Source organism: Staurois parvus, unplaced genomic scaffold, assembly GCF_062004578.1.
Source record: "Staurois parvus isolate SC_StPar_1 unplaced genomic scaffold, SC_StPar_1.0 ptg000298l, whole genome shotgun sequence".
NCBI classification, from domain to species: Eukaryota; Metazoa; Chordata; class Amphibia; order Anura; family Ranidae; genus Staurois; species Staurois parvus.
In genome coordinates, this window is record NW_028318094.1 from 5,013,948 (window position 1) to 5,158,126 (window position 144,179).

At 42.3% G+C, this 144,179-nt stretch overlaps 1 long non-coding RNA gene across 1 annotated transcript; it reads right to left on the reverse strand.

Moving 5' to 3' along the window:
- Positions 1-23,379: 23,379 nt before the first annotated feature.
- On the reverse strand, positions 23,380-81,422 carry LOC149458013 (uncharacterized). Its single transcript, XR_016313530.1, has 4 exons — positions 81,313-81,422; positions 42,431-42,527; positions 32,641-32,780; positions 23,380-27,105 (listed from the first exon to the last, which is right to left on the reverse strand). It is a non-coding gene; the product is annotated as an uncharacterized LOC149458013 (long non-coding RNA).
- Positions 81,423-144,179: the final 62,757 nt, after the last annotated feature.

The window sequence follows — 144,179 nt, forward strand, 5'->3', positions numbered from 1 at the left end:
GGGACTGGTGTCTCACAGGAACATAGTCATTCAGACGCGCAGAGACATTTTCCGCAAACATGCAAAGGATCGGTCCAGGCAGCAGGCACAAATGTGGTCAATAAACATGCCAGGGTCAGTAGAGGCAGAGGCAACACTGCACGGATGTGGAGATTATCAGGAACACTGTTGCTGGCTGCACTGTTCTGGTGGCACTAGGACTGGTGTGGTGGCGATAAGAAACACTTTCCACTTTTATTTATTCCGCTGTTGCTGACAAACACTGGGCTGATGACACCAGGCTGAGGTGGTGGTGACCAGGTAAACTGTTGCTGGTTGCACTGGTCTGGTGTGGTGGCAATAAGAAATACTTTCCACTTTTATTTTTTGGTAACTTGGATAGGGATAGGGAACTGTATGGGATACTCCAAAACTATGTACAAACAGGAGGGCACTCTTTCTTCTTTAGAACTATAAGCCAAGTCCTTGCACAAGTAAATGCCTTGTAGTGGTAATTTGATAAATCTGAGTCCTTTCACTAGGAATTAAATAGACTAAGCTCTTCAGGACCCCAGACACAATGTCCGCTTTGAACACAGCTGACTCTATAACACCAGAGGGGTGGCAACAGCACACAGTCTCTAGCATCTCTCACACCAGTCTGTACTCATTAATGTCCTTAGATGATTGGTTGCCTCCCTCCAATATCTTCCAGACCCGTTCTTCCAGTGATACCAGACTAGATACTCAGACCCCTCAATCAGTTTCAGCAACTTTCAGCAAAGTATACCCAGTAGCCCAGGTGGGACCTCAACAAACAGCAGACACATAGCAGGCTTGCCCAGGGGGCAAACAGCCCCCCTAGATTGTGATCTCCTCCTCAAGACACTTCTATGTCTCATACTATTTATATACCTTCCCAGCAACCATGATTACAGTGAACCCATAACTAAATGTACCTAACCTAGCACCTATCTAGTTTGTATATATATATATATATATATATATATATATATATATATATATATACAAATGCTCCCTATCACACCAGAACCCCATTTCATATCAGAGCCCCTCCTCCCTGCACATCATAGGCCTCCCTTCACATCAAAGCCCCCCTTTCACATCAGAGACCTCCTTTCCCATCATTCCCATCAGAGCTCCTCCTTTCACATCAGAGATCCCATTTTCATATCAGAGTTCTCAGTCCCCTTATCCTGCCTTACAATCTTCACCACACCAACAGCATGGCACAGGATGGGAGGCAGAGCATGTCTGGATAGATGGCAGGAGGAAGAAGAGGTCCTCTTCTGAATGCTGCGATGGCCCTAGATCAGTGTTATGTGTTTCTGTGGTGTGGTTAGGCTGGATGCCAACACCATCGCAATTAATGGTACAGCGTGCCCTGGCTACTAAGCATCATTGGTTGTTATGGTGCTGGTGCCCAGCTCTCCTGCACCATAGAAACACATAGCACAAATACCAGGCCAGGTTGCTGCTACCTGGGTAAAATCTTGTAGCGGGACAGATGTGGTCCTCGGGTTGACATTTGAAGACCCCTGATGTAAATTATGGATTATTAGGCCTTTTTCTTACAGTTTTAGAGCCTGTGCCTTTGAGCTTGTGTCAATGGCATCCTTTTTACATTAATTTGAGACATGTCTTAAATCATTCAGGATTCATTGGGCGATGCATATGACCTGAAGTTGATATAATCTAACTTGCTTCAAGCAGGTTTTGTATTTCTATAGACTTACATGGGAATGCAAAACCAACATGAAGTGAACAAAGCCTATCATACCAGGCCCTTATGGCTTTATCATGGCCTTGATGCCAAACCACACTTCCTTAGGCTACCAATGATCTAATTTGTTAAACAGTGTAGTATGAGATGCTATAATAAAGAGCACAACCAGATCTAAATCCAGATGGCTGAAGCCTAAAAACTTTATATTCTCCCAGTGACCATGTATTGTTTGTGGAAATGGCAGGTGTTGATCTAATACCTGTGCTGCAGACACTTACCAATAAAGCGCTCAATATGTCTCGATGTCCTCAGCCAGCAGGCTTGGCAGAAATCCCCATCTGATCTCCAGACAGAACATTAGATGATCAATTAATCTTGATTGTTTTGGGACAGTGACAGAGATTGTGACAATGATGGATAACTAAGTGCTCCATGTTCTGCCGCTCTGCATTCAGCATTTGCTATAAAATCAATGAAGGAAAGCAGGTTCTAGGAAGAGACAGGATCACTGGTTCCAGACAGTATGAAGTTACCGTGTGTTTGTTGACTTCATTTGGGTTTGTTTACAAGGATGGCACAAGAATTGTCAGCTTGGTAATGGACGCTACATCACTCTTTTTCGAATATGAAGTATGCTGCGAACTCTGGCTACATGCTGATTTTAAAAATAGGAACACCTTTGTCAGGGCTCACAGACCGGCATCTTAGCACTGTTTTAGGATTTTTCTGACAATACTTAAAGCCCAGTTAGATATTGATAAGATACAACGTGTCCAGAGACAGGCAACAAAAATGGTGAAAGGTCTGAGGGATAAAACATATCAGGAGAGACATTAGGAATGTAATATGTACAGCCTGGAGAAAAAAGGAAAGGGAGAGACATCACTGAAACCTTTAAATACATCAAAGGGGTAAATATGGTTCAGGAGTATTTTCAATATAAAGTTAAGATCAAGCACATGGGGACATGACCTAAAACTTGCAGAAGGAAAGTTCAAATCTAATCTTAGAAAGTATTACTTTACCAAAACAGTAGGTGATGCTTGGAATAGACTTCCAGCAGAGGCAGTGAGTCAGTCAAGATTAACTGGATTCAGACATGCTTGGAACAACATAGATATATATGTAGACAAAAAAAGTCAAATAAATATATACACAGTGAAGGAAATAAGTATTTGATCCCCTGCTGATTTTGAATGTTTGCCCACTCACAAAGAAATGATCAGTCTAAAAATCGAATGGTAGGAGTATTGTCACACTGAGAGACAGAATAGCAACAAAAAATTCAAAAGAAATGCATGTCTAACAAATTATGCACTGATTTGCATGTTCATGAGGGAAATAAGTATTTGATCCCCTATCATTCAGCAGGATTTCTGGCTACCAGGTGTCTTTTATACAGTTAACAAGCTGAGATTAGAAGCAATCTCTTAAAGGGAGTACTGCTAATCTCATTTTGTTACCTGTATAAAAGACATCTGTCCACAGGAGCAATCAAACAATCAGATATCAAACTCTCCACCATGGCAAAGATTAAAGAGCTGTCCAAGGATGTCAGGGACAAGATTGTAGACCTACACAAGGCTGTGTCATTTAGTAAGCAGCCCAATCAGAGTAGAAAAGCCTGTCTCCTCCCAGCATGCTGTAGAGAAGTACCTTTGCTCACTGTGTGGAAGCAGTGGTCTCTCTGCAGTGGTCCGACACACCCCCTACTGAATCAGACCCATAAGCTTGCAATCTGCAAAGGTCATGCTTCTTGCTGATTGGACAGTTTTAACTCACTCACTTGCAGTAGATGTGTTTGACCTCTGCAAAGTGACCACTGTTTCCGCACAAAGGACATGCGGACAAAAAGACAAACTTTTCTACTCTGACTATAGCTGCTCTCTAAGGGAAACAGAGTGGGAGGCTATTTAACACCTTTTTTTTAATGTTCTGTGAATGTATTTAGCAGTTTTGGCCTTTAGAGTGTAAGAACAGACAAACTTTAAAGTTTGGATCCAAAAGAGTAAGTATTCATCCTGGACCAGTTGATGAGATATGTAGAAAGAATTTACATTGAGAGCTTTATCCACCCCTCTCCTCATCTTCATAACAAAAGTCTGTAATCCAACAGGGTAAAACTGAGGCAGGGCTGACAGCACTGTTTGATATTCAGGAGTTGTCATCTGACAAATGGTCGTAAGGCGCTCAATGGATTTTTGACAAATCAACTTTTCTGAACACACAGCATTTATTAATAGACAAATCATGGGGAGATTATTATTATTATTATAATACAGGATTTATATAGCGCCAACAGTTTGCTCAGCGCTTTACAATATAACAGGAGACAATACAGCAACAATACAGTTCAATACAAGAGGGTTAGGAGGGCCCTGCTCCTTGGAGCTTACAATCTAAGAGGGAGGAAATTGTGCACAAATTGCAGAGAAGCACTTAAAACAGTATTAAACCCCAAACCACAAATGTATTATGCTGAAGCTTACCAATCATTAGATGTGGTGGTTGCATTAGTTTTCTTTTCTTTGGATGTTTTCCCTCTGTTTTCACCTGGTGATCTTGCCAGTAACGCACTTCCAGTATTAGTGAGACACCACTCTGGAGGAATGAGCCAGAACACAGCAGAGAGCATTGTCAGGCTGGGGGGGTGGGGTGGGAGTGTTAAACGTATCAGCAGATTTGAATACAAATAACAAATTGAATCTTAACTCCAGATAACACTTTATAATCAGTTTTGCATGAATAATTAAAATTGATTATTTTAATCACCCCTGCCAATGTTATATGGGTGGTCTCATCCATGTAAGCTGATACATTCTTCTGGAGATCTTGAGATTATGAAAAACAGCAGAGTTGCTGGTTGAATCACCAAATGAAAATCGAAAAAAAAAAAAAAAAAAGAAAACTAATACACCCATCACATCTAAGAATTGGTAAACTGCAATATAATAAATTATTGCATTTGGGATTAATACTGTATTAAATCTCTTTATGACAGCTATATGCATATATGCGGTGGCAGTGCATGTGTCCTTAATGCGCAGCCACCGCATGCATGCATTGCTCTCCTGTTCACCGGCATGGTGAACTAATACCGATAGAGAGCCAGTAGGATGGGCTCCGAATGACATCAGCACTGTGCAGCCAATTACAGATGGGGAGCAATTCCTACTGGCCATGACCCTTTTAAAGCAGTGGCTCACTCCAGTATAAAGGGGATAAGGATACCTTCCTGCTAAACTAACATTTTCCAGCTGAACAGACTCATGGGGCAAAATCATTTTTATTTTGGTCTTAAGAAAATGCTCCAGGTTGGTCCACCCTTGCCCACATTACTACAAGGGTCACATCCAGCTTGTCACTGGTGTAGATGAGTTAAATTAGGTGATGACCACATTTCCAGTGAACTTTAAAAGTATTCCTTTATCACTACAAAACCAAAAAAAGTAGGACTGAGATCTTTGATGAGTTTCATGCTAAAAATGCTTAAAGTGCTACTAAACCCAGGACCCTGCATTCACTATATCTGGACTCCCATAGTACACACAACATGGAAATGCAATTATTTAATAAATATAAGCTGCTAATTACCTTTTCTCATCAGCAGTCAGAGCAGTCTTGTGACTTCTATCAGTGTCCAGCAGAGCACTGGTTAAAGCTTGTAGGAGGATTTTTCTCTAGGAGGATGCAGAACCCCTGACCTCTGTCTGGACAGTACTGATTGACCCTGTGCTGATCACATGCACTCTCCAAAGAAAAAATAAACAACAAACTGAGCATGTGCAGAGTGACTCCACTTGATATGTCTTATCAGGAGACAAGAGGGGGACACTGGAAGAAGGGGAGGAGCAGAGACGTTAGGATCAAACAGCGTTTTTACAGAATGCAGGGCCCTGCATTCACTATACCTGGTCTCCCACAGTACACAGAACATGGAAATGCAATTATTTTAGTAAATTTAAACTGCTAAATACCTTTTCTCATCAGGAGTCAGAGCAGTCTTGTGACTTCAGCAGAGCACTGGTTAAAGCTTGTAGGAGGAGTTTTATTTCTGCTCTAGGAGGAAGCAAAACTGACCCTCTGTCTGGACAGTGCTGATTGGCCCTGTGCTAATCACATGCACTCTCCCAAAAAGAAAAAAAACCTGTCTAGCAATACACACTAAACTGAGCATGTGCAGAATGGCTACGGGGTCAGTCTGTCTCATTAGGAGATAAGATATGCGCATTTGAACAAGACGAGGGGCAGAGAGAAAACGATCAAACAGCCTTTTTACAAAATCCAGAGGATTAACCTCTTAGGTTCCACAGTGAGTATAACAAGCATGCTTTACTGCATATACAGACTGATTTTACTGTTGTGGGTTTAGTAACACTTTAATCATACAGTATTTGTGTTAAAAAAGGAGTTTTTTTCTGGAATTGCAGGCATCCCTTAATGTAAAGTGTTACTAAACCCACAACAGTAAAATCAGTCTGTATATGCAGTAAAGCATGCTTGTTATACTCACTGTGAAACCTAAGGGTTTAATGCTCTGCATTGTGTAAAAAGGCTGTTTGATCATGTCTTCTCTGATCTTCCCCTTCTTCTACTATCCCCAATCTACCTGCTGATAGTACAGAGCTCTAGGAGTCACTCTGCACATGCTCGGTGTGGTGTGTATTGCTAGTGAGTTTTTTTTTCTTGGGAGAGTGCATGTGATCAGCACAGGGCCAATAAACACTGTCCAGAGAGAGGGTTAGGGGTTATGCAGCCTAATAGGACAGTCAGAGCAAAATGAAAACTCCTCCTACAAGCTCTACCTAGTGCACAGCAGTACACTGATTGAAGTCACAAGCCTGCTATATAGTTCTGATGAGAAAAGGTATTTAGCAGTTTATATTTACTAAAATAATTGCATTTCCATGTTGTATGTACTATGGGAGACCAGATATAGTGAATGCAGGGTCCGGGGTTTAGTAACACTTTAACCCTATTTTTTATTTTGGTCATTTTTGCCAAAATATCCTGCTATCTAAATCCTGGCAGTACCATCACTTTCAGAAAGCCCCTTAGACTGTTGATAAGCTGGTGCGTTCGTTAGTTCGGGCATCTCAGTGCATCTTGGTAAGTGCCAGCCTGATGAGCAGATGAATGCTCTAAAACAAACAGGGTCGTTTATGCAGCTCATGTTGATGATCAAGCCAAGTTTTCTGTTGCCTGTGTAGCAATTTCGCTACAGGCTAGATACAACTGTGTTACCTGGGAGCAGCTGTCATGTAAAAAAAGAGATAAATGAGATGAAGACTCCAGAGACCAAGTCTAAACTGATGCATGATGACAGCCCAAATAATGGAACAGCGTTTGTAAGAGGGCTTTCTGGTTAGTCACTTGCAATCGATGTCTTGTTAACCAGATGCTGTACATAAATACTTTAGCTTCAGTGAGGAACAGGAAAATTACAGTACATCTAAAAGACCGATTCTGTGTACTCTACAATAAAAACACATTAAAGAAATGCCAGGCCGAACAGTTTACAGAAAAATATGGGCTACGCTGACCTAATATATCTTTCTTCTTTGTTACATGTACTTATATAGCACTGTCAATTACACAGCACTTTATATATATTTCATATTTACGTCAGTCCCTGCCCCCAAGGAGCTTACAATCTAAATTTCCTAACTCACATTCATGCATACACCTACAAGGGCCAATTTAGACTGAAGCCGGTTAATATAGGCTTTTTATCATAGAAAAACGATTAATTTGTTTTAAATAGACAAATTATTTTTTATCAGAAAAAAACAAAACGAAGAAAAAAAAAAGGGCGCACTCTCCTCGTGCATTAACGCAGAAACCAAAAATGTATTAAAAAGATGCAAGGACATACTCACAAGCCATAAAGATCATAAAAACAGCGACAAGAAGTCAAAGGTGCCAATCGTGGACAGCATGGGGTTTATTTACTAAAGCTGGAGAGTCCAAAATCAGACTCCCTTCTGCATAGAAACCAATCAGCTTCTAACCTCAGCTTGTTCAATGAAGCTTTGGCAATGAAACCTGGAAGCTGATTGGTTTCTATGCAGAAGTGAGTCTGATTTTGCACTCTCCAGCTTTAGTAAATAAACCCCCATGCGTCCTCGGATAATGTGCTAACGTGTTTCAGGAGTTGGACTCTCTTCCTCAGAGCAATAGATGAATTGCACTGAGGAAGGAAGTTCGACTCCCGAAACGCGCTGTCCACGATTGGCACCTTTGACTTTGTCTCTGTTTTTATGACCTTTATGGCTTGTGAGTATGTTTTTGCATCTTTTTAACAAATGTTTGTTTTTTGAGTTAATGCACGAGGAGAGTGTGCCCTGTTTTGTTTTTTTCTGCTAGTATCAAGATTCCCCAATCTATCAAGGGCAACACCTCAGACAGTGGACTTTTGCATTTTGCGTGCAGCAAGAGAGATTTAAGCGCCGGTTTCTGGTTACTGTTGACATTATTTTTTATATTTTAACTTCTTTTAGTAAACATATCATTAAAGGAAACCTGTGCTAAGATAAATACAGAGGCTGCCATTGCACTGCTCAACCACTTGAGCACCGTATGGTTTTCATAACCATTTTTTGCTATTCAGCACTGTGCTACATTAACTGACAATTGCAGGGTCATGCAACACTGTGCACAAATTAACCACTTGCCCTCCAGAGGATTTACCCCCCCCCCCTTCCTGACCAGGCCATGTTTGCAATATGGCACTGCGCTACTTTAACTGACAATTCCGCGGTCATGCTATGCTGTACATAAACTTATGTGCTTTTTTTCCCCACAAATGGAGCTTTCTTCCAGTGGTATTTGATCACCTCTGCATTTTTTATTTTTTGCGCTATAAACAAAAAAAAATTACGATTTTGAAAAAAATAAAATATTTTTGACTTTTTGCTATAAAACAAATCCAATAAAAAAATGTAAACTTTCCTCATAGATTGAAGCCAAAATGTATTCTGCTACATGTATTTGCTAAAAAAAAATCCCAATATGTGTAAATTAATTGGTTTACGTAAAAGTTATACCGTATACTAATGGCGGTATATATATACTGGAATTTTTTTTTTTTTATACTAGTAATGGCGGCGATCAGCGACTTATAGCGGGACTGCGGCGGGCATTCTGACACTGGGTGGGAACTGACTAGCTGTCACTGACACTGACCTCCTAGATTGTAAGCTCAAAAGAGCAGGGCCCTTGACCCCCTCGTGTTTTGTTTTGTTACTGTATTGTCTCATGTACTGTCCCCCACTATAATGTACAGCGCTGAGCAAACCTTTTAGCACTATATAAATACTGTATAATAATAATAGTGACACTAATATAGTGATTAGTGGTAATAAAAAGCACTGACACTGTACTAATGACACTGGGCAGGAAGGGGTTAACTTTTGGGCACTCAAAGGGTTAACTGTGTGTGTTTTACTATGTGTGCTGTGTGCTCTTTTACTATGCAGGCATGCTGTTTTGTAGCAGAGAGATACAAAACAGCATGATCATGCTGACAGGGGAGAGACCTGAGTTCCGCCCCCTACCCAGAAATGCAATTCAAGTATATATATAGGTGATTTTGTGCAGCCCTGCCATCCTGTAGCAGTATTTCTACTGTAGGGCGGTGGGCGATTAAATTTATATCAGTTTTTTTTCAGACAATTAAAGTTTTCTTTTGGTGGTATGGTTTTTTTATTGTTTGCTATATATGGAAAAAGACTAACATTTTGAAACAAATAACAATATTTTCTACTTACTGTTATAAAACATATCCAATATAAAAACAAAACATCTAATTTCTTCATAAACATAGGCCAAAAATGTATTCTGTTACATGTCTTTGGTAAAAAAAAAATCCCAGTAAGTGTATATTAATTGGTTTGTGCAAAAGTTATAGCGTCTACAAACTATGGTATATATACTGGAATTTATGCAGCTTTGACACTATACTGGTAATGGCAGTGATCAGTGAATTATAGTGGGACTGTGATAGTGTGGCGGGCAATCTGGTGCTAGCTGACCCTGGCTAGGAGGTACACTAACTGACTGACACTGACTTCAATAGTGACACTAATACAGTGATCAGTGCTAATACTGTACAATTTCACTGTACTAATGACACTGACTGGGAAGGGGTTAACATCTAGGTGCAATCAAGGGGTAAACTTTGTGCTTAACAAGTGTAATGTGTATAATATGTACTTTTACTTCACTGTGTGGCTGTTTATTCTCCCTTCTTTACAGGGAGAATAAAAAGCCAGATTGCTGTTCTCTATACACAGAGTTCTGTGTTTTGTAAATACAGAACTCTGTGTGTGATTGGACACAGCCAGTCAGCTAACTTCAGCCAAAATCATTGTCCGAAATCAGCTGCCAAACTCATGCTGTGTCCAAACCCAGATGAAAGGTTGCAACACACCAGTATATTGGCAGGCCTGGAGCTGCAGCCTGATCGCAGTGCAACTACTGTGGGCTGGCAGCAAGTGGTTAAAAATGCTAGCTGCCTGGTGGTCTTTGCCACTGCCTTCTGCTTTTCTATCCTGGATCAAGCAAGTGGAGACAAAACACCCGATTTCATACTTGTTCTAGATAATAAAGCCTTTGAATCAGCATTGCAGTCAGACAACTAGCATTTTTAAATGGAAGACAACAACATCAGCCTGTATATTTCATTCACTGTAAGCTTCCCTGAATATTTAAAGCCCAAATGAAGCTTTTAGAAATAGATTGACTCCTGACTTTAAAATCTTTGCTATGAAGTTTGAGGATGAATTACTCCACAATGCTTGTCACTAGTAAGGTCAATGAGGTCTTCCTTTACAGCTCATTTACTGAAATATGCAAAATCTTTATTGCCCATACATTTCAGGTACACTCTTAATGTAAATGTATTGTTTTACTTATAGTTGAACTGCTCCCCAGCGCCAGTCTAAAATCCAAAGTGCAGGCAGCATGCTGCATAAAAGGTCCTCTCTGCAGCTGTCCAACATGAGCTGCAGTAAGGCAGTCATTCCTGTGAACATTTAGCGCATGGAACTCCTGAGCCTGGATAACTGGCACATAACCTGTCCTGCAATTGCACAAGAGACAAATCTTTTTATGGGAACGGTGAACACATTCATTGACGAAGTGAAGCAGGCTGTCCTAGGATGGTTTAGGCGTACTGACAAATCATTCTATGCCTAAGCTTTCCAGGCATTAGTTAAACATTGGGATAAGTGTATAAATGTAGCAGGGGAGTATATAGAAGAATAAATGCAGTTTCCACTCCTTGAAATTTGTTCTTTTATTATATAAACTCAAAAGCCCCGGTTTGACTTGAACTCCCCTCCTATTTAAAAGTTAATTTCTTCAAAATGAATTTAATCTCTTCCAGAAAAGACTCCACCCACTTTATAAAGTGTATATTTTTAATTTTCACATATATGTTTGTGGACAGTAATTTTGTTAATTTATATGTTTAATATTAATACTATTAGTTCCATTTATAATACAACTGGCATCCTATTATAGTTTACTATGCTTAAAGTGGACATTTGAGTATTTTTACAAGCTCACATGAATGAATTCCTAATATGTACACTGAGTACATAGCAAGAGTATAATAAAAAAAAGCCCTGTCTTTAACCTCCTCGGCGGTATAATTCTTTCCAATTTTTTGTGCTGAAAGCGGTACCATTATTTTGCATGGAAATATGTAGTTTTTTTATTGTAGGCTGTAATTTTTAGGAATAACTCACTGAAATCTGTACGAACAACAGTCTAGTAAACATCCCGGGTATGATAAAACTTGAAACACGAAATCATAAATTATAATTTAATAAATAATCATAAAAAATAATAATATAATAATAATAAATTTAATTCATAAATATAATCAAACCAAAAACACAGAAATTTGAAATACAGAGGCAAATTCGCACATCGCTGAGCAAGTCGCAAAATCGTTTTCAGTGTCTGATGACGAATTTCCCCATGAATCATTATCACTCAATTCTGCAAGTGGTTCTGATTTATTATCGCTGTTCTAAAACCGCTTTTGACGTAAAGGGACGCTTTTTGGACGCCATGGACTTTTCTAAGTTTAACACAGAAAGAACAGTCAAAATGCAGGCAGGGCACAGGACAATGCAGTAGGGACAAAATATATGTGAAATGCATTGAAACAGCAATGACAGCAAAAATGCCATTTTTTTAAAATTTAAGCAAAGTCGCAAAATCGTTTTCAGTGTTTGATGATGAATTTCCCCACGAATCATTATCACTCAATTCTGCAAGTGGTTCTGATTTACTATCGCTGTTCTCTAGCTGATCTAAACCCGCTTTTGACCTAAAGGGACACTTTTTGGTCGCCATGGACGTTTCTCAGTTTCCAGGCAGAAAGAACAGACAAAATGCAGGCAGGGCACAGGACAAAGCACTAGGGACAATATATATGTGAAATGGGCTGAAACAGCAATGGTTTACTATGAAAAATTTGTTTTGAAAAAAATGAAATTTTTTTAAATTTTCAAATTTCCCACCGCCGGCGGTGCCCGTATGTCCCGACGTCACAGGGACCGGAACACGGAAGCTGGATGCCGGCATCGGCCGGAGGAGATGGCCGGGGATGCTGCAGGGGACACATCGCGGGAGCGAAGGACAAGGTAAGTGCTGCAGGGACACCCAGAGCAACGCCGCATGGTAAGCCCGAGTGTAGCTCGGGGTTACCGCTCTTGGTACTCACATTTTACCCCGAGCTACACTCGGGGAAACCGCTAAGGAGGTTAATCAACAAAAATCCATCCTGAAAAGTGACCCTGCCTAAATTAGCTGGGCAGACAACCAACATAACTTGGTGTCTGTGCCCAGTTTGCATTAAAATGACTAGTTCTCAGGGAAAAAGGGAAATATTCTGGCCCAACCCTACCACTAAACAAACAATAAAGAATCATCTCACCTCCTCTATATCAGCAATGCAGCTGTAGATGGTGGTACATAGCTACACCTCTCTTCAGGTAAGTAGCAGTATCAAACGAAATAGCTTGCATATTCTGGAGTGCCAGTGCACACCCGATTGCCTTCTGGAGCTAGGATCCCATCCCTAGCTGCCACCTTGCTTGTCTCAGCATCACTGCACAGCTCTGGGTTTGCCAACTCAGTTTCATGTGGAACCAGATGTGTACAGTTGTTGTGGGATCGGGTGTTGCTGGGTTTGTGAAAGACCTGGAACACGGAGCTTTGAAGGGGATGCTAAGTTTGCTGCTTTATTCTCCATCATCTTCCTCATACTTACCTTTACCAAGCACCTCAGCAGCTAGTATCTCATGCAGCCATGTCATTGAGTGGCCAAGTGTCTTCATGAGTGCGCTGAGACTGAATAGTTCCCTCCCAATGCTGGAATCACCATTAAGATATTTGTATATCACTATCATATCCCCTCTTAGCAGTCTCTTCTCCAGGGAGAATACGTTGAATGCTTGTAGTTGTTCCTCATAACTGAGGTCCTCCAGCCCTCTTATTTACTTTCTTGCCCTTTGGACTCTCCAGTTCCAGTGATCCTTCCTGAGGACCGGTGACCAGAACTGGATGGCATACTTGAGATGTGACCAAACAAGAGTTTTTTAAAGTGGTAGAACTATAGTTTTATCTCTTGAGTAAATATCTTTTTTAATGCAAGCTAATATTCTGCTGGCCTTGCTTGCTGCAGCTTGCATTGCATGCTATTGCTGAGTCTGCCTACAACCAGGACTCCCAGATCCTTTTTCAATCTTGATCCACCCAGAGGTTCTTCCCTATCGTGTAACTTGCATTAAAATGTTTAGCCCCCAATGCATTACTTTACATTTCCCTACATTGAACCTCATTTGCCATGTGTTTGTCCACCCCTCCATTTTATTGAGGTCTTCCTGTAGAGTTTCTATATTGTGTTGAGAAGTTATTACTCTGCCTAGCACTGCATCATTAGCAAACACTGAAATGGAACAATTTATACCAACCTCTATATCGTTTATGAACAAGTTAAACAGAATTGGTTCCAGGACAGAGCCCGGAATACCCCATTTATAACTGCAGACCATTCAGAAAATACAGTATGTTATTTATCACCACCCTTTGGGTGCGCCCCTGTAACCAGTTCAGGCACGTATAATATCGTCTATGCCAAAAAACCTAAATTTGTGGATTAAACGTTTATGGGGTATCATGTCAAATGCTTTGGCAAAGTCTAGATACATTACATCCACAGGCCTTCTCTTATCCAGATTACAGCTCTCTTTCTCATAGAATGTTAAAGTGGAGTTCCAGCTGTTTTTGTGTTTATTAAAAGTCAGCAGCTACAAAAACTGTAGCTGCTAACTTTTAATAAACACACTTACCTGTCCCAAGGTCCAGTGATGTGCTCGTCCATGCTCTCTCCTTCTCTGCTCCACGGTGTTGGCATCTCAACTGTGGGCACCAGGCTGTGACACACTTCACAGCCTGGTGCCCACTGCGCATGCGCGAGTCGCGCTGCTCCTCCTGAATGGTCCGGCAGTCTTCTGGGACCTATGAAAGTTTCCAGGAGACTTCGGGTGGAAAGAGGGGCCTAACTTCCAGTTCACTTCGCAGCGGAGAACTGAGCCAGAAGTGGGAGCTGGTACCTGTCAAAACCAGGTACCCACTTCCCCCCAAAAGGTGACAATTATGGCAGTGGAGGGGAGGAGGAGCCAAACAAGCGGAGCTTCCACTTTTGGGTGGAACCCCGCTTTAATAGGTTGGTCTGGCAATAACAATCTTTCATAAATCCATGCCAGTTTCTACTAATGATACTATTTTTATCTGCAAGTTCCTGGATATGGTCCTTTATCATCCCCTCCAACATTTTACAAACTATCGATGTTAAGCTGGCTGGCCTATAGTTTCCTGGTATGTATCTCGGCCCTTTCATGAATATTGGTAGCACGTTTGCTTCACGCCAATGTGCTGTTACCATTCCAGTCAAAATGCTTTCCTTAAAGATTAGGAATAATGATCTAGCAATGACCTGGCTAAGTTCTTTGAGGACTCTTGGGTGCAAGTCATCTGGTCCTGGTGATTTGTTCACATTAAGTTTTTCTAGTCTTTTTAGAACACTTGCTTCTGCTAGCCACAATTTCACATTCCTTGCTGTGTTGCTAATACTATCATCTTGTCTATCATACTCCTCCTTTTCCATAGTAAAGATCAAGGAGGAGTATGTATTAATACAGTTGCCATCTCCTTGACACTTCTTGACACTTACAGTTGTGCTCAAAAGTCTGCATACCCCTGGGTAATTGATAATAAACAGTATGTACCATTTTTAAAATGAGTGAGCAGGCAAAACACATTTTGTTTATTTTTTATGGGATTCATAGTCATCTGTAGGTGATGAGAGCATGGTACAATCATAAATCAAAACATGGCAACAAGTAAAATTATGACGTGACCCTATTCAAAAGTCTGCATACCCTTAGTTCTTATTACTGTATATTCCACCCTTTAGCAATGACAGCATGCACTCTTGTGTAAAAGTTGTCTATGATTCTGCAGGTGGTATAGCTGTCCAAGTCTTTGGTCATCTTGCATGAACCACATGTTTGAGATCTACCAAGGTGGCTTGATGATATTGAGGTCAGGAGACTGTGATGGCCACTCCAGAACCTCCACCTTTTTCTGCTGTAACCACTGGAGGGTCAACTTGGCCTTGTGCTTAGGGTCATTGCTGTGCTGGAAAGTCCAAGAGCGTCCCATGTGCAGAAGAATCCAAATTGTCTGCCAGTATTTTCTGATGCCAAGGTGCATTCATCTAGCCATCAATGTTCAAAAGATTCCCTATATCTTTAGAGCTCACACACCCCCAAAACATCGGTGAGCCACCATCATGTTTCACAGTGGGGTAGGCATTCTTGTCACTACAAACCTTTGTTGACCCCTCTACAAGCATAGCGTTTATGGTTGTGACTATAAAGCTCTATTTTGGTCTCCTCACGTGAGGTTACAGTGTGCCAGCAGCTGTGAGGCATGTCAAGGAATTGTTGGGCATATTGTAACTGAGCCTTTTTGTGGCATTTGTGCAGTGAAGGCTTCTTTCTGGCAACTTGACCATGCAGATCATTTTTGTTCATGTATCCTTGTATTGTGCTCCTTGAAACAACCACACCCTCTTTTTCCAGAGTAACCTGTATTTCTCCTGAGGTTACCTGTGGGTTTTTCTTTGTATCCCAAACAGCTCTTCTGGCACAGTTCTTCTGGCAGTTGTGGCTGCAATCTTTCTTGGTCTACCTGATCTTGGCTTAGTATCAGGAGATCCCCGATTTTTCCACTTCTAAATAAGTGATTGAACAGTACTGACTGGCATATTCAAGGGTTTGGATATCTTTTTATATCATTTTCCATCTTTATGAAGTTCCATTATCTTGTTCTTTTGACAGTTCTTTTCTGTTCCTCATGGCTCAGTATCTTACCTGCTCAGTGCATCCAGGTGATAGCTTACAAACGCATTGATTATTTATACACTGACACTAATTGCAATTTAAAAAGTCACATATGTGGGAAATTAATCTTTAATTTCCATTTTAACCCGTGTGTGTCACCTTGTGTGTCTGTACCAAGGCCAAACAATCCAGGGTATGTAAACGTTTGATCAGGGTCATTTGTGTGATTTTTGTTATTCTAAAAAGGAGCCAAACAATAATTTGATAATAAATGACTTCATATGATCACTATCCTTAAATAAAAGACAGTTTATTGGCATGATCAGTCATATTTTCAATATCAATGCCAAAATTACAGGAATACAGGATTTCTTCTGGGGTATGCAAACATTTGAGCACAACATTACACTTGTCACATACAGACATGTATTTTTCAAAATGCATTGCACAACAGCTCTGACATGGAAACATACACTATCTTCATTATACAGAACCATAGCACATGCATTTTTGTTAAGATGCAACACTGTAAATGGATCCTTAGGGTTTTGTGATCAGTTTAGCTTTATCACTTACTCTAAATATAATATCTAACCTGCAGCGCAAGCCAAGTTTTTTCTCTTTAGCAGTTTGATATTAAAAATATATGTATTATTTAGTAACACATACTTTACAAGTGATGTGATTTGTGTTTGGCTTCCCTCTGAACCATATATTTGCTGCAACAAATTTGTGCTATACCTAAGCAGGGCAGCAGGCGGCGATCTTCACCACATTGTATTTAAACTGGAAACACTATGTAATAGTTTATTGAATATAAATGATTATTTTTATTCTTCTTACCTGAGGTTAAATATCATTTCTTTTAGTACAGTAAATGTAGTATAATACACAGTTCACTATGAGAACAGAGGGTATGTGAAAAGTATTTATAATGTTTATAAATGTATACACAAATGGTTTGCCTTTCATTTTTATTTTAATCTGAATGGTTTGTTGGTGAGGGTTTACATACTGTATACTTTAAGCAGGCTTACCCAGTTAGATTTTCACTTTTATGTTCATTGAAAAATCATTTGTTGCAACATCCTTTCATGCAATCCATGAGTCAACTAAGGCTTCACGTACACAAGGCTTCATGTAAACTTTAGGAGCTTTTGGTATTTTTTTGCCAAAGCTCCTAAACTCAACTCCATAAAAGCCTAGGCGTCCATGTACCCATATGCTTTTAGCAGAGTTTAAGAGCTGCCAAGTTTAGGTGAGGTTAAACCTCCCCAGGGGCGGACTTACAACTCATGGGGCCCCCGGGCAATAGGGGATCATGGGGCCCCTGTGTCCTTGCCCAAACTCAAAAAAGCCTATGAAAAAGGTACCAGGGGCATCTCATGGGGCCCCCTACTGACCCCGGGCCCTCGTGCAGTGCCCAAGTTTCCAAATGGTCAGTCCGCCCCTGAACCTCCCTCTCCTGAATGCAGAAAAATCATGTTCAGGATAGGAACGTTTTGACTGTCGACTGTGGGAAAACTCAAAACCGCAGTAATGCGGTTGCCGCGATTTGCGTTTTCTCACAGCCGGCGGTCAGGGTAGGCCCGTGTACATGGAGCATAATTTTGTTCGAAAGTCCCTAAAATTGTATCCAGGCCTGCTATCTGAATAGAATCACTGAAGTATTAAACAGGTTTGAGAAAAATTTTCCATCCTGCTCCTTCCAATTTTGTTGTCACTATAGTCGAACACAAACGTCGATTTGATCCCACAAACCATAGAAACTAGAACAAATGTTCCAAAAATGAAAATTTTTAACAAAATTCTATAGGTGTATGGCCAGCATTAGTTTTGTCTTTTTTTCAGTCTATGATTTCACATATCTTCTTTGATGAATTGTTAAATTGATGTAGGCTAACTCATGATAGGTGTATATTTTTCACCTAAAGTGATTAAAAAAGATACTTTTTATTATAATATATTTTTGTCTTTATTATATTTCTAATAAAACAGATGTTATACTTGCCTGCTGGGTGGTATTGCACAGAGCGTTTCCTTACCGCTTTTTCCGGAATATCCTGCTCACTCTGTACACTCCTTCTTCTTATGGGCGTCCCATCAGCAAGCAGGCTGAACCAATGGCTCTCAGATTCTCCCTCGAGGCCAAGAAGGGAGAGCAGTGGGACAGTGCTGGATCGAGAAAGGAGCTAGATCATTTTTTATGGATGGAGGGGAGGGGGAATTGATAGTGGGCTGCTTTTTACCTTAATGCATAGAATGCATTAGGGTAAAAAGCAAATAGAGCCACTTTGATTATCTTTACTTACTTGGTCAGATTTTGACAGCTTACAGTTTTTTCTCTATGAGAATGTGAGTGATTTTAACCATTTTTAAATAACCATTTTTTAACCAATTAACCATTTTTAAATAAACTTTATATATAGATTCACACTATGTGAGCTTTCTTGCTCCCTTCCTTTATCTTTTTGAGCATTTATTGGGTACTTGTGAAGTCGCCTGAGGAGCGCTGAGTGTCCATCCAAGTGAGGCTTTGGAACATAGGATCTTCATATAAAGCGTGTTTTGACTTCTCTAATGCTGAGAGTCACACTTACTTTGGTATGCACATACATACACCATGATGGAAGGAGCACTTGGATGTTTTTATGTTTGAAGAGCAACATCGTTTGAAAATTATTGCACAGTGGTGGATATATTGCTTTGTGTGGACTTTGATTACATGTTGAACTGTTTCTTATTTATTTCAATATATTGTTTAATCACTATGTTCGCGCAGCATATGCTTTAGATTGTTTCATATATATTTGCTATCAAATGCAGTGCTTCCACTAGGCAAACTAGACAGCCGCCTAGGGTACACTGCCATCTTGGGGTGCCTGGGTGCAGCACAGGCCAGCACTCTCTCTGTGTGGGATGCCGCCATGTCATTAATGATCCTTCAGCTGAGGGGAGGGGCTGCAGAGGAGATGAAGAAAGGACAGAGGAAGATGTTGAGTGTCTGGGACTAGTGTAGCAGCTGAGCCGCCTTCCAGTGTTCCTCTCAGACTCAGTCCCTTACTGCAAGCCAGCTGGCGGCTGCTGATCACTGTGGAGTTCCAGCCCTTCTCTCCCCAGTCATCAGCCAAGGCAGAGCCACGTCTATGGAGGAAGATAATGTATGACTCTGATGTCTCGTGTCTGTGTGAGTGTGACCCAGCTGGCCCTCTATCACATGTGCAATGTGCCAGTGAGTGATGACATCATCAGGATCCCACAGCCTGCTTATCTAGTGCCTGCTGGGCCTGCTGATCTGTGTCAGTGTTGGTGGTGGTATGTTGTGTCGGATCTGTCCTGTGTGGGATCGCTCAGTTCAGGTGTTCTCTGTATGTGTGTGGGCTGGGCTGCCTGTCACAGCGTTTTATCTCCCTCTATTGCCTGGGGATTTCCAGTCTGGGATCTGTCAGTGCAGGTCCATCATCCTCCACTCACTGCAACTGTCACCCTGCCACTGCCAGCCACAGATACAGCACATCTGTGACACTGATCTTGTCATTATTGGTGCTGGTGGCATTTTATGGCACTTATTTTTGCAAAATAACAGAAATTGAGCAGTTTCATGTTTTGTTGAGTTAATATTTTCTACTGTTCTTTTTTTTTTCTTTTTGGGGGGGGCGCAAATAGCTGCTCTTGCCTAGGGGGCAAAATAGTCTAGCACCAGCCCTGTTTGGTATACCGTGTACTTTTTATGTGCTGCTGCTTTTTCATTTTCACAAGTTTCTGTTTTTTGTTTCCTTTTGCACTGTGATTTTTGGTTTATTGGTCAAACATAACTATGTAAAAATGACCTCACCTGGAATTCAGCTTATACCGCGGTAACCACAATGGATATAAAGTATTATCTGGTAAAAGTAGTAGTGACATCATCAATGGGCTGTACATGGCCTGTGCAGAGAGCAGAGCTGTGGGAAGGGCCCATCTCCACCCACTACAGGCTGCCTGCAGAAAACTACAGGGGCAGAAGCGGGAACGACACAAGACCAGCCAACTTGCACGAGAAGAGAGAGCAGCAGTCTTTATTACAGGAAGCTGCCTGCACACAGGCAAAGTTACACACTGGATTGTTGCACAGATCTGGAATAAATACACAAAACACACCAAGAATACTCATGACTTGTATTTAGGCAATATTTGCTTATCTCTGAGTTCGGCTTAAATTGGCTGTAAACCTCTGAAATGAAAAATGAATAAAGCTTATATTTCAATACTGTGTACTTGCCTCTATTCTAGGCACCAAGTGTGATTTCTTCCCTCTCATTCCTTTGCTTTCTGCATGATTCCCTGCTGACAGTCTACAGCAGCCTTTCTCAACCAGGGTGCCCAGGCATCCTGGGGTGCCTTGAGGTTTCTTCAGGGGTGCCTTGGAAAAATGTCTAGAAATTGCATAAAATCATGTATACAAGCCATTGGGTGGGACAAGCCTGCCTTTTAGTTACACAAAGCCACCGGGTTTTATTGTGCCCCATTACAACCCTCTAGCCGCCAGCATCCTGACAACCAATTACATCGTCAGTTGATAAGGAAGATGTCAGCTGCCTGCATAGGATTCTAGTTTGACCCTCCCCTGCCTCTCTCCATCAGTGTTGGGGTCACATTAGCTCAGTGATAGAGAAAAACTGAGGGAGAGGAAAAACACTGGAATACTAGTCTGTACCAGTGTGCAAAAGTGTATTGCTTTGGAAGAATAAATCACCTCTAATGCTGGGTGTTAGAATAGTTTTTCACATTTTAGAATGGGGTGCCTTAGGACAGTCCGTAATTTTAAAGAGTGCCTTGACTGAAAAAAAGGTTGAGAAACACTGGTCTATAGAATATGTGTGCTGGTGTGGGACAGCAGTAGTCTTTAGCAATCGTCAAAAGCATGTTCTCAGCCAATCCTGTATAATGTCTGCAGTAGTGATGAGCTCAAAATCTGGACTGAACACAAGTAGTTAATGACATCTCTTGGGAGACCCTGCCCTTCATTTGGTGCAATCAGTTGCCAGAATTAACCCTGTCTGCAGGTCAGCTAGATATTTTACTTTCGGTAGGTGTCAGTCATTGTAATTGGTGTGGATCTATGTCACTGAATGACATGATTGACAATGGATGCAAATTATGGGACTATTTTTTTTTTATATTAACCACTCCCCATCTAGCCACTGTAGATATATGGCCAGGTGGGACAAGTACTGATCTGAGAGGGCATAGCCATACGTCCTCCCTTTCATGAGCTGGGCAGCAGTGCAAACCTGTGATGGTTGTACTCTGCGGAAGGTTTGCTCTTTCATTGCCCCATCTGATCATGTGATGGTAAACAGAAACACGTGTCTCTATATCAGCTCTCCTTCTCCTTACACAGAGGGCGCTAGTGAGGAGAGGTGATCTGTACAGTCTGTCAGGGATCTGTGTGTAACTGCTGATTTTACTGTGCAGTTATGCACAGATCCCACACAGTGCAGCCAACTGTCACCAGTCAGGGACCACTCAGTGTCCCTATTGGACCATCAACATCTGTCAGTGTCCCTAGTGGATTGTCAACATCTGCTGGTGTCCCAGTGGACCATCAACATACACTCTATTGCCAAAAGTATTGGGATACTTGCCTTTGCACACACATGAACTTTAATGGCATCCCAGTCTTAGTCCATAGGGTTCAGTACTGAGTTGGCCCACCCTTTGCAGCTATAACAGCTTCAACTCTTCTGGGAAAGCTGTCCACAAAGTTTAGGAGTATGTCTAGCAGAATGTTTGACCATTCTTCCAGAAGCACATTTGTGAGGTCAGGCACCGATGTCGGACGAGAAGGCCTGGCTCGCAGTCTCCGGTCTAATTTATCCCAAACATGTTCTATTGGGTTAAGGTCAGGCCAGTCAAGTTCCTCCACCCCAAACTTCCTCAGTCATGTCTTTATGGACCTTGCTTTGTGCACTGGTGTGCAGTCATGTTGGAACAAGAAGAGGCCATCCTCAAACTGTTTCCATAAAGCTGGGAGCATGAAATTGTCCAAAATGTCTTGGTATGCTGACGCCTTAAGAGTTCCCTTCAATAGTACTAAGGGGCCAAGCCTAACCCTTACAAAACAACCTCACACCATAATCCCCCCTCCACCAAACTTTACACTTGGCACAATGCAGTCAGGCAAGTACCGTTCTACTGGCAAACTCCAAACTCAGACGTGTCCATTGGATTGCCAAACAGAGAAGCATGATTTGTCACTCCAGAGAACACTCTCCACTGCTCTAGTCCAGTGGTGGCATGCTTTACACCACTGCATCTGACACTTTGCATTGCACTTGGTGATGTAAGACTTGGATGCAGCTGCTCAGCCATGGAAACCCATTCCATGAAGCTCTCTATGCACTGTTTTTGTGCTAATCTGAAGGCCACATGAAGTTTGGAGGTCTTTAGCTATTGACTCTGCAGACAGTTGGCGACCACTGCGTGCTGTGCACCTCAGCATGTGCTGACCCTGCTCTCATTTTACATGGCCTACCACTTCGTGGTTGAGTTGCTGTTGTTCCCAGTTGCTTCCACTTTGTTATAATACCACTAACAGTTGACTGTGGAATATTTAGTAGCAAGGAAATTAAACAAATGGACTGAATCCAATGATTTGGAGTGGTGCTCCAAAAACTTTGGCCATAGTGTATGTCCGTGTCCTAGTGAACCATCAACAGCTGTTGGTGTCCTAAGTGGACCATCAAAATCTATTGGTGTTCCCAATGGACCATCAACATCTGTCACAGTGTCCTTGTGCACATCAACATCTGTTACAGTGTCCCAGTGCACAACAACATCTGCAAGAGTATCCCAGTGGACCATCAACATCTGTTGATGCCCCAGTGGACCATCAACATCTGCCAGTGTCCCAGGGCAGAACATCTGCAATAGCGTCCCAGTGCACATCAACATCTGTCACAGTGTTACAGTGCACACCAACATCTGTAGTAGTGTCCCACTGCTCATCAACATCTGTCAGTGTCCCAATAGACCATCAACATCTGTCAGTGTCCCAGTCTTCCTGCTTGCAGATAAGTTCACATTAGGAGGCTTCTGGCCAAACTTGGAGTGAAAAGTATAACCATGTGATGTGGGACTGTGGTAGAGATGTTGCCAATACACTCTATTGGTATGGCAATTAAATGGTTCACCTACTCTGTGCACTATGCCAATATTATGTAAGTAGGGACATAAAAAAAACCATAAAGATAAAAAATTTATTGTTTCAGTACTAATAAAAGTGTTCTATATACATAAAATATAAACATGACATGTTAACATAGGAAAACATTTTGACGATTGTAATAAATGCTTTTAATTTTGTGATTTTATCGATACATTAATCACTCTCCACCCTTAACTAAGGAGTGAAAAAAGGAAACCACATAGCTCATGTGTATATATATATATATATATATATATATATATATATATATATATAAAACACAAGATATGAGGCAAGCGCAGATAATATGGTAGCCACTAGCAGAAAAGGCAAGGTAACAAACCCACAGTAATCAATTCAAATCTAAGTGCAGAGCTAAAGCATCACTGACAAATGCAATCATAAAGTGCTTATGTGAATAAAAGTGATCATACAATATACTAGTAGTGAATATAGTAAGTGTGCCCCTGAAGACATGCATGCACACGAAACGTGTTGGGTGAAGCCTTACGTGCTGACGTCATGCCGCCGTGGCCGGAGCTTGGAGCGGCAGCCATTTTGGTATGCTTTTACTGCATTTAACTCTTTGCTGTATCCACGTGGATTGCTTTTAACAATTTACAATAAATACTACACTATATTGCCATACCTTTGGCTCCTGTGGTGAGCTTTCCCCCTATGAGGATCCTTTGTTGATTTTGCATAGCCATGACCCTGGAGAAGTCCGGTCCCTATTTATGGCTTTCTGTGACCCCCAATAAGGATCAGCATTAACGCTGTTATATAAGTAACGTTCTGGTGAGTGCACATCCATATAAGGTGGTAGATTCCTATGTTGGATCATGAGCATTCTCGAGCATCCCAGCTGGTATTGCTGCACCTTGTAGTTCCACAAACACTGGGCACTGCTGTGACCTGTAGTGCCACGGACTATGTATAATCACCATTATTGCTAAATAAGCACACATATATCACTTGGCACTTCTGTGACCTGCAGTGCCACAGACTATCCACTATTTACATTCAGAGTTTTTTAATGATTTTATGATTCTATGTGATCTGAGACGTTTTATTTGATTTATTTCACTGGAATATTGTATGAACATTTCTATTCACATAAGCACTTTATGATTGCATTTGTCACTTATGCTTTAGCACTGCACTTACTTTTGAATATATATATATAACACATGCCAAAAGCTTCACCAACAATGCGTTCCTTCATATTTCTAAGATAAAAAAAAGCATGCATTAAAGAATAAGCTCACTTTCAGACAAGCAGATGCACGCAGCTTATGGGAGTGTTTACGTCACAAAGCCAGAAGTCCTCTATCTACTGGTCATGTCTGCACAAGCATTTTAGATTACTTACTTATGACAGTGCTGAAAATTTATGCATTTTAAAAATATTGTGCATTGTCATTAGATGCTGCCCTCAAGGAGCATACAATCTACAGTCCTTACCTCACATGCATACATACACATACAAGTGTCAATTAGCCTGCCAGAATGTGTTTGGAGTAGGGGAGAAAAGCAGAGAACCCAAAGAAAATCCAGGCAAACACAGGGAGAACATGCAAACTCCAAGCAGGCAGTGTCCTGGTTAGGATACCATAGTACTGCAAGCATTGGCCACTAAGCCAAAACCATGCTTGAAGCATAATGTAGGTTGGGAGCATTAGAAGTCCCTGGACTAGTGATTCTTCTGCACTGACTCTCCATCAGGGATGTACGTTTTCTGAGCCTCATCTTGGATTTTACTGGTCTGAATCATGCATTTCCATTTTAGCGAGTAAATTTATTCCCTCCAAATGACAAACATTTATTTTCCTGCAAAATTAACCTTTATGGTATGGGTTCTTATTTAGGAATATCCATTTCCCTTGGGGCTCCAGCCTAGAAGTCATTTCTGACGAAACACGTAGGGGGCAATTTGAACGTGCCGCTATCACGCACCAGTGCCGGTAGGAGCCAGCATTTTTTCATTAACCATCAGCCTGCCATAGCCTCGGTGTGTGGCGACGATTTCACACTGGTAAGAGCCCACTTTTTAAAGGTGTTACACAGTGCTAGAACCTTTTTTAAGTTTGGGTGTATACACCATTTGCCTATGGATGGATGTGGTTCTTTAAGTGTCATCATAACTAAACAGGTGATTGAATCTGCACGTTTATGTTTGACTAAATTCACAGGAAAGCACATTTGTTCTCAAGTGGATTGTCATGGACTTTCACATTTAATTTAATATTATATGATGTTTTTAACATTATTTATGCGCTGCTGTTTGTTTTAATTTACCGTAATATCCTACAATTTGTATCACAATTGCACAGTAGCTGCTTTGCATATATTTATTATTTTCTTTTGACCTAGCATGATTATACTTTGATTTTTATTGGACAGCTTGATAGCTGCTTCTGATTCCAAGCATCTCTTTCAGCTATCTAGCTGTCTCTGTCTCCTGCAAGAGGAGGAGGAGGACATTTCCAACTACCTGATGTATTCATTGTGAATAGGGTGGATTCTTCTCCTTTATACAGACAATGATTCTGAGACTAGCATTTAAAATGCACCTGAACTCAAAAGTGAAGATTTGCCTTGCTATAGGAACAATTAGAAATTGTTCCTAAGAAGTACCCTGAAAAATGTAGTTTTTTTTTCCTTGAGTTCCTCCTGAAAAATAGCAGCACACTTTCTGGTATGTGAGGGTGTCTAAGTCCTCCGAAGCCTGCAGATTCATGGCTGCCTATCTGCAGAGTGAGATCTAAGGCACTGCTGTCTCTGACTGCTAGTATCATGTGATTTGGAGGGAGATCTGGTAATGTCACTACTGTCCTGCTCAATGTTCTCCTTGCTGGAGGCTCTGACATAGGGAAGCAAAGCTCTGCCTCCACCAAGATGAGCACTTCCACACAGAGACACAGCGCAGAATGAGGCATGAAAAGTCAGTAATGGGAAAAGATGAGTTGCAGGGAGACCACAGGAAAAAACAAGCGAATACTCATCTGCTTACCCTTTTAGCACAGCTTCCAGAGATCGGGTCCTTTTTAACATTAAAAGAAGTTCTAACCAAAATGACCTCATATCTCATTGAATCGCTTGCCAACCATGTAATGTATATATGGTGTGAAGAGAAAAGTTGTTTTTAATGCCCAGTCATCACATATATGCATCTAAGGCTGCCCGAGGTTGTGTTCAGAGATAATGCACATTGCCCAACCTGTCACCAACAGCTTTCAGACATGTCTTTTTATTGGGCCAAAAGGGACGTATTCCCTATCATATGACCATTGTGAGAGATGATCACAGAAGTCATATGGTACAGAAGCTGTGCCGCCTAAAAAAATTGGAGAAGATGTCAGCAAATAACGATGGAAAATGCACTTTATAAATACATTTTTCAAGGAATATATGATAAATCCTCATGAAATCTAACATTAATAGACATGAGAGCATTGTGTGTCTTTAGGTTCCAGTGATGTAAATCCTTCATCATGGTGTTAATGCAAATTTTTGTGTTCCAACAGTAGTTGACCAGTGAGTAGTAGACAACATAATCTAAATTCTATACAATAAAGCTCTAAATGATATACGTGTGTGTAATTTACAACAATGAAGTTATATAGTAATTAGAGATTGAATATAGAATTTGAATTGTTACATTGGTTCGGAATGTTTTCTCGATCTGGAAAAAGGAAAACTTATAATGTAAGATGTGCCATAATATATTCGGTGTCAAATCTGCAGCATCGTTTGGTCATTTCCTAAGATGAAAGATACAACAATTAGTCTAGATCCTTGATAAGAGAGCATAAAGTGATAGCATTCCAAAAAAAAAATATTCTCTGGTCCATAGAGAGGATATAGGTGTAAGTGGTAAAGCGGTTAAACTGTAATGCAAAACATTTTGTTTCATTTTGGACAGAGTTGGGAAGGGTTACATCTTCTGACAAATTTTTACTACTGCCTGTGTCCCTATTGGGAAGATTCACCCTTTTATTCATCTTGGTGGCCACTGTCACGGAGCTATGAAGTGATGGGAAATACTATAGCTTAGAGTTGTCACCAGAACAGGAATTGTGGGGAGATGTTCCAATAGGTGACAACTGTCTAAGATGGTTTTCCCCTTACTTTGGGGTGATTTCTTCACACTTCCAGTTATATCTCCAAGAGAAGAAGTGAAGGGAAATCTCCCCAGCAGGATACAGATTGCAAAATAATAGCCTATTAGGTGTTTAACCCTTCCATACTCTATGAAAAACTAAACAAAAACTGGCTATACAGTTAATTTAAAGGGAATATGCAGTTATTTTTTTTTTCTTAGAAAACCATATAAAAGAGATCAGCTTGGTGCAAACACATTTATCAATAATGTTCATGTTGGTAATATTTTAAAACCTTGTTTATTTGAATGCATTGAAATTATTTATGCATACAATGGCAACATGATTTATTCAGTACATACACAGGCTCTGTTTCTTGCATTGAAGTGGTACACAGTTGTGTTTTATTGCTCCTTCTCACTGGGCAAGTCTATAAGTCATCCAACTCACTGAAAACAATGCACAACCTATGTAGCTGAAATCTCATGCCAACAACTGTCTAAAGCAAGACAGTTACACTGAACAAAATATGGAAAAGCTAAATAAAAATTTTGAAAGTAAAACAAAAAAAATGGATTTGGATAAGCGCCTCAATAATAACTTACAATATATGCCTACTAATAATTCACTTAATGTTTCACTTTATAAAACGTCATTACCTAATCTTACCGTTGGTCAACTTTATAATCTTCAAGTACAGTTGATGAGATAAGCATCAAGTAATATACTCCCCATACCCTGGAAGATGTGAATGGCAGGGGCGCAAAGGGCAGGTGAGTATGGGCAATTGGCACTAAATTTCCAATTCCAAAAAAGTTGGGACGCTGTGTAAAAACCTATATAAAAACAGAATGCAATGATCTGCAAATATCATAAAAACATATTTTATTCCCAATAGAAAATATATGAAATGTGTAACCCCTTTGCTGCCAGAGATGTTTTTGAGTGTTTTTGTATACATGTTGGCCTGAAGATTAAACAAAAAAAAACATATTTTATCTGAAAGTAGACAGCATAAGGAATAAAATTGTGATAACTCCAGTTTTTTATGTTACGCCATGTCGCCGCAAAGGCGTAGGAAATGCAAAATTTCAGTAAAATGCACTAAAGTTTAATTTTAGGGCACAAAAAAAATAAATGAAGCCTTGTACACATGATCAGAAAATCATACAAAAAAAGCGATCATATGATAATCTGATCGTTAGTACATATCTTTCATCCAAAATTAGTTGAAGTTACAAGCACGAAAATTTTTCTCGTACAATACCAGATCATACGATTTTCCTTTAGTCAATACAGTTTTTGTCTGAAAATACAATACAAATGCATTTTCTTTCTGTTGTACAAGAATTTTCCTAATTTCAGTAACCTTTTCACTTTTGATATGAAACTAGCATGCAAAAAAAAAAAAGGATGATCATTTTTTAAATATTCTCATCGTGTGTATGGGGCTTTACTAACTGTTTTAGTAAGGTATGAAAGATGAGGTTGCTCTGAGCAAAAAGATACTTAACATGTCAAACTTAAAATTGCCTGCGCCCATGAAATGGTGACAAACTTAAGTACCATATATTTTCCACAGGCAATGCTTTAAAAGCCCTCTTTAGGTCAACAGTTTACCATTATGCAGGAGCTCTGCCACTATGATTGTTGCTTTCACTCTGGTATGTGCGGTGATATGTAACGTGTATCACAATTGACATTTTCATGTATCGTCACCCTGACACTTGCATTTATGTTCGAACATGTGTGCATATGATGGTGGTGGTGGGGGCTTCAAATTTTTGGGGGAAATTTTATGTGCTTATGTGTAACTAACATTTTTTTACAAGTTTTAAACATTTTTTTTTACTTGGAATCTTTTGATGATAATATCTACTGTAGATGATATTTTTAAAGTCTGCAATTTTATGTTAAGGAATATTATTCTGAAATTGTTCGACAATTTTTATATGCAGCGTTTCACAGATGGTGAACCTCTGACCATCTTTACTTCTGAGTCACTCCTAACTCTCAAAAATGCCCTTTGTATACCCAATCATGTCACTGATCTATTGCAAATGACCTAATTAGGTAATGCAAATTGTTCTTCCAGCTCTTCCTAGTTAGTACCACTTACTTTGCCAGCTTTTTGTTGCCTTGCTCCAACTTTTTTGAAACATTTTGCTTGCATCAATTTCAAAATGATCTTATTTTTTTTATTTAAACAGTATATTTTCTCAGTTTAAACATTTGATATGTTTTATAATTTCTGTTGTAAATAAAATATGGGTTTATGAGATTTACAAGTCATTGCATTCTGTTTTCATGTACATGCTCCAGCATCTCAACTTTATTCAGAATTGAAGTTGAACTCAGGCCAAGCACAGAATCACTTTGATAAATGTTCAGTCAGAGGGAGGGTTTAAAGGCCTTTTGTTTCTAAAATCCACCTCCCCTATGTACCACTATACCATTATGGGGCAGCACAGTGGCTAAATGGTTAGCACTTCCGCCTGGCAGTACTAGGGTCATCGGTTTGAATCCCAGCCATGGCACCACCTGCCTGGAGTTTGCCTCTTTGCCCTGTGCCTGTGTGGGTTTCCTCCGGGTACTCTGGTTTCCTCCCACGCTCCAAAGACATGCTGGTAAGTTAATTGGCTCCTGTCTAAATTGGCCCTAGTATGTGTATGTATGGATGTAAGTTAGGGACCTTAGATTGTACACCCCTTGAGGGTTAGGGACTGATGTGAATGTACAATATATATATATATATATATATATATATATATATATATAAAGTGCTACATAAATTGACAGTGCTATATAAGTACCTGAAATAAATAAATAAAAATTAATGTTGTAAAAAAAAATAAAAGCTTTCTTTGACTTTGAGAACAAGGCCTTACCTTAGCCCTTGCTGTATTTCTTAGAAAGCTTCATAACTTGCTGGCATGTAGATTTAGGACAGAAAAGCCAGTAAGACACTGGAAAGAGATTACTAGCTGACCACATTAGCACACACATCCTGCACTGACCTCATTAACCTCCCTAGCGGTATTCCCGAGTGTTGCTCGGGGTAAAATGTCAGTGCCAAAAGCGGTAACCCTGAGCTACACTCGGACTTACCATGCGGCGCTGCATAGGGAGTCCCTGCAGAGCTTACCTTGTCCTTCGCTCCCGCGATGTGTCCCGTGCAGCGTCCCCGGCCATCTCCTCCGGCCGATGCCGTCATCCGGCTTCTGTGTTCCGGTCCCTGTGACGTTGGGACGTATGGGCGCCGCCGCCGGCGGCGGGAAATTTTAAAATTTTTAAAAATGTCATTTTTAAAAAAAAAATTTTACATAGCAAAACATTGCTGTTTCAACCCATTTCACATACATTTTGTCCCTAGTTCTTTGTCCTGTGCCCTGCCTGCATTTTGTCTGTGCTTTCTGCCTGGAAACTGAGAAAAGTCCATGGCGTCCAAAAAGTGTCCCTTTAGGTCAAAAGTGGTTTTAGACCGGCTAGAGAACAGCGATAGTAAATCAGAACCACTTGCAGAATTGAGTGATAATGATTCGTGGGGAAATTCATCATCAGACACTGAAAACTATTTTGCGACTTTGCTCAGCGATGTGAGAACTTGGAGCTCTATTTCAAATTTCAGTGTTTTTGGTTTGATTATATTATTGAATTAAATGTATTATTATTATATTATTAATTTTTATGATTATTTATTAAATTATAATTTATGATTTCATGTTTCAAATTTTATCATACCCGGAATGTTCACTAGACTCTTGTTCGGACAGATTTCAGTGAGTTATTCCTAAAAACTACAGCCTACAATAAAAAAACTACATATTTCCATGCAAAATAATGGTACCGCTTTCAGCACCAAAAATCTGAAATAATCAGACCGCTAGGGAGGTTAAAACACACATCCTTCACCCAACAACTATTTGTTCATGGCATCCTCTGCATCTCTCCCACATTTACCTGGTTACCCCAGCTTCCCTTCAGATGGGTTCAGGCTGCATGCTAAACTGCCTGAGGCTGCATGCAGTGCACAGGACACCCCTATGTAGTGCAAGGGCCTGCTTGATTGGATACAGGGATACAGAGTGATTGGATAGATGGTGTGTTCTCCTATTATATAGTTTTGCTAAATCTAAAGGAGATTGTACAGAGATTGTACAATCAGATTGTATAGTGTATGGCCACATTTATACACCTAAAATTACCTAGTTGCTCTTTCAGTGTCATTAATTGTTAACGGCACATCAAAAAAAATGAGTGGAAAATACAGCAAAACGCACAGTAAAAACGTGCAACTCACACCACGCCAAAATGTCCCATTAGCTACTTTTTCACGTGTAGTGCAGCCTATTGGAATAACTGGACTGCCCTTTGTGTGTCACTGGAAAAATTAGCCAAAAAACATGCTACTCCCGTGTGTGAATGGGGCCTGAAAGTGAAATTGGTTTGTTTACACTAGAACAGTGAGGCTCCATTCACATCTGTGTGTTTCCGAATGCATGGCAAGCTGAACAGAAAATGCATAGTGTTTGTGTCAAGTGAAAAAGCTCCAAAACACCCAAAACAAATGCATAAAGATGACCATACACTATGAAACATGATTATACAATCTCTGTACAAGTTCTTTCAGATTTACCAGAACTGTGGAATACGAGGACACACCTGAACAATCTATTCAATTTGTATCAAATCAGAAAGGCACTTGTACTACATAGCTGATGGGAAATCTAAAGGAGATTGTACAATCAGATCCTTTAGAAAATGGATGAAAGGTACTATTGTAATGAGGGAGGTGTGGGCCAGAGTGATGAACACATGCTATCACACCCTCTTCTGTGATGCAGCAAGGAAGTGAAGGCATCTGGGAGATGGCCTACAGCAAGTGAATGCTGAGAAATGATCTACAGGAAGTGATGGAATCTGAAAATGATTTCAAAAATTCAATGAATCTGACAAGAAAATAAACCTACTGTGGATAAGGTGAGAGGGAAGCACAATGGGATGGCTGAGCCAGAAATGGCATTGGAAAATGCTTCTAGTTATAATGAAAAGTGAAATTCTGCCAGAAAAAGGTGAATTTATCCTTTAAGGGGTAGTTTTTGTGTTCGTGACATTATGCATTATAGGAGCACTAAGGAGAGCTGCTGATTTTAAGCCTGTTAATGCAAGAGTTGCCAGTGCTAAGTACTAACGTACCGGTTCTGAAGCCCACTCAACTGGTTTTTAACTTCTTCATCAGGCCTTGGGTTTATCTGGTTTGTCTCTGTTTTTGTAATCTCCCTCTTTGTTTTTGTTTTTTCTGTTCAACTCAGCTCTTCCTACATATGCTGTAAAAACTTCAAAAAGAAAAAGATAGTAAAAATAACAGGCGATTTGTACCTTTTTTTTTTTTCGAGGGACACAGGAAACCTTTAACAGTGCCTAATCTTTCCTGCAGCTTACAGGAAGATTGGACACTGGCAAACAAACAAATGTAGGCCAGGCCAAGATAACCCCTCCTACTACCAGCATACCTGAGTTTTGTAGCAAAGCAGTACTGAGAGCATGATCATAAACACAGAGGACTGGGGTCTGTGTCCCTCAATGGACTTTGAGGGACACAGAAGGAATGTGTAAATTTAAAATTAAAGCACCATACCATAATATCTGAGTCTGAATACAAGTTTAATCCAATGATAGATTGTTCCAACACATTTCAGGACTGTATTTCTGCCCCCTACATCAGGGATAACATATAACATATAAGATAATAAAATGTTCTTATATATACAGTTAGGTCCATATATATTTGGACACAGGCACAATTTCTTTTCATGCATTTAACAAAACGTATTCAAGCTATAGAAATATAATGGATATGGGCTGAAATTGCACACTCTCAGGTTTAATTTGAGGGTACGTACATCCAAATTGGAGGAAGGGTTTAGGAATTACAGCTCTTAAGAGTAGAAATCCCCCCTTTTTCAAGGGACCAAAAGTAATTGGACAATTGAATCAAAAGCTGTTTCATGGCCAGTTGAGGGTTACTCCTTCATTATATCTTCACCAATTAAGCAGGTAAATGGTCTGGAGTTAATTCTAAGTGTGGTATTTGCATTTGGAATCTATTGCTGTGAGCCTACATCATGTGTTCAAAGGAGCTGTCCATGAAAGTGAAACAAGCCATTGTAAGGCTTCATGGAAATGGAACGAAACAAATCCATCAGAGAGATAGCAGCAACATTAGGAGTGGCCAAATCAACAGTTTGGTACATTCTGAGGAAAGAAGAACGCACTGGTGAGCTCAGCAACATAAAAAGCTATGGATGTCCACAGAAGACAACAGTGATAGATGATCACAGGATCCTCTCTATGGCAAAGACAAAACCCATTCACAACATCCAGACAAGTGAAGGACACTCTCCAGGAGGTGGGTGTATCATTGTCAATGTCTACAATAAAGAGAAGACTTCAAGAGAGCAAATACAGAGGGTTCACCACACGGTGCAAACCATTCATAAGCCTGAAGAATAGAAAAAGTCAGATTAGACTTTGCCAAGAAACAGCTTAAAAAGCCAGACCATTTCTGGAAAAGCATTCTTTGTACGGATGAAGCTAAGATTACAAGATGTACAGGAATGATGGGAAGAAAAAAGTGTGGCGAAAGCTTGGAACAGCTCATGATCTAAAGCACACAACGTCATCTGTAAAACATGGTGGAGGCAGTGTGATGGCACAGGCATGCATGGGTTCCAGTGGCACTGGGCCATTGGTGTTTATTGATGATATGACAGAAGACAGAAACATCCGGATGAATTCTGCAGTGTTTAGAGATATACTGTCAGCCCAGATTCAGCCAAATGCAGCAAACTTGATTGGATAGTGCCTCACAGTACAGATGGACAATGATCCAAAACACATTGCAAAAGCAACCCAGGAGCTTTTTAAAGATTCTGCAATGGCCAAGTCATTCACCTGATCTCAACCCAATTGAGCATGCATTTCACTTGCTGAAAGCAAAACCAAAGGCAGAAAGACCCACAAACAAGGAACAACTGAAGACAGCTGCAGTTATAGCCTGGCAAAGCATCAGAAAGGAGGAAACCCAGTCTTTGGTAACGTCCATGGGTTCCAGACTTCAGGCAGTCATTGCCAGTAAAGGATTCTCAATAAAATATTAAAAATTAACATTTTATTTATGATTATATGCATTGTCCAATTACATTTGAGCCCCTGAAAATGGAGGGAATGTGTATAAAAATGGTTGCAGTTCCTAAAATTTGTACTTGATATTCATGTTCAACCCCTTGAATTAAAGCTGAAAGTCTGCACTTCAAATTCATTTGGATTGTTTCATTATAATTTATTTTGGTGGCATACAGAGCCAAAAGCCAAAATTGTGCCTGTGTCCAAATATATATGGACCTAACTGTAAATCCTTGTAACATATGATTCCAATAATTCAAGAACAAAATCAAATCCAAATACAAGTCAATGCATAATAAAATACAATTTTAAAGACACTAAATTGATACAAGTATTGGTGATCAGAATGATGGTAATAAAAGTGAGGATATGGTAGGTTGATAATAATTGTATTCTTAATAGTGTTAATAATAGCAAAAAAAACAAACACATTTTTACTAGCAATATTCATAATAATAATGTAAAGTTGCCAATAGCAAAAATAATAAAATATATAATATAATGTATAATAGTAAAAAGAAGATAAAAAAAATGTTTTTCATATATTCACTTATATATTTGTTATTTTAAGAACATTTTTGGAAACAAGTTCAAGGCAAGTTCGAGGCAAGTTCAAGGTAACTTGAACAGAATATACAAAAAAGAAATAATGGCTGCACAAAATTGAAAACGAACGACAGATTGCAAATGATAGCAGGACAAACCCCCAAAAATTCTCCAAATATATTAATAGTAAAAAGGTCAGGTCTGAGCATGTAGGCCCTTTACAAAATTATCTAGAGTGGGTGACTGGGGACAAAGAGAAGACAAATTTATTACATACCTTCTTCAGCTCTGTGTATACAAAGGAGCATGGGGGAGCTCTTGTCCATAATGGGCATGGTATTGACACAGCTCCAGATGATCTACAATGGCTCACAATTGATATGATCCAGAAATATTTAGACAGAATAAAGGTGAATAAAGCACCTGGACCGGATGGCATACACCCACGGGTCCTTAAAGAATTGAGCTCTATCATTTCAAAGCCATTGTTTCTAATTTTTAGAGACTCTTTAATGACTGGCATAGCACCACTGGATTGGCGTAAGGCCAATGTGGTACCTATATTTAAAAAGGGGTCAAAATCTTTACCAAGTAATTATAGACCTGTATATTTAGTTTTATCTATAGTTGGGAAAATACTGGAGAGTTTAATAAAAGACCACATAGATGAGTTCTTGCTGGAAATAAATATTTTAAGCAACAGACAGCATGGATTCATGAAAGACAGAATTTGTCAAACTAATCGGATTTCTTTTTATGAAGAGGTGAGCAAAACCTTGGACAGAGGGGTGGCGGTGGATGTGGTATACTTGAACAGAGGGGTGGCGGTGGACGTGGTATACTTGGATTTTGCAAAAGCGTTTGACACAGTTCCCCACACACGGCTAATGTGTAAGGTAAAGTCTACAGGCTTGGAAAAATTCATATGTAAATGGATAGAAAACTGGCTAAAAGATCGTATTCAGAAAGTAGTGGTTAATGATTCATACTCTGCATGGTCTAGAGTTGTCAGTGGTGTACCCCAGGGTTCAGTGTTGGGACCCTTACTTTTTAATATATTTATAAACGATATAGGGTCTGGGATTATAAATCCCATTTCAGTCTTTGCAGATGACACCAAGCTGTGCAGTGAAATAACTTCCTTACAGGATGTCTTCAACTTACAAGCCGACCTCAATGCACTGTATAATTGGGTAACTATGTGGCAAATGAGGTTTAATGTTGATAAATGTAAGGTTCTGCACTTGGGGGCTAAAAATATGCATGCATCATACATACTAGGGGAGTACAACTGGGGGAATCGAGTACAACTGGGGGAATCAATGGTGGAGAAGGATCTGGGAGTTCTGGTAGATCACAAGCTTAATAATGGCATGCAATGCCAAGCTCTGGTTTCTAAAGCGAGCAAAATCCTCTCTTGTATTAAAAGAGGTATAGACTCCAGAGAAAGAGATATCATATTACCCCGGTACAAATCATTAATAATACTTCATCTGGAATATGCAGTTCAGTTTTGGGCACCAATTCACAAAAAGAACATTGGGGAACTTGAGAAAGTACAGAGAAGTGCAACCAAACTGATAAGAGGCATGGAGGAGCTCAGCTATGAGGAACGAGTAGAGGAATTGAATTTATTCTCACTTGAGAAGAGGAGACTAAGGGGGATTTGATCAACATGTATAAATACATCAGTGGTTCATATAGTGAACTTGGGGTCGAGTTATTCACATTGAGGTCAACATAGAGGACAAGGGGGCACTCTTTATGTCTGGAGGAAAAGAGATTTAATCTCCAAATACGGAAAGGTTTCTTCACAGTAAGAGCTGTGAAAAAGTGTAATAGACTCCCTCAGGAGTTTGTTCTGATCAGCTCAGTGCATTGCTTTAAAAAAGGCCTGGATTCTTTCTTGGATACACAGAATATAACTGGTTACTAACATTTATAGGTAAAGTTGATCCAGGGACAATCCAATTGCCTCCTGGGGGATCAGGAAGGAATTTTTTCCGCTGCAGGAGCAAATTCGATCATGCTTTGCTGGATTTTTTGCCTTCCACTGGATCAACTGTGGATGTAGGATTATAACTTTTTTTTTTATGGTTGAACTGGATGGACTTTTGTCTTTTTTCAGCCAGACTAACTATGTAAGTATGTAAGAGGCAAGGCTTCGAGCACATAATCCAGTCACTTTGGAAGACAATAGAAATAAATCAAAGAATGACATTCCACATGGGTTTTTGTAGACAGGAGCAGCAGCAGGAGATGCCTTCTCTTCGCTGTTTGGGGGAAAAGATCCCTGTAGCACTAGATTCTTAAATTTGAATGCCAACCAAGACTCTACCTGCATGCAGTTTGCATGCCCTCCCTTGGTGTTTTCCCACACTCCAAAGACATGTGTCCTGTTCAAACTAAGCCTAGTATGTGTATGTATGCATGTTATGTAGGAACCTTGAACTGTAAGCTCCTTGACACCAGGAACTGATGTGAAAGAACAATATGTAAAGCACTCCAAAAATTGTGTGTGCTATACAAAAGTGCCCTGCGACCTATGTAAATCAATCCTGCTACTCAAATTGACCAGCCCACTCATTAACTAGTCTTCAAATACAGGGCAAGTGCTGTGGCAATGCTAGCAGTTCTGGAACTGGAAAGCGATCCGTGGCTAACTTTGACCAGAATGGAGTCCTGAAAGTGCCCCATGTGGAACCCAATGCCTGAAGGTAACTTCCAAGCTATTACAATAACAACCAGCTAAGTAGGGTTCGGACACAGTATTACAAAAGACAGGCTGAGGACAAACACACTGGACAGCTGCAATTGAACAAACAAAGCCCTAGCAGCGAATTAGACAAGAGTCTTGATTGAAGAAAAAGGTTGAAGCAAAAAGTTTCTGGCAAAATATATAAAACACAAGCAAGTTACTATTGCACTGATCTTCTGGGAAAAACCCTCTGGCTGGTATTTATAGAAATGGAAGGGAGGATATTGCAGCTCTCCAAAGACTCCACAGGGTAGCGGAGATAAATCTGGACAACAAGACAGAAAGAACAGAGAGTGCACAACCGCCCTAGTGTAACTCTATTTCATTGTAATTAAAAGACATAAAAATGGTTGCACTCACATAGTAGAAAGGTAATAAAGTACTCTCAATGTGGTGATAGTCCTCATTTTCCTCCTAATATCATTGGCATCACTGTAGTAATCAGCTTATGGCTGAGCGGTTCCGCCACTACTGTGCATGCGCATGAGCCAGCTGGCGCACGCTCTATGGATACCTCTCACAGCTACGGAAGGGGAAAGGGGAGGACGTGGTTGCTATGATGACGTGTTTTGGAGGCGTGGCCTACTTTGTCAAGTCATGCTCACCCGTGGCCCCCAATGCCTTATATATGGTCCTTTTCGACCTCCTCAAGATCTTCAAAGGGGCACTTCTAAAGGCAGCAATGGCAAGACTACAACAACCTAATACTATTGGGAAATGTTTAGATATATACACACACATGTACATGCATGCATACATATAAACACACACATGTACACATCCCATACACAAACATATATAAATATTTTTCTCCTAATTGCTGCTACGATCATTCATTTATATATAAAAAGATCACTATAGAATAATTGTTTAACAGTGCAGTGCACTAAAAATGCACCTATATTATATACAACACTTCTCCAAGGGTAATTATTTCACTAAGTGGTGTATAGTATGACGTTAAATCCTGGATTCCAATCCCATCATTTGCAACTTAAGGTCATGGCTGATAGATCCAGTTGCAATAACACCCTAACTGTAGAATTTAGATTAGTTTTAGATCAAAGTAATAATTTCAAGCTCCTCATTAAACCCTTGGGGGACATAGTATTGAGTGTAAAAATCCGGAATGTCTCACGATGACACAATCTGGAAAAATTCTCACCTTCAGGTATTGACATTAAACCCTGGGTACTCCCACCGTATAAGGTACAGAAATGGCGAGGAACACTATGCTTTTCAACCTTCTGTTCTTTAAGGCGTCGATGTTCACTAAATCTTGTTCGCATAGTGCACACTGTCCTGCCAACATAATATAGCCCACAACGGCACCTCAGACCATATATAACAAATTGTGTCCCACAACAAATAAATTCTTTGATGTGAAATACCTTACCATCCATCCTGATAAAGATTTTTTTTGTCTAGGATTGATAAACGAACAGGCCTTACACTTTAGACTTACATTTGTAGGATTCTGTTATATGAAAAATATATACTAGTCTTTAACAAAACAGAGATGATGAAAAGACAACCATTATCCTAGGACACTTGCAAAAAAACCCCAAAAAACAATGCATGCTGGTAGTAGGATGGATTATCTTGGGTTTGCCTACAATTTTTTTTGTTTGTGTTTAATCCTCCTGTAAGTGGCAGTATAAACCAATGGTTAAATACTTCCTGTGCCCCTTAATGCATGAGAAATAAATATCACTAGTAATAATACTGTAAGTTGACTAAATTAAAGCCTACTTCCAGTTTAAACTGTATCTCTAGACAAAAACTTTTCTTACTGTTGGATGGCATAGGGAAGGATTAGACCATTGTCAAGTTTTTATTCCAGTCTCCCCCCTCCCCCAACTCCCCCTTCCCCCAGAGATCCACTTCTCTATTTGTAGGGGTGACCATTAAAAGGAAAAAGAAAGTGAGGGGAAATCCAAAACTTTGGAGTTGTGTCCGAAACAAGAGGAAAGGGGAATCTTCTAATGGGGACATCTGTTCTGGGGACAACTGTTTAAAGCTTAATCCCCATTAATCTGGGTCACTCGTTCTAACTTTCTGCTGTGTCTCTGGGAAAGAAAGTAAAGGTAAATTTCCCCAATGTTTCACTGATAGCAACATACCCTACTTTATCCAAAACTACAAAAAAGGTTTTGTCTATTCATACACTTTAATTACAGTTTGAACATGAATTACAGTTTGAATTATTTTAATCTGGTTACTTTCAATTTTATTTAAAAGCTCCAGTAAATTAGTGGACATTACACAGTGGTACTGTTTTGTATGTATGATGAGTTTGTTGTTTGGTGTATTTGTTTTGAAAGTATTTAGTACATTTGTCTTTTTTATTTACCAGTGGCTATGGATGTGGAAGGATTCCATTTTATTTGAAAGATGCTTTTCCCTTATTAGTGTCCTTTTTGTTTTTTAATATTGTTGCTGGTCCATCAAAATTCCTATGAGAATGTCCTTCCTACGGAATGTTATGGGGGAGCGTTATCAGAGAACATATTTTGTAGGCTACTCCCTTGAAATGATTAACTCATTATGTCCTGGAAAAGGCATGCTTTCATTTGGAGAAAAATAATTGTAAAGTTGACATACCTACTTTTCTGTCCAGGGTCATACTTGCTTTAATATAAAATATAAATGCCCTTATTTTCCTTGCCTATTCTTAGTATACCCTGTGATGTGATTTAAACTAAATCTTACTTTTAACTTGACTAACTCATAATGTTGACTCCCCCTTCCAGCCCAAAGCTAATTTTCGCACCTGGGTGGGAGTTTATGCTGACATAGAACTGGTCAGGAAAGGACTATTGTGGTAAGTATTTGATATTCAATTTTCAGTTTTTCTGACAGCTCCATATCAGCCTACCACAGGGAATTAGCTAGCTAACCAGGGTGGGATAATGCAGAAACAAGATAAGGTTATTAATGGCCTCTGGCTTGAGAGAACCATTTTGCCAAAGTTAGCAGTTGTCAACAATGACGGATCTACTGTATGTGATAATGAGAAATAAAGGTGTAAAAACAAATAAAAGATGATCACGTTGCCCCCTTGCAAATTGGCGAGACCCTACAGGCTGCCACCGAAAAGGCTGAGACACTTCATTTGGATTCCTCCCGGACACTTCATGTGGATTCCCCTATCCATATATGCCAGGGAGATCACTTTTGCAAGCCAGGAAGCAATCACTGTACCCAAGGATCTGGTCTCAAAAATCACAAATCGGCAATCCAAAGACCTGAAGCTTAAGGTAAGGAAGCTTAAGGAAGCTTAACGTAGCATTGATATAAGTCTTCAGCGTCCCCCCTACATGCAAAGCACTAACTTATTGTCCATCTTCCAGACAAAAATTAGGCAACGCATTTTCTTGACATAAATGGAATCTTGAGGCAATTTTTGGAATAGAGTCCAACATCAGGAGCAGAAAGACTCTGTCCGCCAAGAAGGACATATAGGGTTCTGTACATCCTAGAGCCACCAACGTAGTCTCCTAGTTGAGATTACCGCTACCAGGAAAGTTATCCTTAACGACATTTCCCATAGCAACACCCCTATGAGGTGAGGAGGAAAAGAAAGGAACACTGGCCTGGGAGAGTGAGTCAAATTCACGAGTGAGGTCTTGCATGTGGGAGTATGGGTGGGGCATACCCAGTGGTGGGCTGACATGGAGCTGTCAAGAAATAATTTTTTGTGGGCACCTCAAGCTTTGCTTTAAAATTCTTGCTCCATGCACCTTTAAGGCATTTATAAAGACAGTGTTTTTGTTTTGTTTGTTTTGCACTATTTCACTACAAGTTTACACTCAGCCTTACCTGAGCTTATAAAAGATGGTAATGGCAAGCACTGATGTCAAAGTAAAGAGGTGTAATGAAAAAAATAGGTCTCTTTTTATTTTAGGGGACCCCCAACCTTAGACATCCCCTCTTGCTCTTGAAAAAAAAAAATATATACCATATATATATATATATATATATATATATATATACACGTTTTTTTTCTTTAGATGATGCAAGTCGTTGAAAGAGACTGTTGGTGCTAGATGGAAAGGGAAGCGGGGGCACCACTGGAGTGTGAAGAGTAAATAGTGCTTGGCCACATTTTTTATCTAGGAAATATGGTGGGGGGGCTATTCTAGAAAAAAGAAAAAATCACAAGATTTTGGCTTTAAAGACTAGTTCTGCCAGCCCATTTTAATAGGCAGAATAGAGAAAAATAACATTTCTGTAAGGTTTGTATTTCTTTCCTGAGATTTTCTCTTTCGTTCTGCCCCTATAACAGACGTACAAGAATTGGAGAAGTGGGATAGGAAGCCATAGATATCAATAAATGCATTGTCAGGAAATCTAAAAACTGAAATAATTTTTGTAAGACTTTTCTAGGCATTCCATCGCACAACACTGTATAATTCATTTTAGATTCATAGTCTGTACTGTGGCGTCCTGGCATGTATTATGGAGTGATTCTTGAAAAATAAATTTTTTACTTACGTTTTAAAACTCCAGTTTTTTGCTTGTCTTTGTCTTTGTCTTTATCCTCAACAGGCATGTTGGGGCTGTTTTATGTTTGAGGAACACCTGAAAAAAACTAAGATAAAGAATCTAATTTCCAAAGTGTGAAATGTTTAAGTACTAAGATATACATTCACTGGGCACTTTATTAGGTACATCTGTTCAACTGCTTGGTAACACAACTTGCTAATCAGCCAATCACATGACAGCAACTCAGTGCATTTAGGCATTTAGACATGGTGAAGACAGCTTGCTAAAGTTCAAACTCAACATCAGAATGGGGAAGAAAGGGGATTTAAGTTACTTTGAATGTGGAATGGTTGTTTGTCCCAGACAGGCTAGTCTGAGAAGCTCATAAACTGCTGATCTACTAGGATTTCACGCACAGCCATCTCTAGGGTTTACAGAGAATGGCCTGAAAAAGTGAAAATATGCAGTGAATGGCAGCTATGTGGACGAAAACGTCTTGCTGATGTCAGAGAAGAATGGGTAGACTGGTTGCTGCGACATTCATATGGTAGGGTCAGCATTTGGCGTAAACAGCATGAAAGCTTGTATTCATCCTGCCTTGTATCAACAGTTCAGGCTGCTGGTGGTGGTGTAATGGTGTGGGGGGATATTTTCTTGGCACTCGCAAGGTGTACCTAATAAAATGGCTGGTAAGTGTACATTCATAGTCAGATAGTTGAAGTGACCCTTTCATCTGTGTCTTCAAATTCTGCCACCTTGTTGCTCCCCAGAAGCTACAGGTATTCTGCATTTCCAGGGTGTGTGAATGCTTGCTCCCCCGCTGCACCCTGTAGTTCCTCTCGCGGACTCATATAGGATGTACAAGTCCATGGAAGGAACCACAGCATGCAGTGGGAACAAGTTACTCAACATTCCTGGAAGTATTGAATAATGTAAGGCATCAAAGCAGTTTGAAGACAGGGGCCACCGGAAAAGGTACATTTTTTAGGGTAGACTTTAAACCAGGCAAACAGCTAAATAAAGATTCAAAGAACCCATTTAGGATGTATGCCAGAAGATTTCTATTTCTGTAATTCGGTCCTGAGATTCACACGATCCTGTAAGACAATGCAGACAGATTGGTGACCTGTACTTTCTCTACTGCAGTTTGGCAATTTAGCCTGGTCACATCCCAACCCCCCGCCTGTGACTTATCTCTCCACTAATTATGCATTCTGTTCCTGACAGCATTTTCCTTGTTAGCACATGTACACTGCTGCACAGCTGATTGGCTACTAGTGCTGCTCCTCCCTCTCCCAGCCTGAGTGCTTCTGTATAAGCAGTTCCAATTCCGGTACTTACACTAGTTGCAGTTAATATATTTGTTTTTAAGGAATACATAACATAATCAATAGTGTTGTTTTTTTTAATATCTGCCTGGTGCTCAGAATAAAATTAGGGTTTTTATTACTTAGTCAAGTAAGTAAGAAATATTACATATAACATCTTGGAATTTCATATTTAAACCATGAATGGAGTTTTATGCTTCTTATTGCATGCTTGCCAGATGTCTTTTCCACTTTGCTGAAAAAAGAAACCTGTCCTTTAGCCTGGGTTCACTGATGTGGTGCATAATTCGCAGCGTTTTCTGTGCGAATTCCACACTGCATCAGAATCGCACCCAGTTCATGCGAACCACTGCGGGTGTGTATGTTAAGTTAACAACACCCCGAAATTGATCCGCAAAACGCGGTGCGATGTGCAGAATCGGATTCCATAGGTGTGAATACACATGCGATCCGATCCTAGTGCTACCAAAAAAAGGGTCCTGTACCTTTTTGGTGCGGATGCGGTGCAATTTGAGCCATATATAATGTATGGCTCAAATCGCACTGCACACAATTCGCATCTGATTTGCACAGGAATGTGGTGTGGTTCCTGTGCAAATCACATGCGATGTACCGAACCGCATATATGTGAACCCAGGCTTACAGAGTTCTATAGCTCAAGCTCTAATTTAAACTGCTGCATGACTCTAATAATGAATCTAGAGGAAACAAACAAACCAATCCAGTGCACCCCAAGTTTCCGACTCTCCAATTAAATCTTTTTGATGAGTAGATCAGGATACGTGGTCATGCAATGAAAAATCTTGCAGCTGTCAGCATAGTTACATAGTTAGTCTGGCTGAAAAAAAGACAAAAGTCCATCCAGTTCAACTATAAAAGAAAAAAAGTTATAATCCTATACCCACATAAATCCGGAAAGATTGAGGGAAATTCAAAGACAAAAGTGGCAACAGCATAAAACCTCCATCAGCATTTATACACGTTTATTGGAAATACAAACAGCACACTTACATGTTAAAATATAGGTGTTCAGCACAGGAAAAGCACAGAGACACCATCAGCTTATGACAAGGGTGGCTTTTCCTTTGAAACGCGTTAATGCCCCGTACACCGCCCACCTCTCCCAGGCACACACGGGAATCGGCACACACGGGAATCACCACCAGGCTGACTACAGCATTCCAGGACGCTGAGCTCTGGCCAGTCCTTGACAGTTGTCAGATCAAACACATCCTGCTGGCATGAGAGGAACTTTGCCTGCGGCTTCACTTCACCTGCTCATGATGTCTCTGTGCTTCTGCTGTGCTGGACACCTGTGTTTTAACATGTAAGTGTGCTAAGTTTTTATTTCCAATAAATGTGTATAAATGCAGGATTACCCTGTTGCCACTTTTGCACATAAAGAATCTCTTGCTTCACCAATCAAAATCTTGGGACAGGCTTAATCTTTACCTGAAAATTTCCTGTCTTCTGCCATCTGCCACGACTTTGTAGGAGATTAACCGCTTGCCCTCCAGAGGATTTACTCCCCTACCTGACCAGGCCATTTTTTGCGTTACGGCGCTGCATTGCTTTAACTGACAATTGCACGGTCATGCAACGCTGCACCCAAATGAAGTTTATGTCCTTTTTTTCCCATGACTAGAGCTTTCTTTCGGTGGTATTTGATCATCTGTGCATATTTTATTTTTTGCTCTATAAAAAAAAAAGTCTGACAATTTTAAGAAACAAAACAATATTTTTGACTTTTTGCTATTAAACATGTCCAGTAAAAAAATGTAAAAAGTCAAATTTCATCATAAATTTAGGCCAAAATGTATTCTGCTACTTGTCTTTGCTAAAAAAATCCCAATACGTGTAAATGAATTGGTTTACGATGAAAGTTATAGCGTTTTCAAATGGCGGTATATATAGTGGGCTTTTTTTTTTAATTTTTACTAGTAATGGTAGCGATCAACGACTTATAGCGGGACTGTGGGACTACCATCATGATTGGCTGTCACGGCAGTCACAAGGAGAGATCGGGACATTTCTGTGGGACGCCGACACATGTGCTGGAAGCAAGAACTTGTTATCAGTATAAAAGACACCTGTCCACAACCTCAAACAGTCACACTCCAAACTCCACTATGGTGAAGACCAAAGAGCTGTCGAAGAACACCAGAAACAAAATTGTAGACCTGCACCAGGCTGGGAAGACTGAATCTGGAATAGGCAAGCAGCTCGGTGTGAACAAATCAACTGTGGGAGCAATAATTAGAAAATGGAAGACATACAAGACCACTGATAATCTCCCTCGATCTGGGGCTCCACGCAAGATCTCACCCCGTGGGGTCAAAATGATCACAAGAACGGTGAGCAAAAATCCCAGGACCACACGGGGGGACCTAGTGAATGACCTACAGAGAGCTGGGGCCAACATAACAAAGGCTACCATCAGTAACACACTACGCCGCCAGGGACTCAGATCCTGCAGTGCCAGACGTGTCCCCCTGCTTAAGCCAGTACATGTCCGGGCCCGTCTGAAGTTTGCTAGAGAGCATTTGGATGATCCAGAAGAGGATTGGGAGAATGTCATATGGTCAGATGAAACCAAAATAGAACTGTTTGGTAGAAACACAACTCGTCGTATTTGGAGGAGAGAGAATGCTGAGTTGCATCCAAAGAACACCATACCTACTGTGAAGCATGGGGGTGGCAACATCATGCTTTGGGGCTGTTTCTCCGCAAAGGGACAGGGACAACTGATCCATGTACAGGACAGAATGAATGGGGCCATGTATCGTGATATTTTGAGTGCAAACCTCCTTCCATCAGCAAGGGCATTAAAGATGAAACATGGCTGGGTCTTCCAACATGACAATGATCCGAAACATACCACCCGGGCAACGAAGGAGTGGCTTCGTAAAAAGCATTTCAAGGTCCTGGAGTGGCCTAGCCAGTCTCCAGATCTCAACCCCATAGAAAACCTTTGGAGGGAGTTGAAAGTCCGTGTTGCCCAGCGACAGCCCCAAAACATCACTGCTCTAGAGGAGATCTGCATGGAGGAATGGGCCAACATACCAGCAACAGTGTGTGCCAACCTTGTGAAGACTTACAGGAAACGTTTGACCTCTGTCATTGCCAACAAAGGATATATAACAAAGTATTAAGATGAACTTTTGATATTGACCAAATACTTATTTTCCACCATAATTTGCAAATAAATTCTTTCCAAATCAGCCAATGTGATTGTCTGGATTTTTTTTCTCATTTTGTCTCTCATAGTTGAGATCTACCTATGATGCCAATTACAGGCCTCTCTCATCTTTTTAAGTGGGAGAACTTGCACAATTGGTGGCTGACTAAATACTTTTTTGCCCCACTGTATATCGCCATTTGTAAACGCTATAACTTCCACGTAAAGCAATTAATTTACACGTATTGGGATTTTTTTTTTAGCAAAGACATGTAGCAGAATACATTTTGGCTTAAATTTATGATGAAATTTGATTTTTTTTAAATTTCTTTACTGGACATGTTTAATATCAAAAAGTCAAAAATATTGTTTTTTTCTCAAAATTGTCGATCTTTTTTTTTATAGCACAAAAAGTAAAAAAGGACAGGAGATCAAATACCAGCAAAAGAAAGCTCAATTTGCGCAAAAAAAAGGATGTAAATTTAATTTGGGTGCAGCGTTGCATGACCGTGCAATTGTCAGTTAAAGTAACGCAGCGCCGTAATGCCTGGTCCGGAAGGGGGATAAATCCTCTGGAGGGCAAGTGGTTAAGCACTTTACTTGTGTGGTTAATATGCTAACCATCACAGTATACATCTGTTTTTTTTTCTTCTTAGTGCAGCAAATATTTCTCTTGTTCTTGCATTGTTTTCCAATGCAGCACAATGTGAATGAGCCCTAAGAATTTTTTTTATGTCTTTGTCCCTATTGCAGATTTTTGCTCACTTCCTCTCTGGTGAAACCATTGTTAGCAGCACAGAGTACTTGGGGTAAATCTTTCTAAATGAGCCCTGGATAGCAGTGAAAATCTAACAGGGCTTTGAATCCGTCCCCATTCTATCCAAAACTAGAACAATAACATTTTTTTGCTTGACAAATATTTTCACTATTGTTTGTGGGTGCCCCTTGTCCTTGTGCTCATGTGACACAGATGTTCCCATCTATTTTTTATCATTGGAACCCATATTTATATATAACTTCCATAGCAAGGGTAACACAAAAATATGCCTTTGTATTGTTAGTGATATATGCTTGACACATACAGTACCCACCTGCTTAAGCCGGCCATAGACTGTTCAATTCTTGACCGGTTCAGCAGGAACTGGGTTGTGGGTTGAGTTACACTTTAAGTCAACTTAGTCCCATACTTTCACTGGCCAAACATAGAATTTCGCTCATTTTCAAGACAAGAAAATTCAAAGTTAAGGAAGCAGGATGGATAGTTTTTATTGAACAAATGAATTTCTAATATTGAGAGTGAAACTCCTTTCACTCCAAAATTGGCTATTAAAAATATTTTTTGGGTTTTTTAAGTACTTTGGAATGACAATCAACAAATCATTGAATATTAGTACAAATGGTTGTTCAAAAATGTAATAGTGTTTGTCCAGGCTTGAGCCTTAAAGAATATTCCTGATATGTGCCTGCTTTACCATGTACTTGTATGAAAAAGTGTCCTGTTCTCTTTGTATTGCATCCGATGTGTGAAATCCCTGGCGTTCCTGCCATTCCCTCTGGTTTCCTATGAAAAACTGACCACATGAGGCATGAGAGCACAGTTTGGTCAGTGTTCTGGCTGTGCTAGGGGTTAATTCAATGATAAGGCTTGTGCTGACATGCCCCCCCCACACACACTTGCACTGCCAATCACTGAGACCAGTGTACTGTAGTTTCTCCTCCCCTAGCTCTTATGCAGCTGAGAATAGAGGGTATGTAATCACTTATAGAAATGGTTATTTATGTTATTATGTTATACCTGTACATACACTATATTGCCAAAAGTATTGGGACACCCCTCCAAATCATTGGATTCAGGTGTTCCAATCACCTCCATGACCACAGGTGTATAAAATCAAGCACCTAGACATGCAGACTGCTTCTACAAACATTTGTGAAAGAATGGGTCACTCTCAGGGCTCAGTGAATTCTAGCGTAGTACCGTGATAGGTTGCCACCTGTGCAATAAGTCCATCCATTAAATTTCCTTGCTACTAAATATTCCACGGCCAACTGTTAGTGATATTATAACAAAGTGAAAGCAACTGGGAACAACAGCAAGGCAGCCATGAAGTGGTAGGCCATGTAAAATGACAGAGCGGGGTCAGCTCACAGTGTGCAGAAGTCGCCAACTGTCTGTAGAGTCAATAGATAAACACCTCCAAATTTCATGTGGCCTTCAGATTAGCACAACAACAGTGTGTAGAGAGCTTCATGGAATGGGTTTCCATGGCCGAGCAGCTGCATCCAAGCCTTACATCATTAAGTGCAATGCAAAGCGGCAGATGCAGTGGTGTAAAGCATGCCACCACTGGACTCGAGAGTAGTGGAGACGTGTTCTCTGGAGTGACGAATCACGCTTCTCTGTCTGGCAATCCAATGTCTGAGTTTGGTGGTTGCCAGGAGAACAGTACTTGCTTGACTGCATTGTGCCAAGGGTAAAGTTTGATGGAGGAGGGATTATGGTGTGGGGTGGTTTTTCAGGGGTTGGGCTTGGCCCCTTAGTTCCAGTGAAGGAAACTCTTAAGATGTCAGCATACAAAGACATTTTGGACAATATCATGCTCCGAAATCTATGGGAACAGGTTGGGGATGGCCCCTTCCTGTTCCAACATGACTGCACACCAGTGCACAAAGCACATCAACAAAGACATGGATGGGCCAGTTTGGGGTGGAGGAATTTGACTGGCCTGCACAGAGTCCTGACCTCAACCCAATAGAACACCTTTGGGATTAATTAGAGCGGAGACTGCAAGCCAGGCCTTTTCCTCTGACATCAGTTCCTGACCTCACAAATGTGCTTCTGGAAGAATGGTCAAACATTCCCATAGACACACTCCTAAACCTTGTGGACAGCCTTTCCAGAAGAGTTGAAGCTGTTATAGCTGCAAAGGGTGGGCCAACTCAATATTAAAACCTATGGACTAAGACTGGGATGCCATTAAAGTTGTGCGTGTAAAGGCAGGCCGACCAATACTTTTGGCAATATAGTGTATGTTGTTGCAGGTTTGCCTAAGGAGCCTCAGAACCTGGGATACCCACAGCAAGCAAACTTTGACTTTCAGCAAATATATATGTAGCACACTTTAAATTTAGCTCGATAAGATTTTTTTTTTAGTCACAGGCTTACTAGATGCCTGGAAGTGAAGCAGAGAGGTTAACTCAGGCTGAGAGGTTTTACAGGTCAGTGATTCTGGAGCACTCCCACACTTCTAGAAACTGTATCAACTTTCTAGAAGAGGGGCGAAGAAAGGGTAGGAAGCCTGGAATTGCATGTTTAGGGGAATTTGGCCAATCCGCAAGCAAGAGGCTGGGAATGGTGATTAAGAGCAACCCTTAAATGTGGGAGCGGTAGTTGTGTTCTGGTGGAAGATGGACCAAGGATGGTGCTGGAGTGCGGAGCCTGGGAGGGGGCCCCATGGAGGGGGCCTACCTATAGGAAAGGATCTCCACTGTACCACCATCTCCTAGGGAGGACATCATGTCAGCAGGGAAGAAGCAAGCCAGCGTAAGGCCTGTAAGCAGCTACTACTTCTACATCCCCTGGGCCAGAGAAGGGAGAGGGCGGTCAGCTGCAATACCCAACTAGTTCTCATCCGGGACTATTGAACTGCAGATCTTGGAATCCCTTGCCCAGGGATACCCTCAGGACAGCTGAGTGAAAGAGGAAGGATTCATCTGGGGACTGAGGAGGTACACCAAAGGGGACATCAGTGCTCCTTAAAGAAACAATTGCTAGTTTTTGGAGAAGTTGTCCTCAAGTTTTACAGTTCCTTTGGGCATTTCATATACCGCTAGACTACATCCAAGTTATTAACCCCTAATAAAACAAAACCAAGCTCAAGGACTATTTTAATGAGTCTGAGAAAAATTGTGGAAAATGCGTGTTGACTGGCTGTGCAGAACTTAGGGGGACCCATCAAAATCCAGCAGCCCTCAAGAGAGCACTGCTACATATATACTGTATGTTTTGCCTTTCATTTCTGATTTAAACTGAATGGGTTCTTTTACAAGGTGAAGGTTTACATATACTTTAAGTGACACTCTGCTCAGGTGTAAATGGGTACCCTTGAACGTGGTGTCAAGTGTTGAAATGCACACTCAGGTGTGACGGGGGCCTAATGCTGAATTCCAGGCCACCAGCGAAATACACAGTTGAAATACATATATAGGAGTGGTTTTACCTGCTGGAAGATTTGTATTCCTATCCATACAGTCCTATGATTTACTTAAACTCTATCACACAACACAGCCAGGTTGGTGACCTAACTATTCTTTACTGTATTTTAGCCATTCAATTAGGTCATCTGCCTGCCCCCTATCTGTTAGTGGACATACGCTCCTATGAGCTCTTCTCTCTCTACCTTTACAGCTGATTTTAGGAGGCTGATAACTTGGCAAATTCAGATATTTACACAAACTAGTTGCATTTCAAAAACATTAATGGCCAGTTCACACTACATGCGTTTCAGTTGCTTTTTTTCTGCATCCAAAACGCACAGAAAGTTGGCTATAAGGTTGTCAATGTCATTAGTGCTTGCAGTTTCAGGAAAAAAAAGTAGAACATGCTGCATTTTTTCTGCACATAACTGTACTGGAATGTGGTAAAATGCATCAAAATACATCAAAATGCACATGTCTGTATTTAGGGCCGGTACACACCATAGCAGGGGCGGACTGACAACTCATGGGGCCCCCAGGCAATAGGGGATCATGGGGCCCCTGTGTCCTCGCCCAAACTCAAAAAAGCCTATTAAAAAGGTACCAGGGGCATCTCATGGGGCCCCCTACTGACCCCGGGCCCTCAGGCATTGCCCAAGTTTCCAAATGGTCGGTCAGCCCCTGCACCATAGAAATGCAGTCCAGATGCTTTCCGGATGCGTTTTTGCATGCGCGTTTTTGGAGCGTTCCAGTGACTTTTTTACGCATTCCATTTCATTTTTCCCCTCAATTTAAATAGGGACATCTGTGTTCCAGTGCATTTTTGGTGCATTCCAGTTTGTTCTGGTGCGGTTTTGGTGTGTTTTACCAAGTTCCAGTGCAGTTCTGTACAGAAAAAATGCAGCATGTTCTACTTTTTTCTCTGCAACTGGAACGCGCTGGAACTGCAAGCACTGATGTGAACTATGACATTGACAACCATATAACCTACTTTCTGTACATTTTGGATGCAGAAAAAAAAGCAACTGAAACAGTGTGAACTGGCTCTTAAATTGAAGGAAAAGAGAGGGAAAAAAATTAACTGGAATGCATAAAAAAACGCACTGGAATGTGTCAAAAACGCAAAAAATGCACCAAAAACACCCATGCAAAAATGCATCCGGAACGCATCTGGACTGCATTTCTGTAGTGTGAACCAGCTCTCAGGGGCTGTTGACACCTGATGTGGTGGGGCTGTGCTGGCAGCTATTTCCAGCACAACCCCAACACATAGGCAAGGTACAATGCGTTGCTTTGAATGGTGTCATTGGGGTGAGCTGAGTTTTTTCAGTGCATTGGGTTGCAACGTGAATCATATGTGGAAATGTGGTCACATGCAGTGGTGTAGTTAGGTTTCGTGCTAGGCAACACAAAAATTGGCTTCCCCCATTGACCAACAACACCCCAGCCCCCCCACCCGAGAGAGCCTTCCATTACCATCGCCCCCCATACACTGGCAACCCCCACCCCGAAAAGAGATAAGACACTCACCTTCACAGCTTCGGACAACCCCGGGAACAAGAGTCAGACTCTGCATACACCTTCAAGCAGCCTCTCTCAGATCCTACCTGGTCCCTGTGCTTCGTGTTTCCCTTCTTCCTTTCCTTCTTTCGCGGGACAGAGCAGCCCCATGAAAAATGCTGCTGCCCCCCTGAAAAATGTCGCCCTAGGCAAATGCCTTGTTTACCATGTGGTAAATACACCCCTGGACACATGTATATTTTGTAAATGCATATGTACATGGACAGCATGCTGTCATACTGATTCATTACATATGCAACCAACACGTCGCAGTTAGTGGTGTTGCACTCTGGCTGTTGTGAGTCTTGTGTCTGAGAAACAATGCACTTTGTGTGGCTTATCCTGCAATGTTAGTATCTCTTCTGCAGGGTTCTGTATAGTGACATATAGGTTTGCACTTTAGCCTTGCAGCACTGGGATCTCTAATTTGAATCCTGTTCAGGACACTATCTGCATGGAGTTTGCTTTGTTTGTGATTGTATGGATTGCCTCCTATGCTCCGAAGACATACTTGTAGGTAAATAGTTTTATCATTTCAAGATTAAAGCAAACTTTTTTTGCATGAATCACCAAGGTTTTGATAACTTCTCTTATCTGTCTGCTTTATTGCAGACATAAATTCTTGTACTTTTCTCCAGTCTGTTCCAGTAAATTTTAATAAAACTGAATTCCAGGTATGATCTTTATTTTTTACAGGTACTTATATAGTGCAGTCAATTTAAGCAGCGCTTTACAGATATACATAAAGTGCTAAGGTCCCTAACTCACATTCTTACAGGAGCCAATTAACCTACCAGCATGTCTTTGGAGTGTGGGAGGAAACTGGAGTACCCGGAGGAAACCCACACAGGCACAGGGAGAACATGCAAACTCTAGGCAGGTTGCCATGGTTGGGATTCAAACCAGCAACCCTAGTATTGCCAGGTGGAAGTGCTAACCATTTAGCCACCATGCTGCCCATAAAGGTTGTAAAGGTACATTGGTAATGATGTAAGTATACATATCTCATTCCTAAGGGACCTTAGTGGAAGGTGACATTCACTGTAGTAGTCACCGCTACCACTGTGATCACCAGGTCCTGTGCCGAGCAGCTTCTCTTCTGCATAGCGTGCACAAGGAGTTGCTCATTTGGCTCTGCCACTGTTCACAGAGCACCTTGTATTCTTTTTAAAGAGTACAAAGCTTTCTCTGATTGGACAAGGTAGAAATCCTGACGTCACAGCCCCGCCTCTCGAAATAGAGAATGCCTTATAGTCACTAAAAAAATACAAGGCATTTTGTGAATGGTGACTACTACAAAGATTCTCCACTTCCACAGGGAATGCTGAAGTATGAGACCTCCATACTTATATTGGTACAAGCTGGACCAATGTATCTACAGTATGCAATACAATTCTTAACTTCAGCTTTAAAGTGAACCCGAGTTTTGTGCATGCAAATCAGTTACATTGGGCCCCTACACACTGATCTATTTCTCCAGTGATTTGTCCTGCTTAAAAGCGCAATAAAAACACAATAAAAATATTTTCCTTTAAATCTTAAAGCGGCTCTCCACCCAAAATGGGAAGTTCCAATTTAAGCCTTTGTCCCCCGCTCCCCATTAAGGATTGGCACCTTTGGGGGGCGGGGGGGAGTGGGTACCCGAATTTGACAGGTACCCACTCCCATTGTGATCGCCTAGGCGTTCGGAAGTGGAAGTTGTCCTCCTCCCTCCCCATAGTCTTCTGTGACACGATTTAGGTCCCAGAAGACTACGGGCCATTCACAAAGCGCAGCACTTCTCGCACATGTGCAATGGGCACCTGGCTGTGAAATTGCAAGCTGTCACAGCCGAGTGCCCACACTGAAGATGATGGGGAGAGAACACAGCCGGTGAAACCAGCCGTGGAGAAGACACTGCTGGACAGATAATCATCTGTACTTGAAAAGTTCTGCAGCTACAGTGTTTTTTTTTTCAGCTGGAATTCCGCTTTAAGAAGCTCTTCACACCAGTGCACTACATTTTTTAAAATCCAACATGCTGCATCTTTGGTGCCCTGTTTGCAAATCACATCAAAAATGCATTGAAAACGCAATATGCATTGCACTAAATTTAGTGCAACGCATCAATAATGAATGTGCATTTTACTGCTTTTCCCAAAGGAGCAGTGTAATAGGGCCCTTATGGAAGAAAGACCTCGGGTCAGGTGACCTGCCTAGACTGTACTAGACATGTGCAAAAGGAAAAAATCGTTTTGTTTCAATTTATTATTTAAATAATTTTGTTTCAATTTATTATTTAAATCATTTCTTTAGTTAAATTATTTTAATTCATTTTCAGAATATGTTTAATCTCGTTGCGTTTATTCGTTTTCTAATTCAAATTCAATTTCAACGGAGTGGAACAGTATAGAATCAGCATTCCAATTCTAATTTATTCTATTCAAAATTTGAATTTCAGAAGTCGGTTATAGTCTTTCTATTCTATAGTCTTTTCTATGCTATTCCTTTCTTTTCTACTCTATACTTTTCTATTCTAATCAAAATCAAATTTAATCTATTCAAAATTCAAATTTCGGAAGACGGTTATATTCCTTTCTGTTTTAATCTATTCTATGCTATTTCTTTCTATTCTATTATTTTATTTTGTGTTCTTTTCTATTCTAACCTATTCTATTTAACTTCCAATATATTCTATTCGACCTGACTGTCTATTGTAGTTAACAAGCTCCGGTCAAGTGTACTGCATCTATGAGTCTCCATTTGTAAATACCCCTATCTCACAATGCCTTTGATCCCACCATCTGTTGTAAGAGGGAAGGATTGCTATTCAAGGAAGAGGGGGTTAAAGTGCCACTGAACACCAATGTTGTGGGATTGTTTTGGAAGGGGAGGCTTAACATGCTAATGGCCACCAATGAGGATGGTGGTGTGTTTTAAAATGCTACTGACCACCAAAGATAGAGTAATTGTCAGTCAAGCTATCACATCACTAAAAAAATGATTGCCTGTTTTAATGGCAATTTTAAGCAACAGATGTATTGGCTTTTTAGCAGGTCTTACTGTAAATCAGATTGGCCTTAGTCACAGCATTAACATAGAAGTGTTTTCCTCTTATTTTCTTTTGTTTTGGAAAGTGAGGGAAATGATTACATCCAATGCCAGTTATTATTGCTGTGTCTCTAGATCACATATGTCAAACAAAAAAGCCCATGATAGAGTCTGGCCCACCTGCCCATTTCATGTGCCCTCTCGACTCTCCTTCAGCTATGGCACCCACCTCGTCTCCACCCCCACTTTGTCTCAGCAGTCTGCAGCAGAGAGGAGGACAGAACTCTGCTAGATCCTGTGCTTCTCCCTGAAGCCATGGAGAGGCTCATTTCTGCCCTCCCCACCTCTCAGAAGTCAGCAGCAAAGACTCCCCCTAAAGATCCTGTGCCTCTCTGTGCAGCCACAGCACCCCCTCTCCTCCGCTTCCCTTGGTCTCAGCATTCAGCAGACTCCAGCCCTCCTCTGGTTCTCCTCCAGACTCTGCACTTTCTGCTTCCCAGCGCCACCTCCAGCTTCTTCCAGGCAGCAGCACAAAGTGAGGAGTGGTACACTGTGATGTAATGGTGGGTGGATGAATCTTGCCTTCTGATAGTGCTCTAGACATCTAGTCTTACAGACAGGGGCGGACTGACCATTTGGAAACTCGGGCACTGCCTGAGGGCCCGGGGTCAGTAGGGGGCCCCATGAAATGCCCTTGGTACCTTTTTCATAGCCTTTTTTGAGTTTGGGCAAGGACACAGGGGCCCCATGATCCCCTATTGCCCGGGGGCCCCATGAATTGTCAGTCCGCCCCTGCTTACAGATACAACCAGCCCTTTGAGGGCAACCATAATGCTGATGCAGCCTGCAATGAAATTGAGTTTGACACTCTTGCTCTAGAGGGAGCTGAGGAGCCTAGGAGATACATAAGTCTGTAACAACAGATACAATGTACCAATTTTAGAGAATTAGCAAATAAATGTAATTGATGCCTGTAATAAAAGAACATTTGCTCAGAAGTGAAAATAGACTAAAAACATTAGTTTGGCCAATTCACGCAGGGCTAATTAGACTCCACAAAATAAAGATGAATAATTCCATAGTCCCAAGATAAGTACTGGGATGGTACATTTTAGTCCACAACAAAAAGACTAATAATTCTGTAGTTCCAAGGTAAGTATTGTGAGGGCTAATTAGACTCCACAGCAGAAAGAATAATTGTTCTGTAGTCCCAAGATAAGTACTGGGAGGGCAAGTTAGACTCCACAACATAAAGACGAATCATTCCGTAGTCCCAAGGTAAGTACTGTGAGGGCTAATTAGACTCCACAGCAGAAAGAATAATCATTCCGTAGTCCCGAGGTAAGTACTGGGAGGGCTAATTAGACTCCTTGAGATAACACATGAAGTATGCACAGGAAATAGGACAGCTCTGAGTTTCTGGCAGAATTAACAGGTTTTATTCTTGTATTTGTTATACAGATATAACAAAACACTTTCAGTAGTATGTTTTATAGACCAATAAGGAACAAATAAGCATTTACATACACATTACAATCTCTCAAAACCAGCTGATGACAATGTATCCCCAAAAAGGAATAATACACTCCAAAAAAAAGATTTTGATAGACTAGCCATTCATGAAATGGATGGGTAGGGAAAAAGTCGCTTGTCGCATGTTCCATATACTGTATATATATTATTATTATTATACAGTATTTATATAGCGCTAAAAGGTTTGCTCAGTGCTGTACATTATAGCGGGGGACAGTACATGAGACAATACAGTAACAATACAAAACACGAGGGGGTCAAGGACCCTGCTCTTTCGAGCTTACAATCTAGGAGGGAGGGAATAGTGGTACAGGAGGAAGTGGCTGTGGGGGATGAAGTGGTAGGAGGAGATCGGCTGTTAGGTGAGGGCGGAGTAGGCTTCCCTGAAGAGATGGGTTTTCAGGGTGCACCTAAAGGTGAGGAGGGTAGGTGACAGTCTGAAGGATTGGGGTAGTGAGTCCCAGAGGATGGGCAAAGTCCTGGAGAAGTCCTGCAGTCGGGCGTGGGAGGTGGAGACCAGGGAGCTAGAAAGTAGGAGGTCTTGTGAGGAGAGAAGATTACGGGTTGGGTGGTATTTGGGTATCAGGTCGGTAAGGTAGTTTGGGGCAGCGTTATAAATGGCTTTGTATGTCTGTGTTAGTAGTTTGACTTTAATGCGTTGGGCAATCGGGAGCCAGTGGAGGGAATGACAGAGGGGGGTGGCAGATGCGGAGCGGTTGGTAAGGTGGATGAGTCTGGCCGCTGAGTTCAGGATAGACTGAAGCGGGGATAGTCTGCGACGAGGTAGGCCGGTGAGAAGGGAGTTGCAGTAGTCCAGACGTGAGATAATAACGGAGTGAACGAGTAGTTTAGTAGAATCTGGGGTTAGGACATGATTGGACATGGGGTTGGAAGGACAGGTTTGAGTCTAGAGTGACACCTAGGGCTTTGGCTTGCGGGGTGGGACTGATGGTGACGTTGTTGGTCATGATGGAGAGGGTGGGGGGGAAGGGGGCACGGGCTGGGGGGAAAATCAGGAGCTCGGTTTTGGAATGGTTCAATTTGAGGAAATGGAGTGATATCCAGTCTGATATGTCGTTCAATAGGTGGGTGATACGGGTGGAGACGGAAGGGGTGAGGCGAGGAGGGGAGAGGTAAATTTGCATGTCATCGGCGTAGAAGTGATTGAAGCCATGGGAATGTATCAGTTTGCCGAGGGAGGAGGTGTAGATGGAGAAGAGAAGGGGCCCGAGGACCAAGCCTTGGGGGACCCCAACAGAGAGGGGGAGAGAGGGGGAGGTGGTAGCGTTATAGGTAACGCTGAAGGAGTGTTGGGATAGATAGGAGGAGAGCCAGGAGAGAGCAGAGTCTCTGATGCCGAGGGAGTGTAGCTTGTTGAGGAGGAGGGGGTGGTTGACTGTGTCGAAGGCCGCGGAAAGGTCGAGGAGTAAGAGGACTGAGTAGTGGCCATTAGCTTTGGCGGTTAGCAGGTCATTAGTGATTTTGAGTAGGGCGGTTTCGGTGGAGTGTAGGGGACGGAAGCCAGACTGTAGTGGATCAAGGAGGTTGTTGTCAGTGAGGTTGGCGCATAGGCGATTGTAGACTAAGGGCTCAAGGAGCTTGGAAGTGAATGGCAGCAGGGAGAGGTGCTTTAGGGGGGGAGGGGAATGCGCCAGTAGAGAGAGAGAGATTGAAGATGTGGATGAGGGAGCGTAGGATGGAGGAGGAGGGTGACCGGAGGAGTTGTGTGGGAACAGGGTCAAGGGGGCAAGTGGTGAGGCGGGCTTCTGAGAAGACCTTGGTGACCTCTTCAGTGGTAGCAAGGCTGAAGGAGCGAAGTGTTGGGGAGGTTATAGTGTGCGGGTTGTTAGGTGTGGTGGGAGATAGGGCGGTTGTGAGGTCAGAGGAGGGGAGAGTTGGTGGGGTTATGGTGGGAGGGAGGCTAGGTGGGAAGGTAGGTTGAGCATTGGTGATGTCCTTACGGATTGCGTCGATCTTATTTTGGAAGTGATTGGCAATCTCGTGGGCAGTGAGTGAGGTACTGGGTGGGGGTGGGGGGGAGAGAGTAGGGCGTTGAAAGTGGAGAAGAGCCGGCGAGGACAGGTGGAGAGGGTGTTGATGAGGGTTACGAAGTAGGCTTGTTTGGCGGCATGGAGGGAGGAGGTGTAGGTGAGGAAGGCAGATTTGTAGAGGGAGAACACTCGAGGCGATCTAGTTTTGCGCCATAATCGCTCCAGCGCACGACTGCGTCGTTTAAGATTTTTAGTGTGGTCGTTCTGCCAGGGTGGAAGCGGTCGGGGTCTAATGCTACGTGTGGTTAGGGGTGCTAAGGAGTCTAAGGCAGCTGACAGCAAGTCGTTGTATGCAGTAGTGGCCAGGTCAGGGCATGACAGTGGAAGGATACTGTCGTATAGACGGTCAGCTGCAGAATGGAGAGGGACCAGGGTTCAGGTTGCGGAGGTTACGGCTGGTGATGGTTTGACATTTGGGGGAGGAGGCGTTATAGGACTGGGAGACGGAGAACGTAATGAGGTTGTGGTCAGAGAGAGGGAAAACGGTGTTTGTGAAGTTGTGGAGGGTGCAGAGATGGGAGAAAACGAGGTCCAGGGTGTTTCCATTGGTGTGGCTGGAGGACTGTGAGCACTGTGTGAGTGCAAAAGAAGAGGTTAAATTGAGGAGTATATTCGTTATAGCAGAAGAGAGACTTCTCGCAGACAGTGGAGCTAAGGGCGAATTTAGGTGATAGAGGTCATCTAGTATACAGTGGCAGATGAATTTGGGCGTTGTGGGATGAGCTTTATTTAATGACACGTTAACAAATCAAGATAATCAAGATGGAACATGGAGGATATTGGACTGAGGAGTGCCATCAAAGTTTCAGATATATAGTTTTCATCTTTACATTTTTAGTGGTATGTACCAGCCTTTTTCAACCAGGATGCCCAGACACCTTGGGGTGTCTTGAGGTTTCTTCAGGGGTGCCTTGGCAAAATGTCTAAAAATTGCCCAAAATTTGTATACAAGCCAGCGGGTGAAACAAGCTGTCTTTTAGTAACACAAAGCCAGAGGTTTTCATTGTACACCCTTACAACCTTCTAGATGCTGGTATCTTAATAACTAGAGATGAGCGAAGAAATGAAAAATTCGATTCGACTGATTCGGCGAATTCGTGGACAATATTCGATTCGAGTCGAATAAATTCGCTGTGAATTTAACTTAAAAAAGGGTGTTTCTAGGCTTCAGAGAGACTTAATATTAGTGCAGAACACTGTACCTTTAATTTAAATGCCCTTGGAGTCTGCTGGGGAAGAGAAATAATACTGTCAGTCAGTATGACATGCAGATGAGTGCCGTCGATCTTAGAATCACCGCACACTTCACTCATTTGGGCAGTCACGGGGCCAAAACCAGAGTGTGGAGCCACAGTGTGGCGGTGGAGGCAGCAGCAATGGGAGGCCATACAGCACCCTATGACAAAAATGGAAACCACCAGCAGTGTGAGGAGACCTGAAAGTGGCACATGGCAGAGTGTGGCGATAGAGACAGCAGCAATGGGAGGCCGTACAGGGACCCATGACACACTCTGGACCTGGCAGCAGCATGAGGAGGCGGTACAGGGGCCCATGACAGATTACGGGCCTGGCAGCAGCATGAGGAGTCGGTACAGGGGCCCATGGCAGATTACGGGCCTGGCAGCAGCAATGGGAGGCCGTACAGGGACCCATGACACACTCTGGACCTGGCAGCAGCATGGGGAGGCGGTACAGGGGCCCATGACAGATTACGGGCCTGGCAGCAGCATGAGGAGTCGGTACGGGGGCCCATGACACACTCTGGACCTGGCAGCAGCATGAGGAGGCGGTACAGGGGCGCATGACAGATTACGAGCCTGGCAGCAGCAACTTGGACAGGAGGACGTTCAGCTTCTGCACCGTCGGGTGCGTGCTCGCAAACTGTTGTCTCTTGGAAACGGATTCCAAGAAAGACTGCTGACGGAATCCGTGAAGAGGAGTAGCAGGAGAAGGAGCATCTGAACGAGCGGAATATGCCAACAAGCGACAACAGTGGCCCATGACAGATTACGGGCCTGGCAGCAGCATGAGGAGTCGGTACGGGGGCCCATGGCAGATTACGGGCCTGGCAGCAGCTATGGGAGGCCCGTAATCTGCCAGCACCCTATGACAAAAAATGGAACCCACCAGCAGTGTGAGGAGACCTGAAAGTGGCACATGGCAGAGTGTGGCGATGGAGACAGCAGCAATGGGAGGCCGTACAGGGACCCATGAGAGACTCTGGACCTGGCAGCAGCATGAGGAGGCGGTATAGGGGCCCATGGCAGATTAGGGGCCTGGCAGCAGCTATGGGAGGCCCGTAATCTGCCAGCACCCTATGACAAAAAATGGAACACACCAGCAGTGTGAGGAGACCTGAAAGTGGCACATGGCAGAGTGTGGCGATGGAGGCAGCAGCAATGGGAGGCCGTACAGGGACCCATGAGAGACTCTGGACTTGGCAGCAGCATGAGGAGGCGGTATAGGGGCCCATGGCAGATTAGGGGCCTGGCAGCAGCTATGGGAGGCCCGTAATCTGCCAGCACCCTATGACAAAAAATGGAACACACCAGCAGTGTGAGGAGACCTGAAAGTGGCACATGTTTGGGGCATGATTCATGGCGGATTTAGTCAGTTGTGTCAGGAACTGGTGGTTTGAAATCCAGACTAATCCACGCCTGATTCATTTTCACAAACGTGAGTCTCTCCACACTTTGGGTGGACAGTCGTGTCCTCCGCGGAGTTGCAATACCTCCTGCCGCACTAAACACGCGCTCCGATGCCACGCTACTGGCCGGGCATGACAGCCTTTCAAGGGCAAATTCAGCTAGTTGGGGCCAAAGGTCAAGTTTCGTTGCCCAGTAGTCAAGGGGATTGTCTACCTCGGTTGGCAGGGTGCTGTCCAAGTAGGCCTAAGCCTGTTGTTTGAGGTCCTGCTCCAGGTCCACCTGATGCTGCTGCTGCTGCTGCGGCTGGTTAGTAGTTTCCTCACTGCGCTGGTGAAGAAAGCTACTCATCATCGACTGCAGACTGAGGCAGCCGCTGCTGGTGGAGCTGCCACTGCTCCTACCACCCCACCCCTCCCCTGCTGCCATGGCAGCGGAACACGAGCGCACAGGGCCCACAGTGTCTGAGGATGGACGTTGGCGCAGACAGGCAGAGACCAGCTGACTACATAGGTGTTTTTTATAGTACGTTATTTTGGCCTCCCTCTCAGCAGGTGTGAAAAAGGCCACCATTTTTGAACGGTAGCGAGGGTCCAACAAGGTGGACAGCCAAAAGTCATCCCTCTGTCTGATGGTTATTATTCGGCTGTCGCTACGCAAGCAACCGAGCATGCTATGGGCCATTTGTGCCAAGGAATGCGAGGGACTCCCTGCCTCCATCTCCACAGCATACTGCCACGGTGCGTCTAGGTCCTCTGTCTCCTCTTCCTCCTCCTCTACCAGATGCTCCTGCTCCTCCACTCCTGTCCGCTGAGTGGAAAAACCACCCATTTCACTCAATAATTCCTGAGCACCAATGTCCTCCTCTACCTCCTCCTCTTCTTCCAGTCCTGCCCCCACAGGGGCCATGTGGCGTTGAGATCTGTGCGCCACGTCTACCGCACCCTGACCAGCCATTGTTAACAGCATTTGTTCCAGGACGTGCAACAGAGGAATGACGTCGTTCATCCCATAGTCCTGCCGACTCACGAATAGCGTGGCCTCCTCAAAGGGCCTGAGCAAGCGCAGGTGTCACGCATGAGCTGCCAATGGCTGACATCTAAGTTACACAGGGAGTACCTTTATCTGCTTTTAACATCAGGAAATCTGTGATGGCCTTTTGCTGTTCGTAAAGGCGGTCTAACATATGTAGGGTTGAATTCCACCTTGTTGCAACGTCACAGCATGAGGAGTCGGTATAGGGGCCCATGGCAGATTAGGGGCCTGGCAGCAGTTATGGGAGGCCCATAATCTGCCAGCACCCTATGACAAAAAATGGAACACACCAGCAGTGTGAGGAGACCTGAAAGTGGCACATGGCAGAGTGTGGCGATGGAGACAGCAGCAATGGGAGGCCGTACAGGGACCCATGAGAGACTCTGGACCTGGCAGCAGCATGAGGAGGCGGTATATAGGGGCCTACGGCAGATTAGGGGCCTGGCAGCAGCTATAGGAGGCCCGTAATCTGCCAGCACCCTATGTCAAAAAATTCAACACACCAGCAGTGTGTGAGGAGACCTGAAAGTGGCACATGGCAGAGTGTGGCGATGGAGACAGCAGCAATGGGAGGCCGTACAGGGACCCATGACAGACTCTGGACTTGGCAGCAGCATGAGGAGGCGGTATATAGGGGCTTATGGCAGATTAGGGGCCTGGCAGCAGCTATAGGAGGCCCGTAATCTGCCAGCACCCTATGTCAAAAAATTCAACACACCAGCAGTGTGAGGAGACCTGAAAGTGGCACATGGCAGAGTGTGGCGATGGAGACAGCAGCAATGGGAGGCCGTACAGGGACCCATGACAGACTCTGAACTTGGCAGCAGCATGAGGAGGCGGTATATAGGGGCCCATGGCAGATTAGGGGCCTGGCAGCAGCTATAGGAGGCCCGTAATCTGCCAGCACCCTATGTCAAAAAATTCAACACACCAGCAGTGTGAGGAGACCTGAAAGTGGCACATGGCAGAGTGTGGCGATGGAGACAGCAGCAATGGGAGGCCGTACAGGGACCCATGACAGACTCTGGACTTGGCAGCAGCATGAGGAGGCGGTATATAGGGGCCCATGGCAGATTAGGGGCCTGGCAGCAGCTATGGGAGGCCCGTAATCTGCCAGCACCCTATGTCAAAAAATTCTACACACCAGCAGTGTGTGAGGAGACCTGAAAGTGGCACATGGCAGAGTGTGGCGATGGAGACAGCAGCAATGGGAGGCCGTACAGGGACCCATGACAGACTCTGGACTTGGCAGCAGCATGAGGAGGCGGTATATAGGGGCCCATGGCAGATTAGGGGCCTGGCAGCAGCTATGGGAGGCCCGTAATCTGCCAGCACCCTATGTCAAAAAATTCAACACACCAGCAGTGTGTGAGGAGACCTGAAAGTGGCACATGGCAGAGTGTGGCGATGGAGAAAGCAGCAATGGGAGGCCGTACAGGGACCCATGAGAGACTCTGGACCTGGCAGCAGCATGAGGAGGCGGTATATAGGGGCCCATGGCAGATTAGGGGCCTGGCAGCAGCTATGTGAGGCCCGTAATCTGCCTGCACCCTATGTCAAAAAATTAAACACACCAGCAGTGTGAAGAGACCTGAAAGTGGCACATGGCATGAGAGACTCTGGACCTGGCAGCAGCAGGAGGAGGCGGTATAGGGGCCCATGGCTGATTAGGGGCCTGGCAGCAGCTATGTGAGGCCCGTTATCTTGCAGCACCCTATGTCAAAAAATTTAACACACCAGCAGTGTGAAGATACCTGAAAGTGGCACATGGCAGCAGAGTGTGGCGATGGAGACAGCAGCAATGGGAGGCCGTACAGGGACCCATGAGAGACTCTGGACCTGGCAGCAGCAGGAGGAGGTGGTATATAGGGGCCCATGGCAGATTAGGGGCCTGGCAGCAGCTATGTGAGGCCCGTAATCTGCCTGCACCCTATGTCAAAAAATTTAACACACCAGCAGTGTGAAGAGACCTGAAAGTGGCACATGGCAGCAGAGTGTGGCGATGGAGACAGCAGCAATGGGAGGCCGTACAGGGACCATGACAGACTCTGGACTTGGCAGCAGCATGAGGAGGCGGTATATAGGGGCCCATGGCAGATTAGGGGCCTGGCAGCAGCTATGTGAGGCCCGTAATCTGCCTGCACCCTATGTCAAAAAATTTAACACACCAGCAGTGTGAAGAGACCTGAAAGTGGCACATGGCAGCAGAGTGTGGCGATGGAGACAGCAGCAATGGGAGGCCGTACAGGGACCATGACAGACTATGGACTTGGCAGCAGCATGAGGAGGCGGTATATAGGGGCCCATGGCAGATTAGGGGCCTGGCAGCAGCTATGTGAGGCCCGTAATCTGCCTGCACCCTATGTCAAAAAATTTAACACACCAGCAGTGTGAAGAGACCTGAAAGTGGCACATGGCAGCAGAGTGTGGCGATGGAGACAGCAGCAATGGGAGGCCGTACAGGGACCATGACAGACTCTGGACTTGGCAGCAGCATGAGGAGGCGGTATATAGGGGCCCATGGCAGATTAGGGGCCTGGCAGCAGCTATGTGAGGCCCGTAATCTGCCTGCACCCTATGTCAAAAAATTTAACACACCAGCAGTGTGAAGAGACCTGAAAGTGGCACATGGCATGAGAGACTCTGGACCTGGCAGCAGCAGGAGGAGGCGGTATAGGGGCCCATGGCTGATTAGGGGCCTGGCAGCAGCTATGTGAGGCCCGTTATCTTGCAGCACCCTATGTCAAAAAATTTAACACACCAGCAGTGTGAAGAGACCTGAAAGTGGCACATGGCAGCAGAGTGTGGCGATGGAGACAGCAGCAATGGGAGGCCGTACAGGGACCCATGAGAGACTCTGGACCTGGCAGCAGCAGGAGGAGGTGGTATATAGGGGCCCATGGCAGATTAGGGGCCTGGCAGCAGCTATGTGAGGCCCGTAATCTGCCTGCACCCTATGTCAAAAAATTTAACACACCAGCAGTGTGAAGAGACCTGAAAGTGGCACATGGCAGCAGAGTGTGGCGATGGAGACAGCAGCAATGGGAGGCCGTACAGGGACCATGACAGACTCTGGACTTGGCAGCAGCATGAGGAGGCGGTATATAGGGGCCCATGGCAGATTAGGGGCCTGGCAGCAGCTATGTGAGGCCCGTAATCTGCCTGCACCCTATGTCAAAAAATTTAACACACCAGCAGTGTGAAGAGACCTGAAAGTGGCACATGGCAGCAGAGTGTGGCGATGGAGACAGCAGCAATGGGAGGCCGTACAGGGACCATGACAGACTATGGACTTGGCAGCAGCATGAGGAGGCGGTATATAGGGGCCCATGGCAGATTAGGGGCCTGGCAGCAGCTATGTGAGGCCCGTTATCTTGCAGCACCCTATGTCAAAAAATTAAACACACCAGCAGTGTGAAGAGACCTGAAAGTGGCACATGGCAGCAGAGTGTGGCGATGGAGACAGCAGCAATGGGAGGCCGTACAGGGACCCATGAGAGACTCTGGACTTGGCAGCAGCATGAGGAGGCGGTATATAGGGGCCCATGGCAGATTAGGGGCCTGGCAGCAGCTATGTGAGGCCCGTTATCTTGCAGCACCCTATGTCAAAAAATTAAACACACCAGCAGTGTGAAGAGACCTGAAAGTGGCACATGGCAGCAGAGTGTGGCGATGGAGACAGCAGCAATGGGAGGCCGTACAGGGACCCATGAGAGACTCTAGACTTGGCAGCAGCATGAGGAGGCGGTTTATAGGGGCCCATGGCAGATTAGGGGCCTGGCAGCAGCTATGTGAGGCCCGTAATCTGCCTGCACCCTATGTCAAAAAATTTAACACACCAGCAGTGTGAAGAGACCTGAAAGTGGCACATGGCAGCAGAGTGTGGCGATGGAGACAGCAGCAATGGGAGGCCGTACAGGGACCCATGAGAGACTCTGGACTTGGCAGCAGCATGAGGAGGCGGTATATAGGGGCCCATGGCAGATTAGGGGCCTGGCAGCAGCTATGTGAGGCCCGTTATCTTGCAGCACCCTATGTCAAAAAATTAAACACACCAGCAGTGTGAAGAGACCTGAAAGTGGCACATGGCAGCAGAGTGTGGCGATGGAGACAGCAGCAATGGGAGGCCGTACAGGGACCCATGAGAGACTCTAGACTTGGCAGCAGCATGAGGAGGCGGTTTATAGGGGCCCATGGCAGATTAGGGGCCTGGCAGCAGCTATGTGAGGCCCGTAATCTGCCTGCACCCTATGTCAAAAAATTTAACACACCAGCAGTGTGAAGAGACCTGAAAGTGGCACATGGCAGCAGAGTGTGGCGATGGAGACAGCAGCAATGGGAGGCCGTACAGGGACCCATGAGAGACTCTAGACTTGGCAGCAGCATGAGGAGGCGGTATATAGGGGCCCATGGCAGATTAGGGGCCTGGCAGCAGCTATGTGAGGCCCGTAATCTGCCTGCACCCTATGTCAAAAAATTTAACACACCAGCAGTGTGAAGAGACCTGAAAGTGGCACATGGCAGCAGAGTGTGGCGATGGAGACAGCAGCAATGGGAGGCCGTACAGGGACCCATGAGAGACTCTGGACTTGGCAGCAGCATGAGGAGGCGGTATATAGGGGCCTATGGCAGATTAGGGGCCTGGCAGCAGCTATAGGAGGCCCGTAATCTGCCAGCACCCTATGTCAAAAAATTAAACACACCAGCAGTGTGAGGAGACCTGAAAGTGGCACATGTTTGAGGCATGATTCATGGCGGATTTAGTCAGTTGTGTCAGGAACTGGTGGTTTGAAATCCAGACTAATCCACGCCTGATTCATTTTCACAAACGTGAGTCTCTCCACACTTTGGGTGGACAGTCGTGTCCTCCGCGGAGTTACAATACCTCCTGCCGCACTAAACACGCGCTCCGATGCCACGCTACTGGCCGGGCATGACAGCCTTTCAAGGGCAAATTCAGCTAGTTGGGGCCAAAGGTCAAGTTTCGTTGCCCAGTAGTCAAGGGGATTGTCTACCTCGGTTGGCAGGGTGCTGTCCAAGTAGGCCCAAGCCTGTTGTTTGAGCTCCTGCTCCAGGTCCACCTGATGCTGCTGCTGCTGCTGCGGCTGGTTAGTAGTTTCCTCACTGCGCTGGTGAAGAAAGCTACTCATCATCGACTGCAGACTGAGGCAGCCACTGCTGGTGGAGCTGCCACTGCTCCTACCACCCCACCCCTCCCCTGCTGCCATGCCAGCGGAACGCGAGCGCACAGGGCCCACAGTGTCTGAGGATGGACGTTGGCGCACAAAGGCAGAGACCAACTGACTACATAGGTGGTTTTTATAGTACGTAATTTTGGCCTCCCTCTCAGCAGGTGTGAAAAAGGCCACCATTTTGGACCGGTAGCGAGGGTCCAACAAGGTGGACAGCCAAAAGTCATCCCTCTGTCTGATGGTTATTATTCGGCTGTCGCTACGCAAGCAACCGAGCATGCTATGGGCCATTTGTGCCAAGGAATGCGAGGGACTCCCTGCCTCCATCTCCACAGCATACTGCCACGGTGCGTCTGGGTCCTCTGTCTCCTCCTCCTCCTCCTCTACCAGATGCTCCTGCTCCTCCACTCCTGTCCGCTGAGTGGAAAAACCACCCATTTCACTCAATAATTCCTGAGCACAAATGTCCTCCTCTACCTCCTCCTCTTCTTCCTGTCCTGCCCCCACAGGGGTCATGTGGCGTTGAGATCTGTGCGCCACGTCTACCGCACCCTGACCAGCCATTGTTAACAGCATTTGTTCCAGGACGTGCAACAGAGGAATGACGTCGTTCATCCCATAGTCCTGCCGACTCACGAATAGCGTGGCCTCCTCAAAGGGCCTGAGCAAGCGGCAGGTGTCACGCATGAGCTGCCAATGGCTGACATCTAAGTTACACAGGGGAGTACCTTTATCCGCTTGTAACATCAGGAAATCGGTGATGGCCTTTCGCTGCTCGTAAAGGCGGTCTAACATGTGTAGGGTTGAATTCCACCTTGTTGCAACGTCGCAGATCAGGCGATGCTGTGGAATTCCGTTCTGCCGCTGCAGCTCAATGAGGGTGTTCTTTGCGGTGTAGGAATGGCTGAAATGCATGCACAGTTTACGTGACATTTTAAGGATGTCTTGCAGTGGGATGGTGGATTTTAGGAACCGCTTGACAACCAGATTGAACACGTGAGCCATGCATGGCGCATGGCACAACCTTCCTTGACGCAGAGCAGACACCATGTTCTTTCCGTTGTCAGTCAACATGGTTCCGATTTTTAGTTTGCGCGGAGACAGCCATCTGTCGATTTCTCTGTTCATTACACTCAGCAGTTCCTCCCCTGTGTGACTACGTTCGCCAAGGCATACCAGGTGCAGCACAGCGTGACACCGTTGCGCCCTGCACATGTGATATGCCGGTCGGGTAATGGGACTTGGCACGGGGGTGGCGGCTGAGGACACGGCGGAAAAAGAGGTGGTAGAGGCGGACATGCTTGCTGGACCAAGGACGTGCAAACGTGGAGGCAAAAGCGTCGTGACCTGTCCAAGTTGCTGGTGCGGCTGTGCCGGCACCACGTTCACCCAGTGGGCCGTAAATGACATGTACTGTCCCTGACCGTAGTTACAGCTCCACACGTCGGCGCTGCCGTGCACTTTGGCAGAGACCGACATGCTCAAAGACTGGCCCACCATCTCTTCTACATGTGAATGCAGGGCTGGCACTGCCTTTTGGGCAAAGAAATGACGGCTTGGCACTCTCCACCGCGGCGCGGCACAAGCCATCATTTCTCGGAAAGGTGCTGAGTCCACCAGTTGGAAAGGGAGGGACTGCAGCACCAGCAACTTGGACAGGAGGACGTTCAGCTTTTGCACCGTCGGGTGCGTGCTCGCAAACTGTTGTCTCTTGGATACGGATTCCAAGAAAGACTGTTGACGGAATCCGAGAAGAGGAGTAGCAGGAGAAGGAGCATCTGAACGAGCGGAAGATGCCAACGAGCGACAACTCCCCTCAGCAGAGGTGTTGGAGCCTTGACTGGCTGATAGAGGGCGATTGACGACGTCGGGTGACGGAGCAAGTAACGGAGCGGGTGATGGAGCGGGGGCTGGGGCAGGCAGAACCGCCGTATGTTTATCACGGTTTTCCCAGGCCACCGAATGGTGACGCTGCATATGCTGACGCAACGCTGTAGTCCCAACATGGGCCCCCTGGCCACGCTTGCATTTCTGGCCACATAGTCGACATACGGCTACGTTTACTTCCTCGGGCGGCTTGAGGAAAAATTGCCACACCACCGAGTAGGAAACTTTGCCCCCGCTACTCTTCACTGGCTGACTGCTACTTCCTCCGTGCGCACCGGCACCACTACTGGCCGTGGTGGTAGGCTGCAGTGGAGCTGGTGCTCTACTCCGTGGACGTTTGGCTCCACTGACACTGATGCGACCCTGCTGCTGTCTCCTGGGCAACCCACCGACTGTTTTGCTCGCTGCCAAGCTGCCACCCTCTTCTCCTGATGATGCGGAAGAAATTGCCTGATGACGACGAGGCTGCCAAGTGCGATCAACCTCCTCATCATCAAGTAGGGTCTCCGCCTCACTACTAGCCCCCTCGGCTGCGTCTGGGTCAGGAGACAGACCTGTCTCTAGACCGGCTACCGAGCCACTCTCCTCGCCAGTACTTGTTCGCTTGGCTGCTGAAAAGGCCGATGTCTCCCCCCGTTCCTGACCGCCCTCTGTTAGCTCTTCCTCACTGTACAGTGGGGCTGAGCCCACAGCATGCGATACTTCGCTTGGTGAGGGAACAGCAAAGGACAGGGGCAGGTAGAGGACACGTGATTTCAGTGGGCTTGGTCCCGGGCCATGCCAACTAACGGTTGTGTCTGACGTACCCACCGACCGTTGGCTGTAGGTGTCAGAGGTGACCTGGGAAGAGGAAGACGACCGAGCCAACCAATCAATGACGGCAGGGTTGTCGGTGGAGACACGACCGCTGGATGACACCGGGAGCACTGGCCTCTGGCTGCGAATACTGCTGCCTCGACCCCTTCCTCTGCTGCCACGTCTGCTCGCTCCTAAAACATTGCCTCCTCTGCCACTCCTCTGCATGTTGTCTGACATACTATTTAATTCAACGATTAGGTGTCCCTGAGTAACAATTCTCTGGCACTCAGTAACAATTCTGTCTGTCCCTGAGTATGAATTCTGTGGCCCTGAGTAACAATTCTGTGTCTGTGCGAGTAACAATTCTGTGTCTGTGCGAGTAACAATTCTGTGTCTGTGCAAGTAACAATTTTGTGTCTGTGCGAGTAACAATTCTCTGGCACTCAGTAACAATTCTGTCTGTCCCTGAGTAACAATTCTCTGGCACTCAGTAACAATTCTGTCTGTCCCTGAGTAACAATTCTCTGGCACTCAGTAACAATTCTGTCTGTCCCTGAGTAACAATTCTCTGGCACTCAGTAACAATTCTGTCTGTCCCTGAGTATGAATTCTGTGGCCCTGAGTAACAATTCTGTGTCTGCGCGAGTAACAATTCTGTGTCTGTGCAAGTAACAATTTTGTGTCTGTGCAAGTAACAATTTTGTGTCTGTGCGAGTAACAATTCTCTGGCACTCAGTAACAATTCTGTCTGTCCCTGAGTAACAATTCTCTGGCACTCAGTAACAATTCTGACTGTCCCTGAGTAACAATTCTCTGGCACTCAGTAACAATTCTGTCTGTCCCTGAGTAACAATTCTCTGGCACTCAGTAACAATTGTGTGTCTGTGCAAGTAACAATTCTGTGTCTGTGCAAGTAACAATTTTGTGTCTGTGAGAGTAACAATTCTCTGGCACTCAGTAACAATTCTGTCTGTCCCTGAGTAACAATTCTCTGGCACTCAGTAACAATTCTGTCTGTCCCTGAGTATGAATTCTGTGGCCCTGAGTAACAATTCTGTCTCTGTGCGAGTAACAATTCTGTGTCTGTGCAAGTAACAATTTTGTGTCTGTGAGAGTAACAATTCCCTGGCACTCAGTAACAATTCTGTCTGTCCCTGAGTAACAATTCTCTGGCACTCAGTAACAATTCTGTCTTCCCTGAGTAACAATTCTCTGGCACTCAGTAACAATTCTGTCTGTCCCTGAGTATGAATTCTGTGGCCCTGAGTAACAATTCTGTCTCTGTGCGAGTAACAATTCTGTGTCTGTGCAAGTAACAATTTTGTGTCTGTGAGAGTAACAATTCTCTGGCACTCAGTAACAATTCTGTCTGTCCCTGAGTAACAATTCTCTGGCACTCAGTAACAATTCTGTCTGTCCCTGAGTATGAATTCTGTGGCCCTGAGTAACAATTGTGTGTCTGTGCAAGTAACAATTCTGTGTCTGTGCAAGTAACAATTTTGTGTCTGTGAGAGTAACAATTCTCTGGCACTCAGTAACAATTCTGTCTGTCCCTGAGTAACAATTCTCTGGCACTCAGTAACAATTCTGTCTGTCCCTGAGTAACAATTCTGTCTGTCCCTGAGTATGAATTCTGTGGCCCTGAGTAAGAATTCTCTGGCACTCAGTAACAATTCTGTCTGTCCCTGAGTATGAATTCTGTGGCCCTGAGTAACAATTGTGTGTCTGTGCAAGTAACAATTCTGTGTCTGTGCAAGTAACAATTTTGTGTCTGTGAGAGTAACAATTCTCTGGCACTCAGTAACAATTCTGTCTGTCCCTGAGTAACAATTCTCTGGCACTCAGTAACAATTCTGTCTGTCCCTGAGTATGAATTCTGTGGCCCTGAGTAACAATTCTGTCTCTGTGCGAGTAACAATTCTGTCTCTGTGCGAGTAACAATTCTGTGTCTGTGCAAGTAACAATTTTGTGTCTGTGAGAGTAACAATTCTCTGGCACTCAGTAACAATTCTGTCTGTCCCTGAGTAAGAATTCTCTGGCACTCAGTAACAATTCTGTCTGTCCCTGAGTAACAATTCTCTGGCACTCAGTAACAATTCTGTCTGTCCCTGAGTAACAATTCTGTCTGTCCCTGAGTATGAATTCTGTGGCCCTGAGTAAGAATTCTCTGGCACTCAGTAACAATTCTGTCTGTCCCTGAGTATGAATTCTGTGGCCCTGAGTAACAATTGTGTGTCTGTGCAAGTAACAATTCTGTGTCTGTGCAAGTAACAATTTTGTGTCTGTGAGAGTAACAATTCTCTGGCACTCAGTAACAATTCTGTCTGTCCCTGAGTAACAATTCTCTGGCACTCAGTAACAATTCTGTCTGTCCCTGAGTAACAATTCTCTGGCACTCAGTAACAATTCTGTCTGTCCCTGAGTAACAATTCTCTGGCACTCAGTAACAATTCTGTCTGTCCCTGAGTAACAATTCTGTCTGTCCCTGAGAATGAATTCTGTGGCCCTGAGTAAGAATTCTCTGGCACTCAGTAACAATTCTGTCTGTCCCTGAGTAACAATTCTCTGGCACTCAGTAACAATTCTGTCTGTCCCTGAGTATGAATTCTGTGGCCCTGAGTAACAATTGTGTGTCTGTGCAAGTAACAATTCTGTGTCTGTGCAAGTAACAATTTTGTGTCTGTGAGAGTAACAATTCTCTGGCACTCAGTAACAATTCTGTCTGTCCCTGAGTAACAATTCTCTGGCACTCAGTAACAATTCTGTCTGTCCCTGAGTAACAATTCTGTCTGTCCCTGAGTATGAATTCTGTGGCCCTGAGTAAGAATTCTCTGGCACTCAGTAACAATTCTGTCTGTCCCTGAGTATGAATTCTGTGGCCCTGAGTAACAATTGTGTGTCTGTGCAAGTAACAATTCTGTGTCTGTGCAAGTAACAATTTTGTGTCTGTGAGAGTAACAATTCTCTGGCACTCAGTAACAATTCTGTCTGTCCCTGAGTAACAATTCTCTGGCACTCAGTAACAATTCTGTCTGTCCCTGAGTATGAATTCTGTGGCCCTGAGTAACAATTCTGTCTCTGTGCGAGTAACAATTCTGTGTCTGTGCAAGTAACAATTTTGTGTCTGTGAGAGTAACAATTCTCTGGCACTCAGTAACAATTCTGTCTGTCCCTGAGTAAGAATTCTCTGGCACTCAGTAACAATTCTGTCTGTCCCTGAGTAACAATTCTCTGGCACTCAGTAACAATTCTGTCTGTCCCTGAGTAACAATTCTGTCTGTCCCTGAGTATGAATTCTGTGGCCCTGAGTAAGAATTCTCTGGCACTCAGTAACAATTCTGTCTGTCCCTGAGTATGAATTCTGTGGCCCTGAGTAACAATTGTGTGTCTGTGCAAGTAACAATTCTGTGTCTGTGCAAGTAACAATTTTGTGTCTGTGAGAGTAACAATTCTCTGGCACTCAGTAACAATTCTGTCTGTCCCTGAGTAACAATTCTCTGGCACTCAGTAACAATTCTGTCTGTCCCTGAGTAACAATTCTCTGGCACTCAGTAACAATTCTGTCTGTCCCTGAGTAACAATTCTCTGGCACTCAGTAACAATTCTGTCTGTCCCTGAGTAACAATTCTGTCTGTCCCTGAGAATGAATTCTGTGGCCCTGAGTAAGAATTCTCTGGCACTCAGTAACAATTCTGTCTGTCCCTGAGTAACAATTCTCTGGCACTCAGTAACAATTCTGTCTGTCCCTGAGTAAAAATTCTGTGGCCCTAATAACGTTTCTGTGGCCCTAAGTAACAATTCTCTGGCACTGAGTAACAATTCTGTCTGTCCCTGAGTATGAATTCTGTGGCCCTAACTAGCGTTTCTTTGTCCCTAAATAACGATTCTGTGGCCCTCATTAACAAGTCTGTGTCCCTGAGTAATGGTTCTCTGTCCCTAAGTAACTTCTCTCTGTCCCCAATTCTCGTTTCTGTGGCCCTAACTCTGTCCCTGTCCCTAGTACAGAGCGGTCTGCCTCTGTTCAATGACTGCAGGCAAATGAAGATTTCCAAAATGGCCGCTATATATACCTCGACCATTACACAGTGCTGGCTGGCTGGCTGCTGATTGGCTGATGCGATCACATGTCGTTGAGGAATGCATTATGGGGCAGCGCGCCTTGTCTGCGCGCCTTCCCCGACATCCCCGCTCCGTCGCCGCACATGTCAGCCGCCATTTTCGGAAAAATTTCGATTCGCGCGTCCGAATTAGGCTGTTTTTCGGATTCGGCACGAATCGAAATTTTTCCGATATTCGACTCGAATTCCACTTCGGATACTTCGATTCGCTCATCTCTATTAATAACCAATGACATCATCAGTTGATAAGGAGGATGTTAGTTGCCTGCACAGTGTCCTTGTTTGACACGCCCCTGCCCCTGGGGGTCACATTAACAGAGTGATGGAGAAAAACTAAGGGAGAAGAGAAACACTGGAATACTAGTCAGTACCAGTGTGCAAAAGTGTATATGCTTTGGCAGAATAAATCACCTCTAATGCTGGGTGTTTTGCGTGTATGGATGTTGTTGCTTTAAATAAAACTATTAGAATAGGTTTTTTTTACATTTTAAAATAGGGTGCATCAAGACTGTCTTGAGACTGTCCATCATTTTAACCACTTGCCTAATGGTCACTTTTTACCTCCTTTGTGCCCAGACCAAAGGAGGTTTCAGATTTAGCTTTCAGTGCTGTTGCACTTTGAATGACAATTGCTCAGTCATGAAACACCGTACTCTTTTGAAACTTTTATAATTTTTTTTCACACAAATAGAGCTTTCTTTTGGTGGTGTTTAATTGCCAGTGGGGTCTTTATTTTTTGCACTATAAAAAAAAAATGTTTTTCTTTGTTTCTCTTATAAATTTTGCAAACAGGTAATTTTTCTCCTTCATCAATGAGCATTGATGAGGCTGCACTGATAGGCAGCACTGATGGGCACTGATGAGGTGGCACGGATAGGTAGCAATTGTACGTACAAATATGGATGCGAACATCCATTTTGGTAAAGTTCCTCCATCTTGTATCATTTCTCACTCCAAATCATCTCCCCCCTCCCTCTCTGTTGAGTGACATGTGGTCCTTGTGTGCTGGGTCGAGAAGTGCACAGGACACAGTTGGATATCCTTCATGGTTGTAAACCCAATTAGCTGATGCCAGGGTGTCTGGCAAACTCTTGCTCTGAAGCTGATTGTAAAGCCATAAACCCGGCAGTCACTGGACTTCAAAAACATTCCAGGATAGCCGTAAAACATATATCCCATGTGAAAACACTTTTTCGTACAATTTCACAATTTCTTATAGGCAATACATACCATAAAGCAAAACATATATTCGGATAGCTCAGTTTAATGCGAGTCGCCTGATATCTTACACCCCTAGTTAAAGTCTACAGGAGAGCAGGAAGCCATATAGTTCTAGCTGAAATAGTAAGGTATGGCATATTTGATGTCTGGACGTTCAGGATATCATTCTGCATAATAATCTACTAGTGCAGCAATGGGCAAACTACGGCCCGCGGGCCGTATACGGCCGGCGAACCTTTTAATCCGGCCCGCGGAGCTAGGCTCCCGCTAGGCTCCTCTCACAGTCCGCCCTGAAGACCGGTGTAGCATGAAAATCTGTCTCCTATGAGGATCTGTCCCCCTCGACGTATCTGCGCATGTGCCGGAGATCGCCGATCGGCTGCTAATGCCTGAAACTGGCACATGCGCAGATACGTCGAGGGGGACAGATCCTCATAGGAGACAGATTTTCATGCTACACCGGAACGGCGTGGGAACACGGCGAGAGGAACGCGCGGAGCAAAGGTAAGTGAATTGACACAGGGGGGACTTGGGAACTTAATATGGGGGATGAATTAATATGGGGAATGAATTACTATAGGGGGGATGAATTACTATATGGGGGATGAATTACTATATGGGGATGAATTACTATATGGGGGATGAATTACTATATGGGGGATGAATTACTATGGGGGATGAATTACTATGGGGGATGAATTACTATATGGGGGATGAATTACTATGGGGGATGAATTACTATATGGGGGATGAATTACTATGGGGGATGAATTACTATATGGGGGATGAATTACTATAGGGGATGAATTACTATGGGGGATGAATTACTATGAGGGATGAATTACTATATGGGGGATGAATTACTATGGGGGATGAATTACTACATGGGGGATGAATTACTATATGGGGGATGAATTACTATATGGGGGATGAATTACTATGGGGGATGAATTACTATATGGGGGATGAATTACTATATGGGGGATTAATTACTATGCTTACTATGGGGGAATATTACTATACTTACTATGGATGACACATACACATCATTCATCTACTCTTGGTCCGACCCCCGGGTCCAATATATGAACCCATTTCGGTCCTCAAGTCAAAAAGTTTGCCCACCCCTGTACTAGTGGCTAGGCTGCTACATGTACCTAGGGAAGGTTATTGACCATGATATAAACTGGGAGGGATTTGGTCCCTGCCTAAAACACTCCTCCCCAAATGAGGCAATTGGTTCTCTGCTTTAAGGAGACACCCTGCTGGGTTCCTAGAAAAAAGGCTGTTATGCTTGGAGAAGTAAGTTGAAGAATTCTCCCTTTTTAACATCAGGAACCAACTTTGGGAGAAAAGGCACCCTGTTTCTCTGACACTTGAATGCTGCTTAAACCAAGGCTGACACCATTTTGACATTTTTAGTAATAAATCTTATTTTCTGAAAAGTGTTGAACTGTTTCTAAAGCTATTTAATGCAAACTAAGAATCCCTGTCTCTGAAGAGTGCTACTGTGTGTTTTAAACCTCTATATACATCCGCCTGCGGTGACAGTGTGTATACAGACGATTATTAAAACATCATAGTGTTACTGCTAAGATTGATGAGTTTCCTCTTTCTCTGTACAAAAAGGAGGTGGTGGCAGTGTGAAGGGTTAATTGCATAATTAACCTGACCCAGTAACAACTGCTCTCAGGCTGCGGTACATAGATTGTGGTCCATTAGCTGGAAAATCTTTGCGTAGGGTGCAGCTGAGCGTGGTATTGTTACGCATGTGCACGGTTTTAGATTGGCTAGTCCTTCGGTCACAAGTTGGTGAGAAGGGCTAGGAGTCCGACGCCGCGACCGTCACAGTGGGCATTGATGAGGAGACACTGATGATGTTGCACTGATATGCAGCAATGATGGGCACCAATAGACGGTGCTTGTGGGCACTGATGGGCAGCACTGATGGGTGCAATTGCTGGGTGGCTCTGCTGGGCAGCACTGCTGGGCACTGGTGAGTGGCACTGCTGGGCGCCACCGATGATCAGGGCAGATGTCCTCTGTGACATTTGTCGGTTATCGGCAGTACTTTCCTTAAGCTGTGACCAGCAACTGTTTTTACTTTGTGATCTGCTGTGTCATTGGACACAGATGATCACGTGGTAAAAGGCAGCTGTGATTGGCCTTTTACCTAGTCATGTGATCTACTGTGTCCGTAGGACACAGCGATCACTGACAACGCTGGGTGCACACCACTGGGGGCACGCAGGGGGCACGTTCTGGGAGAACGTCATATGATGCCCTCCCAGAACTGGACAACCGCGATGTAGCTGTCATTCGGCTATAGCACGGTTGTAAAGTGGTTAAAGGATGTCTCCAGACTGTACATAATTTTAGAGGGTGCCTCGAGACTATCCATAATGTAAAGGGTGTCTCCAGACTGTCCATAATTCTAAAGGGTGTCTCCAGACTGTCCATAATTCTAAAGGGTGTTTCCAGACCGTCCATAATTTTAGAGGGTGCTTAGACATTGTCCATAATTTTAAAGGGTACCTTAACTGAAAAAAGGTTGAGAAACACTGGCCTATGCTACCAAAGTTGCTATGTAACTACATTTCTTTCTCAGATTTAAAGCATAGCTTTGCTGCACTTGGACCTGTGTGAGATCCTTATGATTGAATAAAACAATATCCAGTTTCCAGTGAGTCTGCCAGCAACTGGATTAATGTTTAAAAGTGCATCCATGTTGAATAACAATATACAATTCCCAGCTGAGTACTTAGAACTCTCCAAACCATGCGGCTCGAGATGGAGATGGAAATTTAAAGGATAACTACACCACCAGTTCATATCCTTTAGATGGTAAAATAATGGCACACTGTTCCTTACCTGTAGAAATAAATGTGATCCCCTCATTGCAGCCTGCAGTCTTTTGGCTTTCATGCTGCAAAACAATCTGCATCAAGCAGCCATTAAGCAGAGGTGGGATTCCTGATCACATGATCATTGTGATTGGCTGCTGGGGTGATTAGTAATCCCTCCCCAGCTCTCAGTTGTAAACAGTGAGCAGAAGCTATTGGTGACAGTCATTGTGCTAGGGATGCCGAGGGAATGTGCTCCCAACACAAACAAGGGATATCTCCTGTAAGCAAATATGTGAGTACAGCTGGCATTAAGGGGTTATTCAGCCTAAAAAAGAACCCCTCCCTTGTGTCCCAACAGCTCCTTCAAGGGAATCAGGATGTAAACAAACATCCTAATCTCTTTATAGGAATCCTGTCATGAGTGTAATATACAAGTTATCAATCCAGAACCTTTATGCTGGGAATGACAGTTGTCTAAATATGATCTTGCACCCTTAGGCCCCTTTCACACGGGGTGGACTCTGATTGTGATATGCATGCTTAGCAGGGGATCTGCTACCAAGCAGAGGGGAGTGGGCGGATGACAGGTCCATGTCCACTCTACTTATGCAGAGAGGACACGGGCACAGCCCTCTCTACTCTATGGGCAGTTGAATGTAAACGGACCGGCTGTCCATTTATAACAAACTGCCCTCTGATCCAGATTGATATAAATGAACACAAGTCTGTTTACACCCACAGCTCCGTAGAGCAGACTGGAGGGTCAGTTCGGGTCTTTTTTACTTTTTTATTCACTGGCTCTGAACCCAGAGCTGTATTCTATGCTTCACTCTGTCTTTATTTGCAGCATGCTTTCTCCAGGATTGTGACCCAGAAAGAACTGAAGCCAGGGACTATGAAGGCTGCTACTATTTTCAGAATAAGGTCAGTAATGGTAGCCTATGGATTTTTCTCATTACAGGTTTCCTATACATTACAGATAAGTTATAGTATCCATTTCTGGGCAGCAAACAGTGTTTGTGTCATCTAAATGATCTGCACCAAAAGTGTAGATATCCTTTAAAGAATAGCCACCAGGACCTGATTGTTTTACAATGGCACCATGAATCTAAACCAGTCTGTCCTGTCCTCCATTCTCACTATACATGCCAAAGCCTTTCATTTCTCTTCCATCATGTGAGTGTTTCTTATTGTGCTCTTCAATAAATGTACCACATACTGTACTTAGAGGTGCTTTTTTTCCTTTTTATAACTGTGGGAAGGAGCAGAGGATCGGTAAATCTTCCTTTATTGTTCCCCTAGATGTAAATCAGTTGCCTGGAGTGGGGCTATAAAATTAAATCAATAATAACAGAAAACAAATGCAGACAATAAAATTATAATGTTCCATATCATTGGTGGTCAGCATAAGTGGGAGACCACATTTCCCATTGCTCATTGCTCAAGGAAACATGGTCAAGAAAGGCTCTGTAGAGATTGCTAGATTCCTTTGAGCAGTGGCATTGATCTTCTGTATGATAATGTCTGCATAGTTCTGGTACCAAGTAGTAGTAGTTCCAGGTGTGTGGAACCAGTGGAGCCTTTCCTCTCTTTTCACAGGTAAGTAACCATTGACACCAAGGTCCAAGATCTTGTTCATTTGCTGCAACTACAAACAATCTTAACATCCAAAGGTGTAATTCATCTTTCACTGTCCAAGCTTATTAATGATTAACACCGTAATGTCGAAGGTAAAAGAATCTTACTGCCTGAAACCAGTTTTGCAACTTTGGCATACATTAGCAAGACTGTAAATATCAATGCACTGATTAGTGTATCCAAATTAATTATGCCTTGTTTTTTTCAGGATAAATTGGACTATCATTTGGTGGTAAATGGTAATAGCATTGTGTTGCAGACCAAATTCTGAGGCAATTTTGTAACAGATTCATATGCACTTTACTGAAAGTTAAATTAATCCATCTACAAAGTTCTTAATGAATTCCAGGGCTTGTTGATAGGCTAAGTCCCAGATGGTGCCATATGAATATAGATAAGGGCACTATACCACTCACCACTGATTTCATGCTTGCATAAACTACACAGTTATGTGGTGACCCATCACAAACAATTTGGGTCCTGATCCATAGTTTAAGAAACATTAATCTAGATTGAGAAAACCCTAAAAATGTAAGCATGCAATGAGAGTCATCTTTACTACAATACACTTCTATACAGAATAGAATAGAGACAAACAGATTTTTTGTAATGATTTGCACAAAGTTTCCATTACCTGTGTATTAGGTACGTGGAAGGAACTGTAAGGATTCTGCAACGTGTCAGCTTTGCTGTCTCAAGTTGGAGTACAGTGGAGGGAGGGAAATCAGGACTTTTATAAAAGAGTGAAACAGGTGATTGCACAACTGTCACCTCCCACTGTATTCTGTACAGGGCTGCAAGACTGAAATTCGTGTGGGAAAATATGAATATAGATTCATACAGATATGATTTTTTTTTATCTTAGATCTTGTGACTCTTGTAGAAGAGCTTTCAAAGCTTTCAGCAAGTATTTGTTAGCTTTTTGTAGCTTTCACTCCAATTTGAAGATTAGAAACACATAACTAAAGTGCTGTCACTTTAGACAAGCAGCTAGTAGACTATAGTACCTTTTTGAGCACTGCTTGATACCTGATTAAAGTGCATGTATAATTTAACGTGTAACGCATGTAACGTTCATGGCAAAAAAATAATCAAATGAAAAAAATAATAATATAGCATATACAACTGCAACACAAGACATATTGTGATTAAGTGTTATTCAAAATTACCTTTCCTTTTCAATCTGCAGCACTATGATTTTCTGTAAAATGCAATGCAATATGGCTACCTGGAGGTGTTCTATACACAGTATGTGTACAGAATGCCTAGCAGAAACATCATTTCCTGCTTGGGTGATTGGCTGATTTTCCCAGAAGCCTGCACAAAGATACAAATCAGATTGGGGATGTCCCCTACAACAAAAAGGTAATTTTTGGTGAGATACTCTCAATAGCAAATCACATCTTAAGGGATGCAGACCCTGCAATTTCCTCATTAGAGCCCTGCAGGTGCAGCAGCTTATTGATAATTATGAAACCACTCCCATTAGATTCACTTTCCACATGAAAACAGACAAACAGTTCTTTCTTCAGAATAACAAAAGGTAGGAATCTGCAACAAACTTTGTTAAAATCTTTGCAAAAATGAAAAATAGATCACCCAGAGAGGAATGTTTTTTTTTTTCAACATAAGTGGAGTTACTCTTTAAACATTTTTTTAGATTTTGATAAAATAAAGCAGAGGTGGACAATGTGAGAAATATTGGGGGCCTCAAGTTTGGTCCCCAACACTCCCAGAGGGCCACACAATAGGAGTATGTTTTCATGCATTGAAGTGCATTCAAAATAAATGGGCTGTAACTTGGTCCTGCTGCATTTTTTGCAATGTATTGCAACTCACAGTAAGGGAAAACGGGAGTAAAATAGGCCTTATTGTTGGTGACAGCAGCTGTAATAATAACCCCCAGAATTGGTGTCAATGACTGCAATAATAACCCCCAGAATTGGTGTCAATGACTGCAATAATAATCCCCAGAATTGGTGTCAATGACTGCAATAATAACCCCCAGAATTGGTGTCAATGACTGCAATAATATCCCCCAGAATTGGTGTCAATGACTGCAATAATATCCCCCAGAACTGGTGTCAATGACTGCAATAATAACCCCCAGAATTGGTGTCAATGACTGCAATAATAACCCCCAGAATTGGTGTCAATGACTGCAATAATATCCCCCAGAACTGGTGTCAATGGCTGCAATAATAACTCCCAGAATTGGTGTCAATGACTGCAATAATAACCCCCAGAATTGGTGTCAATGACTGCAATAATATCCCCCAGAATTGGTGTGAATGACTGCAATAATATCCCCCAGAATTGGTGTCAATGACTGCAATAATAACCCCCAGAATTGGTGTCAATGATTGCAATAATAACCCCCAGAATTGGTGTCAATGACTGCAATAATAACCCCCAGAATTGGTGTCAATGACTGCAATAATATCCCCCAGAATTGGTGTTAATGACTGCAAAAATAACCCCCAGAATTGGTGTTAATGACTGCAAAAATAACCCCCAGAATTGGTGTTAATGACTGCAAAAATAACCCCCAGAATTGGTGTCAATGACTGCAATAATAACCCCCAGAATTGGTGTCAATGACTGCAATAATAACCCCCGGGACTGGTGTCAATGACTGCAATAATAACCCCAAGCATTGGTGTGTATGGCTGCAAAACTAAGGATCAGCGATACTGAGGGTGTATGGGGAATATAATTATACTTGTTTCCCCTTTTTCACTGATCTTCACATATATGTTATGTTTGTGTGATGTCTATTATATATGTGTATAACCCATGTGTAGTTCCTTTAAGAATATTGTAGTTAGACATTTGGTATACAGAAATACAGTGCTCTGGTCCAGAAGATTTGATTTTGTTTAGTTCCATCAGTTCCGGTGATAAAACTTCTGCTGATGGTACTTCCAGTGACGTCACTTCCGGTGGCATCCCCCAGCCAAGCCAGCACTATTTTGAGGCTCAGTTCTAGAGATGAGCGAATTATTCAAAAATTTGATTCGGCTGATTCGCCGAATTTCAGGAAGAAATTCGATTTGATGCGAATTTATTCGCTACGAAGTTAACTTATAAAAAGGGTTTCTAGGCTTCAGAGAGCCTTTAAATTAGTGCAGAACACTGTACCTTTAATTTAAATGCCCTTGGAGATGAGGAAGGAGAAGGAGAAGGAGAAGGATGAGAAGAAGGAGAAGGAGAAGGATGAGAAGAAGGAGAAGGAGAAGGATGAGAAGAAGGAGAAGGAGAAGGATGAGAAGAAGGAGAAGGATGAGAAGAAGGAGAAGGAGAAGGAGAAGGAGAAGGATGAGAAGAAGGAGAAGGAGAAGGATGAGAAGATGGAGAAGGAGAAGGATGAGAAGAAGGAGAAGGAGAAGGATGAGAAGAAGGAGAAGGAGAAGGATGAGAAGAAGGAGAAGGATGAGAAGAAGGAGAAGGAGAAGGATGAGAAGAAGGAGAAAGAGAAGGATGAGAAGAAGGAGAAGGATGGGAAGAAGGAGAAGGATGAGAAGAAGGAGAAGGATGAGAAGAAGGAGAAGGATGAGAAGAAGGATGAGAAGAAGGATGAGAAGAAGGAGAAGGATGAGAAGAAGGATGAGAAGAAGGAGAAGGATGAGAAGAAGAAGGATGAGAAGAAGGAGAAGGATGAGAAGAAGAAGAAGGATGAGAAGAAGGAGAAGGATGAGAAGAAGAAGAAGGATGAGAAGAAGAAGAAGGATGAGAAGAAGGAGAATTCCAAGCCGGCAAAAAGTGTATCTGCAGAGCTCCGCTATTTCTTAGCGGAGCTCTGCAGATACACTTAGCGGAGCTCTGCAGATACACTTTTTGCCGGCTTGGAATTCTTCCTATTTTCATCCTACTTCTTCTTCTTCTTCTTCTTCATCCTCATCCTCATCCTCTTCTTCTTCTTCTGAGGATGAGGATGAGGATGAAGAAGAAGAAGAAGAAGTAGGATGAAAATAAGAAGAATTCCAAGCCGGCAAAAAGTGTATCTGCAGAGCTCCGCTAAGTGTATCCGCAGATAGGCTATTTCTGACAGTTCTCTGACATTCACTCCATACAGCGGTTGAAACATAGCCTATGTTTCAACCGCTGTATCTATCTGCAGAGCTCCGCTAAGTGTATCTGCAGAGCTCCGCTATTTCTGACAGTTCTGTGACATTCCCTCCATACAGCGGTTGAAACATTGTATCTATTTGTTTCCATTTATGGAAACAAATAGATACAATGTTTCAACCGCTGTATGGAGGGAATGTCACAGAACTGTCAGAAATAGGCTATTTCTGACAGTTCTGTGACATTCACTCCATACAGCGGTTTCAACCGCTGTATGGAGGGAATGTCACAGAACTGTCAGAAATAGCCTATTTCTGAAACCGCTGTATGGAGTGAATGTCACAGAACTGTCAGAAATAGGCTATTTCTGACAGTTCTGTGACATTCCCTCCATACAGCGGTTGAAACATTGTATCTATTTGTTTCCATTTATGGAAACAAATAGATACAATGTTTCAACCGCTGTATGGAGTGAATGTCACAGAACTGTCAGAAATAGGCTATTTCTGACAGTTCTGTGACATTCCCTCCATACAGCGGTTTCAACCGCTGTATGGAGTGAATGTCACAGAACTGTCAGAAATAGCGGAGCTCTGCAGATACACTTAGCGGAGCTCTGCAGATACACTTTTTGCCGGATTGGAATTCTTCTTATTTTCATCCTACTTCTTCTTCTTCTTCTTCATCCTCATCCTCTTCTTCTTCTGAGGATGAGGATGAAGAAGAAGAAGAAGAAGTAGGATGAAAATAAGAATAATTCCAAGCCGGCAAAAAGTGTATCTGCAGAGCTCCTCTAAGTGTATCTGCAGAATAGAGGAGCTCTGCAGATACACTTTTTGCCGGCTTGGAATTATTCTTATTTTCATCCTACTTCTTCTTCTTCTTCTTCTTCCTCTTCATCCTCATCCTCATCCTCTTCTTCTTCTTCTGAGGATGAGGATGAAGAAGAAGAAGAAGAAGAAGAAGTAGGATGAAAATAAGAATAATTCCAAGCCGGCAAAAAGTGTATCTGCAGAGCTCCTCTATTCTGCAGATACACTTAGAGGAGCTCTGCAGATACACTTTTTGCCGGCTTGGAATTCTTCTTATTTTCATCCTACTTCTTCTTCTTCTTCTTCTTCTTCCTCTTCATCCTCATCCTCATCCTCTTCTTCTTCTTCTGAGGATGAGGATGAAGAAGAAGTAGGATGAAAATAAGAAGAATTCCAAGCCGGCAAAAAGTGTATCTGCAGAGCTCCTCTATTCTGCAGATACACTTAGAGGAGCTCTGCAGATACACTTTTTGCCGGCTTGGAATTATTCTTATTTTCATCCTACTTCTTCTTCTTCTTCTTCTTCTTCTTCATCTTCTTCTTCTTCTGAGGATGAGGATGAAGAAGAAGAAGAAGTAGGATGAAAATAAGAATAATTCCAAGCCGGCAAAAAGTGTATCTGCAGAGCTCCTCTAAGTGTATCTGCAGAATAGAGGAGCTCTGCAGATACACTTTTTGCCGGCTTGGAATTATTCTTATTTTCATCCTACTTCTTCTTCTTCTTCTTCTTCTTCTTCATCTTCTTCTTCTTCTGAGGATGAGGATGAAGAAGAAGAAGAAGTAGGATGAAAATAAGAATAATTCCAAGCCGGCAAAAAGTGTATCTGCAGAGCTCCTCTAAGTGTATCTGCAGAATAGAGGAGCTCTGCAGATACACTTTTTGCCGGCTTGGAATTATTCTTATTTTCATCCTACTTCTTCTTCTTCTTCCTCTTCATCCTCATCCTCTTCTTCTTCTTCTGAGGATGAGGATGAGGATGAAGAAGAAGAAGAAGTAGGATGAAAATAAGAATTCCAAACCGGCAAAAAGTGTATCTGCAGAGTTCCTCTATTTCTGACAGTTCTCTGACAGCTCCTTCACATGTACAGCGGTTGAAACATTGTATCTGTTTCCAAATAAAAACATCTGTATCCTAAATGGAAACAAATAGATACAATGTTTCAACCGCTGTACATGTGAAGGAACTGTCAGAGAACTGTCAGAAATAGTGGAGCTCTCTGCAGGGACACTTTTGCCGGCTGATCGGGAAAAATCCGATTCGCGCACCCGAAGTAGGCTAATATTCGGATTCGACGCGAATCGAATTTTTCCTGAAATTCGTATCGAATTCCACTTCGCCTGGTTCGATTCGCTCATCTCTACTCAGTTCCTTTGTATATATAAGGGGACATCACATGGGGTTGAATTGTATGCCTTCTTCTGATGCAGCAGGCTTGGACCTGCAAAACTGATCAAGTAAAGGTTAAATCTTTGTCTTCCTAATACAGACTGCTCACTACACATGGCGCACATAATCTTTAATTTATGTACATGACTGCATCTTTAATTTATTTTTATCAGACTTTGAGACACTGGATCATTATATTTGGGTGGTAAAGCCATGACATTCTAGAACTCCCTTTTGGGATCCTTCTGTTTTGGATTCAACTGCATCTGGATTACACGAATGGTCTATGGAGCACTTTGGCTGAAATAATAGCCCACACAGTGGTGTAGTTAGGTTTTGTGCTACCCTAGGCAACACATAAATCGGCCGCCGCCCCCCCCCAAGAGAAAGCCCGACACCAATCAACACCCCTCCCTTCCACCCGAGAGAGCTTTCCAATATCACCACCCTCCATACACCGCCCCCCCCCCCAGCCAGAGAAAGACACACACCTTCACAGCTCCAGACTTCCACTGGAATGAGTCAAGCTCTTCATACACAGTCAACCTCTCAGCCTCTCTTGGATCCCACTTGGTCCCCATGCTGTGTGTGTTCCTTCTTCTGTGTGTTCTTCCAGGGGGTGGCGCTGCCCCCTGAAAAAATGCTGCCCTAGGCAAATGCCTAGTTTGCCTTGTGGTAAATACACCACTGAGCCCACAGCATTAGTTTAAATGGCTGCAATAAAAGTCCACAGCATTTGGTGTCAGTGGCTGCAATAATAACCCCCACCATTGGTGTCAGTGGCAGCAATACTAACCCCCAGCGTTGGTTTCACTGACTGCAATAATAACCCTTGTCAGTGGTGTCAGTGGTTGCAGTAATCCCTCAGCATTGGTGTCAATGGCTGCAATAATAACCCCCAGCACTGGTATCACTGGATTTAATAATAGCCCCCAGCCTTGGTGTCAGTGGCCACTATGTTAATCTTCAGCATTGATGGCAGTGACTGCAGTAATAACCCCCAGCATGTGTCAGTGGGTTTAATAATAACCTCCAACATGTCAGTGGGCACAATAAAAACCCATAGCTTTGGTGTTAGTGGACACAATAATAGCCCCCCGCATTGGTGTCAGTGGCATAGCTGTTAACCTCTCTTGCATTGTCTGTCAGTGGCAGTGCTGGTAACCCCTTTTACAAAAAATTAGATTTGCCTGATAAGTTGGTATATTTTTTGCTCAACTATTTTTGTATAATTGATATTCTTTGTTTTGCAGTATAATGTTATTCAAATGTGATTCCTGATTATAAGAAAGCATTAAAACAAATCTGTCAAGTGAAGGAAAATAAAGATGTTAACTCATCTTTAAGGCTTGGTTCACACTGCTGCGACTTGGGATCCGACTTGTGAGACCACAAGTCGCATAACATGAGAAATCCCATGTTAGTCAATGAGAGCTGTCTTAATTAGCACTACTGAAGTCACTCTGACTAAAAGTTTCCTGTACTACTTCAAGGTGACTTCTCTCCGACTTGTGCACATAGACTTTAATGGTGGTCGCCTTCAAGTCAGATCCTCATCTATATTGATGTGATTGGGATCCGACATTACAGGAAGATTACCCAGGCATTCCCTGAAAGTTGCTTCAAAGTTGCATTAAATTAGTACTCAAGTCACCTGGTAAAATCGCACTGTAAGTCGCATGACTTTCAGGTCACAGTAGTATGAACCAAGACTTATATATTAAAGGATAAGTTCACCTTTCATAATATGTTACACCCATATTCAGGGTGTAACATGTTATAATCAGACCAGCCCTCGCTCCCCCACTTTGACAGCTAGCGAGAGATCTTCAGCCCCCTCACTAGCTGTCAAATTTTAAAAAACGTGGCTGTGCAGGGCTCCGTGTCACTCATTCACTGTGTTCTGTGAATGAGAAACTACTAGTCCCAACAGCCTTAGCGGTTGTCAGCTTGTAGTTCTCAATGAACTACCTCAGCACTGTGGAGCACCATGGTAGTTCATTGATTCTTCCTGTCAATGTATCTGCTTACCTGTACATTCCGTACGGGCAAGCATATATACTGACAGATCTGCAGGAGACCTGCATGGCACCAGCAATCTACTGCTTGCTGATGCAATGGTTTACAGGCTTCTGCAACAAAAAATAATAAATGTGCATTTTTACCTGCAAAAAAAATGTGCATTTATTATTTTTTTGTATAAAGGTGAACTTATCCTTAAAGTGGAGTTCCACCCTTTTTTTCATGATCCTTGCCACACAATGCCCACCCTCAGAACAGTTTGTTATGGGATTTTTTTTAAATTAATTAATCTATTTCTAAATACCTTTTTTGCTATCAGTATCCTGCACTTCCGGTCTGGCCGCATAGCTGATTTCATCACTAGGCAATTCCCTAGGTAGGACTCTTGGGATATCAGCATTGGTTTTCCCAGGTGTGTTTGGGAAGACTAATGGTGAAGTCTCATGGTATTTCTTGACCGTGACATTATCGGGAGGAATGCCATTGTTGTGGCAACCTACAAACAACACAGTGTGCCACGCTGTGTTCTAACAGGGAGGTGCATGCTGGGTAGCCAGCTGTACCAAATCCCAGGAGAAAGTAGGAGCTGGCTTCAGATGCCCACTGTCAGGAATGGACTTGCCAGTGGTGGTGGGACTCACCTGCCTTGTGGGCTGCAGTACCAGGGCTGGCCATGAGCCCCTGTACCTGCATCCTGTCTGCTTCCTGCCTGATCCTGATTCTGCTTTAATCCCTTTCTCTGCATGAACTCTGCCTGTCCTGACCTCGGCTATTCCTGACTACGCTTCCGCCTGCTCCTTGTACCTTGCCTGCCCGTTTGCTACCGACCCGGCCTGCTCGACTACGTTTAGTATTGTTCTTATTGTTATCTGTTAGAGGTTTGGTTGCACTGTGTTTATGTTTAGTCTTGCACTGCGTTTATATACTGTTTAGTCTTTAATAAATTGTATTGTTTATACTATACCTGGAGCCTGTGTTTCCCTGTGTCAGTCCACACATTTCTGGTCATACCCGGATCCCTAACACCCACACTAGTAATGGCTGCTGCCTGTCTGCTGGGATCCTGCTGAGGAATGTCACATTTACAAGTAAGCAAACGACATACACTTAGAACACTGTCCTGAAGACTGCAGCTGAAGAGAATCACAGGGTGCTTTTCGTAGAAAAGTGCAGAGGAGACTGGAACTCCACTTTAAGTACTAGCTTTTAATAAGATGTGCCCTCTGTCCCCATCTGGCAACACTCAAGTTTGGCCATTGACTAATTATCTGCGCTCCCAGGCCACGCAATCTCTTTCTCTTCCCTATCCGGCTGGGACTATGCAGAAATTATACTGGCGGGTGGAGATCACTCTGTTTGACAGTACTACCAGTGATCTTTCAGTGCTGGGTACCAGGATGCAGAGAATATTCCAGAACCCTGCTGCCATTCTGTTAACGTCCCACAGGTGCCCAACACGAGCTAGCCCAAAACATCACAAGCCGCTTACAGAGGGTTCCCTGGTTGCACACCAGGGAAACAGCGCATATGTCAGGTTTTATTACTGTCTATGTCTTCTATAGGTAGATTCACCCTCTCTTTGTCCTGCTAACCACTGTCACTGAGACAAAACAGTGTAAAATCCAAAAGGTTGTCCTCCAGCATAAGATGGGGGGAAATCTGTGACCGGGCACACCTATTTCTGTGACATCCTTGTAAAGATTTCCTCTCTTCCTGACTTCCCTGGCAGGGGTTTAGCTCATGAATGGCCTACTTTCTTTGTAAATCAGATTTTATATAACTAAGCACTTTCTAGAGCACACAAAGAAACATCAAGTCACACAAGAGAGGGAAGTAGAAGAAAAGCTAAAGTACAGTTCATAACACTGGGGCCTTACATATGTGAAAACAGATTATGGTACAGTATAATGCAAGAGCAAAGTACAAGAGCAATAAAAGAAAGTCAGGCAACTCCTATATTCAGCAAGAAAGGGCACATCAGCTTCATCCAGTGAGACCAGATGGAGACAAATTAATGCATTACATTCCATAAGAAGTAAATCATTTTCTGTCAATGAAACACATCTATTTATTTTGAATATCCAATCCTTTAAAGGGGGAGGGGGAGGATGGTATCCAATTTAGTGCAAGTAACAAAACATGAAAGCCAGGGAAAGACAGTCATCCATAAGGTAAGTATCGCAGTTAAGATGTGCACATCGGAAAATTTGTTTTGGATTAGTTCGAAATTTACTCATTTAGTTTCGGCATATTCGTTATTTTAGAATGATTCGTTTTAAGAATTTATTGAACATATTCAGGTTTGTTTCATACTTTCAAACTGATTAAAAATTCAAACTTTGAAATTTGAATTTGGGAAGACAGCTATGTTCGTTCTATTTTATTCTATTCTTTTATATCTTATATTATTCTGTTATTTGCTATTCTATTCTGTTTTATTCTATTAGTTTCTATTCCATTGTATAAAGCAGCCTAGGTATGAATAATCATCTTATCTCACTTTTATACCTTACTATATTTATTGCGATATGTTTCCATTTCGAATCAATTTTCAAATTCATTTTTTAACTTGAATTCGGATAATTTGGTTCGCTATAATTTATTTTGGATTCATTGAAATTCATTACTGTTGTGATTCAGAAATACGGATACCTCCTAATCTCCAAATACCAAACATTTTGTCCGAATTTAGATTCGTAAGTAAACCAATCGCACATATTTATATCATAGTGACCTGGAATCCAGGTACATGGTTCCATCACTAAATTAATAGGCTATGAATGGTTTGAGGCATGATTACCCCAGAATCACACAGGAATATGATGCACATTCCTGTGCGATTCCTGTGCAGTCCCCTATTGTGCGAAATTCATTATTTATTATTTATTACAGTAGATTCAGCCCATTTATTTGAAAAGGCTAAAATTGCACTGGATAACACAAAAAGTAGTACATGCCTCTAGATAGGATAAGCAGACTCACCACAGTGTGCCACACTACAGATCCTGTGTGTAAAAAGCTGAGTTCCAGGCTGATTTGACAACAGTTGGAAGATCTCCCCATCACTGTTGATCTTGTTTCAGGTTTCCAACATAAATACGGACACTACACCGTGATCATCCTCAGAGGCCCCTGCAGATGGACTTTTCTACAACATTCATCTGGAGGTATCTCTATTGATAACTACACTATATTGCCAAAAGTATTGGAACACCCCTCCAAATCATTGGATTCGGGTGTCCCAATCACCTCCATGGCCACAGGTGTATAAAATCAAGCACCTAGGCATGCAGACTGCTTCTACAAACATTTGTGAAAGAATGGGTCGCTCTCAGGAGCTCAGTGAATTCAAGCGTGGTCCCGTGATAGGTTGCCACCTGTGCAATAAGTCCATCTGTGACATTTCCTTGCTACTAAATATTCCACAGTCAACTGTTAGTGGTATTATAACAAAGTGGAAGCAACTGGGAACAACAGCAACTCAGCCATGAAGTGGTAGGTCACGTAAAATGACAGAGTGGGGTCAGCACATGCTGAAGCGCACAGTGCGCAGAAGTCGCCAGAGTCAATAGCTAAAGACCTCCAAACTTTGTGTGGCCTTTAGATTAGCACAACAACAGTGCGTAGAGAGCTTCATGGAATGGGTTTCCATGGCCAAGCAGTTGAATCCAAGATTTACATCACCAAGTGCAATGCAAAGCATCGGATGCAGTGGTGTAAAGCATGCCGCCGCTGCATTCCAGAGCAGTGGAGATGTGTTCTCTGGAGTGACGAATCATGCTTCTCTGTCTGGCAATCCGATGGATGTGTCTGAGCTTGGCGATTGCCAGGAAAACAGTATTTGCCTGACTGCATTGTGCCAAGTGTAAAGTTTGGTGGAGGGGCGATTATGGTGTGGGGTTGTTTTTCAGGGGTTGGGCTTGGCCCCTTAGTTCCAGTTAAGGCGTCCAAGACATTAAAGCATACCAAGACATTATGGACAATGTCATGCTCCCAACTTTGTAGGAACAGTTTGGGGATGGCCCCTTCCTGTTCCAACATGACTGCTCACCAGTGCACAAAGCAAGGTCCATAAAGACATAGATGAGCGAGTTTGGGGTGAAGGAAGTTGATTAGCCAGCATATAGTCCTGACCTCAACCTTAGAACACCTTTGGGATGAATTAGAGCGAAGACTGGAAGCCGGGCCTTCTTGTCTGACATCAGTTCCTGACCTCACAAATGCACTTCTGGAAGAATGGTGAAACATTCCCATAGACATACTCCTAAACCTAGTGGACAGCCTTCCCAGAAGAGTTGAAGCTTGTATAGCTGAAAAGGGTGGGCCAACTCAATATTGAACTCTGCGGACTATGACCCCATGTACCCGGGACACTTCTGAACGATGGAAACTAACTGCTGGAAAACATAGGTTAAAAAATGTCTGTTTAGCCTCGTTTGCATAACGTGTTTATGCACGTTTATGTGCGTTTGCGTTTAGAAGCGGTTTTTTAAAGATAAGCACAGGAGAACCTCCCAAATGCCCAGAATCCACTGAAAAGTGGTAAATTATTAACTATTTCAGACTGTATCAGAGAAATACAGAGAGTAGAAGCAGAGACAGCAGTATGTGTTGAAATTAGCTTAGGTGTGAGTTGCTCATTAACTAGTTGCCGATCGCAGATAGCCGAATGACGGCTTCACTGCGGCCGGCCAGTTCTGGGTGGACGTCATATGACGTCCCCCCAGAACGCGCTCTCCTGCGCGCCCCAGGGGGCGCGCACCCGGCGATCTCCATGACCGCTGTGTCTTACGGACACAGCTGATCACGAGATGTGGTAAAAGGCCGATCATACCGGCCTTTTACCACGTGATCAGCGGTGTCCAATAACACGCTGATCACAGGGAAATGCAAGTACGCTGATCACAGGGAAATGCAAGTGCCGGTTCTCGGCTGCACTTTCCTCACGCTGTCAGATCGTGAGGAAAGTACTGCCGAGAACCGGCAGTTGTCAGAGCGAGGATCGGCGCCGATCATCAGGGCCACTGATGATCAGTGCCCTGATGATCGGTGCCCAGCAGTGCCACCCACAAGTTCCGCCCACCTGTGCCCAGCAGTGCACCCACTAGCTCCGCCCACCTGTGCCCAGCAGTGCACCCACCTGTGCCCAGCAGTGCACCCACCTGTGCCACTCTGCAGTGTCACACACCTGTGCCCAGAAGTGCCACCTACCTGTGCCCAGCAGTGCCACCCACCTGTGCCCACCCACCTGTGCCCACCAGTGCCACCCACCTGTGCCCACCAGTGCCACCCACCTGTGCCCACCCACCAGTGCTGCCCACCAGTGCCACCCACCAGTGCAGCCCAGCAGTGCTGCCAGTCAGTGCCACCAGTCAGTGCCCAGTGGTTGTGCCAGTCAGTGCCGCCAGTCAGTGCCCAGCAGTGATGCCAGTCAGTGCCATCTATCAGTACCCATCATCAGTGTCACCTATCAGTGCCGCCTATCAGTGCTGCATATTAGTGCCGCCTATCCGTGCCACCTCATTAGTGCTGCCTATCAGTGCCGCCTATCCGTGCCACCTCATTAGTACTGCCTATCAGTGCCCTTTAGTGCTGCCTATCAGTGCCCATCAGTGCCGCCTATCAGTGCCCATCAGTGCTGCCTCATCAACGCACATCAGTGAAGGAGAAAAATTACCTGTTTGAAAAATTTTATAATAGAAACAAAGAAACTTTTTTTTTTTTTTTCAAATTTTTTGCAGTTTTAATTTATAGCGCAAAAAGTAAAGTGCCCAGTGGCGATTAAATACCACCAAAAGAAAGCTCTCTTTGTGAGAAAAAAATGATCAAAATTTCATATGGGTACAATGTTGCATGACCGCGCAATTGTCAATCAAAGTGTGGCAGCGCTGAAAGCTGAAATTGGCCTGGTAAGGAAGGGGGTATAAGTGCCTGGTAGGCAAGTGGTTAAAATTTCTTTTGTTTCCAAGGGTGGGAAGGTGGCTGCTGGAATGAGTCATTAAGGCCACCTGGCAGGGGGTCTTCATGAGAAATTTGACATGTGAATCCTCATGAGCACATCTTTTGTTTTCAAGGGTGGGAGAGGTCTGAGGTGTGAATTGGTCATTACAATATGTGACAAGCTTGGTAGGAACATTCTGTTTTCAGTGCTTTGTCCATCTGAGTACCTTGAAAATGCTTTGCATGTATTTTTCATGATGAAAAACGGCTCTGGACAGCATCAGGAACTGGAAGATTTAAAAAAAATTTCAGACGCAAACGCTTATAAGCGCGATTTGCCACATTTAGACACATTTGAAGTGCTGATAAAATCGACTGCTGAACGTTGAAGTTTTTTGCGCTAAAAAAAACTACTATAAACGAAGATGTGTACATGGACACGTAGAAAAACATTAGGGTGAGTTCAGGGGCTGCTGAAAAAATTGCTGAACAGCTCCTAAACGTGAGTTTATCAGCTGCAGTGTACATGAGCCCTTAGACTGGGATGCCATTAAAGTTCATGTGCGTGTAAAGGCAGGCCGACCAATACTTTTGGCAATACAGTGTATTTGTATTTGTGCACAATTCCACCAGGACTCTTGTTGAGCCCATTTCTGATAGTACCTGTTTGTACATTGGAAGTATGTACTATTATTAATCTTTTTCTTATAGAAAGCTTGTATTATTTCTATACTGGTGTGCATCTATATACTTAAAAAAAATACATTTATTTTCTAAATATTACAAACATGTCTATACTTACCTGCTGTGTGCAGTGTTTTTACACAAAGCAGCCCAGATTCTCCTCTTTTTGGGTCCCCAGCAGGCTCTCCTGACCGTTTCCTCTTTTAGGGTGCCTCCACAGCAAGCAGCTTGATACAGGGGCACCCGCTGCTCCGTGTGTCCATTCACACATGGAGCCGCAGCTCTGCCCTGCCCTCTCTCTCTTCTCATTGGCTCACTGGCTGTGATTGACAGTGATCTCAGCCAATGAAAGAGGGAGTCCCCTGATAACCGAGACTCCAGTGCACATTGCTGGATCGAGAGGGGCTTTGGTGAGTATTAGGGGGGGCTGCTGCACAAAGAAGGGAAAAAAACCTTGACCCAAACAACCACTTTAATGTTATATGCTGGTTGCAGTAGTTTCTCTGCTCCCAATTACTTTGATTAGATTACTGGTTAATTTCTCAGGAAGGGAATCTCTTCTGTTCACAGAAACCCTGTCCTGCATGGAGACACTGCCAACTTTATTTCACTTAGCGAAGATTTTGGTTCTCTTATTTACTTACAGGCTATCCTGTTTGGGGGGGGGGTCATTTGTCAGAACACCCTCAAGTTAATGTTACATATAATATATATGAAAATATATGACATGGCTTGGATGAAATATAAAGTTCTGCTATCTCATTGCCAAAGGCAATTATTTCTTGTGGACTGTCCGATTTTAAAAGCCTATATTTGATAGTACTGAGATTATGCCCCTGTTGGATATCGAATCTCAACCAGTGTAAACAATAAAAGTTTGTGTGGCTATTCAGCAATTTATATGCCATCTGTTGGAACTCTTTATTATTTACTGGAGATGTCAAAGCCAATGCAAACATTGCATACAAAATTGTGGAACTACAGTATTTTGACAAGTGTTCCTGCCTGCCCACACTGAACCATTGTGGTGACAAAGGGATGCATGGAATCTGCTACAGTGATTTATGCTTGATCTGTCACAGTACTTTGGAATTATATCTGCAATTATATCTGTAACATGTTATAGTAATCGGTTCACTGTGCTCTCACTATAGATACTTGTGGAATTTATTATTTACTTACCCATGCAATTTGAAAGCAGTTCTGTCCAACTGCTTAGGGAGGGTCTGCCCAAGTACCAGACTCCCTATATACCTTAAGGGCTTGTTAACACTTGTAGCCTTCTGAAGAGCTATCTATATTTGATCGCCTTTCAGAGGATGTTTGAAAGGCAATGAGAAGGCTGAACCGCATGCATCACATGATTTTTCCAGGTGGTTGCAGTGTGGCACTATTCACTTGCCACAGTGGGAACATTTTTGCTGTGCAGAGCATCGCGGCTGTAACATGTATATACCCTATAGGGTCTATAAAACCCCTAATGTTTCCCTTTCCCTCTGTGCCAGCTGACTATGCACAGAACTGTGCTCATTCAGCTGTTTATCTGGCTTTCTAGCCAGGATTTTGACAGCTGTGAACATGGAAGTGCTCAGAGCTGAGTGCTTCCAGGGTTAACAGTCAGCAGAGGTGACTGGATGCACCCCAGGCTTCTCCCAATTGCCAATTTGACATTATTTGTTGTGATCCCACGCTCCCTGGATGAGTGTGAATGCACAAGAGCAGAAACCATGAGACACGTAAAAGCGATCTAGTGGCTCTGTAGCCACCAAGACCACATTTACAGTAAAGCCAAGAGCTGGCTGGTAAAAAGAGAACATCCAAAGGGCTGAAGAGGTTGAAGAGAGGCATTTCTAAGGCCTCATCTACATGACTGCTCTTAAACGTGAGTTTAGGAGATTTTGGCATTTTTTTATCAAAGCCCCTGAACGCAACTCTATAAAAGCCTACAGTGGGGATTGAAAGTTTGGGCACCCCAGCTAAAAATTTGTATTAATGTGCATAAAGAAGCCAAGGAAAGATGGAAAAATCTCCAAAAGGCATCAAATTACAGATTAGACATTCTTATAATATGTCAACAAAAGTTAGATTTTATTTCCATCATTTACACTTTCAAAATAACAGAAAACAAAAAAATGGCGTCTGCAAAAGTTTGGGCACCCTGCAGAGTTAATATCTTGTACTGCCCCCTTTTGCAAGTATCACAGCTTGTAAACGCTTTTTGTAGCCAGCCAAGTCTTTCAATTCTTGTTTGAGGTATCTTTGCCCATTCTTCCTTACAAAAGTCTTCCAGTTCTTTGAGATTTCTGGGCTGTCTGTCACGCACTGCTCTTTTAAGGTCTATCAATAGATTTTCAATTATGTTGAGGTCAGGAGATTGTGAAGGATTGTGCCTTTTGGAGATTTTTCCATCTTTCCTTGGCTTCTTTATGCACATTAATACAAATTTTTAGCTGGGGTGCCAAAACTTTCGATCCCCACTGTATGTGTCCTTGTACACATAGGCTTTTACCAGATTTTAGGAGCAGCAGAGGTTAGGGGCAGTCAATCATTTCCTTCCTGAAAGCAGAAGAATCACATTCAGGAGAGGAACATTTAAGCCAAAAAACACTTGTAAACACGGCTAAACACATCTAACCATGTCTGAATGCTAGCCGCAGTTAGCGCTTGGGTGTTTATCCATGTCAGCTATACAATACTATGGCCAATCAATGAATAAATGTCCAAGCGCTAAACGCGGGTAAATGCAGTGCTGTGTTTACACGCGTTTTTGCCACGCTTAGCAGTTTTCTGTCAGGAGGGCTTAATGTCTAGGGGAGTTCATGTGTACATGAGGCCTAACAACCCTTGATTTTGTGAAATTTTATGAGAAATAAGTGTTAAACTTCTAGCCATAAAAGGTGTTATAAAAATGTTTGGTAACCTGTTTGCTTTTAAATCTGAAAATCAGTCAAAAATAGCATAATGGCTATCTCCAGGTTTTCCTGAATCATCTTGCAGTTTCTTTAGTAGTTCCCCTCTTTGGTCAAAAATCTCACCCATCAAAAGTGCTGCAGGCCATTTCTGTTATAGGCAACAGGTCACTTTTACTGTCCCCTCTTGAGCAGGGTGACAGGTGGTGTGTCAGCCTTTTATAATTTGCACTAGGCAGTGCTGATGTCATTACTGCTGGGAGGTCATCCTGAAAGGTCAAAGGGAATGTTGTTGACGTGGTGGTATGGTGCTTTTGATGTCAGTCTTTATAACAGCTGCTCAGTTTCTTGTGACAACAGAAAATGTTCAATTTAAAATTGTCCTTAAGTTGTTGGGGTTCAGCTGGGGACAAGGATGGATCTTAAGCCTTCAAGCTAGCAGACATCAAGGTACCCCTCTATGGGACTTAACAGGAGGAATATACAACAAAGTGTATATTGTAGTCAAAGTTTCACCTTTTTTCAAGGCTTGAGAAAGGCATTCTATGCTCACAACAAATATTCGTTTTGCTGTTTCTCTCTTAGGGTGCACCACCATTGCCTGGGATTTTATATATACTGTATATGTGTATGTGTAGCACCCTCCTAGTTTAGCTAGGGGAAGCTAGACCCTAATGATTAGTGAGGAGCTGGTTAGCAGCTTAGCAGCTCAAGTGAGATAGTCAGAGGGGTCAAATTCTGGTCAGGACTGAGAGATTCTGAAGGCCAACGCCTTTGGAATTTCCCTCTGCTCTGAGGCTTTCGGAGGAGGGCCTTGGAGGCAGTAGGTGGATCTGGGGAAGAGGGGTTGCCTGCACTTTTGAGGGACCTCAGCCAATCCCCAAGAGGAGGCTTGGCAAGGGGCTGGACTTCCTTAAAAAGTGTTGGAGCCTGCTAAATTGCAGGTGTGTGGTGGTGGGAAAGGAGTGAGAAGCAGCAAGATGTGAGGCTGGAAGAGGAAGGCTTCCAGGATGCCTAGTGGAATGGGGCCTGCCTGTGAGCCTGAAGTTGGAAAGGAGGAAAACTCAGAACTCACTGGCCCCCTGAGAGAGGACCACCTGTATAGCATGGAAGGAGCAGCCCAGCTGATAGGCCTGCTAACAGCAGCCATTCCAAAAGCAGTACAGGGAAGGATCTGAGTGACTACACCTGCACCCACTGGGTGGATAGGGAAGGGAGCATTCTGGTGGGAAATCAGATTAGCCCTCTGCTAGTGACTATTACCTATTTAAAGGAACAGGAGCCAGATCTCCTACTCAGAAAAAAGTCTCCAGATTGCTGGGTGGAGAAGAGTTCATCTAGGGTCTGGGGTAGTACAACTGGAGCTTCTGGCTAGCACTCCAACTGAGACGTTGTCCTCAGCTATTGGCTCCCTTGGGTATCCTATACACCCCTTACTCTATCCAAGTTATAATCCCCTCAATAAAACAAAAAAATGAACACACAAAGACTGACTTCTGTCTACGGATGAAAGCAGTGTGAAAAATGCTAACCAACTGGCTGTGCAGGACCATAGGGGGACCCAAATTCATCAACAATCCCTAAGGGGGTAGTGCTGCAAATGTATAGATTTATACAGTGTGTGTGTATATATATATATATATATATATATATATATATATATATATATACACTGTATTTCTTTTTTCTCCAGTTTACATGTGGGCCAGGGGTGTCCAACGCTTTGACCTTCCTGGACCACATTAGAATAAGAGGAATTGTCTCGGTCCACACATAAAATACACTAACAATAAGGATAGCTAAAGAGCAGAAAAAATCAGGCAGATGATCCGCCGCAGTTCACAAGTTAACGATCATGGATAATAATAATGTGATAAAACTTCTTTTTTTATTATAAAACTAATGCAATATTTGGCACTGTTTTTGATAAACTGACACATCAATATCTAGTTCCATGGATGTAGTAGCAATTCTTAATGAATTCTCAAGGTGCTTATCAGGTATTTTGGTTCTAAATTTGGTATTTATGTGCTTCATCCTTTTAAATAGTTGCATACATATATACAGTTAGGTCCATATATATTTGGACACAGGCACCATTTTACTTTTTTCAGGTATTTACCAAAGCATATTCAAGCTATAGTTATATAATAGACATGAGCTGGAAGTGCACACTCAGGTTTAATTTGAGGGTATGTACATCCAAATTGGAGGAAGGGTTTAAGAATTACAGCTTTTAATAGTAGCCATCCCCTCTTTTTCAAGGAATCAAAAATATTTGGACAATTGAATATAATTAGAGATGAGCGAATCGAACCAGGCCAAATGGAATTCGTTTCGAATTTCAGGAAAAATTTGATTCGCGGCGAATCCGAATATTAGCATACTTCGGGTGCGCGAATCGAATTTTCCCCGATCAGCCGGCAAAAAGTGTCCCTGCAGAGAGCTCCGCTATTTCTGACAGTTCTCTGACAGTTCCTTCACATTTACAGCGGTTGAAACATTGTATCTATTTGTTTCCATTTAGGATACAGATGTTTTTATTCGGAAACAGATACAATGTTTCAACCGCTGTAAATGTGAAGGAACTGTCAGAGAACTGTCAGAAATAGCGGAGCTCTCTGCAGATACACTTTTTGCTGTACTGGAATACTTCTTCTTTTCATTCTTCTTTTCATTCTTCTCATTCTTCTTTTCATTCTTCTTTTCATTCTTCTTCTCATTCTTCTTTTTCTTCTTTTCATTCTTCTTTTCATTCTTCTCATTCTTCTTTTCATTCTTCTTTTCATTCTTCTTCTTCTTCTTCTTCTTTTCATTCTTCTTCTTCTTCTTCTTTTCATTCTTCTTCTTCTTCTTTTCATTCTTCTTTTCATTCTTCTTCTTCTTTTCATTCTTCTCATTCTTCTTTTCATTCTTCTTCTTCTTCTTCTTTTCATTCTTCTTCTTCTTCTTTTCATTCTTCTTTTCATTCTTCTTCTTCTTCTTTTCATTCTTCTCATTCTTCTTTTCATTCTTCTTTTCATTCTTCTTCTTCTTCTTTTCATTCTTCTTCTTCTTTTCATTCTTCTTTTCATTCTTCTTCTTCTTTTCATTCTTCTTTTCATTCTTCTTCTTCTTTTCATTCTTCTTCTTCTTCTTTTCATTCTTCTTTTCATTCTTCTCATTCTTCTTTTCATTCTTTTCATTCTTCTTCTCATTCTTCTTTTCATTCTTCTTCTCATTCTTCTTTTCATTCTTCTTCTTCTTTTCATTCTTCTTTTCATTCTTCTCATTCTTCTTTTCATTCTTCTTTTCATTCTTCTTCTTCTTCTTTTCATTCTTCTTCTTCTTTTCATTCTTCTTTTCATTCTTCTTCTTCTTCTTTTCATTCTTCTCATTCTTCTTTTCATTCTTCTTCTTCTTCTTTTCATTCTTCTTCTTCTTTTCATTCTTCTTTTCATTCTTCTTCTTCTTTTCATTCTTCTTCTTTTCATTCTTCTTTTCATTCTTCTCATTCTTCTTTTCATTCTTCTCATTCTTCTTCTCATTCTTCTTTTCATTCTTCTTCTCATTCTTCTTTTCATTCTTCTTCTTCTTTTCATTCTTCTTTTCATTCTTCTCATTCTTCTTTTCATTCTTCTTTTCATTCTTCTTCTCATTCTTCTTTTCATTCTTCTTCTTCTTTTCATTCTTCTTTTCATTCTTCTTCTTCTTCTTTTCATTCTTCTTCTTCTTCTTTTCATTCTTCTTTTCATTCTTCTCATTCTTCTTTTCATTCTTCTCATTCTTCTTCTCATTCTTCTTTTCATTCTTCTTCTTCTTTTCATTCTTCTTTTCATTCTTCTTTTCATTCTTCTTCTTCTTTCCATTCTTCTTTTCATTCTTCTTCTTCTTTTCATTCTTCTTCTTCTTCTTTTCATTCTTCTTTTCATTCTTCTTCTTCTTCTTTTCATTCTTCTTCTTTTCATTCTTCTTTTCATTCTTCTTCTTCTTCTTTTCATTCTTCTCATTCTTCTTTTCATTCTTCTTCTTCTTTTCATTCTTCTTCTTCTTCTTTTCATTCTTCTTTTCATTCTTCTTCTTCTTCTTTTCATTCTTATTCTTCTTCTTTTCATTCTTCTTTTCATTCTTCTTCTTCTTCTTTTCATTCTTCTTCTTCTTTTCATTCTTCTTTTCATTCTTCTCATTCTTCTTTTCATTCTTCTCATTCTTCTTCTCATTCTTCTTTTCATTCTTCTTCTCATTCTTCTATTCATTCTTCTTCTTCTTTTCATTCTTCTTTTCATTCTTCTCATTCTTCTTTTCATTCTTCTTTTCATTCTTCTTCTCATTCTTCTTTTCATTCTTCTTCTTCTTCTTTTCATTCTTCTTCTTCTTCTTTTCATTCTTCTTTTCATTCTTCTTCTTCCTCTTTTCATTCTTCTTTTCATTCTTCTTCTTCCTCTTTTCATTCTTCTTCTTCTTCTTCTTCTTCTTCTTCGTCGTGCCCCGTGACTGCCCAAATGAGTGAAGTGTGCGGTGATTCTAAGATCGACGGCACTCATCTGCATGTCATACTGACTGACAGTATTATTTCTCTTCCCCAGCAGACTCCAAGGGCATTTAAATTAAAGGTACAGTGTTCTGCACTAATATAAAGGCTCTCTGAAGTCTAGAAACCCTTTTAATTAGTTAAATTCGCGGCGAATAAATTCGCATCGAATCGAATTTCTCCCGCAAATTCGGCGAATCAGCCGAATCGAATTTTTGAATAATTCGCTCATCTCTAAATATAATCATAAATAAAATATTCATTTTTAATATTTTATTGAGAATCCTTTACTGGAAATGACTGCCTGAAGTCTGGAACCCGTGGACATTACCAAAGACTGGGTTTCCTCCTTTCTGATGCTTTGCCAGGCTCTGACTGCAGCTGTCTTCAGTTGTTCTTTGCTTGTGGCTCTTTGTGCCTCTAGGTTTGCCTTCAGTAATTGAAATGCATGCTCAATTGGGTTGAGATCAGGTGATTGACTCGGCCATTGTAGAGTATTCCACTTCTTTTCCTTCAAAAGCTCCTGGGTTGCTTTTGCAGTTTGTTTTGGATCATTGTCCATCTGTACTGTGAAGCACCGTCCAATCAACTTTGCTGGATTTGGCTGAATCTGGGCAGACAGTATATCTCTAAACACTGCAGAATTCATCCGGATGCTTCTGTCTTCTGTCACATCATCAATAAACACCAATGACCCAGTGCCACTGGAAGCCATGCATGCTCATGCCATCACACTGCCTCCACCATGTTTTACAGATGACGTTGTGTGCTTTGGATCATGAGCTGTTCCAAGCCTTCTCCACACTTTTTTCTTCCCATCATTCTTGTACAGATTAATCTTAGCTTCATTTGTCCAAAGATTGCTTTTCCAGAACTGGTCTGGCTGTTTAAGATGTTTCTTGGCAAAGTCTAATTTGGCTTTTCTATTCTTCAGGGTTATGAATGGTTTGCACCTTCTAGTGAACCCTCTGTATTTGCTCTCATGAAGTCTTCTCTTGATTGTAGACTTTGACAATGATACTCCCACCTTGTCTGGATGTTGTGAATGGGTTTTGCTTTACCATAGAGATGATCCTGCGATCATCCACTAATGTTGTCTCCTGTGGACGTCCATGCCTTTTTATGTTGCTGAGCTCACCAGTGAGTTCTTCTTTCCTCAGAATATACCAAACTGTTGATTTGGCCACTCCTAATGTTGCTGCTATCTCTCTGATGGATTTATTTCATTTTTTAAGCCTTACAATGGGCTGTTTCACTTGCATGGACAGCTCCTTTGAACACATGATGTAGGTTCACAGCAATAGATTCCAAATGCAAATACCACACTTAGAATTAACTCCAGACCTTTTACCTGCTTAATTGATGAAGAAATAACGAAGGAGTAGCCCACACCTGGCCAGGAAACAGCTTTTGATTCAATTGTCCAATTACTTTTGGTCCCTTGAAAATGGGGGGGGTGGCTACTCTTATGAGCTATCATTCCTAAACCCTTCCTCCAATTTGGATGTACATACCCTCAAATTAAACCTGAGAGTGTGCACTTTCAGCCCATATCCATTATATAACTATAGCATGAATATGTTTTGGTAAATACCTTAAAAAAGTAAAATTGTGCATGTGTCCAAATATATATGGACCTAACTGTAGGTGCTGCCAAAAACTGACGAAACAAATAATGCATGAAGAGTGGGATATTTTTATTTGGGAAGATAAAACTTATAAAAGTCCAGTAAAGAGACACTCTAAATTTATTCTTTGGCCACATGTGTTTGCTAAGTGTAAATACATTTTTACAAGAAATTCCCCCCAAAAATCAACATTTTAAGTACATTGACAATTTTGTGTTAGGCAGCATTCATAGCCGTCTTGGGCCACATGTGTCCTTTGTGCTGCAGGTTGGACACTCCTGATATAGGCCAAACTGCTCAGCAAAAGTGATAACAACAAAGGGAAAAGTTGGGAAAAGAGTTTCATATGGAGCTAGTAAAAAAAAAAAGCATAATAAATGCATGTGAAATAAAAAAGGAATTCATATACTGAACACTATTAATATAGGTATTAACCATATACATTTACCAGTATAAATTATTTATGTTATAGTGGGTCTTTCCCAAAAGTTCCACTAATTTTTTTTAGGGTTTCCCTGAAGGGTTAAAAGAAAAAAAAAATTGTTTCCCTGGCTGCAATAATCCCTTCAATCTATCCATTGCATTACCTCTGTTTCACCACAAAACGTCTTTAGTTTAAAAGTTGTTCATCCTTTGAGATAGAAATAAAGTTGATAAAAAAAAGGTACAATGTAAAAAAAAAATATAATTTTTTTTTTTTTTTTAAGCATCCTGTCCCTCACGCTCACACACACAAACGTGCATATAGGTCCCACATGCATATGTAAATGGCAGTCGCACCACACATGTGAGGTATCGCTACAAGGCAATACTTTTAGTCCCAGACCTCCCAGATAGCAAGGATAACTTGCCACAAATTTGTGGCAGTGTTGAATTGTAAGTCTTGCTACCTTGCTGCACATTTTCACTGGCAAGTTGTACACTTGCAGAGCACTTGAAGCTCAAGTTCTAGTTGACACTTTTCCAGTTTGTAGCAAATTTGTGTGGCAAGTCTCTAGCAAGTGCAAAGTTGCAATGGTGAGTCAACAGCAAGAGCTCTGCAAGTCTACAGCAGGGCGCAAGCATGAAAATTCAACCATAGTAATCCCTGTGGTGGGATGACTATTGCACAACATAACTGAACCAGAACTTGCAGCAGACTTGCAAAATCTTTGCAAATAAAGTTGATCTGGAGGAGTCACACTTTGTGGGCGTGCTGCAATTGTGCAACAAACTTGTGAACCCTGGCAAGTCTAGCAGTAGCTTAGCAAGTCATTTTCAAATTTTCAATTCATCTGCTTGCTATCTGGGCTCCTGTGTATCTCTAAACTGGAAGCCTGTAAAGACTTTTAAAGTGTCAGCTATTGAGATTTATAGGTACTGTAGTCTGGCACCATTCCACGGACCTACGTGATTTTAAAGCGTGACATGTTTGGTATCTATTAGCTCGATGTAACATCATATTTAATATTTTACCAAAGATTTGGGTATTATATTGTATTATTGTGCATTAAAATTGATTAAAGTGTATTTTTTCCAAAAAAAATTGCTTTTGAAAAACCCCTGCACAAATATCGTGTGACATAAAAAATGCAACACACACCATTTTATTTTCTGGGGCCTCCACTAAAAAAAATATATAATGTTTGAAAGTTGTAAGTAGTTTTCTAGAAAAAAATGCAGATTTTTATATGTAGGAGAGGAATGTCAGAATTGGCCCAGAGTGGAACTGGTTAAAAATCAGGAGCCTTCGTGGAAATCTTCGAAACTTTCATTAGAAATGAGGGACAGCTGACAAATGTACAGTGTAATAAGAGCTAGGATAGAAGGTGAGGTCTGCATACCAAATAACATTTACACAGCACAGTCACAGAACTATGACCTCGTTATTGTCATTCAGGTTAAACCAGAGCTTATTGGTATCTACAGGTGAAATTCGGAAAATTAGAATATCGTGCATAAGTTAATTTATTTCAGTAATGCAACTTAAAAGGTGAAAGTAATATATGAGATAGACTCATTACATGCAAAGCAAGATAGTTCAATCCGTGATTTGTCATATTTGTGATGATTATGGCTTACAGCTCATGAAAACCCCAAATCCACAATCTCAGAAAATTAGAATATTGTGAAAAGGTGCAATATTCTCGGCTCAAAGTGTCCCACTCTAATCAGCTAATTAAGCCATAACATCTGCAAAGGGTTCCTGAGCCTTTAAATGGTCTCTCAGTCTGGTTCAGTAGGAATCACAATCATGGGAAAGACTGCTGACCTGACAGTTGTGCAGAAAACCATCATTGACACCCTTCATAAGGAGGGAAAGCCTCAAAAGGTAATTGCTAAAGAAGTTGTATGTTCCCAAATTGCTGTATCAAAGTACATTAATAGAAAGTTATGTGGAAGGGAAAAGTGTTTAAGAAAAAGGAGCACAAGCAGCAGGGATGACCGCAGCCTGGAGAGGATTGTCAGGAAAAGGCCATTCAAAAGTATTGGGGACTTTCACAAGGAGTGGACTGAGGCTGGAGTCAGTGCATCAAGAGCCACCACACACAGACGGATCCTGGACATGGGCTTCAAATGCCTTATTCGCTTCGTATGGAGGAAGAATGGAGAGGCACACACTGCAAGATGCTTAAAGTCCAGTGTGAAGTTTCCACAGTCTGTGTTCAGTTGGGGAGCCATGTCATCTGTTGGTGTTGGTCCACTGTGCTTCATTAAGTTCAGGGTCAACGCAGCCATCTACCAGGAGATTTTGGAGCACTTCATGCTTCCTTCCACAGACGAGCTTTATGGGGATGCTGACTTCATTTTCCAGCAGGACTTGGCACCTGCCCACACTGCCAAAAGCACCAAAACCTGGTTCAATCACCGTGGGATTACTGTGCTTAATTGGCCAGCAAACTCGCCTGATCTAAACCCCATAGAGAATCTATGGGGCATTGCCAAGAGAAAGATGAGAGACATGAGACCGAACAATGCAGAAGAGCTGAAGGCCGCTATTGAAGCATCCTGGTCTTCCATAACACCTCAGCAGTGTCATAGGCTGATAGCTTCCATGCCACGCCGCATTGAGGCAGTAATTGCTGCAAAAAAGGCCCAAACCAAGTACTGAGTACATATGTATGCTTATACTTTTCAGAGATCCGATATTGTTCTATGTACAATCCTTTTTTTTATTGATTGCATGTAATATTCTAATTTTCGGATATTGTGGATTTGGGGTTTTCATGAGCTGTAAGCCATAATCATCACAATTATGACAAATCACGGCTTGAACTATCTTGCTTTGCATTTAATGAGTCTATCTCATATATTAGTTTCACCTTTTAAGTTGCATTACTGAAATAAATTAACTTTTGCACGATATTCTAATTTTTTAAGTTTCACCTGTACACAAGAACAAAGGATCTCATTCAAGGATTTGTCATTATAGAGTTGGCAGAGGACTTCGCAAAGCTTTGATGTCTGAGTTTTGTTTAACTCTTGGATGGCATAATGTGTTTGTTGGAAAAAAGAATGACCTGTATTGGTTTGCTTATTTATTCAAATGGTTTAGGTATTCTTTTCTCATGCACCATGATGTTCATAAGGGCATCAAAGTTGGATGTGCCAACAGGGCAGTGGATAAGTGGCTACCACCAGTCCTCCTATACGGGGCCCAGGCTAGCAAGGGGACCCAAGCAGCTAAGTGAATCAGATGTGGGCAGGGAAGGTGATTTGCTCAGTTGGGGGTAGAGGGGGGCAATTACTGCAACCGTATGGAACCAATCCCCAGTATGGCTCTCTCCTCAGCAGCTGAAAGCTTATTCTCCTCTCCCTCCCGCTTTCGTTCAACTGCTGCAGAGAGATCCATACTGGGGATTAGTTCCAGTAATTGCCCCCCCACCCTCCACTGCACCCATCACCCTCCCTGTGCACCATACATTCCCCCTGCTGCCCAGGCCCTCCTGTGTGCTCCCACAATGCTGCCAGATTCCCTCCTCTCCTTCCCAGCAGCAGCTGCAAGCACACAATAGGATCCTTCAGGATGGAGAGGGGGGGAAGGGTCTGGTAAATATGTCACATTTACCTTCTCATTCCTTTCCTGAATGAACACAATGAGTGATCGGTACTGATCATTCACTATGTTCATTCATAACTGAAGCATAGTAAACTGTTTTTTTTTTTGGGGGGGGGGCCTGTTAGAATTGGCTGATTGATGCCTCGTGGTTTCTACCAGCAGCCCTGTGTGCTAGCATAGCCCAGTTGTTCTCAGGCTACAAAATATGAGTGGTACAAAATGGTTCACAAACTGGCATGCTGGGCTCTGCAAAGCAATTATATTTATGAGATAGGAGGTGAAAAGTGCAGGAAGGAGGTGTGCCAGCTCCAGCTTATCAAGGAGGATTAAGAGTGATCAGGACAAATTATTATTGTCTACCTATAGACAGGGAATACTGTTGCCTTACTGTATGACTAGAGGTGCCCAGATCATGCACAATAAAGTATTAACTTTTTCTGAACAAGCAATAAAGCATAGTACCATCCTAACTGCTATTTGTTAATTGTTTTGGAGTATCTGATGCCCTAATCTCTCTCCTGTTACACATTTTACCAAAATTAAAGTAGAACTATAGGAAAAACTTTTTTTTCCCATTTTCCCATAGAGTAAGGGAGGGTTATGACCCTTGTCAGTTTATTTTTTGCCATCTGTGTCCTATTGCAGAGATATACCTTCACTTCCGGTCCAATAGCCAAAACAGGAAGTGAGAGGAAATCCCTGCAAATAAACCGCTTTAAGACTGCCCTATAGCAGAAATACCGCTACAGAGCGGACTCCCTGTGCAAAATCAATTATATATATGTGATTCGCGCTCCCACATTGACCTGACCGCTCAATCATCAGATAAAAGCCAGTGATATTTGGCCTGGATCTGCTGATTGGTCTCTGCCCTTCAGGGATCTTCCCGTACCTGTGTTTACACTTACACAGGTACAAGAAATTAGGAAATCTTCTCTTTCTGGGCACATTTTGTCCCAGAGAGAGAAGAGAGCAGATCCACGTAGTAAAACAGCACATAATTACAGTAAAAACACATTTAGGACAGGACACATTTAACCCCCTTATCACCCCCAGTTAACCCCTTCACTGCCCTGTCACCAGTGTCATTAGTACAGTGTACAGATTTTTTTACTAATCACTGTATTAGTGTCACCGGTAACTTCAGATAGCGTTAGCTTCAGTTAACGTCAGTTAGCATCCCTCCCGGATAGCAACAGATTGCCCATCACTACATCTGTCATGACATTTAACCCTTTGATTGCCAGGAACATGCTCACTTACACAATAAACCTCCATTGCTAGTATAGTTTCTGAACTAATCAATATCTTTGATCAGATCAGCACTATATCAGCAATCACGTGTCCCCAAAAATGCAGCGTTAGCGGGATCAGCCCCGGCACTTGCTAGCACCTGTGTTTAGCCCCTACACTTAACCTCCCCCCTTCTCCCCCAGCAAGTGAAGTGTCAATAGGTCACTGTCACTTGATGCATTGCACACAAAATCTCAGTGTTCGCAGAATCAGGCCTAATCTCTGCTAGCACTTGCAGGTAATTTCTTTTGTAGCGGTTCAAGCACTCGCTGACAGCCAGGTGCTCTTTTTCCCATGAGTCACACTAGGCACCTATAAATGTAGTGGCCAAAATGTCCAACGATAGGTACTCTAGAAAAGAGTCCTACAGGATTCTGAGTATGTCAGATGAGAATGAAGGGGAAACCTCACTGACAATATCAGGCTCAGAATACAAACCTGTAGACAGAAGCAGCAACTTGACAGATAGATCAGATGATGGAGAAGAGGTCCCTGCTAAGGTCAGGCATACCGGACCCCATTCCCAGGCTGCTGAGATGTTACAATCGCATGATGATTCTCATATGCAGCAGAGTGCCAGTACTAGTGCCGCTCAACCTTTTGGTGAACTGGTGAGCACCAGCGGCTTAGTACGTCCTGGTCTTTCACATACCAGCACTGGTGTATCACTTGGTGACGTGGCGAGTCCCATAAGTGCAGTACAAGCTGGTGCAGTGGTGAGTACAAGTAGTGTCCCGCAGCCACCAAGAATTTGCACACAGGCCCATAGAGCCCATAGTGTCCTTCCAGATGTGCTTGCAAAGTCTGATTGGCAGCGCACATAGTTTTTGGGTCCTAACCCTCAACATAGGCATTACTATAAAAAATGAATTGCCATGGCCAGGCATAGATATGCTGATAAATAGATAATGCGATTTATGCATTTCAATGACAATACACTCGGTCGTCCTCAGGGTGACCCTGACTTTACCCAGCTCCAAAAGATCCGGTCCCTCGTAAATCACCTTAACCAAAAATTTGTAGATGTCTATATTCCCCAGCAAAACATCTGTGTTGATGAGTCCCTCATTAGTTTTTCTGTCTGCCTTGCATTCAAACAATTTCTCCCCAGCAAGCGTGCATGATATGGGGTCAAGATGTACTGTATAAGTGAGAGCGCAACAGGCAATACACATAAGTTTCGGATTTACAAGGGAAAAGATAGTCACATGGAGCCCCCCAGATGCCCAGAATACATGGAGAGCAGCGACAAGATAGTTTGGGACTTGGTGTCATCCTTTTTCCATGTGGAGTACCACTTATATGTGGACAATCTTTATTCAAGTGTGCCACTATTTAGACATTTGTACAATCTTGGAATTGGCGCATTTGGCACCATGCGACCTAATCACCAGGGCTTCCCCAAATGGCTTGTAAATACCCATCTTAGAAAGGGGAAAAAATCCTGCTTGAGAAATGAGGAATTGCTCACAGTGAAGTGGAAGGACAGACAGGATGTATTCGTCCTGTCTTCCATTCACGCAGACATGACCATCCAAATTACAACGGCGGCTGCTGTTGTTGTCCATGACTATAACCTTAACATGGGAGGGGTGGACTTCAACGACCATATGATGAAGCCGTACTTAGTTTCAAGAAAGCCAGATGCTAGTACAAAAAAGTGTCTATTTATTTCAATTGGCTCTATATAACACTTTTGTGCTTTACAAAGCAACTGGATGTAGTGGATCCTTCATAAAATTCCAGGAAGAGATCATCATGGCCTATCTGTATTCAGAAGGTGCTATGGCCCAAACCCCCAACCCAGATGTAGTTAGCCGGCTGCGTGAGAGGAATTTTACCAATGCCATTACTGGTACCCCAACCCAAAGGACACCCCAAAAAAGATGTGTCTGTAGCAGACATGGAATTAGGCGTGACACCTGCTTTTTTGTCCCTCCTGTCCTGGCCAACCTGGTCTCTGCCTCAAGGACTGCTTCCGTCGCTACCATACACTAGTGGACTATTAGTATAGGGTACAGCATGGCACAGTTCAGGGCACATATATGCACAGGGTCTCGAAAGATGTTAGGTAGTGAGGAAACTGGCTATCGCATTTTGAGAGACCCTACCATCTGCTTGTTACAGTTTTAAAAAAAATATAAAAAGTGAAAGTAAAAAAAAAATTTTTTTTTAATTTTAAAAAAGTTACTGTTATACTGTTACGGTTTTACTGTTACTGTTTAATGGTTACTGTTTTATTGTTAACTATTGCTGTTTTCTCTGCAGGAATGCCATTCAGCTGCAGCACTGATCTGTTTATTCTGACAGCAACAGGGTCTTGCTCTCAGAATATATGTAAGTGTGTGCAGCCCTGTTGGATGAGATTTTTCATCCGCAGTTAATAAAGAGCATATATGCCCAAGCATGGGGGCCTGGGGTAGCCAGTGGGTGGATGGCCCCTATGCTTCGTCATATATTTTTTACTTTTTTTTTGGCAGAGATTTTTTCATCCACATAGATTGATGTTAATAGAGGAATCTGGTTCTTTTTTTCGTTCATCCAACGGAGCAACAAAAGAAGAACATTTCATGTGTGCCCACCATTAGAAGTGGGTGGATGCAGGGCAGTATATTCTAAAAGTATATTTTTCTGGAAGCGATTTCTTCTCTTTTTCATTCACCCACAGACTGCATAAAAAAAAACATAGCATATATACCCAACAAGGAACAGCGAAGCACTGGCCCATCATTGGACTTTGAGTAGTTATACCAGGATGATGCTTGCAGCCGACAATTGGCTTTCATGTAAAAGCAATCCTAGTGGCTAATTAGCTGCAGGATTGCTTTTACAAGCAATGGCGCCAATAATCTCTATAGTCTAAGAAAGTGGCAGCTACGAGCATTTCATCACTTCAGTTTTGCAGGATATAAATAGGGAAAGCAACTGATCACACCGATCCTGGTGAGATCAGATGATATAAGGGCAGAGGAGATATTCAGAGTGTAATAGACCCCAGATTTCTAAAAAAAAGAATACCTGACAATGCCTATTTACAGGGACAGTGTAAAAATTAAAAAAAAAATAAAAATAACTAGGGAAAAAAAGCACCCTTGCCACCCCCCCCCCCCCCCCATGTGTGAGCAAGCGTGTGTGAGGTATCCTTACGAACGTCAGATTTAGGGCAGTAATTCTAGCACTAGACCTCCTGTATAAATGTAAAATGGTAGCCTGTAAAGGCTTTTAACGCGTTGCCTATGGCTATTAAAAATATATGCAGTTTGTCACCATTGCACGGAGTGTGCACAGTTTTTAATGCATGTCATGTTTGGTATCTATTTACTCGGCATACCATCATCTTTTATATTGTACCAAATAATCGACCAATATATTGTGTTTTTGTGCAGTAAAAAAAATTGCTTTGAAAAATCGCTGCGCGTACTATATAAAAAATTGCAGCACCCACTATTTTATTCACTAGGGTGTCTTGTTTAAAAAAAATATATATAATGTTTGGGGTTGCAAACTAATTTCCTAGCAAAAAATACTGATTTTTCCATGTGAGCAAAAAGTGTCAGAAAAGGCTTGGTCTTCAGGTGGTTAGAAGAGTGAGAGATGTGTGGCATAAACTTTTAATGCTGGGCAAAAAAAAGCCCCCCAACCCTCCAAATTACCCCTTTTTGGAAAGTAGACACCCCAAACTATATGCTGAGAGGCATGCTGAGTCAATAGAAGAAAAAAAAATTGTCATTTTCCAAAACCTTGTGGAAAAACAAAATCTTCCATGGACTCAACATGCCTCTCAGCAGATGTCTACATTTCAAAAAGGGTCCATTTGGGGGTGTTTGTACTGCCCTGGTATTTTTGCACCTCAAGAAATGTGATAGGCAGTCAGAAAGTAAAAGCTGTGTAAATTCCAGCATCTATACCATAGTTTGTAGATGCTATAACTTTCACACAAACCAATTAATATGCAGTTTTTTGGATAGTTCCTATGACAGAAATGAGAAAATATCATTTTTTTAAATTTTCAGTCTTTTATTGTTTATAGCACAAAAAGAAAAAAAACAGTGGTGATCAAATACCACCAAAGAAAGCTCTATTTGTATGGAAAAGAGGACATACATTTAATTTATGTACAGTATTGCATGACTGCGCAATTTTCAGTTAAACTAGCACATGTCATAGTGCAACCCCATAAACATACACCACTTTATTCAAGTAAAAGTAAACTCACAAGGATAATAAAACAGCTAGCATGAACATAAGCATCAACCAAAATGGTTCCTCACATCGCTCGTGAACAGTGACGCAACACGTTGGGCGGAGCCTGGTGACATCACTTCCGGTACTGCGTAAACCGGCACAAGCGATGTGAGGAAACATTTTAGTTGATGGCTATGTTCATGCTAGCTGTTTTACTATCCTTATGAGTTTTCACTTTTACTTGAATAAAGCGATGTATGTTTTATGTGGTTGCATTATGATCTTTTCTTTTTCGTCCTTATATACCACATAATCCCATTAGATATCCTGGAGTCCATTCCCTTAAAGGGCCAGAGTCAAAGAAATAGCCACTAAAGGCCAGCAATGGACCAGCAGAAGTTGTTCAGTATGCCTGAGTGTTTATGACCTACCTGATAGGTCAAGGGAGAAGGTGAGTGTATGGTGCACCTATCTGGTGATGGGAAACACTACGGTTTAGCCTGTACTGTGAAGAAATGCGACCATTTGATTATTGCATTTTGGAGCACATTTTCTTTCAACGTGAGTGCATATCTAAGTGCATGTAAGTTACAATTTTTTTTGTTTTACAAAGATTTTTATTGTAGAATAGAGAAAATCAGAGAATCAGTCAAAAACAGATGCACTGACCGACAGAAATAAAACATACAAGTTTTCTGGTGAATAATACAGAGTATGTACTGATGGAAAGACAAGAAAATAAATTATGTACACAAGTGCCATATATAAAAAAGGAAAACAAAACAATAAATCGCAAAAATGGTAGACATTTAGAGACCAATGACATAATAAACTAATAGAAAAAGTTGTCACTATCTCTGCATACAGAAGGCAGCGAAGATGGAAAATGAAGCCTCACTGAATGCATATTGATACTGTATATTCTGGGCTCCTGATGGAGTCCGGCAAATGGATATAGTATTGCTGGTACGATACTCAAGGCAGAAATCACAATCAGCACAAATATCGTAAAGCCAGACTAAACAGAAGGAAAGAGAGGAACGAAGAGAAAGGAGACAAAAAAAAACAAAAAACAAAGAAAAGGGCTCCAGGGGGACCGCGACGGAAAAAAAAAAAAAATGTAAATTTTATAACGAGAAGAGGGACTGGTTGAATCTCGACGGTTGGGCTATATTAAGCCAGGAACGCCAGGTCTGCAGGAACTTTGTATGGGTGTCTAACAGTATAGCCGTCAGCTTTTCATTAACCATTATAAGGTTCATTCGATTTTTGACAGCCTCGAAGCTGAGGAGGGGAGTCTTCCAAGCCCTTGCGATTGTCAGCTTGGTAGCCATGAATAGATGCGATGCCAGCTGCCGTTCAGGACGAAGTAGGCCTACTAATGGTTTAAATAAGAGTGCTTCATACAGGTTGCGCTTAATGTCTGTGTGAAACATAGTGCGGAGAAGGGCATAAACCCTGATCCACAATCTGCAAACCTTAGGGCAAGTCCACCAAATATGGACCATGGTGTCTATTTGTTGACAACCCCGAAAGCAAGTCGGGGAGTATGTGGGGATAAAACAAGCCAGAAGAGCAGGTGTGTAATACCATCTATAAAGAACCTTATAGGCATTTTCTAGAATGATAACATTCCTAGAACATTTAGATAATGCTTGGGTCATGGTCCGCCAATCCTTCTGATCCAGAGTGCCCCCGAGTTCCGACTGCCAATGCTGATGATAAGAACGGACCGGAGGCATTCTATAAGAAATAATGGAGGAGTAGACCAGAGAGATTAAGCCCAGAGCATGGGGTCTATGTCTGCATTGACTTTCAAAGGGGGTCAACTTGTAGCGTCCCAAATGCGTCTGTATTAATGTATTGAAAAAGTGGCGGAGTTGAAGGTAGCCAAAATGCTCCCGCAGTGGTATATCATAAGAAGAGTGCAGAGTTTCAAAGGTGAGCATCCGAGTGGGAGAGAGCAAGGAATGTACATCGTGGAAGCCATGGGCTAGCCACCAAGCAAACTGTCCGGGATTGTCACGACTTGGGGGAAATAATGGATTATGTAGCAAACGTAGTAATGGCAGGTGGGCGGAAATGAGACCAGCGGAATATTTAGTAGAATCCCAAAGACAAAGCGTAAGCATCAGAATCGGACTAAAGAATGAAGGGCGATGAATAGGAGGAAGCCACGGCAAACAAGAGAGTGGTATCGGATGGGAATCCATCAAGTCTACAGTAGCCCACAAGGGAATTGTGAGATGGGGAAACAGCTCTCATTGTTTGAACACTGTTTGTGTGCAGTAAATTATTGTGCGGAGTAAATTAAATGTTCTGGAGTGACATTCTGCGGTTTAGCCACAAGATGCCACTGTTTTCCTAACACAGCCTCAGACTGCATAGATATTTCTATATTCTATATATGAAGAGGTGGGGTTTTTCACACAGAGTTTAGAGAACAGGAAGGAGAGAGACAGCAGCCATGTTTTGAAGGATGGTGAATGCATGAGCCGCGTGAGCAGAGAATCTGATGGCATCCAGGTGTGAGAACATCCCTCAGTAACCAGAGCTGCAGCTAAGTGAAGCTGATTGTGTCCAAGACCCTGATCCTGTTCAGAGAAAGGAAGATTGCTGCCAGGAATGCTGATGAGAGCAGAGGAACAAAGCAGCATACACTGCAATACCGCATGCTTGTTGGAGAGACATTTGTTCTGTTTAGAGTCACCAGCGTATGCAAAGCAGACCCGGGTCGGTAAGATCGTGCACGCACCTCATTTCAGTGTTGGCGCCTAGAGACTGAGTCCAGGCCTATAGTTAGTTAGTTAGGGTCTTTGTTTGTGTCAGGCCACAAGTGTTATTACTGATCATTGGAAGGACTCCATAACTTGAAGTGACATTTCACATTGGAGAGCTGATAACATCCCATAAACTCAAGCCAGACTGGCGTTTTGCTCAGAAGGAATACTCAGGCACGTGCTATAGGACCAGTTATGGGATTGTGAATACTGTAGATTTGTGTAAGATTGTAAGCTGTTGTGCTGCACCACAGGCTAGCCCATACCGTACACCCATACACTGATTCCTGCTCTTTTAGGGTAATAACGGGTAAGGTGTGGCAGCTTAGTTGTGCCCACCAGTAGGTAAATTACTACACCTTCTACCTTCATCCATCAGAAGGCGCCGTGCTGTGCAGCACAAGGGTCTCAGCCTTTGGGCTGGGTGTACAGTGGGGATCGAAAGTTTGGGCACCCCAGCTAAAAATTTGTATTAATGTGCATAAAGAAGCCAAGGAAAGATGGAAAAATCTCCAAAAGGCATCAAATTACAGATTAGACATTCTTATAATATGTCAACAAAAGTTAGATTTTATTTCCATCATTTACACCTTCAAAATAACAGAAAACAAAAAAAATGGCGTCTGCAAAAGTTTGGGCACCCTGCAGAGTTAATATCTTGTACTGCCCCCTTTGGCAAGTATCACAGCTTGTAAACGCTTTTTGTAGCCAGCCAAGAGTCTTTCAATTCTTGTTTGAGGTATCTTTGACCATTCTTCCTTACAAAAGTCTTCCAGTTCTTTGAGATTTCTGGGCTGTCTGTCACACAATGCTCTTTTAAGGTCTACCCATAGATTTTCAATTATGTTGAGGTCAGGAGATTGTGAAGGCCATGGCAAAACCTTCAGTTTACGCCTCTTGATGTAATCCCCCGTGGATTTCAAGGTGTGTTTAGGATCATTATCCATTTGTAGAAGCCATCCTCTCTTTAACTTCAGCTTTTTCACAGATGGCATCAAGTTACCATCCAAAATTTGCTGAAATTTTATTGAATCAATTTTTCCTTCTACTCGTGAGATGTTCCCTGTGCCACTGGCTGCAACACAACCCCAAAGCATGATTGATCCAACCCCATGCTTAACAGTTGGACAGAGGTTCTTTTCATCAAATTCTGTGCCCCTTCTTCTCCAAACGTACCTTTGCTCATTCCGGCCAAAAAGTTCAATTTTAACCTCATCGTTCCACAGAACTTGTTTCCAAAATGCATCAGGCTTGTCTATATGTTCATTTGCAAAGTTCAAACGATGATTTTTGTGGTGAGGACGTAGAAGAGGTTTTCTTCTGATGACTCTTCCATGAAGACCATATTTGTACAAGTATCTCTTTATAGTGGAATAGTGTACCACAACTCCAGTGTCTGCCAGATCTTTCTGGAGGGATCGTGCAGTCAAACGTGGGTTTTGAATTGTTTTTCTCACAATCCTGCGAGCTGCTCTGTCTGATATTTTTCTTGGTCTTCCAGATCTTGCTTTAACTTCCACTGTTCCTGATGACTGCCATTTCTTAATTACATTCCGAACAGAGGATATTGACATCTGAAAACGCTTTGCTATCTTCTTATAGCCTTCTCCAGCTTTGTGAGCATCAACTATTTTCAGTTTCAGTTTTCTAGACAACTGCTTAGAAGAACCCATGGTGCTGATTGTTGGGGCAAGGTCAGATGAGTCTGGGCATTTAAAACCTTTGAGATTGACATCATCTGGTCTTCCCAGACGATGATTGAGAACAATCCATGACACTGGCATGTCTCAGCTTTGCAAAGGGGGCAGTGCATGCTATAAATTCTGCAGGGTGCCCAAACTTTTGCAGACGCTATTTTTTGTTTTCTATAATTTTGAAAGTGTAAATGATGAAAATAAAATCTAACTTTTGTTGACATATTATAAGAATGTCTAATCTGTAATTTGATGCCTTTTGGAGATTTTTCCATCTTTCCTTGGCTTCTCTATGCACATTAATACAAATTTTTAGCTGGGGTGCCCAAACTTTCAATCCCCACTGTATGTAAATTTATTGTATGTTCTCAGCATTTGTGGTTGTGTTTATTTGCCACATCTAAGTAAAATTCTGTTGTGGCAAAAGTTGGTGTTGGGGTTGCTTTCCTCGTTCGTGACTTCACTGTATCCTGGGGAGCCCACCCCGGTACACGGCTTACAGAATATTGCGAGATGCATGGAGATGGGTTAAGGGGGCAATATTGGCCGCCAGATAGTAAGCCTGAAGATTTGGGACAGATAACCCACTCTCGGTCTTACGGGCAAATAAGATTTGTTTGCTAATTCTGGGTCGAGAGGAGCCCCAAATTAAAGACAGAAGTTTTCACTGATGAATATGCAATATATGTGAGGGAACAGGAACTGGTAGAACTCGAAATATGTATAATAATTTGGGAAGATAAGTCATGTGGATCGCATTGATTCTACTGAACCATGAAAGCGGATAGTGAGACCAGGAGGACAACATCTCTGTCAAATCACTAAAGACAGCGGGGAAATTAGCCCGATAGAGTCCATCATAAGTCGGAGTGAGCTTGATTCCTAAATACGGCAGAGCCGAAAGCCATTGAAAAGGGAACAAATGTTTCAGAGTCGCCAACATTGATGGTGAAAGGGTAATCGACATAGCCTTAGATTTGGCAGGGTTGACATGGAGGCCTGAGAGAACTGCAAAGGAATCCAAAACCGCAAATAGGTTTGGCAAAGTAACCCCTGGATTTGTAACTGACAACAATATATCGTCAGCGAACAAAGATAACTTATGTTGAGAACCAGCTACATCCATTCCACTAATATCAGGATGCATACGAATGGCTTCTGCCAAAGGTTCTAAAGCCAAAAAAAATAGTATGGGAGAAAGTGGGCAACCTTATCTAGTTCCCCTGCCAATCTGGAACGTTGAGGACGAGGACTCAAAACCGTAATATTTGAGTTTTGCTTGGGGGGATGTATATAGCGAAGAAATCCAAAGCAAGAACGAGGGACCAAAGCCAAAATGGTGAAGGACCGAAATGAGATAAGGCCAGGACAAAGTGTCAAAGGCCTTGTTGATATCTAGAGATAGGAGCATCATATCAATTTTGCGAGTATGAGCCAGATTTTGTAACTGTAAAATGCGTCTGATGGCATCACCCGCTTGTCTGTGGGGGACAAAACCCACCTGGTCCTTCTTAACCACTTCCCGACCGGCCGTTGTATATAAACGGCCGGACGGTGGCACTGCAGGGTCGGGTGGCCGTCTATAAACGGCCTCCCCGCACCCTGCTTGTGCGCGCTCCCTGGGAGCGCGTAGCACCGCGATCCGGTGCCTGCTGTGTCCTCCGGACACAGTGAAACACCGATCGTCGGACGGGACCTCTGTACGAGGTCCCGATCATGTGATCACTGATTGGCCAATCAGTGATCACATGCAAAGTAGTAAGCAAGATGTCACTTGTGACATCATTGCTTACTATGTGTGAAATCTGTGAATGATCACAGAAGTCACATGGTACAAGGCTATTCACAAAAGCCTTGTACCATGTGACAAGCTGTGACCAATCACAGCTCACTCTGTATTTCTCAATGAGTGCAGGAATGCACACAGAGAGAAAGAGAAATGATTGCTTTTACATCCTATATGGGTGTAAAAGCAATCAGTGTGAAAAAAAAAAAAAATCTTTATCACCCCTCACAAGTAGTACAGTGTCACCATGATGACACTGTACTGCTAGGGTGACAGTATGTAAAAAAAAAAAAAATAATAATATAAAAACATAAAATAAAAATGTAAAAAAAAATGTTTAAAAATTATAATTTTTGCTTATAAACTAATTTGGATTTTTTTTTTTTACTAAAAAGATAACGGAATAAATTTTGGCTAAGATTTATGATGAAATATTATTTATTTGCAACATTTTATAAAAAAAACACTTTTTTAAAAACTTTTTGGATATTTCATTTACAGTACATAGCAAAAAAAATACAAATCCCAGTGGTGAATAAATACCAATAAAATAAAGCTTTATCTATCTAAAAAAAAATGGTAAAAAATTCATTTGGGTACAGTGTTGCATGACCGCGCAATTGTCATTCAAAGTGTGATAGCGCTAAAAGCTGAAAATTGCCCTGGTCAGGAAGGGGGTAAAAGTGTCCGGTCTGGAAGTGGTTAATTAGACGAGAAAGGAAAGAATTCAAACAAGTGGCTAAGATCTTGGTTAGGATTAATTTACAATTTTTAAAAAACAGTGTTGCACTATGGTATGTATTTTTGCTTTTTCTGCACGGTTTTAGAGCTAAAGGTCCAATAAAGATATAGCACGTGTTAGGAACACTACATGGATTAGAAATATGGAGACTACACAGTCCCTTTAAAAGCGCATTTGGCCTATTATAAGTTATAGGTAAAACTTCAAGGTGAGCAGGGAGTAGGGCTACAATTCAAGCACAGCGTTGGATATTGTTAGATCACAGCACAACATATGTTGGATTGGATTGATAAAACTTCACATTTTGCACTTTTGTGGACCGCTACTGCATGTTTTTACAGCTTATGTTTTCACATTTTGAGTAGTTAGTGCATCATATTTTTGTTTAACTATTTAAACAGAACATTTCACTTGATCATTGAGTGCAGCAATCTCCTCCTTCCTTCATTGCATTTGGGGTGTAGCAGTACACAAGACTTTACTATTAATATATGTAAAGCGTTGCGTACATTTTCTATACAGTGAAGGAAATAAGTATTTGATCCCCTGTTCATTTTGAATGTTTGCCCACTCACAAAGAAATGATCAGTCTAAAAATCAAATGGTAGGTGTATTGTAACACTGAGAGACAGAATAACAACAAAAAATTCAAAAAAAATGCATGTCTAACAAATTATGCACTGATTTGCATGTTCATGAAGGAAATAAGTATTTGATCCTCTTCACAAAACATGACTTAGTACTTGGTGGCAAATCCCTTGTTGGCAATCACAGAGGTCAGACGTTTCCTGTAGTTGGCCACCAGGTTTGCACACATCTCAGGAGGGATTTTGGCCCACTCTTCTTGGCAGATCCTCTCCAAATCATTAAGGTTTGGTGGCTGATGTTTGGCAACTCAAACTTTCAGCTTCCTCCACAGATTTTCAATTGCATTAAGGTCTTGATACTGGCTAGGCCACTCCAGGACCTTAATGTGCTTCTTCTTGAGCCACTCCTTTGGTGCCTTGGCCGTGAGTTTTGGGTCATTGTCATGCTGGAACACCAATCCACAACCCATTTTCAATGCCCTGGCTGAGGGAAGAAGGTTCTCACCCAAGATTTGACGGTACATTGCCCCGTCCATTGTCCCTTTGATGTGGTGTAGTTGTCCTGTCCCCTTAGCAGAAAAACACCCCCAAAGCAAAATGTTTCTACCACGATGTTTGACAGTTGGGATGGTGTTCTTGGGGTCATAGGTATCATTCCTCCTCCTCCAAACATGGCGAGTTGAGTTGATGCCAAAGAGCTCAATTTTGGTCTCATCTGACCACAACACTTTCAACCAGTCCTCCTCTGCATCAGTCAGATGTTCAGTGGCAAACTTCAGACAGGCCTGGACATGTGCTCTCTTGAGCAGAGGGACCTTGTGGGCACTGCAGGATTTCAATCCTTGACGGCGTAGTGTGTTACCAATTGTTTTCTTGGTGACTGTGGTCCCAGCTGCCTGGAGATCATTGACAAGATCCTCACATGTAGTTCTGGGATGATTCCTCACTGTTCTCATGATCGTGCGCCAGACGTAGGGAGACTGACAGTTGTTTTGTCTTTCTTCCATTTGCGAATGATTTTCACCTTCTCACCAAGCTGCTTGGTGAAAGTTTGGTAGCCCAGTCCAGCCTTGTGTAGGTCTACAATCTTGTCCCTGACATCCTTGGACAGCTCTTTGATCTTTGCCATGGTGGAGAGTTTGAAATCTGATTGTTTGATTGCTCCTGTGGACAGGTGTCTTTTATACAGGTAACAAAATGAGATTAGCAACACTCCCTTTAAGAGACTGCTTCTAATCTCAGCTTGTTACTGTACATGTATGAAAGACACCTGGTAGCCAGAAATCCTGCTGACTGATAGGGGATCAAATACTTATTTCCCTCATGAACATGCAAATCAGTGCATAATTTTTTAGACATGCATTTCTTTTGAATTTTTTGTTGCTATTCTGTCTCTCAGTATTACAATACACCTACCATTCAATTTTTAGACTGGTCATTTCTTTGTGAGTGGGCAAACATTCAAAATTAGCAGGGGATCAAATACTGTACCTGTAATAAATTAAATAAATAATAGCTGACCTTCGACTTTATCTCATACTGCGCATTGGTGGGCTGGAGATTTGTTACAAATATCAGGTGACAGCAACTTTTCTCAAAGTTTGGTGGCTGTTTATTGACTTACAGTTAACTAAAGCTATTTGGCAGTTTGTGTTGCCACAGGATAATGTAGATGAAAACATTGTGAATTGCTTTACACTAAACTCATGCCACAAATTCATCTGGTTCTGACGCGATACATGCATAGAAACCAGAGAGAAAATGCACAGATTTGATGTGCATAGAATATTATCAGATTCAGACTTTCTGTATTAGCGCTATAATATTAGATAATGGTCTAAATACAGTATATCTATAGGTGTGTTCATTTACCCAGTGAAGCTATACCAGGAAAAAAGCTGTATATCAATGGCAGTTCAAATATAACTGACTATTCCAGTTTACAAGAATGTTTACTCAAGGCTGTTTACTGAAAAAGTACCATTCAGGACTGAACAATGATAGATTTTAACTTCTTCCCAATGAGTTGCTTGCTAGCAATTGCATCCTTTGCTTCATAATAAAGTCATTAAACTTAGGTGTTTTCAATCAAGTGGCTATGGCCAAAAAACATTCTCGGATTTAGTTTACACTTGTGGCTGGGCGACAGTAAAAATACGCTGCTGGCGACCTACGTTGATGGCGGTCGCATAATCCCTGAGCTCCACTCATCTCCAGCCTGCCCGGCTCTCCCACTCTTCGCCATCAGGTTCTCTGCACTCTGGGTGAACTGTATAAGCTACGCACCCAACCTGGCATCTCAGGGGGATATAACGGGGAAGATTGGGCGCTAGAAGCTGGAGCTCCCCGCAAAATCCGCGTCCCTCACCGATCCAGTGCTTCCTCTCTAGGCCGCAATCCCCGGCCTCGAGTACCGCCGTGAGTCCGCGGAAGAGCTCCGGAACCCCAGCGGCGACGGGAGGTACTGCAGCTCCCTCCTCTATGGCATTCATTACCATCTTCTGCCCCTGCACCTCAGCATGCCTCATCTTCTCTCACAGTTTCTTCATTAGATGACAAATTGCAAGTATTTCTACGCAAAACATCACTGCTACTATATCCGTTGAAGTTGGCTTTGGATCTTAGGGGGGAAATATCCCAGATCGGAGACCGCAAGGATCAATTCGAGAATAGGTTTGATGATTTGGTGCAATACGTTCATGTTTTGGAGGAAGACAATGCATATCTGAAGCATTCCATGTCCCAAATGCAGCTCCAACAAGAATATTTGGAAAACGCGGTATGTCCGAATCAATTGTTGATTCTCAACTACACCAACATCTATTGTCCTTCTTCACCGCAACTGCTCCCATGGTTCTGGAAGCAGATTGGCGGCTGGATAGGGCTCATCGCTCTCTGGGCCTGAAACCTGTTGAAGGCACCAGACTTTGCAATGTCATAGTCCGCTTCCATTTTTTTTAAAGCAAAGAAGCCCTGTTATCCTCAGTCCACAATAAACCTTCCTTGGAATTTAAAGGGGACAAACTCCAGCTCTTCTGTGATCTCTCTCCGATTACCCTGGCCAAACGGCGGGCACTGAAACCGATCACCACACATCTTCAGCAGCACCGTGTCCCTTATCGCTGGGGATTCCCCTTCAAGCTGGTCGTTTCTATAGATAACACCCAAGTTATTCTGCATGACCTTCAGCTAGGACTCCCCCCTCTATCAGAAGATGCATCTTCATTGCCACCTACCCCATTCTGTCCTTCCGCCACCCCTAACAAGATTTGGACACCTGTTCGCGGGGGACGGAAGTGACGCTCTCGCACCCCACAACGCCCACGTCCTCCTCGATCAAGTGGTGTGCCGCCTACCTAATGTCCTTCTGGGGTGACCTCTCGTGGATACTTCGGAACTGACCCCCCCCCCGTTATTACATTGTTTTGTTGTCTGGCAGAGCCCTAGTTTGGTGCACTTATCTTCTTTTGTGTTTTTTTCTCTTGCCGGGTTTGACGATTGTCCAGATGTGTCAGTTATCGTGTTGCCCCCGATCCCGTCTAGCCATTGGCCTAGATGACTTGGGTCGTCATTTTTCCCAAGTATATATCCCTACGGATATCTATGTTTCTCACTGTAATTTCTATGGTTTATATTTTATGTGTTATCAGTGATTGGATTTTTGTTTTATCTGTTTTTCGTTTTGTTTCATTGATGGTATTTCATTTATTTTTTCTGCTGGTACACATGCTATATCCATTATTGTTTTATGATGGCCTTACGATTTTTATCATATAATGTCAAGGGCCTTAATTCCATCCAAAAAGGGCATATGGCTTTGAAGGAATTTCGATCCTCAGGAGCAGACATCATATTTGTCCAGGAGACCCATTTTAAATCGAATGGTTAATTTTGTTTTGCCTCAAGGTTTTTTCCCAATCCTTCTCGGCTTTTGACCCTTCTGGGAAAGCTGGAGTGGCAATTCTGATTCGGACGCACTGCTCCCTTTGGGTCTTTTCCTCCAGGGTCGACCAACAAGGTCGTTTCATTATTTTGGAATGTATGTTTGGTGACACTCCCTTTGTCTTGTTGAATGCGGGTCATTTGCAGTTTGTTTCCCAAACACTTGCCAAATTAGGTTCGTTTTCTACTCCACATGTGATTATTGGGGGGTTATTTGAATTGAATCATTTCCCCCCATAAAGACAGGAAGGTTCTCTTCGAGTCCACTCCCTCAAAGCGGCAATGTTCCTCTTCAAAATCTTTTCGCAAATTGATATGGGAGCATTGTCTCTTTGACACTTGGTGGATTAGACACCCTCTTCACAAACAGTTTACTTTCTACTCCACCCCTTACCATAGCTTTTCCCGCTTGGATCATTTCTTCATCTCCGCCCCATTGGTCCCTCTCCTGGTCTCATCTGAAATCAATCCTATCATGTGGTCCAACCACACCTCCCTAACTCTGAACCTTTTTTTTTCCTAACGTTCTGCCGAAAGTTTGCCTCTGGCACCTCAATGAGACCTTTCTAGCTACGGACCATCTCCGGTACAGGCTTTCTCAGGGACTAAATATGTATTTTCACCACAATGTTGGCTCAGTAACCTCTACTTCGCCATAAGGCGGTATTTTGGGGACTCTGTATCTCTATGGGTTCTTGTTTGAAAAAAATCCTCGGCGAGTGCCAAGGCTTCCCTCATCCGCTAATTAGCTTTGGATGAATGTCGATTACTTGCAAAACCGTCTATTTCTGGGCTTCACAAGGTGACCTCTCTTCGTGACCAAATAAAGGCCCTTGATTTATGTAAGTCAGCACAATCCCTCCTTTGGGTCAAACAGAAATTCTAAGAATTTTCTAATAAACCTCATCATACGCTCGTTAATCGACTCAAAGCACAATCTCCCTCTACGATGCCAGACCATCTAATCCAACCGAAAGGGGACCCTAACTGTGACCCCCATGTAATGGTCTCCCTTTTTGGCTCATATTATGAGAATCTCTACAATTGTTTGACCCCAGATTTCCATCCCCCCCTCACAAAAACATCCTTCGATAGTTTTTTTTGATCCCCGTTACCGAGGCTATCACCTTCTGACATTTCGGCCCCTAATGCCGATATCTCATCTGAGGAATTATTCCACACAGTCAAACATCTTCCCTCCTGCAAAACCAGGGACCAGACGGATTGCCCTATTATTATAAGACCTTCATTGGTACTTTGGCTCCTCACCTTCTCTCTCCTTACCAAGATTATTTTCAAAGGCGTCGCACCTCAGGCTGACTTCTCCCGTGCGTATATCTCTGTTATCCCCAAACCTGAAAAAGACCATTCTATCCTAGATAATGATCACCCCATTGCTCTACTAAACTTTGATTACAAGATCTTCACTGAGATCTTGGCCAGCAGGCTGTCCAGACTCATCTCCAGGCTCATACACAGAGATCAAGTAGTTTTTGTGCCTGCCAGACATGCTGCAGATAACACCAGGAGATCTATTGATCTGGTTGACCTGATTACCCGATCTTCAATCCCTGCTATTTTATTGAGTTTAGATGCTCAAAAAGCCTTTGACTGCCTCAGCTGGCCCTACATGTTTATGGTCTTGGAGAAGTTTGGCTTCCAGGGCCCGTTCGTGGCAGCCTTGAAGGTTCTTTATTCCTCCCCCTCTTTGCAGGTCAGATTGGCCTCCTTTCTTTCACCACCTTTTCAGATGTTGAATGGTACGTGACAGGGCTGTCCTTTTTCCTACTTAATGTTTATTCACTGTCTGGAGCCACTAGCTACTGCCATCCGGTCCAACCCTTATATACGAGGGATACATTCCCATGGTCATGAATACAAACTATCCCTATTTGCAGATGACATCCTCCTCACACTCTCGAACCCTCATACCTCCCTACCAGTTCTACATTAGATTTTATGACAATTTGGGGCCCTCTCAGGCTAAAAAGTCAATACATCCAAAACTGAAGCACTCCCGCTACACATCCCATCCGTTTATCTTCCCTCCAAGAGTCCTTCCCTTACAGATGGTGCACCCACTCTTTAAAATATCTGGGTACTAACCTTACTTCCTCTTACCATTATATATATGATGCTAATTTTCCCCCCTTATTTGTAGCTATTTCTCGCTCCTTGAAATTTTGGGATACCCTACCCATTTTCTTCCGTGGACGCATCAGTGTAATAAATATGTCCCAAACTCCTGTATTTATTCGCAACTCTTTCCTTTCCCATTCCTATGTTCAAATTACACTCCCTCCAGAAATCCCTCTTACACATTATTTGGTACAACAAGCGTCATAGAATCGCACTTACTGTATTACTCTCCCTGCGTTCTAGGGGGGGACTAGGGGCACCGGATATAGTGACTTATTATAATGCTACCCACCTTCGTTTTCTCATGTTATGGTCCACCTACTACTCCCCCAACATATGGACTGAGATTGAATCTTTGCAATTAACTCTGACTCATGCATGCTCTCTCCTTTGGTCGACTTCGGAGGTGGATGTCGCTTCTTTTCGTCATCTCTTCCTTGGTCCCATGCAATTTTCCCTGACTGTTTGGCAGAAATGTAAGACTAATTTGCACTGGCCTTCAATTGTTCTCCACTGACCAATATTCTTTTTAATCCCAACCTCCCAAATAGTCTGGCCATGTCCCGAGTGCTCCTTTGGGTCACAGCTGACCTTTTCCAACTACGCCACTTGGTACACCCTGTGACTCGGAAGCTACAACCATTCTCAAACCTCCAGAAAAAAGATATCCTACCTTCCCAACATCTATATGTTTATCTTTAGATACGCCACTTTTTCTCTACCATACCACCCTCATTGACCCTTGGGAAGCCCACTCCCTTTGAACTTTTATGTATACAAAGCCCGCATCAAAGGGGTATCATCTCTAATACATATAAACTCCTTATGGACACCTCCCCCTTATCTAATAACACTCATCATTACATGCGCAAGTGGTCCCAGTTTTTACAATGTGACATTGATCTGACAGTGTGGAAAAAAATGTGGGAAAACACACCTAGATCCTCTGTATGCATAGTTTATAAGGAAAATACATACAAAATTATGATGTTGTGGTACAAAACGCCTGAAGTACTCCATGCCTTTAACCCGAATGCTTCTTCTGTCTGCTGGCGCTGTGGGAAGGACTTTATCTCTCTCTACCATATTTTTTGGGCATGTGGGCCCATTACTCCTTTTTGGAAAGAGGTTTTGTCCTTATTACAATTGCTATTGCATACCTCTCTCCCTTTCGAGCCTCTATACTTTTTATTGAGCCTGCCATTTCCGGGCTTCTCCAAATCGTCCAGGAAACTCTCCGCATGTTCTGACTGCAGCCAGAAGAAGCATTCCTATGTGTTGGCTATCCTCCATCCCTCCGTCGATGCAGACTTTGTTTAAAATTATTGCTGATGTAAGACGGATGGAAAATTTGACCGCTTTACATGATTGTTTGATTGCTGTGTTTGAGGCAGTATGGAACCCATGAGATATCTTTATTTCTTCTCAACCTGCCCAAAATGTACGGATTTAACTGCTTCTCCACTGTTATTTTGTGACATTGTATTTTCTGAACCTTTGCAGATTTCTACCATCAATGTACTTTCTTCTCTTGTTTCTTTTTCAAATGTGATGTATGTATACATATGTGAAAATCACTAAAAACCGTTAATAATTAAAATTAAAAAAAATACGCTGCTGAGGCACATTTTTACCCCCATCCAACCACCCCCTTAAGCTGCAAAGGAAGTTGAACGCTTGGTGTACACATGCAGTGACCACAATGCTGTACATCAAGTCGCAGCAAAAATTCGCTGTTATCAAACCCCAGATGTTGTCAGATGCAATATACAAATGAAATGGGGCCACATCACAGCTAGAGATGTATAATTTACGGAACGTTTGAAGCCACGGGACAAAAACATTTTTTCCCCTGTTCTTCTGGAAATAATCAAAATTTCCAGAAAAAAAAAAAATTCAGTCTGGAGTAGTTTTACAAACTGAAACTCATTTTGTTACACTGGTAAGGGCAAATGCAGTGTATATAAAAGTATTATGATTGAAATAAAAGTACAGCTGATTCAGTAAATAAACGAAACTTGCTTTTTAAAATTTTATTTTTGTATTACAAATGGAATAACAAGGACTATATATGTTAAGAAAAACTTTGCATGAGAACAGGTAACCAACCCCCTTTTCCTTATAATTTTCAAGCTTCCTGCCAATATGTATTTTCAATTATTGACAATGCTGATCCAGAAGCATACAGTATTGCTCTTGCTAAGAGCTTGATCAATTTTCTTCCGATTTAAGGTGTAATTTTCTCTATAAATGAAGAGATTGTTTATTTTTGGGAGGCTGTGGTTTGCAACACTTTCTAACTTGAAGATGCTGCTCGTGAAGAAAAACTTAGTGATTATCCAGAAGCAGCAGAAAAAGTGTTTCTGAAAGAAGAATTCTGGAGGAATAAGCTACTTGCACTTTCATTCTGGCCCTCCTCATTTAATTCCGTAAAGTATTTTTTCATGTCTTAAGGGCGCCTCGGGCATTCAAGAATGTGTTTTATCATCCTTGTGGTATTTGAAAAGAATATTTCTTCCCACAATATTTGCAAATTGCAGCTTTGCTCTCAGCAGAAATTGCACTGTGGAAAGGTTTTCAAACTCTAAATGTTGGTCTCTCCATTTCACTGAGTGGAGGAAAAGAAAAAACAATTTACTGAGCAGAATTTATGTGAACATTATGCTGTGATGGTGGGGGACATTAGTATGAATCCTTTAAAAGGATAAAGTGGTTGTAAAGGCTGAAGGTTTTTTTTTACCTTCATGCATTCTATGCATGAAAGTAAAAACCTCTGTGTGCAGTAGTTCCCCCAGCCCCCCCAATCCTTATCTGAGCCTCATCCAGCGATATGAATGACAGTTTCGTCTGTCCCGTGTCTCTGCCTTCTCATTGGCTGAGACAGTAAGTGGGTGCCATTGTCAAATACAGCCAATCAGCCAATGAGGAGAGGGGGCGGAGTTAAGGCACGACTGTGTGTGTGAATGGACAGAAGGAGCAGTGGATGCCCCCATAGCAAACTGCTTGCTATGGGGGCACCCGACAGATAGGAGGAGCCAGAAAAGCCTGCAGGGGACCCGAGAAAAGAAGGATCCAGACTGCTTGTGCAAAACCACTGCACACAGCAGGTAAGAATAGATATGTTTGTTATTTTACAATAAAAATGAACCTTTAGAATCACTTTAAGTAAGATAAACTAAATTTGAAAGACATATTTACCCTCTTACTTGGCAGTTAAGGCCTGAGAGGACAGAAATTATCATCTACTGTATTCCAGCAATCACCAAACTGTAGGAGGTACAAGATAGAGCTCACAAGCAAACTAAACTGGGACCCCTCCCATCTAGTGCATTTTTCTCTTGTTTGGGAACTGCATTGAGAAGTGCAGTGTTACTTGAATTGTGTTCCAGGATTTGTTTGTCTTCAGCTGAGAGAACTTTCAATAATTTAAGACATTACATAAAGTCTCAGAATTCTTTCAAGGTCTTCATGTTATGTAGTTTGAATGCCATGTTATAGGTTTGTTATTAATCATTGTAAAAGTACATATTCCCCCAATTTTTCCAGAAGAAAAAACAAAAAAAACGCCTTTGAAAAAAAAAGAGAAAAAAAACCCCAGTTTTCCCCAATTTTTCAGTTCTTCCCATCTCCAGCCACAACCATGAGTTTTGGATAGTATAGGGAAGGGTTAGGATCATGCAGTGATGTGGGATTGCTGACAGGTCCGCCAGACAGTAGGTGGCAGCATGCGGTGAGTAGCAAGATGGCTGCCCAGTGGTTCCTGGACCAGCATGATGTCATGCTGCCTCTGTTCTTAAGTATGAGTTGGATGTAAGTCGGATGTTTCTAACTCGGGGACTGCCTGTGTTCCTATTCAGCTGTCAACAAAAAAACAAAACAAAACAAAAGGCATTCAGCATTGCCTCCTGTATTGGATGTCAGCCATGCCTACACCACTCTGAAAAAAGTGATCCAGCGCAAATCACTCTTTACAGAGTGTAAATGAGTAAGACAATTGGTTAACTAAAGCAATGAAAGGTGCCTTTTTAGTGTGCTTTTGAAAAACTGCACCAAAGATGCAGCATGAAAGACTTTTCAAAATGCAGGGCACCTGCAGCGCAGTGATGTTACAGTTCCATAGTATTTAAAGGAGTCATAGTTTTCAAATGCTTTTGTTGCCCCGGAAAAGCATGGCAATTGCACACAAATTTAAAAGGAACCTCAGAACCCACCGTTGGTGCATCTGCAAAAGAACAGGTTTTCCATGCATGTTCAAAGACAGGGAAGATGTCAGACTTTCCTGGTAATCAGTTTTTGCACATGCATGGGAAACCCGTGTTTGTGGATGGGCAGGGAAACCTTGTGCTTGCTCAGATGTGCCTCAGAACTCTCTTGAGACTCATGCCCTGCAACGCATCCATGCACGCACGGGGAGAAGGTAGAACATCTTACCTAGTTTACAAAAACGGAAGTGTTTAAAAAATAAAATGTCTATTATTTAGTAAATGAGAGAGGGGGAAGAAGCAGGGCAGCACAAGATGACAAGTATTTTGTGGGAGTTTAGAACAATATCACATTGCTGCCAATCATTGAAATTGATCATTAATATGCACTGCTAATTGCAAATTCTGTGCAAGTCTGTTCTTGCTTTTCTCTCCTCTGTAGAGAAATTGGAATAAATATAGAGTATTTCAATCTATCATATGGAAAGAAGCTTGCAGCAGGTTCTGGCCACACAGCAATGTGTTCAGGGACAGGTGGATTTACCATGTACTGTTCCTGTTGTTCTCAGTGAGATATCAGCTAACCTTATGATCAGACACCACAGCACTAGCATTATAGCAGCGGACAAATAAAGTACTCAGGCAGATCTAATCTTTAGATAAAGTAGAAATGTTAATTGAGGAAATGCTATCCTTATCTAAACTCATAATGCAATTCAAGATCAATGCATTTATGCACTTAGAAAAACAACGTCTTTAGATTACAGAGACATGATTTTGTATAATAACCTCTTGAGTAAGTTAAGAAAAGTATATAAAGTAAAGCAACTTTAATCCAGCCATACATGGCTTGAATTCAGCCAATTCCTGTGAAACAGTAAAAATTTGAGCCATGGGTGGCCCTGCCAACACCACTTGGCTTGACAAACTTTGATCAGCTGCAGTCACTGTTTGGGCACCTGAAGTTGTCAGAATAAAATGGCAGATAGCGGAAGATCCATCCATCCGTGCCATTTATTGTTGATTTAGATAATCTATGAATTTCTTTCATTCAGCCTAGCAGTCTTTATGTGTATGGTCAGCTTTACTGTGAAACTAGGAATGATGGCAGGCATTATTCCAAACGTGAACATGCAAAAACTGCCGAACTGTTGCTAAACCCTTTAACATACAACCCTGGCCAAAAGTTTTGAGAATGACACAAATATTCATTTACCTGCAATGAAACACATGCAGTCATCATTGCTTTGCACAAAAGGAATTCACAGGCAAGGATATTGCTGCTACGAAAATTGCACCTACCGTAAGTCAACCATTTATTGGATCATCAAGAACTTCACGGAGAGAGGTTCAATTGTTGTGAAGACTGCTTCAAGGCACCCAAGAAAGTCCAGCAAGTGCCAGGACCCTCTCCTTAAGTTGATTCAGCTGCCGGATCAGGGCACCACCAGTGCAGAGCTTGCTAGGGAATGGCAGCAGGTAGGAGTGCATCTACACGCACAGTGAGGCGAAGACTTTTGGAGGATGGCCTGGTGTCAAGAAGGGCAGCAAAGAAGCCACATCTTTCCAGGAAAAAACATGAGGGACAGATTGTTATTGTTCCAAAATGTACAGGGATTGGACTGCTGAGGACTGGGGTAAAGTAATTTTCTCTGATGAATCCCCTTTCCGATTGTTTGGGGCATCCAGAAAAAACCTTGTCTGGAGAAGAAAAGGTGGGGACTACCATCAGTCCTGTGTCATGCCAACAGTAAAGCATCCTGAGACCATTCATGTATGTGGTTGCTTCTCAGCCAAGGGAGTGGGCTCACTCACTATTTTGTCTAAGAAAACTGCAATGAATAAAGAATGGTACAAAAAGATTCTCCGAGAGCAACTTCACCCAACCATCCAAGAACAGTTTGGTGATGAACATCACCTTTCCCCGCATGATGGAGCACCTTGCCATAAGGCAAAAGTGATAACTAAGTGGCTTGGGGAACAAAACATTGAAATTTTGGGTCTGTGGTCAGGAAACTCCTCAGACCTTTATCCCATTGAGAATAGGCTGCCATCAGTCAGGATGTGGCCCAGAAGTTGATTGACAGCATGCCAGGATGAACTACAGAGGTCTTGAATAAGAAGGGTCAACACTGCAAAGATTGACTCTTTACATAAAGTGAATATTATTGGCAATAAAAAGCCTTTGACACTTATGAAATGCTTGTAATTATACTTCAGTATATCATAGTAACATCTGACAAAAAGATCTAAAAACACTGAAGCAGCAGACTTTGTGAAAATTAATATTTGTGTCATTCTCAAAACTTTTGACCAGTGCAGTAAATCTAAACTCCAAAACAAGAATTTAATATATTGCAGTGCACCAATCCTTAACCCCTTCCCGTCTGGCCCATGCCGATAAACGGACAGACAGGAGTATTGCTGATGTGGGGGGACGTTCCATGGCCTGTGTGCGCTCCCTGGTGCAGTGCCGCGATCTGTGTCTGCTGTGTCCTCCGGACACAGCGGAACACAGATCGCTGTACGGGACCGCTGTGTGAGGTCTCGATTCATGTGATCAGTGATTGGCCAATCAGTGATCAGATGAACAGTAGTAAACAAGATGTCACTTCCTGACATCATTGTTTACTACTTTTGAATTCTGTGAATGATCACAGAGGTCACATGGTACAAGGTCATTCACAAGAGCCTTGTACTGCGTGACAAGTTGTGACCAATCACAGCTCACACAGTATTTCTCAATGGCTGTAGGAATCCAGCCAGAGAGGAGAAATTATTGCTTTTACATGCTTTTACAGCCTTTATGGTTGTAAAAGCAATCAGTGTAAAAAAAAAAAAAAAATTTTCATCACCCCCCACAAGTAGTACAGTGTCACTATGGTGATACTCTGCTACTAGGGTGACAGTATGTAAAAAAAAAAAACAAAAACAAAAAAAACATAAATAATAATATAAGAAAATTAAAAAGGTAAAAATATTTTAGAAAAATTAAAATAATTTTTTTATAAACAGATTTGGGTTATTGTTTTTTTACCAAAAAGGTAGCTGAATACATTTTGTTCAAGATTTATGAAGAATGATTATTTGTGTGTAAAATTTTATAAGAAAAACACTTTTTTTCAAAATTTTTGGCCTTTTTCTATTTATATAGCAAAAAAATAAATATCCCAGTAGTGAATAAATACCACCAAAATAAAGTTTTATCTGTCTCAAAAAAAATGCTAAAAATTTCATTTGGGTACAATGTTGCATGACCGTGTAATTGCCAAAGTGTGACAGCACTGAAAGCTGAAAATTGGCCTGGACTGGAAGGGGGTGAAAGTGTCCGGACTTCAAGTGGTTAAATGTGGTGCCTGTATTAGTTTTTTTTTAACTATGTTTATTTTATTTTCTCCTGGTGATTCTGCCAGTAACACACTTCCTGCTTTAGGGGTGCCAACTCTCAATCAGCCTTCTATGTCAGGACAACAGAAATGAGAAGAAGCCAGAGATCCCTGCCCTTCTTTTATTGCCGTTAACATAGAGGAGCGTGGTTCTGTAGTCTGCATATCTGACTAAGAACAAGGTAACTGATATTAGTCAGCACAGGAAAAGATTACTTATAGTAAGATAAAGGCAATGTAAATCAGGGTTTCATCCCTTTATTAGACCTTGAACTGCAATGAGGCCATGAGTGTAGGTAAGGTGAATATAAATGGTTTGAGAAGGGGAAGCTTTACAAGCACACTCTTACTTTGCCCTGAATAGAGAAGGTGACAGTATCTCTTTAACTCTAGCTAGAGTCTTGATATATGACCTATTTAAACCTATGAGGACATGCAGGTATAGCAATAAAAAAAAAATCAATCAATAACAATGTACAAAGCAATACAAACAGAGGTGCATTTTTACACTAGATAATGCCTTATTCATGATAATGTTGGGCCTTTTATTGCAGTAATAATATATACTTGGTTTCATGATATTTTTTTCAAACTTTACCTACAACCATGAGATTCAATCCCGTATCATAAAATGTGTTTTGGTTCTAGGTTGTGTAGATTTCCCTCAAGACACTATCACTATGTGCCCAAGTCATCTGAAGGACTTTCCCAAATCTCAAATTATTCTGGTATTTCAGTTTTTTTACCAGTTGCCCTCCACTATTTCAAAATTACCCCACAGATTGGAATGGGAAACAAATCTGGACCCAGAGATCATTGAGAAAGACTGCAATATGTGGACCACTAGAATACACAAAAAATGCTGAATATGGACATGTCTCCCAATCAAACTCTGGTGGACCAGGATATACAAATTTATATAATATGTAACCAATATAAAACATACTCAAAAATGCTTGAACTGCAATCAACCTATTGCAGACATTTCTAGACATTTTTAACCCCCTTTTTATATATTCTTGGTTGCCAAAATATTTATCCCAAAATTCTGGTCTACAGAATCACGGCGGTTGATTGATGGGATCCTGACTAGCTTGTAGGCGAGCATAAATGTCCTATACACTCCCATGGCTTTGTGGTGGGTTGGTGTTTGTTATCGGCTGTCATTTGCCTCTGGTCCCTGCCCTAGCATGTGTCCTGATAGGAATACTGGATGGATCTTGCTGACCTCCACGCGCATGCATTTTCCCTATTATACCATCCTGGGGGACTCTGCCCCCACGCGGCTTGCAGGCTGTATGTCACCCACGTATGATGTTTGTTGTATTGTTGGGTCAGTAGCCAGACCTGAACCTTGTAGCTCTCCACCATTGTGTCTTTTCCCCTATGCTAGCATTGTGTCCACAGTAGCATTTGCGTAGGCAGAGCAGAGTAGGACTGGCCATAGAGGGATTACTTTGACGCAGTTGGCCAGCTTAAGCATATATTGCAATATGTGTGAACTAAATATCCCGATTTATTGCATAGTCTGCTTGAGAGGGTATATACCAGTGTGCAGAGGGTCCTTCAGAATTTCTAGTGTTAATATGTGGTTACACCCCTTTATCACCTGATGGATAAATGCATGCACTAGCTTTTGGGATTTGAGCACAGGGATCTCGTTTGTTTGTTTTTTCCCCGCATATGATGTTGTTCGCGCATGGTGGGGGGTAGGATGCACGCCGGGTCATGGCATCGGCCAGCTCGTCGCTACACATGCAGCTGAATCTGATTGGTGTGGTGGGGGTATTTCAGATGGGCGATTTGTGGGGAACAGACCCAAAGGTATTTGATATAGCAGTTTTTGATGCAAAGACATTTGATGGAGTTTACCTAATGGAGTTTTTTCTGACTATATTGTAGGCACACTGAGAGGGAACTGTGTACATATGGAAATTTGGGTCATGTATCCTGGCCTCACTCCTGTATATATTAAGTGAGACATATTGATTTTTTTTTGGGGGGGGGGGGTTATAGATATATTGTCATTCTTCTACCAGCCCAATATTGTCTACCCTTATATGTTTGTTTCTTTTTTAGACAAACTGGAATATGACAAAATTAAATTGGAATATAGCATATATTGTGAACACCTCATTCAAATTAGAGGTATTTATATTACAAACAGGAATATATTACACAACATATGATCTTGAATCATCATTTGACATATTTTTATGCATGTAAGTATATTATTTCCAGTGACCTATTAAATATATTGATGGGTTTTGAGGATATATTATGACAGACATATGTTGATTTTTAGGCACCTGGTTCCTTATTTGGGTAGATATATACTCTTTTGGGTCCTTCCTTTGAGATCCATAACAATGTTACTCCTGCCTGTATGCCCAGGACATCCTTAAAATCATTGAAAGTAATATGTAAGATTCCCCACTAGGGGCTATATAGGATATGACTAAAAGCCCCTTTGTCATCTTCCCTTTTTTTTTACTGGTATATTGTAAAAGATATTAGATATGGAGAAACGTCATGTAAACCTTTGTTGTAGGACCAGTTATATATCCGCTAGTCCTAGACTTTTTGGTCTCCTGTGGGTGCACTACATCTGTGCCCCCTATACCCGCCCCCCAAGACTGTTTCTTTAGATCCTACATGATCACCGCTATAATTGTGTAAGCTAAATAGTCTTTTATGTATGGTATTTGTGATTTATAGTGTAATATATAATATGAATTTAACTATGTTTATTTCTCTGTTTGGTAACATTAATGTTGTTCCCTCTATACTAATACTGTACAGTCCTGAAAAAGCTATATGTATAAGCGAAAAGCGTTGACCGTTTAAACCGAACAGGAACATCATGATGATATGAATATTATCATTATTTTCAGTGTTCATCCAGATTCTATATTGTTAGAGGGTAACACTGGCCCTCTTTGTGGGACGTTGTATCCCTGGGTGTGGTCACCTATTTTTTTTAATGAATTATGCTTTTATGAATTTGTGAAATAAAGTGTTATAAATGTTATACAAGCTGTTTGGTCTCATGCTGTACCTAAATCTACCTAAAATCTTCCAACTACAAACTGTTTTTGTCTATTTGAAAGACATTCAGTAATTTTTACTTTTTTTTTTTCAGAGATTTTGTGGTACATTTTTTGCATCTTTAATGTTCATATGATATCCAGTATGTCAGTGGTTTCCATAGGTAGCACTTACTTTTTCAGACTACTTTATTTATTTTATAAATTACTGTTCTCCAAAGGTAACATTCAATGTCAACATACACCCAATGTCACCATATGTCTCATATAGTTATACCTGAAGCTAGTAACCTTTACCATAACCTTGTATACAGCAACATCTAATCATAGCATCACTAAGTCAACTGCCTTCTGTAGCACTAATAATTATCCATGCAAGCTGGCATGTAATTTACATTTTGTAATGTGATCCAAGCAGCATATACAGTATATTGCTTATATAGCATATTCATCTGATAATATTGTTTTTTTAAGTTTCCCATTCAGACCTTTCAACAAAGTATTTGCATTATTTATAAATGATCAGTAGCTTTCTACCATGCTTGTTTAATAGTCAGAGCCTTTGTACACGTCAAGGAGATTGATTCCCAACAGCTAGGGCTCAGTCAAACATACCTGGGTTTGGCTCAAGGTAGGTTCAGTGAATACTACTGAAGTTTGGGTGCCAAATCCAAGCCGAGTGTTGAAAAAGAGTAATGGAAAATTTCTAGGCTATTTGGTAAAGGACTGTCAAACAAAATGCCTGGGGGTAGGATAGTGCCCCGAGGAACAAATTCCAAAGCAAAATAATTTTATTCAAAAAGTCTTTTTGGCAGGGAACAGCCATTTTAATAATGCATAAAAGGACAACATTATAAAATGTAAAATTTATTTAAATATAATGCCCGGGAGATACTCTTAACCTGCCTGTGAAGTTGCACAATTGTACGGCATTCGTAATTTACTACAGCAAAACAGGGGTGCCCATAGCGAAAGAAAAAAAGAAAGAAAGAGAGAAGAATAGCGCAGAGTAGACATGACTAGGTGAAGAGGGAGAAAAGACAGGAAAGGGTTAAGTTAAAGGGGAAGGGTTAAAAAAGATAGTGAGGTTTCCTGATTGGTGTTAGTAGGTTTGGGTGGGATCATCCTAAATCTTGGGGGAGTGCTGGGGGGTTGGACGAGCCAAAGCTAGTTAGCAGCTGAAGAGAGAAATTCCCGCCAACCCTCCCCTGGGGTGTTTGTTCTGTTTGGCTTGTTTAGTTTGGTAGCAGTTGTTGGTCTTGGTAGGTTGTTAATGGTTTGTGATGATAAGTGTATGGTTGGGACCCATCTGTGGTATGGTGTGCCCGGTTAAATTCCAGTTAACCGAGGCTTAACTGGAAGGTGGAGGTCTGCCTGCGGAAGGTGTGTCCTTCTCTCCGAGTCAGTGCGTTGCGGCTGGAGGCCTAGTAGGAACATTAAGGTGAAGGTTCCGCAGGGGGAGATCAATATTGTTTTGGGTGCCTGCCTAGACCAACAACTCATTCCATAAGTTTATGGAGGTTTCAGTTTTAAGTAAAGTTTTCTGTATATTTAAGTTAAATTTTAATAAAAGGCAGTGAAGGTCATTTTACTCCAACAAAGTGTGGTCTCCTTTTAGTGGTGGAGGGAGTGTTGGGAAATGGTTTTTTTTTCGGAAGTTGGGTAGTTGAGCAGAGCCCCACACGGCCACGCTGTTTTCAAATTTGACAGATAGTACGGGGAGACTTCTCCCCGTATTATCTGTCAGAGGGAGGGGGGGTGGCGGGCGGCTGCAGCTATGGGAACATCTTGCATGTTCCACCCTAAAAACGGGTGGAACATGTAGCATGTTCCCAAAAGTGAACTTATCCTTTAAAAAAATGCTAGTGTGCAAGGAGCCTTAGATCTACTTTGCAGATATGAAATTTGTAAAGCTGAACCAAGATTTTCTTGTATTAAAGTGTTACTAAACTCAGGACCCTGCATTCACTATATCTGGTCTCCCACAGTACACAGAACATGGAAATGCAATTATTTTAGTAAATATAAACTGATAAACACCTTTTCTCATCAGCAGTTAGAGTAGTCTTGTGACTTCTATCAGTGTCCAGCAGAGCACTGGTTAAAGCTTGTAGGAGGAGTTTTTATTCTTCTCTGATTGTCCTATGAGGCTGCAGGATCCCTGACCCTTTGTCTTGACAGTGCTGATTGGCCCTGTGCTGATCACATGCACTCTCCCAAGAAAATAAACTAGCAATACACACCAAACTGAGCATGTGCAGCTTAGCCTCCAAAGCTCTGTTTTATCAGCAGATAGATTGCGGACAGTAAAAGAAGGAGAGGATCAGAAAAAACAGGATCAACCCACATTTTTACAGAATGCAGAGGACTAACCCCTTAGGTTCTACAGGTAGTATAACAAGCATGCTTCACTGCATACACAGTAGAGACTGATTTTACTGTTGAGGGTTTAGTTTTATTTAGTTATATTAGATCCACTAAAGGAACCATCACTTTACCCTGTACATTGGTACCTACTTTGTCTTACTCAGCATGCCTTTCATATTCTCTCTTTACAGACAATTGTTTTCCTAGTGTGTTTTGTTCTGAGAAGCAATCTAGCCAATGGTATGTGGCAGAGAAGTAATTTATTATATCAACAAATTTTAAGAGTTATGGGTTTTAAATGTGTATTTTTAAGGTTGCGTAAGTCAACAAGGGAGTGGATATAATTGGAAGGATCACAAGGCATATTGCCGCACAGTAGATTGTAGTGCTGTAGCTGATGTTGTGTAGTACTGTTTCAGCTAAGCATAGCAGTTTTTTTCCAGAGTTTTGGAAGGTAAAATTTTAATTTTAAAAACTACCCTTGCAGTGAGTTAAATGCCCATTTTTGTCTAGGGTATCATTAACCACTTGCCCTCCAGAAGATTTGCCCCCCTTCCTGACCATGCCATTTAGTGCGATACGGCACTGCATTATTTTAACTGACAATTGCGCAGTTATGCAACACTGTACCCAAATGAAATATATGTCCTTTTCTTTCCCCACAAATAGAGCTTTCTTTTGGTGGTATTTGATCACCTCTGTGGTTTTCAATTTTTTGTGCTATAAACAAAAAAAGACTGACAATTAAAAAAAAAAAAACATATCCAATAAAAAAAAAATTTAAAAATCAAATTTGTTCATAAATTTAGGAGAAATTGTATGCTGCTTCAATAATAGTATGTTCATTAGTTTGCGCAAAAGTTATAGCGTTTACAAACTATGGCATATAAACTGGATTGTTTTTATTTTTTAACCATTTGAATACCGAGCAATTTTACGCCTTCCTGCCCAGGCCATTTTCCAGGTTTCAGCGCTCTCACACTTTGAATGACAATTGCGCGGTCATACAACATTGTACCCAAACTAAAATTTTATCATTTTCTTCACACAACTATAGCTTTCTTTTGGTGGTATTTAATCACCGCCGGGGATTTTATTTTTTGCTAAATTATCAAAAAAAGACCGAAATTTTGAAAAAAAAACCCATTTTTCTTTGTTTCTGTTATAAAAGTTTGCAAACAAATAGTTGTTCTTCATAAATTTAGGCCAAGATGTATTCTGCTACATGTCTTTGGTGAAAATAACTCAAATTAGGATGTATTTTTTAGTTTGTAGGAAAGTTATAGAGTTCACAAACTATGGTATAGATCTGAATATTGATCAATCCTGAAGTACTGACAGCCAATCTAATTTCTTGAGGTCCAAGAATGTCAGAACAGTACAGATATCCCCAAATGACCCCTTTTTGCAAAGTAGACAGTCCGACGTACTTCATAAGAGGCATGGTGAGTTTTTTGAAGTTGTATTTTTTTGTCATAATTTTTCAGAAAATGAAAAAATGCAAAAAATTATTTTCACTATTTTTTTTTTACATACTGTCACCAGTGCCAGTACATCATCTTCATATAACTGGTATGGCGGTGATCAGGAACACTGACTGGTGACAGTATGAAAAAAAATATATATATTTTTTTTTTTTTTTTTTAATTTTTTATTACTTTTTTTTAAGATTTTGTTTTTCATATTTCACTATGTCCAAAGTAGTACAATGTTACCATAGTAACATTGTACTACTTTGGGGAAGTGATCAGTTTTTTTTTTTTTTGCACAATTTGCTTGAAGAATTGTGTAGAATTACTTTGCTATAAGCAAGCATTTACCTGAATGACATCGATTCATTCAGGGTTTTTTTTTTTTTTGTGCTTAGCTGTGATTTGGCCACAGCTAATCACATGACATTTGCATGTGATTAGCTGTGACCATTCACAGCTAGGCAGTAGTATACAATGGATGGCATGAATGAAGCCATCCATTGTATTCAACTGTCATGTGACCTGCTGTGATTGGTCACAGCAGGTCACATGGTACCGGCAACGGGGCCGATACTCAGATCTGTCATCGGCCGTGTCCGAGGTTCACGACCGGTGACAGATCGCACTGCTGCGCGGCTCTGCAAGCGCAAAAAGTACGCATGTGCGGGAGGATGCCATTTGGCGTCCAACCCGGAAATCCGATACATTTTTCTGGCCGCCTTTTGGCTATTGGCCGGGCGTGTATTGGTTAATACTAATAATGGTGGCAATCAATGACTTATAGCGGGACTGCAATATTGCGGTGGACATTTTTACCCTAACTCATACTTTGTGGTAACCAGTGACACTAATACAGTGGTCAGTGCTAAGAAAATATCACTAATCACTGTACTAATGACACTTTTTGGGAAGGGGTTAACATGTAGGGTGATTAAAGGGTTGTGCCTACCTATGTAGTTGATGTACACTAGGTGGTGCTTTTATCATGGGAAGTGATGGATCGTGTTCTCAGCTCTGCAGAGACACACAGTTCATGACTGCCCCCTGTCACAGCAGAACTGTATCTAAACATAGACACAGCTCTGTTCTTCCTCCCTGACCGATGATCTACAGGTGTAAATTGGTTTGTGCTGTAACATTTCACAGTAGAAGTGATCCTCTGGTGGCGCGCATTCCTCCAGTGTGGCGAAAGTGCAAAATCACATATATATACACATGCTTTTGCACAAGAATGCATCCACCTAGGTGAGTATAATTTTTTTTTTTTAAACCCATATCTCTCTTAACACTTTCCTGTGAGGACTGGAAGTTCAGGATAGCAGCACTGGGAGAGCAGCATTGAAATTTGGAAAACTGGAAGTGCTGAGGTACTTGGTAATTTGAAAAAATAGTTCACTGGGAAATATTTGTTTTATTGCGCTAAATGTTTGAAACTGAAAAAAGCTGAGGGTTTAATACTATTCTATACTTGCAGATATAAAGGGGAACCTTTAAAAAAATGCTATTTAACATTGCCACCACCCCCTTAAAACTACATCACATACTGGAGCTCGCAACATCACAATTTAGGGTATATTCCCTGTGAAAGTCTTTTTTAATAATCTGTTAGTACCAATGTACAAGTCCACGAGGTGAAAGCATACATTAAAAAGTATTTTTTCAGAAATTAACCTCTATATACAGTATTTCGGTTCAAGAAGTATTATAATAAATGTGTTGCCACAGCTACCTCTTGAATTGATCTGTATAATTTGCAATTGTATGCTATAACAACTTTGCTGAAAGTCAAAATTTGCTTGCTGTGGGTATCCCAGGTTCTGAGGCTCCTTATGCAAACCTGCAATAACAAACACTATATTGCCAAAAGTGTTGAAATGCC